Genomic DNA, 113,131 nt, shown 5'->3' with positions numbered 1-113,131 from the left:
ATTGCAATTTAATTTAGAAAAATATGGAAGGATTAAACAGTAAGGAGCCGTGCATTACAAGGTTTTTATGCACAACGTGGGGTCTAGAATACTAGCTACGTGTCATGGTGTTTCACCCTAAAGTGCATTAAAACCACGTAATGCACGGGTCCAAATTGTTTAATCCACTTATATCATTGCTATATATGCTAATATATTAGGAACTATTCCATGTTGGCCTCGGTGCAGTTTTGGTGCTGAACAACCGTTAAGCTACAGAGAGTTTCTGTCATGATGTGTTATTTTGTGTTTCTCCTTGGTTCTGGTTTCCTGTTTTGGTTTGTAGTTTTCCTTGTTCAGTTCTCTGACGTCTAGGTTCCTGTTCATTAGTTTCACCTGGTTTGATTTTCTGATTGTGTATTCATACCCCTCAGTTTTTGTCTTGAGTTGCTGGTTCATTTTGTTAGTTTTGTGAGTTTTGCCCTCACTTTGTTCATGGGATTAAAATACTATTTCTGCATCCTGGCTTCCCGACTCTTGCATTTGGGTCCACATCCCCACCGACACCGCAACAGTTTGTCTCATTCCCCTGTCAAAAACCAGCTGATCTGAGGCAGTTGATTAACATGTTGCCATGGTGACGGCCATAACGGAAGTGATATAAGCGTGATTAAACGTGCAGAACTACAGGTGTGTTTATAGAAAATGACGCATTCCAGCTCTGATTAGAATTCCCACTGTCCATGTTATAAATATCCAAATGGATATCCATGGTATCCATGGTGATTAGCTATTAAAGAGAATTCAGCCATTTGATTGGTTCTAGATTATTTGTCAGTTTTAAAAATAAACCAACCAGACTGCAAACAGCTCACTGAGCGACAACAGCTGACATGAAGGTGTGGAAAGTTTGTTTCCTAATCATCTTTCTGCCGCAGAGTTTGGCTCTCAGTGAGGACACAGGTGAGATCAACGTTACTCTCAGGGTTTAGAAATGATGGATCAAGCTGTTCTCTGCCGCTGAGGAGGGTAATATGACAGCTTCACACCACACATGCAGCATTTGCTAATTGAAAGCACATGCATTGTGCAAAAAAAAGTGCTTTGTTGTGTCAACAGCATGCTTCATTAGGTGAAATTAACTGTGCACAGAGCGGTGTGGTCACGGCTTCATGTGACAGCTAAGTGTACAAGCTATGGTCCCGTTGCTGTTTACCTGAAGTGATGTTCTCCCTGCGTCTTCTAATTAGTTTATGTTGTGGCTTCCTAGTGGCAGCAGACATTGGTGTGCACCAGCTGGAACGTCTGGTGGAACTGCTGACCTCCAAGGAGTGTGAGGACCTCGTGTTTGCCCTGTCTCACCAAGAGGAGAACATCTTCGAACATCTCGATCGCCTCTCGCCAGAAAACAATCGACTAGATATGAAAGCTCGCTTCAAGAGAGACACATCTTCTGCTGCAGGTTTGCTTGCACTTGGTTGGTTGTCTTGTTGCACATCTGAGACCTGCAGCTTCATATAAACCACAGAAGGTTCCAGTTTGGTTTTAAAGCAACGCTGTGGTTCTGCTCCTAGCGTGATCCAAGGCTTTTTTATTGGCAGCTTTTTCCACCAACGATTTTCTCTTTCTTGGCTGTTTAGCGGGAGGAGGAAATTAAAACGAGTCGGGTCGGGAAATCCTTCCTGCATTTTCTTAGCCATGTTTGCCTTCTGAGTTTCTTCTTCACTACTTTGTATTTTCATCCTAACACGCAGGGGTTTAGTCCAGGGTATACGGAGTTATAAGAAGTATACCCACATCTAAATTTCTACGCTCCCTTTGATGCTGCTTTTACAATTACAAACGTCTCCACATATGTCGCTACATCGCCCAGGAGCTCAGCTAAGGATACCGATGCTACACTGGTGCAGTTAGCATAATAAAGATATATGTACATAAGTCTATGAGCCTGTCTCTCACCAGCTCTATGTGCCAGTATCGGTTTTGTGATTTTATAACTCTTCCTCCCTGAAACCGAAGAGCACAAATTATGTGACAATGAGCAAATTTACTGATGGATTTTTGGAGTGAACTAAATAGAGTAGTCTTAAATGTCACTTTTAATGAAACAGTGTTTTTCTGGGCTTTTGTTTTGTTTTATTTTGTTTTTTAAAACCAGGGCAAAAAATTTAGAGTATATCCCCTTCTTGAAGGACCACTACACCACTGCTAACACGCTATTCATATGCAGGGTGGGGCTATCAGGTATGCACTGCGGCAGGGGGAGGAGGGGAGCCGGGAGAAGAAGCTTAGAAAATATAAGAAATGAACAACTTCATTTCAGTCCAAACGTTTGGATTGGTCAGAGTTTTTACAGAGTTACAGTAAACTGAGGGGTCTAAATATATTTCATGATTACAAAATGAACAGACATCAAAATGAGGAATCCCTTGGTGGTTTTCGTTCACTGCACTACAAATTAAACTTTATTTCTTGAGCCCTTTTCCTGCCACGGGCAACACAAAGTGCTTTACAAGATAAAACCAAGTCATAAAGATTATAACAAAAAGTTGATAACAAGAAATTTTAGAAACAAAAGACGCTAGCTTTCTCAACACACACACACAAGGACAGACAGCAACCAGCCCCCCACCCCCCAATCATCATTATTCCTGAATACTGTCTCTTTAACTGAAAACAGGTATAATGAATAAAACAGATAAACCATGAAATTAACTGATAAACATCTGACTTGATGCTGATGCGAGGAAACGATATCTAGGGATCCATCACCAGGAGCCAGTCCCGCATGCTCATAGGGGCCGCCGCCTCAGCGACCGCCCAACTCCCAGGCAGCCAAGGGCCCACATCTCAGCTGGGAAGCAGTAATGTCCCATAAGCTAACGGCTAATGCTGACATTTTCATAACAATATTACTTCACTGGTTTAACTCTGCAAACACAATTCGGGACATTGTCCTGTGACCTGTAGGAAGTTACAGCTTTAGCGCCCCTAGTGGCCAAAAGTGACACTGTATCCTTTTAAACGCAGTGAAAGCTTTTGATTAGTTTTGGGAGAAGAATTATAAAAAATATTTGTACACTAATCGTTAAGTGTACAATAATATTTTTAGATAGTATCGATTGAAAAATAACTCATCCCTCAACTTATGACGCAAGATATTTGAGTGGAGTACAGTTTACACCATTTACCTCTGAAACATTAAGGAGTAGAAGGGAAAGGTAGTAAAACATGGAAATACTGTGGTTGTACTTAAGTAAAAAAGCAGCCGAATTAAAATAAAGTCTTTGATTTGATTTAAAAGCTATTTTTCCAGCATTTGATTTTATAAATAAGCTTTAACTTGTGAAAATATTCTTTTGATTTCCAGCTTCTCAGACTCCTACTGTGATGCTTCACAGTAGGGGAGCATCTTCTTCAGGAAGACCCCCCCATATCCCCCCCAATATCACGTTTACTAGAATTACTTGAGGAAGAAACATTTATAACCAGTGTGATAACCAGGAAGAAAGATTTCAGCACCCAGTAACTCAGCTCACTAAAACATCTACTACACTCAACTACAATCACTAAAACCTGTCTACAATCAATCAACACAATTATCACCAATATCATTATGTGTATGTATATTATATATATATTTGCATTTATAGTATCAGAAATAATACGATTAATACAATTAATTAATCGTAATTAATGTATAGTAATTATACATTACTATGATATAATATTATCACTCCCCCCCCCCAACCCCCTCGGATGGTGAATAAAGTATCTATCTATCCATTTATCTGAGAGGATATGAATCTTTGAGAGTTTTAGGAAAAACAATGCAAAAAGAAAAGTTATGACAGAAAGTAGACTTTGAAAAGCTGTAAGAAGGTAGAAATGAAGTAAAACTCCCTGGCATGTGACCTGTCTGTTTTTCACATGTCCAGCTCAGTTTGGAGAGTTTGTGGCAGCAATCTGGCAGTTGGAGACTTGTCTCTCTGAGGCCCATATGTTTTGTGTTTGCCAGATGGTGAGACTCAGTGCCGAACAGCCCTGACAGACTGGCTGCTGAAGTACGGTGAGAGGACCTACTACGACAGGCTTTCTCGCGCTTTGCAGCACATCGGCAGAACAGACATAGCTGTTGGTGAGAACACATGTCCCCTGCAACACTGAATAATTTCTATTTCCAGAGATGCATTTTGTGTGACGCTACTCACAGAGTTGTTTTTTTTAATGAATAAAAGCCCAGCCTTTATGTGAAGCAGCACATCCCAACACATCCCTCCACAGGAGGACATTGGAACAAAGCCTCATTTGGCTAATCTGCAGTGTATTTTCCAAACTGCTTTGTTTCAGTCAAGGCAGCCTCCTCAAGATTTTAAACAACAGTTGCATAATTGCTTTGTTACTTTGAGATTCGTTTTAATCGGGACTTCGAAAGTGGCATCATTTACACACTTCCAGTCCTGATGCAGTCCGGCGTGCATGCAACTCCACAGCTGAGTGGCGCTTGGGTAGAGGGAGGTGTAAATGATCTGACAGAGGACTCAGTGGAGCTGACACCAGCCAGAGAACAAACCATCTGTTCCTTTAATCAGAAGCTTTGGAGTATAAAAGAAAGAAAAAGGAGATAAATAAAACACACGGAAAGGATGACGAATTGTAAGACAAGAGTTGGGTGAGAGAGGTTATCGCAGTTCTGGTGGAGAATCCTGCGATGCAGAATGTGGCAATTATGCAATGTTTAATTGCAGTTCTAAGACGATCAACTCACATAATTAACTTGAAAAGTTTGTAATCCTGCTAGAATTTATTATGTCCAGAACAGAAAGCAAACAATTAAATCAGCGTCAGCATCACGGGACAGAATGCTTCGCAGAGACATTAAACATTTCTACTGCTTTTGTTTCCACAGAAGTTGGGAAGAACATCAACCAGGATAAAGCCTTGAACTTGAAACACTACGTTGAGGATTATCACAAATTTGTCGAGTCTTTAAACATCCCATCTGTGCAGGAAGACACAAAACCCCACCAGCATGCACATCAGAGGGTCAGAACTAAAAAGGGTGAGCTCACTCATCCCGGTGCCTGAAAGAGATCCTTTTTAGAGTGATAGCATCACAAACAGAAATAGTGACAGAGAGCTCAGTGTGTGCGTCCACGACTGAGTCCCGGTATCTCAGGCTATCAATGCCGAGAAGAGATTTTTTTATTTTTTTGGGTTACACCTCTGGAGATTGTCTGAATGACAAATGATATAATGTTTCACTGAACCCTGAATCTATTAAGCGTTTAGATGAGATGCTGGATTAGATGTGGTTGCCGTGGGCACGCTTCCAACTCATTACTTCTCAACATCAACACTCTCACTATACAAAGAATATTTCCCACGACAGTTAGAGACTCAAAAATCTCATTATCACCTGTCCGTTTATTTACTCTCCTGGGGGTTTTCTTCGGGTTAAAACTTGACTAAAATGCCCCCTTAGTCCTTTGAGGTGGTAAATGTGTCTGTCCTGCTTGTGCTGCTTGTTAGTGAGGGATCTGACGTGGCCTGACCTGGATCTGATTGTGGAGCGGGCTCCTGTCCCTGTGTACCCAAGGGGGCCTTTGGAAATGGCAATGCCGTTTTTGTGCGGCATCCTGCTGGGCTTTGGAGGCACCTTGCTTGCATGGGTGTCTTTACTCTTCATCATCTATATTTCCCCAAAGAAGACCTACAAGACAGATGTAAGGTCAAAGTCAGGGATGTGAAGCCGGGAGATGCAGCATGTTGGAGGTTTTCAATGATCTATGAAGGTGGAAAGATTAAACAGGCATAAAATCCAAACAATTTTTTGTTTGTTTGTTTGTTTGTTTGGATCAGGGATGTCCATCTCCAACTGCAATTGGTTTTAGTTGTCTCCCTGAACCAACACACCTGATTTACATGAAATGTCTCCATCCATTTAAGTGTCTCAAGCCAATCCCAGCAATCACTGGGCGAGAGGCAGGATGCACTCTGGACAGGTTACCAGTCCATCGCAGGGCCAACACAGAGAGACAAACAACCATACACACACACACTCATTCTTAGGGAATATTTAGTTTTCAATTAACCTTACATGCATGTCTTTGGATGGTGGAAGGAAGCCAGAGAACCCCCCCGTATACAAACTCCATACAGAAAGGCCACCTGAACCTCCCGGCAGCAGAGGCTCAAACCTTCGTGCTGCGAGGCCACTAACTACTACGCCACAGTGCAGCCTGAAATGGGTCTCCTCAACAGCTTATTGGTAATGTCTCCTCAACAATGGTGAGCCCTCATTGGGATTTAGCAGGAAACATCTAAGAGCTGCGGGATGGCGGCCATTGAGGACTGACTTTGGACACCTCTGGTTCAGGTGAAGTCTCTGTTGGTCAAAAATCACAAGAACAAACACTGAAGCTCAGTCCTGATTCTACAACACCACTGCTGACCATAACAAACATGATTTTTTTTTTTTTTTTTTAAAAAGTCCTTCCAGACAAAATAATTATCCTTGCTGTGTATTTCTAGACCAGTAGGCACTATTGTGTCGCCAGTGGCTGGATGACTAGTGGTGTGACAGATGCACTGGAACCCAGGCCTCACACCAAAGGTTGTTCCGGTGTTACTCTGATAGTGATGCCACTTTCCATTTCCCTTCCAAGTGACGGCAATGTGCCCGTCTGGCATCGAAGAACAACTAATTATCCTGCCTGGCGCCTGCTTCCCCCGGAGCCTGCCGATACCTCCACAGGCAATCCAAAAGACTAATAACAATGACAATGCCAGCAGACAATGAAGCACGCTTCGTTGTTATGGCAGCGTCTGCCGGGTGAAAGAAGCCAAACAGAAAACACAGGCATAATTTTTTAATGTAAAAAGGGGCAATGGAAATAACTTGATAGATGACATGCTACAGTGGAATGGGTCCAAAAATTGGCATTGAAAACCAAAGAAAATGGGGGGAAAAAGAGAGTCTGTGTTAGAAAATTTAAATTGACTTTGTTGCCATGTATAAGCTTTAATTAAGAAAATCATTTGCTCACAACTGGATTATTTTCATGTCCTCTACTGAGACAAGCAGTTTCATAATGGCAAGACAGAAAGCCTGCTCATGGCACTGAAGTACTTTCTGGCATTTATCCCCCCCCCCCCTTTTTTTTTTTTTTTTTTTTTTTTGCAGTATCCCTACTTTCTTCGTCATAATTGAGCTAATTACTTCATTATACAAATCTGGCCTAATGTGCTTCAGGAAGCCGACAGCTTGGATTAACAGTGGCACTGAGCAGCAATTACTGTCTATTAGTTCATAAATCAACATTTAAACAAATTACATTGCCAAGAAGAACTGCCTGAGCGAAGCTGTGAGGGACCGAAACCACAAAGTTTGGACTTTTTACTTCCAGTTCAAGCAATGACCTAAACTGCTTGCAATTCTACAAAACATTCCACTGGAAATAGTTTTTCCTTTTTTTCCCTTTGACAGTGTTTTCTTGACAATCACATGTAAAATTTAGTCATCTTTGGAACATCTTTCACATTTCTGTTGCATAAAACCGGTGACATCGAACAATGCCATTTGTCTTGACACAACTTGGCGTTTCATCTCCATCAGCAAGCCTCGTCCGTCCCTCAGCTTCTCCCCGCTGGCTGTTAGGATCCTGCAGGTGCTGACTGTGACAGGTTCACCTGCTGTGGGCTAGCTCTTATTTCTGAAAGCAGCGGAGAGGAAAGCTGCAGTTGTGTATGCCTGACTGACTCAGAGAAACAACATGCCACATGGGGCTAACATCACGGTGGTGACACTCTTTTGCAAGGTTCCACCAGGAAGCTTCTCCCACTGGAAGAAGAAAACTAACACTTCCAGCTTGTTGAGGCTAACCAGTTCTGGAAGATCTGTGAACCTTGGCTGCAAAACCAAATATTGCAGGGAAAGGGTCACTTACTTTTTTATCGCAACTCGTAGATATCATGTTGATCAGTTTTTGCATTCTATTAAAGGCGGTTTGGACTTGTTTGATGGTTTGGGTATTCATGCAGAAATATTCTAACCTTCCATTACCACTGGATTTACAGAAATATACAGTCTGGTGCACAGTTTCATCTTCTACACAACTCAGCCTGATCTCACGTTTGGTCCCAAAGCCATCCTTTCAGATGGTGTTGATTTACAGAAATGTGCAGAATAGACCGGTGCGCTATTCTCATGCAAAGTGTTGAAGTAATCACATGGATGGATGGAGAAAGAATCTGACATGAAATTGACATTTACAGCCAAGGCAAAGGCAGTGTATGAGGGGTTGCTTTCCAGGCATATCCATTCTCATGTAAAAATGGAGCTTTTTCATCCTGCTGATTTCTTTTGGGTATTTAATAGTTTGTGGAGCAGCAGCTTATCAAACAGAATTCTCTAAGGAGGACACATCTGTCTCTTGTCATTGGCTCGGCTCAGCATATGGAGCTAAGTGTTTGTCTGGATGAAAATGTAGATGGACTGGATGTAATGCGTGCCAAGGGGACGCTCAGACAGTAGGGCTGTGTCCTTGATGTGCTGGGGCGGAGCGTTCTGCACCGGGGCCTCTGGGGTGTGCTTAGTGTCACTAAAGGCTTTAACTTCCCCCTCCCTCCATTTGCATCTCCATTCATCTGCAGAGCCACGGAGGTGCCGCAGTCCCCACTCAGCCATCCCTCTCCTTTTGCTCAATATATATGGATCACAGGAAACAAGATCACAACACCAGCTCTTTTTAAATCATACTTTTTTTTTTTTAATGGCCTCGGCTCCGGCTTTCACAACTTCGTCTTTCATGGTTTCCTTCAGGGAATCAGAGACTTCTTCAAAGTTTTTTGTGCTGATGAGACAAGAGCGTTTATGAGGGTTCACAGATAAAACCACAGTGCCATCAGGTGGTCATAAGGTGGCATTACAGCAGATGGTCAACATATAGAGGGAAGGGAAGAATTTTTACTTTATTTAATTCCTGATCAGTTATAAGTGGCAGCATGAAATCTAATAGAAAATAAGTGAATAAAGTAACATAGTATGTCATGTTTTATTACTTAACCTCTAATAGTGTCACACTGGTTGAAACTAAAACTGAACATTGAAAATAATTCCATTCAAATAAAAATTAAGAAACACTAAGCCAGTTCATATTGGATTCAAATTTACATAAAAATGAAGCATTAAAATAAATTTTGTCAAGAAAAATATAGATTTCTACCATATTTCGAAAGGAGCTGTGGAACTGTACCTTGAAAATGTGAAGCAGATCATAAAATGCATAAAGGGAGGGAAATAATTATTATTAATGCAAATAGTTGGAAAAATTCAGATAGTCATTGTGCAAGGCTGTCATTATGGGCAAGAACTACCTCTATTTTCCTGCACTGGTTCTAACTGTTGTAGTGCTGAAGCAGCCTCTGACTGAAAACACTGTTGTTTAAATTCAGAAATTCAACAAAGACTCAATCAAAACCAGTTGGTTCTAAATTACTCAAAAACAGTGTCTGTGTTTTTCTATTAGGAAATTAGATTTAAACTAAACATTTAACATTTACATAAAAAAGAAAATAATAAATACAGTGACGGAATTTAAATATCTTGGACTGGTTTTAAATCCACAACTTAAATTTGATAAGCATATAAAGACAATATCTAAAATAATACAAAATAATCTAAACTGCTTTAAATTAATCAGAAATTACATACCAAACAAGGCTGGCCTGCTGTACATGTATGCTATGATATTTTCTCATATATCATACTGCATGACAACATGGGCTCAGGCCGCTCCAACGGCAAACAAACCTGTAGGTTCACTATATAACAGGGCATTAAAAGTTATGGATAAAAAAAAAAACAATCCATCATCACCACTGCAATATCTTGAAAAAAAAGACAATCTGATGAGCTCTGACAGCTCAATCAATTTCTCCTTTATTAAATGAATTTACAGATGTATCTATCATTTAGTACCTGAGCCTCTAAGCATGTGTGGAGAGACAAAACAGCAGCAGAGTTACCAGAAGTGTGACAAGCCATGACTGTAAGATCGCCTATTTTAGGTCTAGTTTTGGGCAGACAGCCTTTTCTGTGAGGAGTTCTAGGTTATGGAACGTGCTCCCAACATACCTTAAGACCATACCGGATTTTAAAAGGTTTACTTCCAGACTTAAGAACTGGATAAAGACAAAATCAGGCCTGCACTCACCTTTAGTATTGGAATTTTTTCCATGTGGGTCGTAAAACGGTAGTTTAGATTGATTGTACTGACCAATGTTCTTGTTTCGGACTGATTTTATTGACAGCCTTGAATGTGTTTTACTAAATTTTACAATTTGGTGATTATTATACATATTTGTATTTTGTATGTATATATAAAGCCACATATATGTAAGTTTTAATTTTCGCAATGCAATGTAGTCTGTGTATACTTCCTTATTGTGTAAAAGCCCATGGGCATTGAAAATTAGACTTGACTAAAATGTTGCAGTATGTGCCATCATTCATGGAGCATACTTGTCCCTATCAAATAAAAATAATTTTTTTTAAAAATTAAAAAAGAGACTCAAACATCAGCAATGGACTGAGTTTTCCTCTTAGAGAGAGCTCAGGGTGCATCATGGGGGGTGGCCCAGTAAGAAAATCTGCCTCCAATGCCCTTTGTTGCACCACAGGTCAATCTGACACAATGCAACGACTTGTTGCAAGTCCCACAGTAAACCTCTGTAGACAGCCACCATGTTGCATTTCCAGTCTGGTCGGGTAGAAGTCTTTTCCAGGAGTGCAATGGTCCTCAGCTGATTCCTACTCCCAAAATCATCAATAATCTAATGTGTGTGCAAAGCAGAAGCATTTTTCCTCATCATTTCTTTGTATTCAGCTTGCTGTCTGTCAGTGAAACAGCCCTCAGCTGCAGAGCCGTCTATGTATTTCTACCAGTGATAGAAATCTGAGATTGTTCTGGAAGTCTGAGGTGTAAAGCACAAAGAGAAGCAGTGAGAGTACAGTCCCCTGCAGTGCTCCTGTGCTGCCGACACCTTCTCAGACATACAACAACCATTAAGTATCAGACACTGCTGTGTCTTTGAGGTTGAAAATGATCCAGGGGGCACATGGGCAAAGCAGTGATGCAAATTAAACTATTATTGCAACACAAGAAGTGAACTTTTAGAATCTATTTTTCAGGTGCAGTGAGTGTATGAGCCAATAAGTGACTGTTTCTACTGCACACACACCAATAAAAATGTTCTTTTTCTGAAAAACAGGAACAGGAAGTTATCGATCAGCAAACGCATTTTATAAAATATGTTGTTTGGTATTGCAATCGACTGTCCGGTGACAGTTTTCAAGATTAACTCGATTTGATTTAATTAAACACCTCTGGCGATGAATTCCCCTGACTTAACATGGAAGTAAACAGAAGAAGGGAGAGGCTCCTGAGTGTTGCCAACTTAGCTTGTCTGTTTATTGAGATAAAAGCTGGAGATTTCTCCTCTGGGCTTTAGACAGGTGTGTTGCCTCTGCACCGGAGACAAACACATTTACCCAGAAGACATTAGGCAGAGCGAGGGAGGGGGCAATAATAATAAAACTAGAATTCAAACCAATTTTTCTCCATTACTTTTGTTTTCTTTTATTCAGCCTGCAAGCATTGTGAGCGGATTGTGCAGAGCACTTTCATGGAGAACGCAGCGGAATGCTAATGTGCAAATGTTTTTGTTAATGAATTCCATAGATTATGCAGCTGAGGAAGAGGGGCACTTTCACTAATGTTTGTGTGGTTAATGGTCTCTGCTTGCTCTGTGAGACAGACACTTAGACATGGCTGGGCTTTGTCTCAGAAGTGAAATGGCAGCTGGGTTACACTCATCACTGTTTAATGTCTTTTCTCTGACTCACATACGTAATGATAGAGCTTTTTCAGGCTTGTGCTTGTACAGAGGAGAGCTGTTCATGTTGGGCTTCCACCGTTGTGAAGACGTAACCTGGCCTGTCCTAAAGTTTTAAAACTAAATGAAGTAATTGTACACAAGCTATCAAATTATGGTTGTATAACAGCATATACAACACGCCTACAAACATTGCAAAGCATCATGTTGCTTCTCTCCATGCTGTCGTGTTCTAATGAGTTCCCCCAGCTCTGCACCACACTGAGTTGTTTTTCTTTGTCTTGTCTAATTTCCCCGCTGATACTGAATGACTCAGTAAGGAGCCGTTATCTGCAGTTATCACTCAATGTTCTTCCTTTTTTTTCATTTCTAATAAGAAGACAGGAGTGCAAACAGTACCTGCTGCTCTGTTTAATGAGCTGATGGGATGATAAACACCTCACAGTCATACCTGTTCAAAACCATGGCTGCAAACCTGTCTTTGTCTTTTTTATATATAGTTTATTTCTCACATGGTCGTACAGAAGGTAAAACAAGACTTTACAGTACAAAAAACCAAACAAACAGAGCACCGTGCTCGAAAAGGAGCAGAAAAAAAGAAAATTTCTTGTGATATGTGCAAACCTGTCTCTGTCTTGACGGCATGTTTAAATGGAAGCTGGATATTGTTGAACTCTGCCAAGCTTCGCTTTAGCTTCAAACTCTGCATCATGTCATAAGTGTTAATATCTTTAAGACTAATTATGACTTTGATTACTTTTAATGCGATAATGGTGTATTGAGAGAATTTATTACATCTGTGAGTTAATAAAGAGAAAAAACAACAATGGCAAGTAGATTAAACGGCGCTCTCTAACACACATGGGGTTGCAGCTTAATTCAACTATAAATAATTAACCATCCTCCAATCAGAGGCTCAGACTCAATAATTTTATGCCTTAATTAATCACGCGAGAATGTTCCATTGTTGGTGCATTTAATTGTCAGTGAACTACTAGAGCAGGACAATGGGAAGCATTAATGAATACCAGCTATCAGTGGTCAGATTTGCTCTCAGCAACACTGTAAACAAACCCTGTCCAACGGCATTTTGCTGACATTACACAGGCAAAGATTTATGATTCCCCGGATGAAAACTGGTTTGTTAATGGAGCAGAATAGACCCCAAACACAGGTCTGTAAAATGCATATGCAAATCACTAACTACCATCGCTTGATCAATGTCTAAACCTCCATTATTCAAAATTCCAGCGATGTTTTTGCGCTTGCTCTGTCACTGTAAGATGAATCTCACAAGCCCATAACCCATCAGGACCAGTCTTTTAATAAAATGAGGTTTCCTGGTTTGCTATTAATAAGCTTCAATTTGAAATCCTGATTCCAAAAAGGTCAAAACGAAATGAATTCTCAGCAAAACGCTCTTCACAAATGTGCATGGGTGCTAAATGACAATATCTCATGACTCAATGAAGAGATAACCTCTGACAGCACGCAATTAGTCTCAATAGTACAAAACCACTGGCCATGTAAACAAATCTAATACATAAATCTTTTGACCTTGAATTCCTAAAAGGAACCGTGTTAATTAAACCATCGTGGTCAATGAATGTGCAAGGGGTGTAAAATTAATTTTTATCTGAACTTGAAATTACAGAATTAAAGGGGGGGAAAAGTCGGTCCATTATACAAGTGTTTCATAACTCGGCATAAATCATCATTTGACCAGCAGAAAAGGTTATTTTTTCTGTGTATACCTTCTGAGATAAGGGCTCATTTTAATTTTATGATACCAAGAGGGTCAAAGTAATAAGAATTACAGTGAATATAGGGAATAAAACAATAGTGCAATGCTGAGTCAAACATAAGTGTTATAAAGACAAAAAAAACCACCAATTTTCAGTGATAATAACATTTAAAGTTAAAGAAGTAGGACAAAGTGAGATTATAACGCACAACCATGCACCAAACGCTGGTCATATGCATTCAGATTATTCAAGCCAAGTCTCTGAAATCAGCATGAAAACAATGGAAGGCAGGGAAGAGAAGAACAAGCTGCAGGTGATGGAATTAAAAACACACACATACAATCACACACATTAAACAATGAGGGATCTTCCCAAGGCTCCAAATTAAAGCTGATGGCCATAGAAACCTTGTAATCACTTGTGGTGCCAATTTGCTGCAGAGATGAAGGGGAGCAGAGGAGCAGATGTGTGCCAGAATACCTTAGGATGATTTCTTAATAGCTCCATAAATTCATTCAGGCATCACAGGCATACCAACACCAGCGACAGGCTGCTGCTAGGCTACACAGGCACCAGAGGCCTATAAGCATTTTGCTACACAAACAAAAAGTTAGTTGGCTTGCATGTTTTTCTTTGTTACAGTTTCTATTGGTGCAGCTGCAGCAACAGTTAATGTAAGAGGGTTATTTTGGTTGCTATAGCTCACACAAAGCCTTCTCCAGATAAAAGATGACATGTGTGACTGGTCAGGAAATAGAAAATGCAGTTACTTACAAATCATTGAGAGGAAGAGAGAATAACATTTATGTACATGTAGTCAGGTTGGACAGCAACGATCTTAAAGCCCCAGTGTGGGAGAAATACTCCCATCTAGTGGTGTGCAAATGGGATGCAAACAACCGAGCGGCGGTCTGTGGTGCCTCGCGGTTTAACCCCTTATGGGGCAAGTGACTATTTCTTCCATATTCAGCATGAACCCGTTTTTTTTTTATTGTTTTTATTTTTATTTTTGCACATGGGAAGGACAATTTTAGGTTAAAACTTCTAATTTCAAGGTATTTCATTGAGCGCCCTACAAAGGGTTAAACACGTTATGATTACTTCTGAAGCCACGGAGTCATAAATGCGATAATGTCAACATCTTGCATAATTAGGCGTGTCCCGTCAGGTAATAAGGTTCAGAATGATACATAATTCTGTTTCTTTATTCATGCCATTAAGTTACAAGCATGTATTTGATACCAAGCTACTGCTAATAGCTAATGTCATGGTGTGAAATCATGTGCTCAGAGAGAGGACATTGACCCGCACCCCCCCCCTTGACAAATCAGCTGAAATAAATAAAACGAAAGGAAAACTTCTCGGAAAGTACGACTGAAAGAAGCGCACGGTGGTCTGCTGGCATGACTTCTGTGACGAGTAACATCAACTGAAAACTGTTGCAAGAGAGCTTTTCCACTGTAAGCTAACAAACAAATTAGCATCTATTTGCTGTTTCAGCAAGTCACAGTAAATGATCCGACTGAAACGGGAGGATAAAGTAGTTGCTGGACTACCTGCCTTGTTTCTGAAATAGATTCAATAAACTTACCTGTCCAGCAGAAAGCTGCAACCTCCACCTCAGTTCTGAAGTCCCTCATGAACTGTCTCCATCTGGTAAACACTACACCCATGTAGACTCTCGTTTTCTCACAATTACTATTCTTTTTCTTTTCTGAGTTATTTTTTCCTTCCTCTTGCAGATCAAACGGTATGGATGATCCTCCATTTCAATGGAAAAGAGAATGCTAAATGATTCACGGTTGTCTTTGTTTGTTTCTCCTCCTCCCCCAACAACACATAGCTAAAACACATCAGACTAACAAATTTGTCCCTTTTCAGCTACCATATTCAAAGCTGACATTGCAACATGGCAGCTTTCTGTTGGGTGCAGCCAGCAACTTATGAACAACTCATTCCAAGCTACGAGAACGCTTTATTTAGATACTATTGTGATTAGACTTTGTTAAAATACATATTTATGAAAGTGATACTTGATTTTTGCTGATAAAAAAGTTACTATCTTAGTTAAACACGGTACCTTTAAATGTTTTCCACCTATCTGGCAACGATACAGAAAGCTGTTACAGATGAGCTGGTGTCTCCCCAAAGCCCCAAATTCTTCCATACAGGTAAACATGTAAATGCAAAAAATATCTAAAGGTCAATGACAGAAAAAATGTATATAATCAAAAACTGTTTTTATAGCTGTTGTAGGTCCACATACATGGCTGCTGTCATTACGGTGTATCTGAAAGGACAAACAGCTCTGTGTGAAGTGCTTTAACACTGCAGTACCAGTTTTGTTTGATAGGTGGTAGAGCACCATTTGCAATAGTAAACACCTTTAAAAGGCCCACAGAGGAAATACACAGTAGCAGTGCAGGCAGTCACTAAGGCACCTGAGACCACTGGATCCACTCACAGATGAATACATGTTTATGTCTGGAAGAATTGACAGCCACCAACCATTCACATCTATGCTTGTATTGGATAATTTCTGATAATTTCTATACTCATCTTTACCACCATATTTCAGTTTTTACACTCTTTACCTTTTGTCTGCATCTGGAAAGAGCCACATCAATGTTTTTGGAAACCCCTTCTTAGCCAATAGGCTATTTTTGGCCACATACCGCCTTTATCACTGCTCAACAATGAAATGAATGTACAAGTTGTGACAACATAGCAGCTACTTTTAACTGCTATCAGAGAAAGACTCATTATTGAATTGTAATTTATTTAAAAGCAGTTTGTGACTAGATATAACATCGAGACCTTCCAGTACACACTGCTGCAGACTGGGACAGAAACGTTCTCAGCAGCAACAGAAGCAAGGTGATAATCATGCCTGGAGCCTCCACAGAGAACCCTAAGTGGGCGGCAAGATGGCATTTTATTTTGCCCTCATACGTTGGTGCTCTTACACAGATATTTTCCCCTCTTGTGCACGGTGCGCCCTTTCCCAGACTGCACCTTGGGCACAAGCCTACGTCACCCATCGCAGAAACCCTCTGCTCAATGAGGAAGTTTTTATTTTCCACCACTGTCTGGTTTAAATTCCTTCACTTGGGAAAACAACTCACTCCCAACCTCAAAGCGAGCAGTCCACTGCTTCAGACTTAGGACAAAGGCCTCCAACTTTGGGAGTAATATATAAAAGCAAATGGTTCTGGATAAACACACTGCTACAGGTTCTACATTGTCACGACTGGCGCGGAAGGCCGCAACAACAATGAGGGAAGGCCACGCTGTATGTACACGAAGGTGTATTTTATTAAAGAAAGAACTTAAAGTATATGTAAACATGGAAATCAGTGGTGTAAAGTGGTTGCAAGTGTCTGAACAAACCAACAAACCAAGCTGTGGGCTGAGAGAGCGAGCGCAAACAGCCTATAGCAGGGGTGCCCAAATCCAGTCCTGGAGATCTACCATCCTGCTGTTTTTAGGTGCAACCCTTCTCCAACACACCTGAATCAAATAAGTGGCTCATTAGCAGGCCTCTGCAGAGCTGAATGACATGCAGAAGATGAATTCAGCTATTTGACTCAGCTGTGCTGGACAGGGGTTGCATCTAAAGGTTGCAGGATGGTAGATCTCGAGGACTGGACTTGGGCACCCCTGGCCTACAGCCTTAAATAGGCAGGTGCGCTACAGCCAGGTGCTCTGACGACTGAAACCGCCCATAGCACACCTACCTACAAAAAAAGAAAAACATAGTTAAAGCCAGGCCATCTCAACATTTTGATGCTAATGGATCATAGATCACATGTGTAGGCTGCTACACAAAGCATCGTCCTGTTGATACATTGCCATCTGATAGTTAACAGTAAAATGTAGCACTACAAGGTTTTTGACAGAAGAAACTCCAAATATTTCATGGAATTTGATAACTAGCATACATATTTCAATGAAAGATTTCAGAGTCCAAGGAAATTTGTATGCAATGGTTTAACCAGAATTTAGTGGTTGTGACTCACAGGCCTACATGCAGGCTAGCAAACACACGCTAGCACTGCTGGTAGCATCAGATTCACAGAGTGTTTCTTTAAGCAGTAAAATTATCTCCTTTTTGGGAAAAGAGGGAGTGAAATATGGAATTGAAACAGACTGCAATTAGCAGCACATTTATTTACTTTTTTTTATTAATGTTTAATTAATAATATTTTACACACCATTCCAATGTTTTGGGGGGGAAAAAGAGGAAAGCTGTGATTCTCAGTAGAGCTTGCAAGACACCAAAGCCAGGAAACTGCTGATACTTTGTAATCCTCTTTTCATTTAAGGTTAGCCTTTTGCAGTGTCTTGCCTCCACGGGGACTTGGCCAGACTGCTCGGCTGGTTGCACCTCACAGCTGTGGCCATGCACACTCTCAGTTAATTACAGGAGCACTGCACATTCAGCAGGTTTACTCCACAGCTATTTTGAAAGGTAGGCAAACTAAGCCTCAGAGCTCAACTCATTGTGCTGTTGCTGGGTTCTCATGCACTGTTATGTACCACCCCCTGTCTGTGGACTGAAGTACTGATGGGTTTTCCTAATCCAATGAAGAAATAGTAATCAGTTTATTTTCTGGATAAGATGCATTATCAACCACAGGAAGCATTTTGGCAACAAGAACTTGTGCTCATTTTCACTGCAGTAATCAGCGCTCAAACAGTTCTGGCAGTCTTAGTCTCAGGAAGTTCATGATGGATAAATGTAAGCAGGTAAAACTGACATTTTGCTTTAGCTTGTCCGTGCAAAGTACTGAGTACATCATTGACGGTCTGTTCTGCATGAATGTAAAAAGCAAATTCATGTTTTGCAACTTCTGCCTGCAGAGGCAGTTCACAGGCTTAAAGTCAAACATGAGTCAAACAAGAATTACACCTCATTTCTACTGGTATCAGGAGAGTAAGTAGCAGCTGGGCGCTACTCGTCACACACTCCTAAAGAACTGATGTTGTCAGTGTGAACACATCTATTAAAACTAAAGTTTTGGCAGTTTGCTGGTTTGAACAATTCAGGTGTATTAACACAATTCCAATGAGGAAGGATGCCAGCAGTGATCTTAGAAAATTGTTCCCTCAGAAGGTCATTTATGATTTGGAGTCCATTACCCTGCGGAAGAGGGGAAATATTAATAACAATGTAGACGTATGCAAATCTTCTCAGGAGTGGACGTCCCGGCAAGTTCAAGATGAGGTCAGACTGTACAATGTTCAGTAAAGAAAACCAGGTGCTACATCTAGACTTTACAGGTCCCAGCCAGTTAAAAAGAGACTGAACGTACGAGTTTGCATGTTCTCCCAGCGTAGAGCCCGGGTTCTCTCCAGGTACTCCAGCTTCCTCCCAACCCTCCAAAGACATGCCTGTTATATTAGATGGTTACTCTAAATTGTTCCTACGAGTGAGTGTGAATGGTTGTTTTTCTCTCTGCGTAGGCCCTGAGAGGGACTGGCGACCTGTCCAGGGTCTAGCTGCCTCTCGCCCGGTGACTGCTGGGACAGACTCCAGCTTCCTGTGACCCTGAATTAGACCAAGTGGTTAAGAAAATAGATGGATGGATGAAAGTATGGTTTGTTTGGAAGGATAAAGCGTGTCTCAGAAAAGATGGTACAGTTTAGGTTTCTAAAGTTAAATCTGAAATAAAACAGAACAGACTTTTGGAATGATGTCCTTTGGACAGATGGGAACAAAGTTGACACATTCAGCACCATGTTTGGTGAAAACCAAACATGGTGCTAGTCTAATGATCTCATGACAACTGTCAGGCATGGTGGTGGAGGACTTGTGATTTGGGCTTCTTTTGCAACCACAAGACCTGAACACCTTCCAGTCATTAAGTGGTCCATGAACTGATCTGTACATCAGAGTATTTAACTTCTACATGACAGCACCAGTCCGACCACTCAAGCTCGACCCAAACTGGGTCATGCAACAGGACAAGGATCCCAAACACAGCAGCAAATCTACAGTAGCATACCTAAAAAAGAAACTGACAAAGTTCTGAAATGGTCCATTTAAAGACCAAACCTCAACCTGATGGAAAAGCTGGTGAAGAACTGATAAATGTCAGCATACGTCTGTATCAAGGAGCCGCTGTACAAGAGTTCGCCATATTTCTCTATGAGGGACTGATCATGTCCCCCAGGAAAGGATTTATTCAGGTTACTGCTGCTAAAGGTACTTCTACAAACTACTAAGTCAGGACGTTTATTTCTTTGCATTTTGTTGAGCTTTTGTCAAAGAACATAGGATACATTAAAATATGCCAGACATGGTTGTCCATCTGAGCTGAACAACATCATTCTTCCACCTGGTAAGAACCAGATGGGTTTGTTTTCCTTCCTTTTTATGTCCTGGTTGATAAAACCTAAGCATTCAAAGGAAGTATTTTCATTTTGTGTTTTTGCAAACTGCTTTTTGTTTTTACATCTTATAGATTACAAGAATCTATAGAAGAATCTCAAGAATAACTTGAGAAGAATACACGTGCCACATGTTTGGGAAGCAATGAGGAGCATAAAACAGAATAAAGAGTTGGGTTTTTTTCTAGATACCGTATTTTCCGGGCTATTAGCCGCTACTTTTTTCATATGTTTTGAACCATGCGGCTTATGAAAAGGTGCGGCTATTCTGTGTTTTTTTTCTTCCACCGCTAGGGGCGCGCTAACCGGAATTAGAATCAAAACTAAAGAAAAATAAAGCAAAGAAGCATACGTTACTTTTTTCTTTAGCTAGTAGATAGAACACGGACGAAGAATTACCAACTATTAATTATTTTCGAATTCTTGCCCCTTCATTATGGAACCCACATGAAGAAGTTCGTATGATGCAAGTTTTAAGTTGAAGGCCATTGATATTGCTATCGAGGAAGGAAACCGCGCGGCTGCACGCAAGCTTGGCATCAATGAATGTATGGTGAGACGCTGGAGGAGAAATTAAGTTAAGTAAATACTGATTATGTTCTATTGGTTCTGTTCCGTTTTAACCAGCAAAGTTGCTGCCGTGTTAGAAGGCACTGTTATGAATTCTGCGGCCTGTACTAAGGTGCGGCCTATGTATTTTTTTATTATCGTTTTTTTAAAAATAGAGCAGGTGCGGCTTTTATAGGGAAGCGGCTAATAGCCCGGAAAATACGGTACTCCCAGAATGTATGTGCTTTGTGTGAAAAAAAAATCTGTGATATTTGTTTACTCTTGCTGATGCAGAAAAGGTGACAAAAGCTGTGCTGAAGAGTGTATTTTTCACCAAGGCAATAAACTGTTGTTTCTCATTCTCAAATGTCTCTCTATATGCCACAACTTGCAGCATTTGCAAGATTATCACACTTTTTAAACAGAAGGTGCCTACATTTGAGTTACACATGCAGAAAGACTTCTTTGTAATTACTGTGAGCAAAATCTACATCATAAGAAGCTCCTCGAAGCCTCCAAGCAGTTTCTGACGTAGCCAGACCGCTGTTACACAATGACTTTCACACCGTTTAGCACAGGGACTTTTACTTATTGCTGATGCAACACTGAAACAACAACAACAACAATAATAATAATAATAATAATAATAGTAATAATTCACACAAAAGGAATCAAAGGAGATTTGATGCTTTATAGTAATTCATTACAATAAAGTTCAGTTTAACCAGAAACATTACAGCGTCACACCGAACTTGCAGCTCTCTCCCAGTGTCCTTCACAGACTCAATAAACTCAGTGTTGTGCGACTGACTAGGTTGTTGTTGCCATAGCAACTGTTCAGGAGAGCCGAAAAGGTGAGAATGTATTCAGGTTATTTCAGAACCTTGAAAATTAGCCCAACATTGTTTAATACTATGTATAACTTCCATGTGCGAGACAAAACAGAGATGAGTATGTACATGAACACGTTGGAGTAATTGTGACATACAACGATGTACACTCGTACACTCACCACTCACTTTATTCAGTACACTAGTTAAATGACTTGGTGACACAAATGGCTAATCAGCAGATGTCGTTGCAGCAACGCAGTGCATTTAGACACGTTGCTGACGTTGAAACCGAGCCACAGAATGTGGCAGAAAGTGGATTGAAGTGATTTTGAAAACAGCATTACGGCTTGTGAGTTGCAGAATCTGCAGATCCTGTCAGATAGAAACACAACGCCGAGGTTATAATTCAAACAGACTCACCGAAATGTTTCCGGCTCTGAGTCTCCATGTCAGCTCCACAGCTCCAGGGTCATAATTTGGCATGAATAAAAAAAGAGCATTGAACATCTGCAGCTCAGCAGATGCTGCTGCTAGAACTTTTACTGAAAACGTTGCAGCAGTTTTAACATCTTTACACTGGTTTCCAGTCATCCCGGGACTGGTTTCCAGTCATCACAGGATAGATTTCAAAATCCTGCTGATTGTTTAGAAATCCCAGAACAGTTTAGGACCAGAATGCCTCTGATATGTTCAGAGGATAGAAACCAAGCAGAGCTCTTTTCTGTTCTACAGTCATCTAGCAGATCCTTTCATCCAAAGCAGGGAGAGAGGGAGAACACACACTCATACACCGAGGGACATCGGGGGGACAACTTGGGGTTCAGTGTCAATCAATCTCCCAACTTTCCAGTTGAAAAATGACTTCTTCTTCCTGAGCTACAGCTCTGCCATCCAAAGACTCAGGTCAAAGTCCAGACCAGAGTCCAGACTAAACAACTAGAGAAACAGTATTTAGCTGTTATGCTGCAAACAAGTGGAACAAACTGCACATGAAGATCAAACCAAACTTTTAAATCCAGGTTAAAACATTTTGTTTCTCATGCGCCTACATGAAATCTGAACTCTAACCTTTAACTGATCCTGCTTTAAATCATTTTAATCTAATTTATGATTTTATTGTGGTTTGTGCTATTTGTTGTTGTTTTTCTGCTTCTTTACATTATCTGTGATGATTTTAATCTTGTACATAAAAGGTGCTGCATGTAAAATTGTCCAGCCTAAATAACATGAAGGCATGGATCTATTCCGCCTATTTAAATGGTTCAAGGTGATGGTGGTGGAACGATATAATGGACATTTTCTGGACCCCTTAGCACCATCATGACATGGTTTAACCAGCACAGCCTACCTGAGTCCTGCTGCTGACCATGTCCATCCCTTTATGAGCACAGTGTAGCATCTTCTGATGGAAACTTCCAGCAGGATGATGCACCATGTCACAAAGCTCACATCATCTCCACCATGACGATGAGTTCACTGTCCTCCAACGGCCTCCACAGTCACCAGATCTACTTTCAACAGAGCGCTGTTTCCCAATCCTTGTCCAAGTACCACTGCTGCATGTCTTAGACGTGTTCCTGCTCCAACACACCTGATTCAGATGAATGAACATGAAGTTCCTGGCAGCCTGTTCACGATCCATTCATTTCATTCAGGCGTGTTAAAGTAGTGTTGCCTCTAAAACATGCAGGGCGAGATTGCGAAACGCTGCAATCTTTGGGAGATGGTGGAACAGAAGATTCTCACCAAGAATTAATGCAACTGAAGAGACAAAAGGGTCCAACCTTTTACTAGCAAGCAGAGGTGTATAAAGTAGAAGTCCTGCCATGTTTTCGGATCTACCTGTGCATTTAGAACAGGTGTTTTCACTAACATGCTCATCTACCTGCAGTGGAGCTGAGCTGATTACATTCAGCTGGTTTGGTAACTGGTTGGAACAGCATCCGGACAGGACTCTTACTTTGTGGCACCTGGATTATACACCCCTGCTAGCAAGGTGTTCCATATAAAGTAGTTGTTGAGTGTAATTTTGTTTAAGTTAGCTGCTGAGGCGTCAATGTGCTACATGGGCTGAATTAATTTTAACAAAACTAAAAAGAACAACAGTGAAGAACAATCAAGGAATTGCAGGTCAAAGAAGAGTAGGAACATTAGGCCTAATTCACCAATATCTTCATCTTCTGTCGCTAATCCGGGGTCGGGTCACGGAGGCAGCAGTCTAAGCAGGGAAGCCCAGACTTCCCTCTCCCCAGCCACATTTGCCAACTCTGCGGGGGGGATCCCGAGGCGTTCCCAGGCCAGCCGAGAGATATAATCCCTCCGGCGTGTCCTGGGTCTTCCCCGGAGTCTCCTCCCAGAGGGACGTGCCTGGAACACCTCACCAAGGAGGTCCAGGAGGCATCCTGACCAGATGCCCGAGCCACTTCAACTGGTTCCTCTCGATGCGGAGGAGCAGCAGCTCTACTCTGTTCTCCTCCCGGATGACCGAGCTCCTTACCCTATCTCTAAGGGAGAGCCAGGCCACCCTGCGGAGGAAACTCATTTCAGCCGCCTGTATACGAGATCTCGTTCTTTCGGTCACGACCCACAGCTCATGACCAATATCATCAATATCAAACCATCTTATTTCTGTTCTGAAGTTGTACCTAAATGTCATGTGACAGACAATTTAGGAAAATCTCTGCTATGTACTGGACATATTATGGACTGGTGACCTGTCCAGGGTGTATCTGCCTCTCACCCAGTGATTACTGGGATAAACTCCGGCTTCCTGCGACTCTTAAGCAGTTCAGAAAAAAATGGCTGATGACTTTACATATTGTTAGTCCCAAAAGCATAATTACCTCTAGGTCACAATTTGGCTAAATTGTGATACATATCTAACAGCTCTTCTCTCCTAATACTGCTGATCGACTGTGCATCATTACATATAAAACTTTGAAATATGACTGAGGCGATTGTGCTATGAGGCCATTGATGAAAGACTTTGTGTGCAGCTTCCTCTGCAAGGGAAAACTTTTAGCAGCAGAGAGCGAGGAGAAGTGTTGGGTGTGAGCAGGTAACGTCTTCAGAAAAGCACCTGGATGGCAGAATAACAGACTGCTGAGGACAAGCAGGAGATCGAGGTAAGTAAATCACAACAGCAGGACTAAAGTTTACTACTGGTGCAAACAATCATTTGGCAAAGAGTTGCATGGCAACCAGAAAGATATATTGTCAAATGAAAAGATTAGATGTGCTGCAGATCAGCCCAGAGGAAAGACACACCCTGGACGGGAACAGAGCCAGACCACTATATCACTGGCAACGTCCCTGTTGATACACAGAACCAAGATACAATCAGTAAACTACCAAATCAGTACTAAAACCCAGCTTATAATCTTTATAACAGCTCATCAGGTCAATGATGCAGCCCACTGCATGAGGATGAGTGGAAGGACATTGTTGGATGTTGAATGGAGTTCATCATTCAGCTCAGCATCATATCAGTCCAAACTGAGCTGATATTTAGAGTTTAAGAGTTTCAGATGGGCGCCAGTAAAGCTCTCAGGTTGTTTTTTCATTCAGTCATCTTTAGATAACATGGATGTTTTAAACTAGGAGCTAAAAACGACACGTGCCAAACATGTCATGTAACTGATCCCATCAGAGCTTTCATGACAACTTCAGACTCCTCTTTGGTCTTCTTGTCTTTCTTCTCTTCTTTTGCTTTTTTGTTCATTCAAAAGCTGGAGCCTTGGGCGGAAGGCAGGGTACACCCTGGACAGCTCGCCAGTCCATTGCAGGGCCACACAGAGACAAACAACCACTCACACTCACTCCTAGGGGCAATTTAGAGTAACCAATTAACCTAACATGCATGTCTTTGGACGGTGGGAGGAAGTCGAAGAACCCACGCATACACAGGGAGAACATGCCAACTCCACACAGAAAGGCCACTGTCCATACCTCGCCCCAGCTGAGGATTGAACCAGTGACCTTCTTACAGTGACCAGTGACCTTGGGCTGCACTATGCCACCGTGCAGCCCAATTCTTTTTTTGTTCCTTTCATAAATATCCCACCTGGCCAGGATATGTTTACCAGGATCCATTATGTTCTAATTCCGGCATGGTTTGTCAATGTACGAATGCTCAATGTGAAAAAGCCGCGTGCAGAACAGTGCAGCAGTAAAAATGCCACTGATGAAGGATTCTGATGGCTAAATGATCACATATTCAAACTGCATAAGAACGGATTATCCAATGGGATTTATGGGCTGCTGGTGTATACCCGTAAGGTTTACCAGCAGTTTGGACATGAAACAAAATTTACATAAAAGCCAGATAGTTACACAACAGTGGCTAGTGCACAGGTGTCAAACTCCAGGCCTCGAGGGCCGGTATCCTGCAGGTTTTTGTTGTCTCCCTGCTCCAACACACCTCACAAGTTCACTATTAGGTTGACGAGAAGCTGCTGGGTCCATTTGATTTGAATCAGCTGTGTTGAAGGAGGGAAACAACAAAAACCTGCCGGATACCGGCCCTAGAGGTCTGGAGTTTGACACCCCTGGTCCAGTGTAATGCTACTGGTACCAGTGGCTGAGAGATGTTACGAATGTTGTTTCCCAGTGTATCGTTCACAGTTTTCACAATGTTGTAGTGGGGAAAGGGGCCCCTGGGACACTCTGGCCCTGTGTTAGAGTAACCATAATTCACCTGCAGTGTGTTTCCACGTAACCACACAGCACGTTCAAAGTGTCAAAACACTGTTTTAGTGGTTAAATCCCAGCATGGCTGCAGTGAGCTCCAGATTTTTCCTCCTGATTGTGTCCACATGTAGCAGTCAGAGTGGCACAGAAAAGACAAATCCGACTCCGGGACGGGTCTGAGACACGATTCACACCATAGTGCTGAAGACTGCAAAAATACCTGCACATAGGAAATAGTGTGTCACCATCGTTTCCTTGCTAGACTGCAAAGTGGGCAAAGTGAGACTGAGTGCAGCTCTGGCAACTTATCACTGTCATCATCCAAAATTGCTGCAGATAAATCATTCTGATTTACCTGGGACCATCTGGTGAGCAATGCCCACGGAGGAAAAAATGGAATGAGGGCGAAGAAAGAAGAACAGAGACCACTGACAGGAGGAAGGTTTGCCAGGAGCATGTAACACCATGCCTGGAAAGAACAGAACCTGTCAAATAAATCATGAAAAAAACAATACAGAAACAAAGTTATGCACTGCAGCAGCAAGTTTCAGTCAGAAGCTGTTCTGTGGAGCATCACAGAGGAGCGGATTGACCTGAACGCGGCTCGTGCTGACCCTGCTGATGATCTCACATAGCAGGTTTGTTGTTTGTGCGCCAGCTCAGAGCAGGAAGACAGTCTGAATAACAAGCCTTTCAGTCTGACAGAGACAAACAAGAAAAAGTCTTTGAAGAGCTTCAGGATTCTGCTTCTTCCTCCACAAAAGTCCACAGCGCACGTCCAAACCTTGCGCTGAGTCACAGCCGTGGTGCTCGCTGCTGTTTGATCCTCCCACAAAACTTGTCAGATGTGGAGTTTGTGAGAGCAGGACATGTAGTTCATGTTAACTCTGCAGAAGGATTGCAATTCTGTTGCAGAAGAGTTTTTTCATGTTTTCCTCCGGGAGGGAACCGCTGACTCCTCTTGTCAAACTGTCAAAGTCTGGGAGGTTGCGTGCCTGCCTGCCAATCACACAACTTCGGCATTTCCAGTGTGTAGCAACAAAATGCTGCAGAATATTAAGACCCAGGAAAACATGTCTTTAACACTAAATTCTCAATGTGACTTACAAAAAAAAGTGAAAATTCACCATAATAGAGGACAAATATGTCCAGTCAGGTGGTTCGGTTTTTTACTTTTTTTGCTAAATTTGTCATCATAAGAAAGATGGCGTCAGTATCCTTCTATCCATCTTACATAACATGCTGCAAAATAACTGATATCACAAAATAAAATGTGAAAACTTTTATGTGAAACTTTTCTTTATCACAAGTGATTCTGGCTAAAATGATGATACAGGTGTGGACAGACCAGACCAAACCAGACCAGATCAGATCAGATCAGATAAAACCAGGCCAGATAAAACCAGACCAGACCAGACCAGATCAGATCAGATCAGATCAGATCAGATCAGATCAGACCAGACCAGATCAGACCAGTCCAGATAAAACCAGACCAAACCAGACCAAACCAGACAAGATCAGATCAGATCAGACCAGTCCAGATAAAACTAGGCCAGATCAGGTCAGACCAGACCAGACCAGACCAGACCAGACCAGATCAGACCAGATCAGATCAGATCAGATCAGATCAGATAAAACCAGGCCAGATAAAACCAGACCAGATCAGGTCAGACCAGACCAGACCAGATCAGATCAGACCAGATCAGATCAGACCAGGCCAGATAAAACCAGGCCAGATCAGGTCAGACCAGACCAGACCAGATCAGACCAGTCCAGATAAAACCAGGCCAGATCAGGTCAGACCAGACCAGACCAGATCAGACCAGTCCAGATAAAACCAGGCCAGATCAGGTCAGACCAGACCAGACCAGATCAGATAAAACCAGGCCAGATAAAACGAGACCAGATCAGGTCAGACCAGATCAGATCAGATCAGATCAGATCAGATCAGATCAGATCAGATCAGATCAGATCAGATCAGACCAGATCAGATCAGATCAGATCAGATCAGATCAGATCAGATCAGATCAGATCAGATCAGATCAGATCAAACCAGGCCAGATAAAACCAGGCCAGATCAGGTCAGACCAGACCAGACCAGATCAGATAAAACCAGGCCAGATAAAACCAGACCAGATCAGGTCAGACCAGACCAGATCAGATCAGATCAGATCAGATCAAACCAGGCCAGATCAGGTTAGACCAGACCAGACCAGTCCAGATAAAACCAGGCCAGACCAGACCAAACCAGACCAAACCAGACAAGATCAGATCAGATCAGATCAGATCAGATCAGACCAGACCAGATCAGATCAGATCAGATCAGATAAAACCAGGCCAGATAAAACCAGACCAGATCAGGTCAGACCAGACCAGACCAGATCAGATCAGATCAGATCAGACCAGGCCAGATCAGGTCAGACCAGACCAGACCAGATCAGACCAGTCCAGATAAAACCAGACCAAACCAGACAAGATCAGATCAGATCAGACCAGTCCAGATAAAACCAGGCCAGATCAGGTCAGACCAGACCAGACCAGACCAGATCAGATAAAACCAGGCCAGATAAAACCAGACCAGATCAGGTCAGACCAGATCAGATCAGATCAGACCAGACCAGATCAGATCAGATCAGATCAGATCAGATCAGATCAGATCAGATCAAACCAGGCCAGATAAAACCAGGCCAGATCAGGTCAGACCAGACCAGACCAGACCAGACCAGATCAGATAAAACCAGGCCAGATAAAACCAGACCAGATCAGGTCAGACCAGACCAGATCAGATCAGATCAGATCAGATCAGATCAAACCAGGCCAGATAAAACCAGGCCAGATCAGGTTAGACCAGACCAGACCAGTCCAGATAAAACCAGGCCAGACCAGACCAAACCAGACCAAACCAGACAAGATCAGATCAGATCATACCAGTCCAGATAAAACCAGGCCAGATTAGACCAGACCGGACCAGACCAGACCAGACCAGACCAGACCAGACCAGACCAGATCAGACTAGTCCAGATAAAACCAGGCCAGATCAGATCAGATCAGTCCAGATAAAACCAGGCCAGATCAGACCAGACCAGACCGGACCAGACCAGACCAGACCAGACCAGACCAGACCAGATCAGACTAGTCCAGATAAAATCAGGCCAGATCAGACTAGAACAGATGAGATTAAACCAGACCAGACCATCATTATTTAAAAAGCACTTTGAAATCAACAGCATGTCTGACCACAAAAATTAAATTAAATTAAATTAAATTAAATTAAATTAAATTAAATTAAATTAAATTAAATTAAATTAAATTAAATTAAATTAAATTATTATTCAAAGATGGAAGATCAACAACTGCTAAACTACATGGTGAAGGGGGGATAAATAATATTTACGGTTATTTTGGATTTAACTTCATTCATTTAGCGAACAATAAAAAAAAATGATAATACGATATTTAAAAATCATTTATCGATGACCATTTATTACATTTATCTAGACGTGTACACTCACTGGCCACTTTATTAGGTAGAATGGAGCTGGACCCACGCTTACCTTCACAACTGCATTTATTCTTGGTGTCAACATGTGAAAAAAAACTTTCCTCAGAGATTTTCCTCCATGTTGACATGAAGCATCACAGAGTTGCTGCACATCATGATGAGAATTTCCCGTTCCACCTCATCATGAGACTCTCCCGTTCCACCTCATCATGATGAGAATTTCCCGTTCCACCACATCACCATGAGAATCTCCCGTTCCACCTCATCATGATGAGAATCTCCCGTTCCACCTCATCATGATGAGAATTTCCCGTTCCACCTCATCATGATGAGACTCTCCCGTTCCACCTCATCATGATGAGAATTTCCCATTCCACCTCATCATGATGAAAATCTCCCGTTCCACCTCATCATGATGAGAATTTCCCGTTCCACCACATCATGATGAGAATCTCCCGTTCCACCTCATCATGATGAGAATTTCCCGTTCCACCTCATCATGATGAGAATTTCCCGTTCCACCTCATCATGATGAGACTCTCCCGTTCCACCTCATCATGATGAGAATCTCCCGTTCCACCTCATCATGATGAGAATCTCCCGTTCCACCTCATCATGATGAGAATTTCCCGTTCCACCTCATCATGATGAGAATCTCCCATTCCACCTCATCATGATGAAAATCTCCCGTTCCACCTCATCATGATGAGAATTTCCCGTTCCACCACATCATGATGAGAATGTCCCGTTCCACCTCATCATGATGAAAATCTCCCGTTCCACCTCATCATGATGAGAATTTCCCGTTCCACCTCATCATGATGAGAATTTCCCGTTCCACCTCATCATGATGAGAATCTCCCGTTCCACCTCATCATGATGAGAATTTCCCGTTCCACCACATCATGATGAGAATCTCCCGTTCCACCTCATCATGATGAAAATCTCCCGTTCCACCTCATCATGATGAGAATTTCCCGTTCCACCACATCATGATGAGAATCTCCCGTTCCACCTCATCATGATGAGAATTTCCCGTTCCACCACATCATGATGAGAATCTCCCGTTCCACCTCATCATGATGAGAATTTCCCGTTCCACCTCATCACGATGAGAATTTCCCGTTCCACCACATCATGATGAGAATCTCCCATTCCACCTCATCATGATGAAAATCTCCCGTTCCACCTCATCATGATGAGAATCTCCCGTTCCACCTCATCATGATGAGAATTTCCCGTTCCACCACATCATGATGAGAATCTCCCATTCCACCTCATCATGATGAAAATCTCCCGTTCCACCTCATCATGATGAGAATCTCCCGTTCCACCTCATCATGATGAGAATCTCCCGTTCCACCTCATCACGATGAGAATTTCCCGTTCCACCTCATCACGATGAGAATTTCCCGTTCCACCTCATCATGATGAGAATTTCCCGTTCCACCACATCATGATGAGAATCTCCCGTTCCACCTCATCATGATGAGAATCTCCCGTTCCACCACATCATGATGAGAATCTCCCGTTCCACCTCATCATGATGAGAATCTCCCGTTCCACCTCATCACGATGAGAATTTCCCGTTCCACCTCTTCATGATGAGAATCTCCCATTCCACCTCATCATGATGAGAATCTCCCGTTCCACCTCATCACGATGAGAATTTCCCGTTCCACCTCATCACGATGAGAATTTCCCGTTCCACCTCATCATGATGAGAATTTCCCGTTCCACCACATCATGATGAGAATCTCCCGTTCCACCTCATCATGATGAGACTCTCCCGTTCCACCTCATCATGATGAGAATCTCCCGTTCCACCTCATCATGATGAGAATCTCCCGTTCCACCTCATCATGATGAGAATTTCCCGTTCCACCTCATCATGATGAGAATCTCCCATTCCACCTCATCATGATGAAAATCTCCCGTTCCACCTCATCATGATGAGAATTTCCCGTTCCACCACATCATGATGAGAATGTCCCGTTCCACCTCATCATGATGAAAATCTCCCGTTCCACCTCATCATGATGAGAATTTCCCGTTCCACCTCATCATGATGAGAATTTCCCGTTCCACCTCATCATGATGAGAATCTCCCGTTCCACCTCATCATGATGAGAATTTCCCGTTCCACCACATCATGATGAGAATCTCCCGTTCCACCTCATCATGATGAAAATCTCCCGTTCCACCTCATCATGATGAGAATTTCCCGTTCCACCACATCATGATGAGAATCTCCCGTTCCACCTCATCATGATGAGAATTTCCCGTTCCACCACATCATGATGAGAATCTCCCGTTCCACCTCATCATGATGAGAATTTCCCGTTCCACCTCATCACGATGAGAATTTCCCGTTCCACCACATCATGATGAGAATCTCCCATTCCACCTCATCATGATGAAAATCTCCCGTTCCACCTCATCATGATGAGAATCTCCCGTTCCACCTCATCATGATGAGAATTTCCCGTTCCACCACATCATGATGAGAATCTCCCATTCCACCTCATCATGATGAAAATCTCCCGTTCCACCTCATCATGATGAGAATCTCCCGTTCCACCTCATCATGATGAGAATCTCCCGTTCCACCACATCATGATGAGAATCTCCCGTTCCACCTCATCATGATGAGAATTTCCCGTTCCACCACATCATGATGAGAATCTCCCGTTCCACCTCATCATGATGAGAATTTCCCGTTCCACCACATCATGATGAGAATCTCCCGTTCCACCTCATCATGATGAGAATTTCCCGTTCCACCACATCATGATGAGAATCTCCCGTTCCACCTCATCATGATGAGAATCTCCCGTTCCACCACATCATGAGAATCTCCCGTTCCACCTCATCATGATGAGAATCTCCCGTTCCACCTCATCACGATGAGAATTTCCCGTTCCACCTCATCACGATGAGAATTTCCCGTTCCACCTCATCATGATGAGAATTTCCCGTTCCACCTTATCATGATGAGAATTTCCCGTTCCACCTCATCATGATGAAAATGTCCCGTTCCACCTCATCATGATGAAAATGTCCCGTTCCACCACATCCCAAAGCTGCTCTGCTGGATGTAGATCTGGTGACTGTGGAAGCCGTTGGAGGACAGTGAACTCATCGTCATGGTGGAGATGATGTGAGCTTTGTGACATGGTGCATCATCCTGCTGGAAGTTTCCATCAGAAGATGCTACACTGTGCTCATAAAGGGAAGGACATGGTCAGCAGCAACACTTAGGTAGGCTGTGCTGGTTAAACCATGCTCAGTGGTATTAAGGGGTCCAGAAAACGCCAAGAAAATATCTTCCACACCACAATCAGCCTGAACGATTGAAATAAGGCATTCCAGCCAGAGTGGTCTTCTGCTTCTGTAACCCTTTCTGTCACCTCCAACCTGTCTGCTCTTCAGTCCAGACAACTTACATTTAGTGGATAGTTTCTCTCTTGATCTTCTCTGTAAACCCTCAAAATGGTTGAAAATTCCAGTAGATCAGCAGTTTCTGAAATACTCAAACGAGCCTGTCTGCAGCGCACCAACAACCTTGCCAATCATGCCTTATTTTAATCCCCAGTTTGAATTTCAGCAAGTCCTCTTGACCCAGTCTACATGTGCTGCTCAACAAGCAATCGGACAGATGTAGCTAATGAAGTAGCCGTGAGTCACAGCCTCAGGTGAGACCAGCTTCCCCTTTAAAAGGCATGTTTTCATCTCCACAGCTGCTTTTTTTCACTACTTCTGGACTTCTTTTTGTAATAAACCAATTTTGGATGTTTTCAGATCTGGTTGCTTATTTTTTGTTTCAAGACCTGGCAACCCTGTACCCAGCAGCATTACAATCAGTGCAAACAGGGAAGCTGAGGAATATTTAGGTCACACTGCATAATGATGTATTTTTTTAAGCATTTGACAATAGCGAAGCTTTGGCATAAAGCAACATGGGCACAGATTCATGTAGAACACACTACATATCACTAATGAAACAATCCTAATCAAATATTACTTTAGTAGAGTAAGGAAAGGTCAGGTCATTGCTGCTCATGTACTATTAGCCACCGTTAGCCATTAGCAAGGACGAAACACAACTCTTAACACAGAAGCCTTTTTTAATGGTTTCAGTTTCATTATACAAGTAGTATCCACACATTCACTTCCTCAGTGGTTTGTACACATTTTCTGGTCAAAAGGTAGACATAAAGTACAACTGGAGCAAAGACCAGACAAAGTCTAATTTAACTGGACCTGCACAATTCACCCAACGAGCAAATAAAGGACATAAATGGTTTCTTGTGAGCGTAAAAGGGTAAGACAGAAATAAAAGTCAGTAAAATACGACTTTGGATCAGAAACTGTGCAAAACAAGGGCATCGATGTCACAGACTTAAAGTGCAACTATTCATCTGTTTGTGTATTCTCTAAAGAGAGGAATGTCTGAAGAACAAGACAAAGAAGCAAGTCTTCTCCGAGCTGAACTAAATATGAAAAGCACGTTATATATGTGAGAATATTTTCCATCGAGCATGACAAAGACCTCTCTCCATTTTTCATTTAAAGTTAAAAAAAATTGTTACATTGTAAATGTGTTTAAAAGAAAGCTTTAAATCAGAGTGAAAGACTGACATTGAAGTGAAAACTAATGATAATATGATGGAGATGAGGATGTCACACATACAGAGGGGACTGTGGAAGCTGCAGACTGAAGCCAAATCATGCAAAGCAGCTGCAGCATCTGTCACAGCAGCTCCACAGTAAACTGCACATCAACATGTGGGGTGGTCTGCAGGGTGCTGCTGGCTGGGGTTGTTGTTGGGGTTTCTGCACTGCAGCCTTATGGCTGTCTCCTGGGACTGTGTCTCTGGTGGCGGCTCCTGATGTGGACGGAGCCTCCAGGTATCTCTTCCTCGCAGCAGTTTCAAGCCAGATACAGACAGAAACCTGAAGGCGGTTTTCTTTTGGTACAAAGAGGGTCCCGGATAAACTGAAAGTGAGTCAGAGCTGTTAGCGTCGTATTAATGTCAAAATGTTCCCATGCTGAAATGTACTGTAACGAGAATGAATTGCAACATCCGGGTGTGTTGTAGCAAGGCTCCATAGACCTTCACAAAGGCTAGCGTTAACTTGATAAGCTGCTTACGCTAAAGCAGTGTTAGCTTTAAACAAAGCTAAAGCTTGTTCCATCCTCCACGAGAAGCAAGAACTGAGAATTTTTTAAAAGCATTCTCTAACATTGTGCTTGGCGGAGGTTTCCGCTCTCCGAGTGCTTTTCTAGTTTCATATTTAACGAGAAACTTCGTCCGTGGCAGGGCGGGTCGTGCGTCGGAGTGTTTTAATGCTACATGTAAAAATGTTTGTACTTTCTCACCACCTCGATCAGCTGTTCTATCAAAACAATCCGTTTTACCTGCAACAGTAAAAACACGGAAACAGCAACTCCGCTTCATGCTTTCTCCGTTAACTGTCAAATGTCCGACCAATCACACGATACTTCTCTGAGCCCCGCAAGAAAAAAGTTCTGCCAGCCCGATGTGTCGAGAACTGTCTTCAAACGCGTCCACGAGAACAAAATGACGTCATTTTCAAAAACAAGAAAAAAGTTCTCACTTCTCGTGGAGGATGGAACAAGCTTTAGTGTCCCATAATAGTAAGCTAACGTAAAAATCCACTGATGTGTGTGTGAGTGTTTTAATTTGGATATGAAGCAGAATTTTAGACAAGAATATATGTTTCATTCATTAACAGGGTTTTTTTTGTATCAAAACTCAAAAACTTTCAAACGGTACTGGTGTACCAACTTTCTGGTCGTGTTTTATGTGTGAGCAAGCATTCCCAACAAACTCCCATTTCCTTAATGGTATTGTGGTTTCAGGAATTTTGCTTCTGTTTTGGTTCAGAGAATTTTTGATTGTAGAGTGGATTAACTTTCATTTTAGCCATTAATCACGAGATTAAAAACCCGTCACTGTGGGGGATTTTCATTTAAACTTTTGTTGTCCAACGATGAACTCTGGGGATGAAAATCCACCTGCTTCTTTCTTCATAGATGACCATGAGTCATTCACTCTAAGTATTTCCAGTCTTCAGAGGTTTCAACTTTCACCATCATACGGGACTGTAACATGTGATGAAGTAGGAGAACAGGTTATAATATCAAGAAGGAGCAGCTCCACGTGTTGACAGTCAGAAGACTTCAAATCCAGCCATGTCTGCTTTTCCTCCTCTTTGTTACAAAGCTTGGAGACCAACTTTCGCTGCCAAAATCCCTCATAGTTCACTGCAGTTTATAAAATCAGAACCGACTAGAAATCGCTGAGGATGCTGATGTCTGCAAACTCTTGGCGGTATCTGTATGAGTACAAGGCCAAGAGGAAGGACCATTTGAGGGTCATGAAGCTCCACACACAGGACAAGTAGAGACTCTTTGGATCAGTGGCCGCTGCGAAACAGAACAAACATGGTGGTTAGTTCCTGCCGGAGAATCCACCTTTCTACCATTCAGAGTTCTCTACTAGACTGAGGGTAAGACCTGTAGCATTAGCTATTATCTAAAGGTTACTGTCAGGATCCTGCGGGACAAAGTGAGTGGCGTGATAATCAGTTTGGCTTTAACCCAAAGCAAGGTCCCAACATGTATACATGTCATATAAAAAAAACAGTGAATCTATAACTCTGTAGAAAGAAGGAACGATTAAAAAATGCTTTACATTGCTTCTGTATGATGGCCAGACTCAGGAAGGTAATGAAAGCAGCCACAGCCAAAACCGAGAAGAGCACACCGACAGCGATAAAGAACTTGAGGCCCTTGAGCCAGGTCCGCCAGTAATCCTGCAGGTACATGATGTGTGTGACGAGAGTCCAGAGTGCCAGCACGCCTGCAGGAAGACAAAAATAAAAGTCGACAAAAAGGGATTAAACCCATAAGAAGTCAGCGTGACATATATTATACATCCTGTTTCTCAGACAATTGGCATCATTTCGCGGCAAACTTTGCTCAAAATCCTGTAAAACACAATCTGACTTTTGTCTTTTGCCCTTTAATGAACACCAGAAAGCAAATCACATGGTAATAAATTATACATATATACCGTAAATAGATTTGGTACTTTTTTATTTTACATTTTGTTAAAAATGGACAAATAAAGACCTCATATTCAAATTATTTTACTTATTTTACAATAACCTACATTAACCATTTTTAATGGCTTATGGGTTCAAACTTGTCCTACACTCTATATATCTCTGACTGCTGGACAATCCAGTTATACTTTGCATATGAACAACTTACTCTGTTTGACTGTCAAATTAAGCTAACCTGTTTACACACAGTTGCACATGTACCTGCTAGAATGTTTACACTTTGTTTGCACGCTATACCAACCATTCTGCACAACCGAGATTGCACATATCTGCAAATATATATACATAAAATATAGACTGTATTTTTCATAGTGTACATTCTTTAAAGATTGTTTAATTCTATTGTATTTTGCATGCTTCTCTTTATCTTATTATTATTTATCTAATTTATATTTTGATTTAATATCTCGTTTTTTTTACACTCTTGGCGTCCAGTGCAAGCAGCAAAGTAAGAATGTCATTGTCAATAAACAAACCAAACAAGATTTAAACCCCTCAAAACTGATCTTGTAGACACCCCTATGTAGTTTATTTTATACAGAAACATGTTTGTTACTGTGCATTTGACAATAAAAGCTTTAAACCTTTAATCTATTTAACCAGAGCTTAAGCGTAAGGTTAAAAAAGTCTAATACATGCAGGCTAACAGCTTTACTTTTGGCATTTTTAGTTGATAATTTGCAATTAATCTATAAAATATAACAATCTAGGGGAAAACACTAAATCTATTTTTTTCAACCAACTACAAAATGACATAAATTATGAAGATACAGCATGTCTCCAAATACATATTCCACACACAGCCCAGCTAGTCAGATATGTCTATATTAACCAGCTGCAGATATCAGTGCCAGTAAGCTGAGAAACTGGAGCACAAAAATGTCAACATAGAAAGTTTGACCTCATTTTTTACTTCGATTTCAATACATAAATTAGAGTAAATAGTCATGGTGTGTCTTGGTGGTAAGGACAAGACCCATTCGTTTAAGCTGGCTTTTTCTGCACAAGTTGACTTTTTAGATCTGATTTTATTTCGATTGTTATAATTAGATTGCTTTTATTTTTTGATTGTTTTAATATGTCTGTAATTTTTTTTAAGTCGTCCTAAAGTATATTATTGATTCTGTTTTTTTTGTTTTTGTTTTGATTTTTTACCCACCACAATGTGGCACTTTGGTCAACATAGTTGTTTTTAAAGTGCCTTATAATTAAAGTTGTGTTATTGTTTAAGTTTTGTAAAAGTCTGAAATATCTGAATAAAAAGTGCTATTTATTGACTGTGTGCTCAGAAACTTATCTGATGATGTCTGCTATGTAACTAGTTTTATAATGCCTCAGTTTAACCATGTTTTTACACACATAGGTTTATTAAAATGAAAGCTAAAATAAGTGAAATAAGTGCTACAGAGGCTGATCAGTTACATCTGTCATCATTTATCAAAAAGTTAAAGTTGTCAGGACATAAATGCAGTCATTAAAATGCGTTTTAATGGAGGGCAAAACATGGAACAAAGAAAGAAGACCGAGATTACAGCGTCTGACTTTGGTAGGCCTTCGTCAAGATTAGGAAGTCTGAATGTTTCATCATCAATATGCCAGTAAAATGCAGTATTTACAGTAAATGTGGTGTGTTTACGTACCTGACAGGCCTCCCATCGCCGCCGTCCATGGCTGTTTATAAGCGATATTCCAGACCAAGAACGCCGAAAGTCCGACCAGAGTACCAAAGGTAGCATATCCTATGCTAATGTAAATCTTGTTAAATCCCATTGCGAGGCAGAACTAATGCTGCACAAATGTTGCGTCGTCGTACGAAATAATACCGTGTTTTTATTTTAAAAACACAGCCTGACAATAACCTACATCAACAGCTTACAGCCTCATTATGTAATGTGCCTACCGCCGGGAAAACAACTGGATAAAATCCCCTTTAGCTGTGCAGCCAGAAGGAAAGTAGCGCCTATTACCCTTGGTAAAAACCAGCTTTAAACATAGCTAATAATAGCTGGTTTATGTACCTTGGAACAAGACAGAAAGAAAAGCACAGTTTTCAGCAGGAGTCAGAAAGAAGCATTAAATAAAACCATAAGTGTTTATCTGGCATCCGCCGCCAAGATATCACGCCATAAACGAGATCACGCTGCCAGCAAAAGCACGACGCTTTCAGCAGTTTTCTGAAGACTAAATGTCTTAAATTCAATTGGTCTGTGGGGTTGTTTTCTTGTTTTTATGCAGATAAATACAAAAATAGTAGGCGTTATTACTGGTAGAGTAATAATATTGCTTTAATGTGAAGTCCAAGTTGTATTGAATTCATCTATCTCTTCGTCTTTAAATATCTTTGCTCAGCGGAAACCCCCAAATTATCCATAGACTGCCCCTAGTGGAGGACAGGCGCATTGCAGCTTTGAGCCACCTGTGGCCAAGTTGAATTTCTTTCTTTCTTTTTTTCTTTCTTTCTTTCAGAATCAGAATCAGAAAGACTTTTATTGCCATTGTCTTTGAACAATTCACAGACTAGAAACTTGTTTTGGTGATAAGGTGCTTTATAATAAAAAATAATAATAAAAACACTGAATGAATAATAATATAAAAGTAGAAATACAGCTATTTTATAACTATTTTACAAATAAGGTAAGGGCATGCAGAGAATATATACATACATTTTTGTTTGTTTTTGTGAAAAATATATCATAAAAGTGAAGGAAATCGCGTAAGTAATCTTTCTTTCTTTCACAAATCTACAAATCTATTGTTTTTGTGTAAATTTTGTTAATAGAAACTTTAAGATAAAGAATATTAAAGCTAGGAATTATTCATACAGAGATTTTAATAAACACCAGCATGAAGTGACTCTCCCTCAGGAGAAAATAATATTTACAGTCTAAGAAATATTTACTGTCTGTGAGAAGCAATGATAACGAAGCATAACGCAAAAATCTGAGCACCAAAGTTGAGCTTCAAAGCTTTTCTGTAGTTGTTTGCAGCTTTGCTGCAGCGTAGTTACAGACATGAAAACCACATAATTCGGTTACAGCTGTGACGTGAAAGCTGTAAATGAAAATGTGGTAGCTGCTGATATTCTTGTAACGTGTTCACACAATTAAACACACTGCTGTGTGTCAGCGCTGTACTCATTCCATGCCCTCCAGCGCTCACTTCATGACCAATCAGGGAGATACAGGAAACCGTGTCCACTAACTCTCCCCCTACAACTCACACAGGCGACCCAGACTGAGAAATCATCATCGGACATATGAAAGAACCAAAGGCAGGAAAAGGAAAGCAGAAACCCTAAACAAGTGCTGAAGCCACTGAACCAAGGAGTCTCGTAAAAAGACCTCAGCGGTGAGTAACTGATCGCTGAACAGCATGAAAATACTAATATAATTTGATTTATTTCAAACCTGCATTCAAAAATCTATTTTATATCTTTAAATTAAATCCATACTTTATTTATGATGTGGCAAATCATGCAAAATAAGTGGTGATGAATGACTTACAGGACTTTAAGATTAATTTTTAACAGATGCAAATAACTCTTTATGACACGTGATCCAAGACTCAAAACTAGACATTTATTCTAATAAATAATGTATTCAGGTTTTTTACAATCTGAGACTGAAATGATCTGTGAGTGTTACATGAAGGAGGTGCATGTGAAGGAACATGGCTGACAGACCTGAGATGCTGTGTGACATGTAGGATGTTTGAACAGCTTTGCTCCTATTTGGCTTCATTTTGCGCTTCAGCCCTCATTCGACCAAACAGGTCAAACAGATCAAAGATGCATTTCCTTGTCACTACTAAGTGGCCAGGAGAAAGGAAGGAAAAGGTGTACGTGTATGCACATGTGTGTCAGTGCATGCATGTGTGTGTGTGTGTGTGTGTGTGTGTGTGTGTGTGTGCGCGCCACCAGAAAAGCACAACAAAGACAGTTGGCAAAGAACATTCCATGGGCGTAGATGTGTTGCAGGAAATCCCACTCCCATTCCCGAAGGATCTAAATAGCAACATGCGCGCACAAAAATAAATACAGACAGAGAAAGAGACGAACGGAAAAGGTCTGAACACTCAAAACAAACAAGAGGCTAATAAAATATAACTTATGAATAATCATAAATAAATCCTGAGACTGATATTGGTGTATTCTACAAGCATTTAATACTTTTAGGAGTTATATTCCTAAAACTTTTGGGCCTGATCATTGTGTGCAATCTCAGAAATCCTAAATCTAAAATCCTTGTGGCCTCTTATTATTTTATTTTTCCTTCCTTGATGTTCCCAACAGGGGGCGCCATTTATTTTCACAATTCCAGACTAGCTGAAGGAATGAAGTTTCTGCAACTTTGACCTTGTGTCACTGAAGAGTTCAAGGTGTCAACAGCCTAAATTCAGTCTCTTGTGGGACTTGGAGCCATCTGAAGCATGGCTTTTCATCTCATACAGTCTGAAGCTAAAACAAGGTCACCCAAACCTGCAGCTGAGTTAATGAGCTTTCATTTCAATCCCCGGGCTGCAGAGCAATTACCACCCTTGAATTTTTGGGTTTTTCATCAGTGTATCCTGAGATTATCTAAATTCATCCCAGATTAGCCTAAAAAAAAAAAAAAAAAGCAGGTATTTTGCAGCTTTTAAGCAGCTGTAACCTTTCGTGTGTCATAATTCATTTCAGTGATATTTTTCTCAGGTATGTGCTGCTGTCTGCTGCAGAAGACAATGGAGACAGTGACTTTGTCAGATACTATCAAAACTGTACCAATAAGCCTCCTCTTATCAATTCCGCTATTGTGTGCACTCTGAGGAGGTCATAAGGAACTAAACTGGATTCCTTCATCGTGAACATTCTTAATGTGGCATCACAGAGCCCTTGTGAGGCATTTGGGAGAGACAGAGAGGCTCACAGTTTAGTCAGAGCGCAGTGTGGTTGTACTGTGTACAACCACACAGTGCTTCCTGTTTGCTTTGCTCTGATTTGATTGCTAACATTATTTTAAAACTGGCTTTTGGGATAGCTGCAGGAGCATCATGACACCTCGGAGGTATAAACCCGGTAAGAAGTTACAGTTTTTTAGGACTTTTCTACACAGTTGCAATAGCATCACTGCGTTCTGGGCGATGTAAGGGGGGGTTAACTCAGAACAAAAGTCTTCCTTTAGGCTTAAAATTTACTCAGCACGCTCTGATAGAGTAAAGCTCTAATAGAAAGAAAGAAGCAGAGGTGAGGAGCAGGTGTTGTGGTTGAAATAACACAGACCAGAGGCTGTTTCAGCACACTGGCCTCCTACATCTTCTGCACCTGGAGGAACAAGCGTAGCAACGCAGGGGAAAGTGTGACAGAATGAATGTTCTTGTTGGCTTGTGTCTTGTGGAAAGTCCTGGCAGGCTGACTGACACTGAGGTCCGTACAGGAAGGTCAGCCCCTGCACTCAAACAATAGCAGGGGTTTTAAACATGTCTTGCATAATCGCCTGCAGTCTGCAGCCGATCCGGTCATATCTGCTGGTGAATGTGAAATCATATTAAATGTTCTTTGACTTTAACAGTGTGTGGGTTTATACATTTGTGTCACTTGATCCAACCGCTGTCGAGGAGAGAAGCATGACAGCGATTATGTCTTGACTAATGAAGACACACTGATTCTTCTGTTTCTCAGATCCCCTTCCAGTCATCTTCTCTATGGAGAACTTGGTCAAATCCATCTGTTCTTTGCCGAGACGGCGCACTCCAGACGGGGAAGTAAGTCATGTTCATCTGCAGTGCAACACAGACAGATGAAGCCATGAGAGACGCAGAAAAAAAGAGAGTACAACACCAAGGAGGGGGTTTTATGATTCTATAAACCTGTGATGAGAGTGTAAGAGTTTAACACCTGTGCAAAGGGCAAACACCTGAGGACAGCTGAGGTATGAGAACTGGACAGGAGCACTAATGAGAGACGTTATGTGCTGTTCTACAAGTTTAATTGCTTTCTTCCTTGAGCAGTTTATCTGAGCCTGTGCAGACCTGGCTGAGCCAGGCAGCTGGACAACCTGATAAGTGCAGAGCGGAGTTCTGGAGCTTTCCTCTGAACTGAACAAACTAAACCTTTCCAGTGCCTGCATTAGAACGCTCTGCCTCTCTTCATACCCTTGACCGAGTCTTGTGAACTTCAGCGTGAATAAGTAGTTTACAGTCCCATTAGCTGGTTGGATTTGGATGAAGCTGCCTGCAGCCATTCTGTTGTCAGTCATATCCCAGGGTTGTTGTTTTTTTTTTGTTTTTTTTTACCACCTTTACACTTTTTAACATCACAGACGTGACAAGCTGGGTTGAAAATAAATAACTGAAAGAGTGAAGCTGCCAAGATTCACACACAAAAAGCAAACAAAAGCTGTATGTCAACATTAAACATTGTTAATTAGGTTGTAAAAGTGCCAAAAGAGGCCGTCTCGTTGATGCGGTCCTTTGCCAAAGTGCGCAAGTCAGCGACAAAGTGCGCCTGTGCTGCTTTCAAGGGATGGCTGAACACAGCACAGCCCTTCCTCACTGAGGCAGGCTCGTCCAGAGAGGTCGGACCTTTGGATGTAGAGAAGGACGGCAAAACAAACCGGATCCAGCCTGGACCTGAGGACTAAAAATGCGCAGTCCCGAGCTGACGCTGACAAGCCGCCGTGCCGTAAAGAGCGAGCGCGTTATTGCGGCGTGAATAATGTCTGGAAACACCGAGGGCGCGTGCGGATCTTCTGACTGCAAAACTTGTTTGTCGGCTGTTTTCATCTGAGACAAGATGCATCTGTTCCGGACTCACAACTACCGAGTGTTCCCGGACCGGTCCTCAGTGGAGACGCCGAGCATCCGAGGCATCAGCTGGGTATGCTGCCTGCACCTCACCGTATCTGCTGCTCCGTACACAATACAGGCAGAAAGGAATAAGCTGGACGGTGCCAGGCTGACAGGATGAGGATGAAGAAACGTGGGAAATGATATTTAGCCAAACGCAATGTCTGGTTCCCTTTAAAAAGCAATGAAGATAGAACTTATGTAATGCGTAAAGTTACGATGGAAAAGCTGCTTAGTTTCATGTCAGTGTCTGAAACCTGAATCTGAATTTATTACCAGAGAAGTTTATCCGCTTCTACAGAACAACAGTCATAATTTTCGTGGCTGATTTCAGCATTTAAAGCAAATGTGTTTGTTAAAGAATCAGGGAAAAATACTGTGAGGAGATGAAGACAGATAAGAACATCTTATCTTATCTTATCTTATAACAGCGTTATAGATTTTATTTGATCATTTTGGAAACTTATAGAGTACTTTTCCAAATTAATGTCAAAACTATTTTACAGTTAACTACCTATGACAAAATAAATCATATGAAATATGACTAAATGCTCAAAATGATTTGATCCAAAGCTGATGTGCCTCATTTTTCTGTGTTTTCATACTGAACTAAATTATGGATGAAGAAATATATGTGAAAATGAACAGGAACTGTAAATATAGACAGAATAAAAAAAAAAAAAAATCAGCTACACAACATCCAGTCAGCTAGTTTAACTTTAACAGTACAGTAAGAAACTGTAGTCTGCTCCTGAATACACAGTGTACCTCTGCGTCTCACCTCTGATGTAACTCCATTCGCAGCCTCCAGTGAACAGCCCGCTAAAGTTTCAAGAATGCATCAAAGCAGCAGATTTTTTCCTATTGTGTTAGCAGCAGCAGCAGAAAGGGGACACAGGAAGGTAACAAAGCGCAAAGTTGTTGGTTTTTTTTTTTCCTTTTTAAACAGGGGTTATAAATAGTGTATTGTTTATTGTTCACCTTCCCTGCAACGCCCCCACTCAGTTTACAGAGGAGAATGTGCAGAAGAAGAAGAATGTGCAGAGGGGAGGTCCTTGTTTCCAGGTCACAGGAAGACACGGGCAGAGTTAAAAGGCTTAGCATCTAAATTTACTTGTTGCTTAAGTATCAGTGAGCCAGAGACAACTGTAAATCTCCAGGGTGCCTTGCTATTTTCAGCTAATAATCAATGCAAACTCTTCAGCAAGTTCATGGCTTTTTACACTTTTACACCTCAAACCTAAAGCACGTACTTTGTGCTTTTTTAGGTCATCGAACATGAATGGATTACATAGCTTCCCCATGGCTGCACAAAAATAGGGCCATCTGAAGTCCTTTTCATAATATGTATCTATGGAAACATCATTTGTCTTATTTATTTATTAAGTTACAACTGTGTGCTGTATCAGTATTCAGTTTGCTGTCTAGACTCTGTTGATTGCTGAGTGTTATGAATTAAATGGCTCCCTGGACACATCCTAGCTCCCATTAGGATGGACCATGCAGCCATGCTGCGGCAGCATCCTGGCCGTCACTCTTACTCCTTCACAGCAGCGTTAAGACATGGAGATAAAGCAGAGCCAAATACCTAAAGCGCATACGTGAGGGTTCTTGACTGTGTCTCCCTGGAGAGCTGGAACACACTGGTTTCTCCACATTTTTGTTCACTTCCGATGAACAGTGGCTTAATCTTTCATGAGCAGAAATAACCGGTTTATTTTCAGTCCAGGAGGCTGTGATGAGCTAACATACAGATTTAGACTCGTTTTCTTACTTTTTCCCACTCCTCCGGAGTGTGACGTGTGAAATGAAGGTTTTGATGGATGGGTTTAAACAATCCGCTGCTCAGCCCATGATCATGTGATGTAAGCAGCTGCACTGCAGGCCAGACAAAACACGCCGAGTCTGGCTGCAGAAGGAGCAGACTAGATGTATATCAGTGGTGTGAAGACTTTATCACAACTTTATGATCGACGCCATCAGCTACTGAATGAGTCACTGGGAGCTGAGCCATGTGACTTCTTCACATATTTTATTTTTTATTTTTTGTTTTTTACAGCATCTCATGAAACCCACCAACACAGCACAAACAAACCCACACTGATAGCCCTGTCTCCCATGTGGTAGATAAGTAAGTGTTATTTTTTTAAGGGGTCAGATGTAGCATGGATTGCTATATACCTGATCTAAAGAGCAATAATGAAATATTATTTATTGCTTTCACCGAAAACAGTTACTGTGGGAATATGTGCGCTGTAATGAATACAAGACGGTCATAAAAACATAAAATGTGAGTAATAAAGAGGTAGACCCGCGTAGGTCAAAGTACACACACCACACTGCTGATTTCTTTACGCTGTAGCAGGTTTAAAGAGCATGTTGCAGGTTAAACCCTCCTTAAATCAGTATGTAGAGCAATGTTGTAGGAACTAATGCAGAATAAAAATATACTATTTGGGCTTTTTGGAGTAGTTTCTGTTCTGTCAAATTTTCCTACTGCGTTTAAAACTGCAAGACAGGAAGTGAAGGTAATAATAAATACACTTCAGCTACGAGATGCTGTTACGCCGCTTCTTGCAATTGGGTGCTTTTCACTGCAGGAGTGCTTTTTTTGGCGCAACACCGTCTACCTGATCCTATGTCACTTCCTGTTACAGCTTTAGATGCAATAGTAAGATTCTTAAACTTACTCAGCCTCTTCTTAAACAAGAGGCTGAGCTTGTTCCAGCCATTATGATTACACACAACACCCACCCACTCTATGGTGGAGGCAACGAGTAACGCAGGTTTAGATAATAGGTTTGTGTTGACCTTCATATAAATGAAAATAAAGTCATCATTACCTGTTTTTGAACCGTACAGTTTGATTATCCTTGTTTTTTTGGTGCAACCACAGAGAGAATACAACCAGCTGTTTCATCTGGTTCCTGTGGAATGCTGCTTTAAAGTGATTTATCTATTTTGCTGCGGAAGTTTTACAGTGGATATGAAGGAACGGCTCAGTGGGAATAAAGTTGCTCTCTCTGTGTCTTGTAGACTCCGTTGCCAGAGGCTGTGGATTCAAAGGACACTATGAAGCAGGTGTGTATGCCAGACATTCTTTGGTACATCACCTCCCCACAAACACAGAGTAATTCAATGTTCTCACTGGTGTTTTTTTTTTAAACTCCTGCTGAACACACACACACACACACACACACAAGTGAGGCTGAAGCTGAATCTTGCAAGTGTTAACCGTCCTTCATGATCAGCTGCAACACATTAAAAAAAAAAAAAAAAAAAAAAAAAAAATTATATATATATATATATATATATATATATATATATATATATATATATATATATATATATATATATTTTTTTTTTTTTTTTTTTTTTTTTTTTTTTAAATATATACAGTGAGTTGGAAATGTGATTTTCTTTAAGCATTTGCTATTTTCTCTTATTATACTGTGCAAAAGTGTGGAACCTTCCCATATTTCTTCATATATCACCTGCAAAATGATGCAGTTGTTTCACGAATCATGCAAATATAAATGGAAATGTAATAAATAAGCTGAAGAAGTGCATTTCACAACTACAAAAGCCCATAAAATGGTGTAGGAATAGATGACTAAAAGGTATAAGCAGACAAAAACTGGTATAAATAGAATATAAAGTGGAAAAGAACCAGTTTAGAAGCCAGTATACATGCTTCTGCTTTAACTGAGATTCAAACTGATAGCGAGGAGGACAACCGGTGTGTTGGTGCTGCAACTGAAACAGTTATCCAACGGAGATACAATCTTGTAGCTATTAAAGGCTACAAATCAACAATAGTTATGTAATCGGGCAAAACCAGGGTTTTGCTATTCTGCAAAGCTTAAAAATCATTCGTCAACACAGCCTGAACCCTCTTAGACGTGTTTTCCTTGTAATATCGTTGCATAGTCTTATGGAAGAGTACTCCAGGCTTCTTAAAGGAATTTACAAAGCAGCTCTTTGGACGTTGGCTGCCTTTTCTGTTCTATATCGCGATGATCCCACACTGCTGCATTAATGTTGAGTTCTGAGCTCTGTGGAGGATTCATCACTCCCATCAGACCCATTATCACTGTTTCTCAGTCCAGTTCTTGTGTCATTTGGTACCTCAAACCAATAGTATAACAGATGGATTAACTGAGGGTCAAATGAATCTCTAAGCCTCTTCTTCTGTCCTCATCTTGTTTAGCTTTTTTTAAGAACACATTGCACACCATGACGCCAAGTACTCAGTCTTTGGAATCGCCTTGTTAAGGCAAAAAAAAAGGTTTAGATGATGTCAAACTGTGTAATCATTTAACTTTTTTGATAGATGCCTCTAAAGACATTGGAACATTTACAGTATGTAAGATGCCACTGAAAAGTGCAGAACCTATTAAGAAATAGTTTTTTACCAAGTTGTCTGTTACGTATTTATGATTTTTTTGGGGATTTTTGCTATTTGCCGTTGCCATTCATGCCTCTTTACACCATCTGTAATGCTTTTAATGTTTTATGTAAAGCACTTTGAATAGTCTTGTACATGAAAGATGCTAAACAAATAAACTTACCTTGGAACATCGGTTTATCCCTGTTTATGGCCTGAGTTAGATCTTTATATTATGCTTGAATAACCCATAGGTTGTTGTGCTTCAGCAAACAACAAAACGTCAATGTCTAAAAAGTTGCCAGGTACAAGGAATGGGATTAAAATGTCCAATCCATCCATCCGTCTGTCCATTTTCACCACTTAGACCAATTCAGGGTAGCATGGAAGCTGGAGCATATTCCAGCAATTAGCAGGTGAGAGGCAGGTACATCCAGTACAGGTCACCAGTCCTGATGGAGGAATAAAAATATATGAAATTACAGCCAATGTCCAAAGGAAACATTGAAAGTATCTCAAAAACCTTAGATAACTATCAATCAAGATAACTTTGGAGGATACTGAAAAGGTCTGGGTCCTCCAAAGAACACTATAAAGAAAATAATAGTTTGCTCAAGACTTTTGCATGTTACTTTAATAGCTGAGTAATATGACATTTTTTCGATATTCTGTTTAAGCTTGAGTCCCCCAGCAGCTAGCCAACCCCTCACTGACAACGTTTTGGACAGGCTTTGAAGTTGTCTCTGTCCTGCTGGCTTTGAGCTTCACTGACCTCCGGTAACATGTAGACTTGCAGCGCTTGCATCCTCTCAAACTGCTGAACTTGTCCTTTTGTTGTTATAATATCCTGCATTACCGCTCAAGCGCGTCTTAAAAACACATTCCTGGCGGGGCAGTCATAAGGAGTCTAAAGGGCGCTCTAAGGCCCACAGTTAATTGACCCTCCTCAACCTTCAGAGTGCTGCTTCACCCAGTCCAAACCTCTTGAGCTGCTTTATCTCAACTTCTTCAACAACATGCCAAGGAGAGAACCTTTCAAAACACTGATAACACCGTTTAACCTTGAAAATGGCTTCTGTTTAAGTTCAGTAGTCTCCCTCTGACAGAAGAGGTAAAGAGCATCTTTTAACTCCTAAGTAATTAATGTCCATCTTGACATGTGGAAGCAGTGGGGTGATAGATTTGTCTGTAAGTGGCCATTGCTGCTTGTTTTGGACTGTTTAGCATCCTAAATGTTATTGATTTGCATCATACACAACAAGAGCATCACACATGTCAGATGGTTTTGATATGCTGTTAATGCTTTAAATATACTTTTATTGATCGACAAACTGCCCAGTGATGGACTGGCGACCTGTCCAGGGTGTACCTGCCTCTCGCTCAATGATTGCTGGTATAGGCTCTAGCTTCTCTGGACCCTTAATTGAACCAAGCAACTAAGATAATGACTGACTGGCTGGTCAACAAAGTCTGCAACTAGTTTCATGCAGCAATGTAATCCCTGTATCTAAAATCATTTGTGCATCTTCATTTGTCTTTGCCATGGTTACGTTCTGCAGGTGCATGGCGTTATTAAATGCATAGTTTATGTAGAGTAGGTTTCTGTTCCCATACACTTCACAGAAGTCCACACAGAGCTCCGTTCTGAGGCAGCTGAAAGGATCTGCTAACTGATTACAACCTCAATACACCATTTTTGTGTTGCTTCGGTAGTGTGGTCCTTCATTTTTCTCACAAAGATTGAGGTGAGAACGTCTATTTAAATTGTTTGTTTACTCACACAGCATTCCTTTCAGGCTGCTTCTAACACAGCACATCCCACTAAGGTCAGAGGGAGAGAAAGAGACAAAGAAATGTCTCGCCTACAGAGAAGACATTAAAGTGGATAACTCATCATCATTCCACCCAAGACAAAGGCATAAAATTACACCCCATACTTCAAGCTTTAAAGGCTCCAGTTGAAAGTTAATGAGGTTTAGACGGAATAGATAGTGAACCTGTGACACAATGAAGTCCGATTCCTACACTCTTCTGTCTGATGATCTCATACTAAAGAGTGAGGACAGCTGTTCTGGTGCTGGCCCTGCATAAAAAAATGTGTTGTTATTTGAGAATAGATCATACTGATTTGAGAATTAAAGCATAATTCAGTATGTTCTTAAAATCTTCACTGAAAAGTCTCTTTTTAAATATAAACCCTTGACTATAAAATGACACTAACAGAAGAACAGACCCTGGTCATAAAGTAGGTTATGGCTGACTGTCCAATACGAACAGATTAATGGTACAATAGCTGCTGCTGCACACAGACTGAGTGTGTATTTTTCCGTACTTTGTGACACTGAAGAGCACACCTGTGCAAAACATGTTTGCTTGGTGAAATTACCTGTGGGTTGTAGCTCCTAGATACGATGTTTGTGAGGCCTACACATTGACTATCTGCAACACACAGGAGCCCGGCAGCAGAGTAAATCACCAAATGTAGAAACAAATTATTCCTCTTCCTGCATGTTTACATGTCAGGTTTAGTAGTGAGGGGCAGGGTTTGCTATGATGAACGGCTGCTGATGTTGTTGCTTTTTGGGGGAGGGCTTGCGTAGGTAATGGAAAATTGACTCATTAGAAAAATAAGTTTTGGAGCTGACACGCTTGAGAATATGCCCATGGGAGTCTCAAGGGCAAAATGGGCCCCTGGGAATACTGGTGACCTCCAGACAGACTTCCTCCAGGGGGGTTTAGCAGACGCCTCAGGACACATTAACTCCGCTGATGGCAGGCCTGGGAAGAAGTCAGTGTGAGGATGAGAGGTTGAAGTGTCCACTCTTGTGGTACACACAACAATCAATCTACTGTAGATCTGCTTAAAAGTCTTATGTGAATTTGGACCTAGTAGGCATGTGGTGGAGCCTCTGCCTAGATGAATGAGCAATGGTTGTGTTTACGTCATCAAAGCATGGGGTCAGGAGGGAAGGAAAAGGTCAGTAGGTGTGTTTACATCCTGAGGGAGCTGCAGGAGACCGGAGAAGGCAAAAGAGTTCAAAGGCGGTCTTGCTGCTTGCATCTTAAGAAAGAATATAAGAAACTACGAGTGTTCGAGTTGTGTGTACAATTTAGGACCATCACCTTGGGCAAACAAAAGTGTCTTGAGGAAAATCCAAAGCACAAACAGGCAACCGTCTGAGTCTCTCGTGTAATCACAAGATGTGCTGGAGGTGGCCAAGGGGGAGTCAAACCAGGAGCAGGAACATTTTAGTTTTTAGCACTGTTTGACATAAAGACTGTAAATATATTTTGGTGACAGTTCATAGTATTTGAAATTTAGGTCAAATGTCAAGTGTGAAACAGCCTGAAATAGGACAGCTGTTATAAGCCCCACAACAGGAACATTTTGGTTACACAAGCTTTGCTTCTCTATGAAAGGCTCACAGGTTTTGCACCCATCTCTTTGTTTTTTGGGGAATTTTTAGTCTTTGTCTTTGTTTTTATGGAAGAGAATCTGAGGAGAAACTTACAGACTGACAAATTTGCAAATACAAGATCATATTAACGTCAGTGGTTATATTTAAGCAGAAGGGATAGTGTGATTTACTGAACAGCTAGGCTAAGCAGGGGCTCAACAAGTTCTAGCTATTGTTTGGGTAAGTTTCCAGGAAAGTAGCTTAAGTTCTCTGAAGTAACGGAAACACACCTTTGTGTGTGTGTGTGTGTGTGTGTGTGTGTGTGTGTGTGTGTGTGTGTGTGTGTGTGTGTGTGTGTGTGTGTGTGTCTGTCTGTCTGTCTGTCTGTGTGTAAATGGGGAGAGGGCATTTTTTCAAAGAAAATTCGTTGAGGGTGGTCAGAAAAGTGAAAGTTTGTTGTTGCTGAGTGCCAGCCACAGAGAAGTTGTAGAGGCTGGGAACTCAGTGAGGTGTGGGAGAGTTTCACAGTCATTTTTCTCACCTCCTTACAACCCCCACACACACAACCACACACACGAGCTGCATCACACTGCAACTCCTACAGAAATCCCGGCTCTCACTGTTGATGTATATTCTCCACACTGCAGTGAGAAGTGTGGCCCTCTCTTTGGCTTGCACACCAACATTTGTTGGAACATTTGCTTCGCTAACTTGCTTGTTAAAAGGACAGAAGTTGGTCATTTCACTAAACAAGAACGCCTGTGCTATGAATCCTCATTTAAGCAGCTTCTTAACACAGTATTGATGATCTCTCTAAACAATACTACTCCAACAATTAAAGCTTTTTTTTTTTTGTTAATTTAGTTTCTTTCAGATCGCATTGTGAAGGCTGCGAGGTCGGTGTACAGTGTTATGATCGAGCAGAACCCCGGTCTGATCCGAGACAGAAAGTATCACCTGAAGACATACAGGTGTGATGCCTTCCACCTTCAAACAGGACCATTTGTCTGTAAACTGCATGCAAATAAATGTTTAACATTTCTTTTGCAGACAATGTGGCTCTGGTAAGGAACTCGTTGATTGGCTGTTGAAGCAGAATGAATGCCTCCAATCAAGAAGCCAGGCTGTTGGGATGTGGCAGGTCTTGGTGGATGAAGGAATCCTTGTTCATGGTAAGACTTGAAGAGATCTTTTGGTCGGCAGCCAAAATGGAGAAACACATTTAGCTAATATTCTTCTTTCATGAACAGTGGAAGAAATATCCCACTAACGTATCCTGTTATCTTTAATATATTCTGATGGTAACACTTGCAATTGTGCTCAGAAACTTCCAATACGTGCTTGAAATATGATCAAGTCCATCTTGGCATCTATTCATAATGTATTCTCACTCAGTCAAGAGCTTACTAGCTACTTATATTGCCTTGACGAGGCCCTGTCTTACTGGTAAAGACCACTCCAATCAGGACAAAAGTCCTTCATCATCAAATGGGAGGATTCACTCAGAAAGAATTTGCACTTATTTCCATTCATCTTTAGTGTTTTGAGGTTCCAGTTTGAAATCAAAGTTCTGTTTTGCATCTCTGTCCAGTGAAACATGAGCTGAACTTCCATGACAAGGACACGCAGTTCTACCGCTTCCAGGACTCAGAGTTTGGCCTGAACCACACAGTGAATGACAAGGACTCGGAAGACGAACTGCAGGAAGCGCTGTCCCTGCTTTCTCAGCTGGGTCCAGATGCTCTGCTCACTATGATCCTACGTAAATGGTCAGTTTGTTCTGCCGCTGCAGTATCACTCATCTGCATGTAATAACATGGCCCCCATATCTTCTGCATTAAATTCATGGTGTTTTGGGGGATTGTATTATTATTCATTTATATTTACTATTTTGGGGCATGTGTTAATAGGTGTGCAAGGTGTGTGCAATTAGTCTGGGAATTTGGACTATGTGTCTTAAATGTGTAGTGACAAAACCCTGTCACATTAAAAGCATTCATTTGTCCTGTTTTGACGATTGAGTGATATTGTGCTGTTGCTTGACCTTAAAGGGGTCACACTGTTCAGGACCACGTCTCTACAAGATTACACATCAGTTTTTCTAAATTAAGTAATGATTGGGATTATTGATGGTAGGCCAGTTTTGGCCTGCAAGCTGGCAATTGCCAACCACTGGCATAAACCAGGGGCGTCCAAAGCCGGTCCTCGAGGGCCGCTGTCCTGCAGATTTTCGACATACATATTTCTGTTCCACACACCTGGATCACACCTTAAATGGGTCCAAAAGCCAATGGATTCTACACTATGACAGATTAATCTGGGGCAGGTGTGTTGGAGCATGAATACATGGAAAACCTGCAGGATTGTGGCTAACGATAACACCCCTGGCATAAAAAGTCAAAGAATGCCAATTAAAGGTTAATGGGCGCAGTGTCAAGATCAATTTTCCTACAGGGACAATGCAATATACCACATAGTATATCATATTATTATACTGTATAACGTTGCATGGTAACATATTGTAATGTAACCTAACATAATGTGTCTTATCCTTATATGTTCATACAGCAATTCAGTCATCTGATTATCTGTTTTTGTGTGATTCATTAAACACCTTTTCATTTAAACTCCTTTTGAATTTAGCCCCAGTCAGAGGAGTGCTGAAGACCTCGAGGTCATCTATGAGGAGCTGCTCCATGTGAAAGCTGCTGCTCATCTCTCCACGTCGGTTAGTCATTAAATATATTTCTCTCCTCTGAAAATAGTTGTTTTTTATTTGTTTGTTTTTTATGGGATATTAATCAGAGAGCATGTAGTTTGTAGTCTTGATATAAGATACTCATTCCAATTTCTCAAGTTGACATCAGTACTTAAAGTCATTATAAAATCTGTCAGACATGCTTTGTGTCACAGGATTACACTGAGAACGCTTAAATGGCAAATATATTTAGTCATGTCAAAACAATATGCATTAAAACATATTTGTTACTGAAGTAGAAATCAAGCACATCCAGATATAGTGTAACTGGAGTTCAAATCAACAATCAGCTGGGTTTAAATAAACCTACATGCTCCGCACATGTACCAAAATTTCTAGTTTTTACATCTTTAGCTAAATAATACAGCTCTCATTCACACATTTTTCAGTTTTCTTCATTCGACTGCTAAATGCGTCAGAGATTGTGACTGAAGAACAGCCCTTCAAGGCTACATGACAACTTCAGATTGCTCTCAGCACTGCCAGACTGTCAGGTCGCTCTTATAAAAACCCTGATTTTTAACGCTACAAACTCAACCAACAAAAGTCCCTATTCAAGTTAGCTTAATACGTCTGCGCTGTGAACTCAACCGTGCATTTGTGCACAATGACTTGCCACAGAGAAAGTCTGAAGAAAGTCCTATTTACTGCACCATCATTCATTCTGGTATCAAAAAATTCAAATCTTCTCCAAAGTATACTGGAATAAGGAAAGGGTTTTCAAATAGCAGGACAAGTCAAAGTAAATTATTAGGTTGTACTCTTACAGCAGATCAGCCCAACTTTGCATGTAACTATCCTAAGTATAACAGCTCTCCTCACAGCCCTGCCTTGACAGCTCTGTTCATGACAGGTATTAGGCTCTACTCCTGCCTTTTTAATCTAAATGTACTTTTATGTCTAATTTTAGAGCATAGAAACAAATTACACTGAATAACTCTAGATTACATCATTCGAATGTTAAAAAGCTGTTAGTACTTAGCCTTATAGCTCAGACTACCTCACATTGAGCATTGGTCTTATTAACAAAGTGACAGAAGGATATTAGCTATTCAGTTCTCAAATGCTGTATGTCCTTAATCTGCATTGTGCACATTTTAAACTCCCTTTATGCAGAATCTAACAATAACTCCTGTGTTAAATTGGCCCAAGTTGTAAACGTATTCATATAAAGTCATCAGGTTTAATGAAACAAACGAAAATCATGTTGTAATTCCTCGGCTGCATGTTGACCCATTGTTGTGTTTGTAGGTGCGTAAGGAGCTGGCTGCAGTGCTGCTCTTCGAATCCCACGTGAAGGCCGGAACAGTGTGTGAGTGTGACAGCTTTGCTGACGTTTGAGCTCGTTTAGAGTCTTACCACATGCACATCAAGACATCAAGACACACACACTCTCATTGTGTAGCTGAACCCCTAATGTTCTTCTTTTAAATGTTCCTTTCACATGACTGAGCTCAAGCAAAACATGTATATAAGTGGAATCTCTAAACTTCTCACAACTTGAGCGACTTGTTTCTTTACTGAAAGCAGACAGGTCATCATATCTTTGCCCATCTGCTCATGAATATGATAGTTAATGCAGCACACAGCAGAAAGATGCCCTGTCGGTGTCATTGTCGTTCATTCATGGAGAGATGTGTAAAAGGCTGATGTTAAATGTCTTTATGTGATGTAGTGTTCAGCCAGGGGGACAAAGGCACCTCCTGGTACATCATCTGGAAAGGCTCTGTGAATGTGATCACACATGGAAAGGTAAATCCATAAGATGGATCCAGTAAAGGGAAGAATATCAGCGCTTAAAGCATTTCTGTGTTGGTGCAGGGTCTTGTAACCACATTGCATGAGGGGGAGGACTTTGGCCAGCTGGCTTTGCTGAATGATGCACCTCGCGCTGCCACCATCATCCTGAGAGAAGACAACTGCCATTTCCTCCGTGTCGATAAGCAGGACTTCATTCGGATCCTCAAGGTTTGTCTGATATTCTTATGGCTTCACTTGCGAGGCCATGACTTCTCAGTCTAAAGTATCAGAGCGTTTGTTTTCTTTCTGGGCACCAGTAACAGAAATCCACAAGATTGCTGAAAATGTTTTGTCCCGTAGGACGTGGAGGCTAACACAGTGCGACTGGAGGAGCACGGAAAGACCGTGCTGGTGTTGGAGAAGAGTGCAGATGCAGCTGAACAAGGAGGAGCAGGAACAAACAGCAAGTATGCTCACATCCCATCAAAACCATTCAGACAGTGGAGCTGAGTCTGGGCAGATATTATAATATAAAGGGAAAAACTTCCAGTAACATAAGACAAAGGGGATATTTAAACATTTATAGGTTAAATATTAACATCCAGACCTTCGCTTTTGGGGCTGATTGAACTAAACATGCAGCTCTTACATTTGGTTCATTATGACTGTGGGAAAGAAGTTGTCTGTGTGTGTGTATAATTTCCTTTTCCAGACACAAAAACCTAAATGTTGACACAATACCATTATATAACGTAGAGAACAAAAAAAGGTACTCCTTTGTCATGGAAACCAATTTAATTAATCTAATTTTCCTTTTTCATTTTAAGAATCCAAGACTTAATATAGAAATTTACCAGTTCAACGAGGTTGTTTGTGTTATTTAATTATACAGTATATATAGAAAGATATTGATGTGCTGAATACGTATTTAATTAAATAAAGCCCTCTAATGATAATACCCTCACATAAACATACACAAACTAGGGATGCACTGATACCAATACCAGTATTGGTATCGGCTCAATACCAAGCGTGTGTACTCGTACTTGGTATTAATAAAAGTGTACTGATACCACAACCGATACCCGATACCACACTAATCAAGCTAACACAGAAGTGTTTGATGACATGTTTAAAAAGAAATAAACATGCCTTGAATGTTAAAATAGGACATATATTTTGCTAATGGCAGCATGCTAATCACAGTCTATGGTGCTAATCAGTGTTTCCAGATCGTGTGAGAAAATCAAGCAACCACCATTCATATTCTGTGAAAAATGGCCAAGAAATAATTAGTTCTGCCAGGGTATGTAAACTTATAAGCACAACTGAATACAACTTAAATTTTATATAATTGAGAGCAAACCAGTTAAATTCTCCTGGCACGCAGAAACTCTATTTCTAAGGTCAAATTCCACCTTGAGACATTTGTGGGGGTGGATGTAATAACAGTTGACTCTTAAATGAAATCAGACCTTTTGAGAATTTATGAAGATTCCACATTTTATTGACAGAAATGCATCATCATAGATTCTTTATAATAATTCATGGACATCATTGTAAATGATACTGTAGCGTTCTCCATATAATCTCTCTGTAATAAATTAGTTAAATCCCATTAATTGGCCTTTACATTCTAAATGTAAACAAGCATAAGGCAAAACATAACCAGAAGGGTGAAGCAGTAATATGCGTAAATATCGTTTCATCTCTTCGTTTCACTTGTTGTTAATCAACTAAAGCACTAACATGCAGCAAAGACATACTTTATCTGTTAAATGGGCCCGATGTCACCTGTTGTATTGGTTTTGTGGCGAGAGGAGCAGCAGCAGATTGGAGACGCTGATTGACACGGTTTTAACAGGCTACGCGCTCCCGCGGCCATTAAATCAAATTCTGGCAGTGGTGTTGTACAACACCGGTTTGGGCCAGCGTGGTTACCTCTCTCTTTATATACAGTCTATGGTGGTTACCAAAGAAATGGGGTTTTGGACAGATCCAAGAAACAGATAAACAAGGCTACTGCGTGATGCTTTTCACATAAATATGAATAAGTGAGAAAGATGTAAGAATGGTTCATACAGGGAATAAATAAAGCCTAAATAAGCAACCAGTGTTTGGAAAACAAACCCAAATTACCACAACCCGCAACTGATGATATTTACAAGCGACTTTACAAAAAAACAAGCCTAAAGTCGCTTATAATAAGCGGACCTGGCAATACTGGTGCTAATCCACCAAACAAAGATGTGCTAAAGTCTCACAGATTCGTACCTGAAGTAGCTGAGCTCGTTATAAAGTCACCTTATGTAGTTATTAATATTAGCAGTCACTGAAAGGCACACAATCCTTTATTATTGCCCTGTTCTGCCCTCTGCAGGTACACAGTTATGTCAGGAACGCCTGAGAAAATCCTGGAACACCTCCTTGAAACAGTGAAACTGGACTCTAATGGAAATGATCCAATCGGTGAGAACTTGCAAACAGATTTTTGGTCAAAGTATCACAAGCCTGCAGAGAGCCTCCTCATGTTTTCTTGTGTTTTATTGTAAGTTAGAGTTAGTGTCCAGAGCTAGTCGACTAGTTGCTCAGGGGTGTGTTACTGGGTATCTTGTCTTCCTGCAGACCCCTGCGTGAGCGACTTCCTCCTTACCCACAAAGTCTTCATGCCATCCAGCCAGCTGTGTCCTGCTTTACAACACCAATATCCTTTGATAGTTTAATTCTGATAACAGTGTTGTCTGATAACATGATGAATGTTTGCCATTTAAACTGACCATGGAGAGATAAAAGGTCTCAGAGGCATGCTGTAGAAAAATGCTCCATGTTATACCCTTAACCTCTTTGCACCTACCATGCAGAGCTTTCTGAGGGTTCCGAACAAGAGAAAGCAGCTTATGTTCTCAATATCAAACAGAAGGTAGTGAAGCTGATTGGCCAGTGGGTGGCACTGTATGGTCTACTGCTGAAAGACGACCCCATTGCCTCGGACTTTTTAGAGGTGAGATGCCAAGTGAAATCCAGCTCAACTGTGAATAAGGATGTCAATCATGTCTTTTGAATTCCAGTGAATGATCTTCTTAGAATAAAGGGAGAAAATGAGTTTTTATTTCCATGTTTGGACTGAAACAGAAAATGAAAAAAGACGTGGCAGCTGATTACCGTTTGTCCAGCATGCTGAGGGAACAATTCAGGGACCGGAGGAGGACAAAAGTGTAAATACTTGTAGTTTCTGCTATTTCTGCATCATTTCCAAGTCTTTAAGTATCAGTCCAGATATATTTTCTAACATTCTTTTCCTGTTAAAAATTGGAGACAGGCTGGAGAATGGATATCAGTCCCTGGGCAGGGTGAGCTTTGCATACTTTAAAATGTGTAATGTTTGAATATTATACTGGAATATATTTAAGTGACAACATAATATGAATTGCATATCTGACTTATTTTGTTGCCATTAACAGAACCAGCCGTTTGATTGGTTTTCCAACTGTGAGGAGCCTCTTGGAAGGTTACAGCCAATCAGAGCACAGGATAAAGGTAAGAAAGATTCAGGCTGTGTCCGAATGTCCACCCTATTCCTTAACCCCTCAATTACTACATAGGGCTACACTATATAGTGCACTTCTTCTGTTGGCGATTCAGACACAAAGCTGGCTATTGCAGATCACATGAATACCAGCTGTTACCACAGCAACCACCGCGCATCGTTCCAAATCCAATCAGATAATACATTTTCTTTTGTGTTTTCTTCTTTTTTATTGCATATTTATTCAACAAATTAGAATATAAAATGAATTATCTCTAGTTTTTTCTTAACCTGCTTTGCCATTGGTGTGCCACTTTGACCTCCTGCCCGCAATGCATTGTGGTTGATATCGATCCATCTAGTGAATACTGACAATCACCACTTTTCAAGATGCATTGTTGATAATTTTGAGTGCACTACTTTATTTTTCTCTCTGGACATTCGGCCACCCCAAGAAAATGGTGTGACCACTGTATAGTGCACTATGTAGGGAATAGGGTGGACATTCAGACACAGCTTCAGTGTACTGTCCTCACAAGCTAGACAGCCAGCGAACAATGCAACAAATACACAGATAGATAGATAGATAGATAGATAGATAGATAGATAGATAGATAGATAGATATTTTTAAGTTGTCCACACAAGGTTTGCTTTTCTTGTTTTCACTGAAGATCTTTGTGTATTTTTATGTTTGCCTTTTTTGTAACTGAAACATCCAAAAATACAGCTAATACACAGTTAAAAGTTGGTTAGCTTAGACATCACGTGCACATCACATTATGTATGACATTACCAACACATTTTAAGCAACTGAAATCATTCCAACACATATGTCAGTGTTTTGTCAGTACATTAATACTTACAAAGACGAAACTTTACCAAGACACGAGCGTGAAAGTGCACATTTAGCGGGTTCATGACCTGCTACCACAAGCTGCTGCATGCGTCAAAGATCTGTTCTATGCTAAGAGCACTCACTCGCTCAGGTTTCTGCACGTACGATATCACAAAGATTGTTGCGATACAGATGTCTCACACTGATTAGCTTTTATTCTCAAAATATTGTAACTTTTTAACATTTGTTAACTATAAACTCTTTTTTATACCTATTTATGTAAATCTTCACAATCTGAAATGATTACTGTTATTGGCCAAAAGGCATCCAACCACTGTAGCTTATCAACATGTGTTTCTTATTTAACTCTGTACGTCAGGGGTGTCCAGCTCAGGTCCTTGAGGGACAAAGTCCTGCAGCTTTTCCACATATCTGTGCTTTATTGGGCATTTAATGTATGGCAGGTGTGTTAGAGCAAGGATACAGTTCAAACCTGCGGGACAGCAGCCTGTATAGACTGACTTTGTACACCCCTGCTGTATATAAAAACTATACTAAGCAATAACCTCAAACTGCATGCACTGCTTGCGTTTGGATGACACATGGTCACATGTTGCATAACTTGTGTTATCAGTTATTAACTCAGCATTCTGGCTTCTGTCCAATCTTCAGTGTTGTATGAGCTCCATGGTCCAGATGGCAAGCCTCTCACTCTGATGCTGCCTGTGAACACGTCTGTACAGGATGTGATGTCAGCAATAGTCACACCAGTCAGCGATCATGTCCTGGTCAAAATGAACTCCACGGGAGGTAGGGCTCATTTGATGGATAAGTCTGACCTTTCTCATGTGCACAGCAGCTACTCTGATAAACGGTAACATTACGCTCAGCTGCTTCGCCAAATGGACTCTTGACATGTCAGGACATGAGCAAAGAGCATCTAAGGTTTTCCTGGAGTGTCTGCTGGAACATCACCAGTAGACCAATACACCAACTGGACTGGTTTCCCGCAGATGCCACCTGAATAATTTAATATTATAACAATAAAATGGGGATTACTTTACCTCTCAGTGGTTTTAATGTTGCTGCTGATCTATACATTTTATTTAAATAAAGATGATTATATTCTACAACTGGAAAGTATTAGGATTAGTAATACTTTATAGGATTTCTGCGACTTTATGTTCATTAGACTGAACACAACATGATGTGATATTCCTGTAAATGCAAACAGAAAGAGCTCAGTTGAAGCTGGACACGACTGCAGTCTACACCGCCCTCGGCCTCAATGAGAGACTCTTTATCTGCACCAGCAGTGAAGTGGAACAGCTGGTGAGAAACACGGTGCCCTCTTTAACCTTTCTACAGATTTTCTAGTTATTTTTTTCTTTAGAGAAAAAGAGAAGAAATGCACACCTGCAGGTTCTCCTTCACACCCTGTCTTTGTCTTCCAGAGGCCCTTAAAGGAGCAGCAGGGCCCCGAGCAAGGAACAGCTGATGTCCTTGAGCAGATGAGCTCTAAAGACATCGCCACTGAACTCACCAACTACGACTGGGAACTGTTCACTGCCATGCACGAGGTAGCGCTGCCGTTATAGAACATGTTGCGTCTGATAACAGCATATAAACTAGGCGCTGTAGTTTAAATGATTATTTATGCAGCAGGTCATTTCTTTTATACAAGTTCCAGTTGTCTGCCACAACGATGAAATGTGAAACTCAAACTGGTATGTAGACGAGGAATTAGATCTCATCCTGGCATCTGTGTTATCTGTCATGACCATCTTTTCCAGCAGGTTGTCGTTTTCATCCTCCAGGTGACATTATGCTGGTGTGTGTTTACGCCCTGTGTTGGTGGTTATGAATGATTGCTCTCGTCTCTTCAGGTGGAGCTTGTGCACTACATATTTGGCCGTCATAAATTTCCCGGTGCCATCACAGCTAACCTGGAGCGGTTTGTGCGTCGCTTCAACGAGGTGCAGTACTGGGTGGTGACAGAGCTGTGCCTCTGTGAAGACCTGGTGAAACGGGCCGTCCTGCTAAAGAAGTTCATCAAGATTGCCTCAGTGTAAGAAAGCTGACATGCGTTTGTCAAGCAGGCCAACACTTTGGATCACTTTGATTTGTCAGCAACACATTTCTGACAGTCTGAGACAGACTCTAGTTGGTTACTGTGTGTTTCCACCATAGACTGTATATAGAGATGGACGGAGCCTCCGTGACGTCACCGGTAGGTTTCTGAAGAGCTGAATTGAAGTTCGGTGGGCGGTTCCTACCATCGCCATCTTGGCAGGGGCATGCGTGTCGTCTCGCCCGAAAAATACAAATATGGGCAAAGAGGTGGAGCTGAGAGGGGGGCCGTGAGCGTCATTGTGGATGATTGACATCGAGCAAACTCCGAGCTTTCTGTAGCTAAGAGCTAACCAAGCTAACAGGAGATAACAGGAGCTAACTAGCTAACGGAGGTAAAAGCTAAGTCACGTTGTTAACCGGCCCTGCGATGGACTGGCGAGCTGTCCAGGGTGTACCCTGCCTGTCGCCCAAAGCCGGCTGGGATAGGCTCCAGCTTCCCCACGACCCTGAATTGGAATAAGCGGTTCAGAAAATGAATGAATGAATGAACGTTGTTAACCGGCTAAAAACTGCGGTTGTTCTACGTTCTTCTTACTTGAAGTGTGAGGTCGGATACCTGTCAATCAAAGAGACACGCTCCTAAATATGCCGAACTTCAAGATTAAATTACTTTTAAATGGGCGACTTAGAAAAAAATTCACTCCCCCCAAAATTGTCATGAAGTTAAACCTGACCTATTAAACTGAAAATGTATTTTTGAACCAGGCTGTAAACATGTTTATTTCTACTGTGAATTTGGTCTTTTTAACCAGTCTATGGGGATTCGCTCTGTTTTGCAGTCCCTAGTGGATGAAGGGGGAACTGCAGTTTTATGCACTTCAGCATCGGCTTCACTTTTAACCGCCGGAGGCTCCGTCCATCTTTCATATACGGTCTATGGTTTCCACAGTTTTGCTTTATGCAGAACGTAAGCTGCTGGACCTTTGGGAAGTATTTTATTTCATAGTATGACATGTTTACATAGTTTACCCTAGTTAGAAAACAGTCTGGCAAAAATGTTTTCTGAAAAAGTTTGTTTTAGCAGCAGAGCTATGATCTGTTTTTACCAACGATGCTTTACAGAGGTGTTTCTGAGCCCATGCTGCAGATTCCATGACAGAATCAGAGCTTCTTACATGGTGAACATGCTGACCTTAGCATGCAGTGTGTTCATCTCCTCGGAGATTTTGCACAGCTGTGTTGCTTTCACTGACGTTCTTTCAAGCATCAGCAAACCCATGTGTCTCCTCTGCTGCAGACTGAAGGAGCAGAAGAACCTCAACTCCTTTTTCGCTGTCATGTTTGGTTTGAGCAACAGTGCGGTCCACAGGCTTTACAAGACCTGGGAGGTGTGAATGCAACATTCATGATGATTTTTAACACCGTGTTGCATTTATTTGACCATCTCAGCTTGGTTTTTTACAGAGAATACCGAGTAAAACCAAAAGGATCTACTGTGCTTATGAGAGACTGATGGTAAAACACACGATCATTCAGCATGTTTTCTTCCTTTTCACATTGTTAATTTTGTGTTCTGGCATAAAAAAAAAAAAAAAAAATGTGGATTTGCTGTGTCGTCTGCTTCTGTTAGGATCCTTCACGCAACCACAGAGCTTACAGACTGGCTGTTGCCAAACTCAGTCCTCCTTACATTCCCTTCATGCCTCTGCTGCTGAAAGGTAACAGACACCAGCAGTCAGTCAGGCGTCAATCTACAGATATATTTGATAAAAAGAATTACTCATTCCTTTGTTTTTCTGTTTACACAGACATGACATTCATCCATGAGGGAAACCCAAACTATGTAGACAAATTGGTCAATTTTGAGAAGATGGTATGGATTTTTTGGGGGGTTGGTTGGTTTTTGTACAGGATGTCCTTTTAGTTAAGAGCACAGGTTGAAATGTTTCCTTTTCTTCCCATCGTTCCAGCGAATGCTTGCCAAGACAGTGAATATTGTTCGAGGATGCAGAAGCCAACCTTACGGTGAGTGATCCAGTTGAATAAATCCTTTAGAGGTCTGATGATTTAACATGCATGTTGCAGTAAATCAGGGATATCCAGCGTCAGTCCTGCAAGTTTTTTGATGCATTCTTGCTTCAACACATTCTAATCAAATTAAATGGATGTAACAGAACTTCTGCACAATGACTCATTGTTTCAGTCAGGTGTGTTTTTGTGCAAATATGCATCAAAAACCTGCAGGATTGTGGCCCTCGGGGGCCGGAGCTGGACACCCCTGCAGTCAATGACTTTTAATGATGAAGGCAGTAAATAAAACAGTGCGTCTCCTCTGCAGTGCCTTCATCTCCACAGAGAGGCCTAGCAGATCGGATGTTTCTGGAAGGGCCTGCAACTCGCCTGTCTACATGTAAGCTCGGTCACGTGAAAAGAAAATACTCTTCTTCACAAATGTTCATCTTTCACTTTTATTTCCTGAGATTTCATCTCTTATCTGTGAGTTCAGAGTTCTTTGTGTTGGTTTATACTTCTCTGCTGCCATTAGACAGTGTTATGTCTGTTTTGCCTGTACGAACACCAAAATGTGCTGAATTAAATCTGGTTTCCTCCTCTCATCCAGACTCGGATCATGCCCTCCCGTTGCGGAATCCCGCCAACATCCGACACCACATTCAGAACCTGAAGGTGATCGACAACCAGCGGAAACTGACGCAGCTATCGAGGACAATCGAATGTTAGGAACTCAGCCTGCTGATACAGAAAAGACTGGAAAAGTATAGCTGACTCCAAAACAGACTGCAGCTGGATGAACAAAAAACCTTCCCAGTGAAGAAGATGGGCCTCTGGAGGCAGAATGGAGGCTTGGACAGTCGCAGTAAAGCTTTCTGCACCGCTCGGCCCTGAGTGAAAACGTGCAACGTGCACAGTAATGACCTCCACTGCTGAATCTGTCTGCGTGTGCAGGACTCCTGGGACACTTTCCATCCAACAAGCCTTATATCACCTCAAAAAAAGCAAAACACAACATCTTGTACAGCAACATCTAGCTCTTCTTTGTGTCTTTTCGGATGACATGTGGTTAAATGCTGCAGAAGCGCCAAACAGTAAACAAACAGCTCCAACATGTTACAGATCTGTGCCACAAGTATTTACTTATGAGCTTTTTCTACACTTTCATTTCCTTAAAGAAATAATATATTGTATATTTTGGCAGCAAGCCAGTAACTGACATGCACATAATTTCATACTGTTTTATTATTCGAAATAAATTATTTTCCCAGTTATGTGTATTCAGTAAGAAGACAAAAATGTGTACAAAGGGAAATATTTTATTTAAGGTAGAAACAGTAACAGGTAGAAAAAAAAAAAAAAAACTGGCATTGAAAGAGCCATTTTTCACCCGCTGCATAAGGTCTCCCCAATATGGGGTGAGAAATATCACAACAAATCATCAGTTGAAATCAATTCTCTCCTTCTCATAAATATGTACATCCTCTTTTTAAAAGTCCTGGAGAGTGGAAGTGGGCTAAGACATATCAAAACAGAAAGAAAACAGTGCCTTCTCCTGATCTAACCATGAAGGGAGCAGTAAAATGAGCCCGCCATTATAAATAATGATTTAACAACATCACTAAGGAGTTTTCATATATATGTATAGAGTGAGTGTGTGTACGCTAATCCAGTGAAGTGGCGAGTACAACCGAAGCGGGTGGGAAAGAAAAAAGGTGTCAGTCTACAAGCAGTGAGAACGAGATAAACCCACCGAGGGTTTTTATGTTCATGCTCATCACGTATTTGACACAAAGTTCTGATTCATCACGACCGGATCACAAAAAAAAAAAAAAAAAAAAAAAAACAAAAGCAAGAACTGTTATATTAAAAAAAAAAAATTTTTTAAAAAGAGTGAATATAAATATTGCACTTCCAAACAACATGTAGCTCCCAGTGCCTAGTGGTTATCCCTTTGTTTGAGGTATTTATGCTATCAAGTTCAATAGTAATGTAGAACTGTTTGACCTCAGTTATCTCAAGCTACAAAGGACTAGGCAATGGGAAAGGCAAACACACACACACACACGTACAAACATTTAAAAAAAAAAAAAACTTCCTTAAATATAGCATTCACACAAATGCACATATGCATGTAGTCACACATGCACACACATGCAGCCCTAACATCTAACCCACACACATCCTAGTATTTACATTTAAGGCACATTAAACTTATGTACACAACAAAGGAAATCAACACAAAGCATTTAAATGTTCAGTCCCTGTAACCTTGTGTTTGATGGGTGGCTTCAGCCACCTCTCATTCATTTTACTCACAAGAAAGTTAATAATACAGTATTTCAGTCAACATCACACAGCTGTGAGCTGAAAATGGCATCCATCTATCTTCAGCCTTCCACAAAGGCTACATCACTGCTGATTGTCATCTGTTCAAGACGTCGTTTTGCCGCGGCAGTTAGCTCTGCCGCTTCCCCTCAAGCGTCACTTGCTTGCATGCAGTCTTTTGTCCTGAATGAGCCCGACGCCAACCAACAGGAGTAAAGACAGCAACATATTCTCAAGGAGACAGAAGCACCACACTGCTTCAGCCTTAATGAGGTTTCACAGGTCTGTGGTGGTTCCAGTCCCATCCCAGTCGACTATAGACAGCTACCAGCAGTGGTAACTCTGAGCACAAACATACAGGACTTGAACAAAGTGATCAGTAGGAGTCAAATTGAGAACTCAAAGGAAGGTCAGTCAGTTCGTCTTTGGTATCTTTGGAGTAAAATCAGTAGGTTTCCTTTGAGTGCAAAAAAACCACCGCCCACCAACCTGAGGCAGAAAGTGATCATTTTCATCGTGAGCTGAGAATCAACCAGCTATGCCTTTTCAGTACCCGCTTTTCCTGCTCGGAGCAGCGGGAATCAAACACCTTGAGGCTTAAAATCTGGCGGGAAATGATTATCTTTTGCAATCAAAGCTGTGTCATTGAAGCGATTTGTCGATCATACGTTTTGGGGTTTTTTTTGCAATGCAATGCTGCTTTTAGCCTGTTAAAATTACACCTGAATATCAATCTTCCATGTAGCAGAGGGATACTCTCAGGCCTCATCAGGCAGCCCAGTTCACAGCTCCTGGAGGCCACAAGCAATGCATGGCCAAATCCTGTCAGAGGCAGCAAACGCATCCAAGCATTAGCACCAACATAAGGCAGCTAAACGGGTATTACTCATCACAAGAGTCCAGAGAAGTAAACCAAACATGGAGCTGCATGCACAGGTCGAAGGTAGCCTGTGTGCAGTCACGTCTGTTATACAGTCCAATGTTGGCCTTTAGGCACTGAGAAAAGTTCTATTTGACAACAATCCCACCCTGATTAAAAAAAAGAAGACATAAATTAAAGCATAAAAAAAAAAAAAAAAAAACATTCATTTGGCTTGGAGATCTTTGGGATTTTTTCATTCTTCCTCTAGTGCAGCACAGTGGAGTTCCAGTAGTCTTTCTTCCACACAACTCTTCCCCTCCTTCTCCGTTCCACTCTACACGTTCCATCGTGTTTCTTCATTGCAATCATACGGCCAGATATGGTGGTTCTGGGAGCTGTGGTGCCCAGTTAGGCCTCAGAAGCAGCCTGCGGCTTGAGTTGCGCTTTCTCCATGGCGGTGCCGTACGGTAAAGATCGCTTGAAAAAGCCAAGCTGCAAAAGAAAGACGTGGAAACGGAAGGATTAGATGTTGGCAAACGTTGAACAGGTTTATCTGCATTGTCTTTAAATCCGCCACTGACCCTGTAGAGGACGTAGATAAGAAGCGCCAGGAGCAGTAAACCCGCCAGAATAGCCAGGATGATGATCCAGAGTGGAACGGAGTTCTGGATGTCTGGTTTGTTCCACACCAAAGGAGTCACAACCTGAGAAGTGGACAGTTTATCTTCATCACATCTTTCCTCTCTGTGAGATGGGGGCCAACTGGCTTCAGCATGATGAATAAGTAAAGCTGTTAAATACCTTTTTGTGTCCACTGGGTAAAACTTTGGGTGGGATCGCATATGGCATCTTCTCCACATTGTATGAAGCCAGGCACTCCAGCACATACTGCTTATAAGCTCTCTGAGAAGGACAAAAACTGCTTACAGTACACTAAACATACACAAGATGGCGACAGAGACAACATAAAGAAACCTCTGGAAACGTTAAACTGCTGTGAGAAACTGTGACTAGCAGATAATGAATTTTCAAGATGCCACACGTGGTCTGCGTTACAGTGTGCAGGAGGTGGTAAATACACAGAGTATGGCTCACACATGACAGGAAAACACTGCTCAAAGCGACAGTCTGGACACCAGTTTGGAGCCATCTTCATTTTCACAAAGCAACCGCCTCATTTTTGCAGCTCATATGTTAAACTGAGCGCTTTGGCAGCTGATTTCAAACCAGTGCGAGTGCCGAGAGCAATGCCGGATTATCCAATGGGCATTATGGGCATGGGCCAAGGGGCTCATACCCACTTGGGGCCCATTTAGGAGACTAGTGGGGCCCACATTGGGCAAACACCAGCAGTTTAGACATAAAACAAAATGTACATAAAAGCCAGATAGTTGCCTTGTTTATTGCTATTGGTACCACTGGCTGAGAGATGATAGAAATGTTGTTTGACAGTGTATCATTTACAATTTTTTTACAATGTTGCGCTGGGGGAAGGGGTCCGTGGGACACTCGGGGCCCGGGTGCCTGTGCACTTGTAATCCGGCCCTGGCCAAGAGAACAAGCAAACGTGAGGATGACTACTGCAGTGATTTGCTTTTGTTTGCATTTGAGGTTTAAACTGCTTTAGTTTTTTTTCTCTCTGGTTTTGAGGAAAACGGCTTCTTACTCTCTGCCAAAGCCTGACAAGAGAAAATACACAAGACTAATCTATAGCGTTCAATCTTTGCCTGTGTTGGAAACATGTGTTCATGCACGGTACATGTAGATGCAGCTTGAGTGTCAGGGTTCCTCTCCAACTAACCTCAACGAAGGTCTCGGCCCAGACGCGGGAGCGAACTTCCAGGATAGCAGTAGTTCCCTTCTCCAGCAGACCCACGTTGCACTGGAGTGTCCAGCACTCCACATTAGAGCAAGACTATGGAAACACAGAATGTTGCACCCTGATGAAAACCATATTTTTCCCACAAAGCACTGGCAAAACTAGACTAGAAAAACTAGAAAAACTAATAATAGATCTGGAAAGAGCTAATAACAGTCATGTTAATGCTGCAGGTCGAATAAATGCAACAAAGAGTCCAATGTTAAGATATTCCACGCCTGCTTTGAATTAGATTGAAGGAATGTCATGAGACTGTAAAAATGCAGCATGCACCACTTGCCACATTATTGCCCAACCACTAAAACCAGCCCATTTTTCTCAAGACTGTAGAATACACAGTCTTAATTAGATCCCCATAAGGCAGCTTTAACATTTTAAAACATGCACACACTGTCCTTTAGCATTAGTGCCTTAACGAGACCACCCCCAGACCGAGAGGTTTCGGTGGGCTTCCTGCGGGAGCGTACGAGTTTACTCATTACACCAAGCAGGGCAAACAAAGAGGAGAGTGCCTGCCCAGTTCCTTTAGGCTCAGTCTTAGAATTAATGAGTACTGAGACAGACAGGGAACATTTCGGTCCACTTCCTCCTAGCAGACCAGCCCAATGCCCTCCAGGGCTGCAGGGCCACAAAGGTCTGAGAAAATGACATGAGTAGTCCAGGTTTTGAAGATGCCTCAGACCCACGATCCACATATTCCCCCCTGATGGGATTATGTGGTGAAGATGTGGATTATAGGGATACAGGAGCTTTTCCCACAACTTAATAAAACAACATTGCGACCAGACTGCACAGCTGCTGCTTGCAATTGGCTGATTCTTTTGTTAAAAAGCTTTCCAAAAACCAGGAGAAGACTTGGAAAGTGTTGTCCAGAAGTAAACCAGATATGTACAAATACCAAAGGAGGTTTTACTTTTGAGCTGAGATTTGACTCGATAGATTACACATTATCTCCACGTCACGTTGACAGACATAACAGAAAAACATACTTCATGGTTGAGAGCAAATATCTTTACTAATCAAGCCGCTGACTGATGAGAAATGAACATAAACATGTGGTAACTGATCTGTTGTGGGTTAAAGTTGTACTTCAAAAATGGTAATACTACAGTTTACATGGTATGCAGCCTGTAAAACAGGAAAATTCCATTTCTTTTTGCATTTCAGCCCTGCAGCACATTCCCAAACAGTTGGTCTGTAATCTTCACCACCTTTTGATGCTGCCGTTCCTTCTCCACACATTCTGTAGCGGCAACAGATCAGGACTTCCTTACAAAACATGTCGTCTTTATGGCAAGACCCGTTGCTTCAAATCTCTGTTTTAATGCGGCCATCCCAGAAGAGGAAATCCATCCATCCATTTTCTGCCACTTATCGGGTCGGGTCGCGGGGGCAGCAGTCTAAGCAGGGAAGCCCAGACTTCCCTCTCCCCAGCCACATTTGCCAACTCTGCGGGGGGGATCCCGAGGCGTTCCCAGGCCAGCCGAGAGATATAATCCCTCCAGCGTGTCCTGGGTCTTCCCCGGGGTCTCCTCCCAGAGGGACATGCCTGGAACACCTCACCAGGGAGGTCCAGGAGGCATCCTGACCAGATGCCCGAGCCACCTCAACTGGTTCCTCTCGATGCGAAGGAGCAGCGGCTCTACTCTGAGCCCCTCCCGGATGACCGAGCTCCTCACCCTATCTCTAAGGGTGAGCCCGGCCACCCTGCGGAGGAAACTCATTTCAGCCGCCTGTATACGAGATCTCGTTCTTTCTGTCACGACCCACAGCTCATGACCATAGGTGAGGGTAGGAACGTAGATCGACTGGTAAATCGAGAGCTTCGCCTTCTGGCTCAGCTCCTTCTTCACCACGACAGTCCGGTGCAGAGTCCGCATTACTGCAGACGCCGCACCGATCCGTCTGTCGATCTCACGCTCCATCCTTCCCTTACTCGTGAACAAGACCCCGAGATATTTAAACTCCTCCACTTGAGACAGGACCTCACTCCCGACCCGAAAAATGAGTTTATTTAAACTTTATTTAAAATGAGTTTTACAAAAGGGCACTGATGCCTGTTGTCTTGTGACCTGATGGTCTGTGGGTCGAATCCTGCTACCCTATGTTGCTGCAGCCCCGAGGGGAGCACTATTGTCTCTGAGGGCCGGTCCCAAGCCCAGATAAATACAGAGGGGTTGCATCAGGAAGGGCATCAAGCATAAAACATGTTCAGAGGGACAAACTGAAATGGAACAACTGATGCAACCACATCCCATCACACAGCCTGGCTTTGAGACTTGCTGCTGATAACAGTCTTTAGGACTCTCTCTGTCTTACAAATGATGTATATTTCTTCCAAACAAAAGATCTGGCCACATTACAGAAGATGTTTCCACTGTGTGATGCTTCATCCCAGATCCTATTAAGTCCAGCGAAGCCTACAGAGGCTCTGAGCGAAGCTAGCAAAGGTTTCAAGTGACATTTGTGAACTTAAAACTACATTTTAGCTTCTGACGGTAATAACTCCAGTCCATGTCAATATGTACTACTGATGAATTATTTTTGATGTAATGATTTTAAAAAAATCCAGCTTATGTTTGAGCCTTAGCTTTTCATGTCCCAAAATTCCTCCAGATTTTTTAAAACTATTTATTAGTAGAAGAAGAGGCATGCATGTTCAGTCCCCTTCCAATCCGTCTTGAAGCAACATTCTCTTAAACCAATAAAATTATTTTTTCCATCCGTTCCAAATAACACTAAATTCAAATCTCATTATCAGCTCCAAATTGCTCCCAATCCAACTTTCTTGTAATGATTTGCAGGCTTAACATGTAAAATTAGATGAATATTAAATAAAATGATCAAAAAGTCCAAATGAATGCAAAAATCCTTGTTTGTTTTTTTCTTTGTCAACGTTTTTTGTTTTTGTCATTTCCAAAAAGCTTTTGACCTTCATGCACAGCTCAGCCCTTTAGAGACAAAGCACCGACGGCTCCATCCGAGCATTGCTAAACACCAACACACACTGATCAGGAATCGCTTTGAAAGCCTCTCAGGCATAAAAAAATATAAGTGCAGACGCAGGGAAAACTGGAGAAAGGGGTCCTTTATCCTGTCATTGGACATGCTTGATAAACAGTCTCAGCTAGAAGAGACTGGCATGTAGACAAAGGCCTCTTCAGTGGAGGCAGGTATCCACAGATGCATGCAGATAAAGCAGTTACCTGCAGCTGGGTGGATCAATGGGACCAGTGTGCGTGGCGGCTCAGGAGACTCGTAACGCTCAGAGCCAAAAAATTAGAGCGGTCTGTGAAGTAAGTAATGCATCACCCCACCCCGCCCCACACACACACACACACACACACACACACACACACACACACACACACACACACACACACACACACACACACACACACACACACACGACTCATATCTTCTCAGCCTTTCCCACCATTACTTAAGCCTCTATAATGTTAATCGCCACAACAGAACCAGCCTGTGCCCTCTGACCCCTCCCTTTTAATGACATCATAACTTAATTATCCAGTCCCCAGAGCCTTGTGCTGGACCCGTGTCACCAAAATAGATCCAGACTAGCACACTAACATGAACTTTACAGGCAAAAGTGTATCCCCACGTTCAGCCAAAGCTGCAAAATCTCGCTTTCAATTCCTGAGTCATGTCACCACTCCTTCTGAGCTTCAACATGACTTCAACATTTCTCTGTAACTCTCTTCTCGGTGTCTTACCAGGTTTGTTAAATGAGCCAGTTGATTCTTGTGGGCGTCCCGCCTCTCAACATGATGTTCATGGGCTTTCAGCGCCAGAATAGGAGATTCTGTGGATGTGAGCTGGAGCTGGAGGACACAAAGTACACACCCCTCATTAGATCACTGACTTCACCAGGCAGGGCACACCACCCCTTTCTGTCAATATAAGACCTAATGTTAGCATGACCCTGAGGCTCGTCGTCATTAATCAGAATCATGTGAGCTCTCCTCATGGATTCCAGTGGAAATACACCATACTTAGCAATTCACATGGGAAAAACAAAAAAAACATTAGGTCACAGCCAAGACTGATGACCCCTCATGGCCCTGCTTAACATCTGTCAAGCTTCACATGTAAACAAAAACAACTGCACTGAAATGATTTACCCACAAAATCACAAGGCTACTAGTTTTTATAGAGAGGGTGTCACTTGAAGACGAGCGAGTGTGGAGCTGGGTGAGGTGGTTTATCGGGAAGAGCTGGGACTTCAAAGCAGTGGTGGGGTAAGTGTCCTGGGTGGGGCTGGGAAGTTGGGAGGAGGTGGACGTGGGCCAAACACCGGGACATCAGGCTGGGGAAGGATCTATAATTTCGCCTCATCTGACCCTCGGGACGTGTGGGTGTGCACGTGAGATCCTCACTTTGAGATTAAGATGGTTCATTTTTTGGTCGGAGGTGCAGTTGATGGGGCCCTCGGTGGAGAACTCCAGGGGGTAAAGGATGGTGTTGGGATGCACACGGAGAGGGCATCGCAGCGTCAGTAAGGTGTGGCTGATCCGACTGGGACCGTTGTTCACAAGCTGGAAAAACAAGAGAAAACGCAGCCTTTAAGCCTGAGAGTCAGAAAAACCCCATCTGTGTTCTTATTTTACTTCAAGCCAACAGTGGCGACTGGTTTTCTTTTCCCATGCTGAAGCTTCCTTATCAACCACACCGCTTTCATATCACAAACTACGAGATCGACTCGACACAAATCTCTCTGTGTGATCTGGAGCTCATTTTCTTTGGTTTTCCATTCCTGCCGTTTCTGGGAACACACTTGCTTTCTTCTCGTTCATTGCTTGTGTCTTAATGAACAGTAGGATCTACTTTCAAACCTAATCGGCTCTGCAACGATGAGTGTGCACAGATAAAGAGCATGGCTGATTACCTCATAAATATGTTTCACTGCAGGCCCGACGTCCTGCTCCACCCCGTAGTTTTTGGGCACTTTCCAGTTGGCCGGTGGAAAGAAGACCTTATCTGGTCGGGACACACTTGAAAAGGGAAAGAGGGCTGTGAGAACATGCGTAGGGAGCTGCTGGAGACCTAATGAAGTCCCGTAGGTTGAAATGAGGGAATCAAAGACCTGGACTCACCCCTGCAGGATGACATCAGCCTGAACAACCACCTCCAGCTTGTACGGTACAACTTCACTGTGGGAATTGTTCTCATTTTTACTGTGGAAACAGAAAAAGACAAAGAAAATATTCAGATGAGCTGATTCTTTGTAAAGAAAGTGGAGATTTAAATGAGAAGTAGCAGATGAAGCCTGGGGGGGTTTGATATAAAAATACATCTTAACTGTTACAGTGCTGAAGAAATCATTGATCTTTCAAATAAGTTTGAATCATTTTGGGATTTTCAGGATCAATTCCACCCTCCATGTAACTTTTAGAAATGATAATCTATTTGCATATTTGCTGACATCCAGCAGATTTAATGAGACGTAAAGAAAAACAGCCAAACAGAAGATTTGGATGGAACGCCCGTGACATGAAGAGGCCGAGGAAACTGCATACGGAGCAGATTCCTCATCTCGCCTGTGGTTTTATTTAAGTGAATTGTTTAAAAACCGTCAGCTCAGCTGTATGAATGGTTCATGCTTAACATCTTGTACTTATTATTAACATTATTATGTCTTTTTTTTTTTTTCATAATCCAGAAATGTTTGATATTCAAAAAGTATTATGAAGTGAGGATCAGTGAACTTTGTTTCAGAGCCTGTGTTTTTACACTTCACCGCAAAAACTCAGCCTTAAAAAACAAGAAAAAAAATATACAAAAATTAGGTAAATGTTGCTTAAAATAAGATAAATAACCTGTAAACAGATAACAAGAAAATTTGGCTTGTCAAGACTTCCCAAAACAAGTAAAAAGAGGAATTCTCTGGGATAAAAACTAAGAATGATCTTACCTTTAATAAAATAAGCATATGTGTACTCAATTTAAGATTTTTAATCTTAGATTTCAGTTTTTGCAGTGTTTTGCTGAAATACTTCTGTCAGCGCTTAGCGGAGAAGCTGTTCAAACCGTACCTGCGAATCTGCACCTCAAACTGGACCGTTTTGTGTGTGTCCTTCAGTCTTGGCACTGTGAAGCGCAGACCTGCCCAAAGCTGCAAAAACAAATGTCTTCAGAATTATTGCCTTTAAACGGAAACACGACAAGCAAAGAAAGAAGGAAGAATCCTGGAACTCATCTTCATGCTGAAAGGAAGAGCTACGTGCACAAAAAGGAGGCTCACACTTTTACTTTTGCTCTGCATTCACCTTAAATTTCATATAGAGTGGATCTGCTTTGCACAGCTGCTTTTAAAAGACACGAAATTAAGAATCCTTCAGAGACTAAATGAGCTGATCCTACGACGACTTCTCAGTCTTTCTGTTCCTTCAGTTCACATGCAGTTGTTCGTCTTCCTCTGCAGACCTATTAAAACCTCCCAGCTTGTGACTCAATCATTAAAAGGAGGAACTTTTCCCAGCAGGGAGCAGAAGGCACAGATGGCGTCTGCACTTCCTGTCACAACATTTCCTGACGCATGCTAACTTTTCCTGTGCCACCCACCCACCTGAATACTTAACTACAACTACAAATACATACACTGAAGATGAGTTCCTGTATTATCAGGGGTAAAAAAAAAAAAAAAAAAAAGCCAAATAGCAACCAAAAGCTAGCTGTTCTCTTACGTTGGTACCAGCCTTCATCGGGTTGCCCAAATCACAGCTGAGGTACCGGGTCTGGTTCTCCGTCTCATAGCTGCAGGTCAGCTGAGTTAAGCTCTGCAAGGCAGGAACCACGCAGACACATCAGTCCCTGCCAGGTGTTGGCCTGCACCTTGTTATGCGGTGTTTCCTCTCACCTCATTATTTCTGGAAATACCGCTGTAGTCGGCTTCGGGGGGCAGCAGCACATACAGCTCTGCCTCGTACGCCCCTCCCTCACCCTCATTCCTGGCGTTGAAAGTCAAGGTCAGCGAGTTGTCATCACCGAGGTAGACTTCCCTCCTGTCACTGAAGGTCCAGGCAGAGGAAATAAGATTCATTTGGTCAACAGGTACGCTCCGCAAACAAATAAATACAAATCAGGTTGTGTGAGGATAACGGAGCAGCAATAATAAATATTCTTTGTGTTTTTACTGGATGCACAAGACGCCATAAGCTGCTGCTTCAATTAGAATAGTTTTTATTTAAGTTTGTAATGTACTAATACAGTCAAATATGGTGGGAGACAGAGTGTAGCGCTGTGAATCCCCTCCCCACTCCTCACTTTACTTCACTTCCATCGTCATTCTCTGAAGTTAAGAACAATGAGAAATTCCATGTGGAGGGCCACGCAGATGCTTTTAATTACAGCCCAGCTCATGAAAACAGCAGAGCAAGACAGAGGAGATATCTGAAGCGGGTCCTCTGTTGGCCTGAGAGACGGCAGCAGCCTGATGCTGACTGGATTCACACTTTTTCAACCAAACAGACTCCAAATTAGAAAACACTGCAAAACCATAAAGCCTCCCTGAGGGACCTTTAGTCCGGCAGGTTATGTGATTTGGCAGCAGAAAAGAAGAAATGATATCGCAAGAATGGCAGATACCTTTTTATTTTCCCGTCTTTATGAAATTCCACTAAATCATGACCATCCTGTCAACCCCTCCAACTGCCATTAAATGTCTATTATGTACTACAGAGCAATCAAATAACAACAAGGTATTACTTCAATTGCACTAATCCCATTTTTCTACATCTGCAGGCCGCTACAGATTGGTCCATATGTGACGGATCAGCCATACATTTAGAGTAAGAAATGGAAAAATGTAAGCAGATGGGAGATAAATATAGGAATGTGAAATCAAAATGACAGAGCAGCGAAGGGAGTATCGGGGAGGTTGTTATTTTTGAGAAAAATGCTAACAGATTTCTCCAATCAAAGTGTGGCAAGCCGGGTGCTGGTGACGGCCTCAGAGACGAGGTTGCTTCCCTCCCCACAGATTCCCTTCATCTCCATCCCGCCTTCGCCCTTTAACTGTTTGTCATCACACCTGTAAAGCAGAGCTCCTTCCTGTTTTCAGAGAGAGGGGTGCCCCTCACTACACAGCAACACCGTGGCTGTTAACACCCACTCTTGGGTATGTTAAAGCAAACAAAGCAGCGGAACAACAAAAACAGCTGTATTTATGTTCGGGACTCAAACCCAAGGTTGTTTCTTGGGGCAGAGTTGGGGTTGCCATGTTCAACTGGACTCACTTGTATTTTTAACCCATAAAGACCCAACCCATGAAAAAAATCTTAAGATAAGTCCAATATTTAGAATATGAGATCTTTATTTGTCTATTTAACAAAATGTAAAACAGAAAGTACCCATTTTTTAAAGAATATTTATCTTTTATACTCATATATCAACATCTCTATAGTGTAATCTTCAGCTTTCTGGTGTCCATCAAGAGCCAGAAGGCAAAAATCAGATTGTGTTCCACAGTATTGAGCTAAGTTTGTACCATGAAGTGATGCCAAATGTTTCAGAAACTGGACGTATCAGATATGTCACAGCGCGTTCTTAGGGGTTAAACCAATGTTTCTCAATTCCAGTCCTCAGCCCCCCGCCCCCATGTGTTATATGCAACCCTACCTTAAAGTAGAACTATTATGTGCATTTCAGGCTAATTTATTTTTATTTCTGAGCCCAGAAGGGCTGGGATTGATCGAGTTATTGTCACAAATCGCTTTATTTACTTCAGACCGACCCTCTCCGTAGGCTGTCAAGACCAACCTGTGGGCAAAACGAGTGGATTGAGACTCTTCCGCATTAAGCCCCGCCTCCCGCCACTGCACTACATCGGGAGCGCGCACCGCAACTGCTTTCGCCGTCATTGTAACACTGGGTTAAATATAAAGAAAATAAATAAATAAAAACTCACCCTTTCACTTCCAGCTTCAAGTCAGGGACACAGATGTTGTCCTCTCCACAGTCCAACAGAATCTGAGTCTGAAAGATGCACATTGGGATGATAACATTTTAATATGCAGCAGCTGGATATCATGATCTCACAGGCGTGAAGACACGTGAAGACAACACGAGATCCATCACATATCTGTTTAAAGGAGACAACAGGATGTGTGTAGCAAGATGCAACACGCAGTATGACTAACACGTTCCATTCCCCGTCTCCCGACCACCAACAGACACACACCTGGACTGCAGCCCTCCTTATTTACACCACATCATCTCTGCACTTCAGACAGTCTGAAGCAACGCTTAGCTCAAAAGGGACAATCCTGGCACGGTGAGGTCATGACAAGCACGAATCAGCTGTCCTGACGTGCACGCGCTCTACTGTAATGGTGACAAGTGGAAATAATAAACAGGGTGCAGCGCGGAGCTCATGCCAGGGTACATGCTGCGCACACAGCTGCCAGCTCTCCCCAGCGTCCCACATCACAGTCGTACGTGGCGAACCGCGCTGTCACCACACACTACACCACCCTCTGAACCTCGGCTGGATATGATCATATGAAGAGGGGGGAGAACGCAGCTTAGAGGACGCAGTGATACAAGAAACCGACCTGAAAACGGGAGACTACAGCAGAAACAGCGAGGGATAAGTGGACGGCCGCTGAAAGTGTGGCAGGGCAGCGGCAGGGAAAGCCCTGCGGACAGCTAAATTGCATCCTGCTGCGACTGACAGTGTCATGATGCTCAAGACGATGAGGATAATAAATAGAAGTGGAGGAAGAGATTACAGAGAGCAAAGCGACCCCCCTTGTCATTACACCATCCAGGGGCTTTAATTATGGACACCATAGTAACCACAATGCTAACTTGGCCACATATGCACACCGGCCTGTGCATAGGACAGGAAAACAATGTTCGAAACATAGATGTACTCCAACGGCATCAACAATTACATCAGCATGTGACATAATGGAAATTCAAACTCCAACTTGGCCTCTTTTTATCAAAGTCATGCCCATTTGGTTTGATTATATTAATTATATTAAGAACAATGAGGGCATTCATACATAGTTTCACTTATTTCTTGATTTGAAAGTGGTAATAACTTCAATATTCTATCTTATATTGTCTTTCCTGTCCTCTCCACCCCAACCAGTCAAGGCAGATGGCTGCCCTCCCTGAGCCGGGTTCTGCCGGAGGTTTTCTTCCTGTTAAAATGAGTTTTTTCCTTCCCACTGTCGCCTCATGCATGCTCAGGACGGGGGATTGGATCCAAGTCATGACTCGATGCAATCAGTTCTATTATAGGATACGTATGAATTGGCTTGAAATTATGTGTATGTAAAGAGCCCTGTGACAACATTGTTGTGAAGTGGCGCTATACAAATAAAACTGGATTGAATTGAATATTTACTAGCAGAACACCTGAATAGATGCCTTTTGTGCGATATAAAAATGATGTTCATTAATAGAACAATAATAATTGAAGGAGCTAAGTCTAATCGAAGCTACTGAGATATCTTAAAGACGCGCCGCTTTACCGTGATTGACTTCCACTCAGATCGCTTGATTTAAGCTTCATCAATCTTTATTCCATCTGCAATAATCTTGTGGCATTTACACGTCTCGCGCCCTGCGATCAAAATCCATTTGCCCTTCTGGGCCAAACATCTACTAAACCAGTGACGAGTTCCTCCTATATGTGTCACTTGCCCAGGTAGCAATACAGCGCCCTCTAACAGTACCAATGAGAACGCAATTAAACAAATTGGCTCCTATAATAATGTTCTAAGTTTTCATAGAGACATGTGGGAGAACGGCTGCTTCAAGCGGATCAGCCACCTCCCATTCCTACTCCAGCTTGGAAAGAACTTGGAACAGCCAGTGAAATCTTAACATGGTCTGCCACACACTCCGAGCATATATGAAAGTCAGTAGAGCATCGTATGTCTGATCTAGTCCAAGGCTGTGGTGGGATGGTCGCTCCTTCACACAATATGAAGTCAGATTAATGAAATATGTTGGCAGTCTTACACAACTCCCACTGGTCTTTCTGTACACACTAATACACAGATCAGGTTTGCCATCTTTGTTTGTTTGAAAAATGCCTTTTTGTCAGGTTTAAGATTGATATTAAAGCTCAGGCTCGTCTCAAGGTTTTTGGTTCAGCAACAGACCACATCTGTTTGAGGCCAAATTGCTTTGATATCTAGGAGAGACATCAGTGGAAAGGACTAAAAAGGAGGGGAGTGGGGGAGTTAGAAACACACGAGGATGAAGAAAGAAAGAGAAAAAGGGAGATCAAACTTTGCTGATTGCCGTTTCCTAAACGATCCAATCTGATAGCGGTTCCTGAACTCGCATGTGGCGCATGCTGCACCGTGGCGGAAACGATGCCAACATGTTTAGCTAGCTGTGCTCACTGCCAGCGGACTGGTGATACGCAGAGACTTCAACCAGATGGGCAAAACGTGCCCCTTCCTGGAATATCAAGCATCCGTCTGGGAACGGTCACCAACGCACCGTTATCCACACCAACAGGACAGAAACTATCCCTGCAAGGGCATGGAAACACTTCCCTGCACATATGTCTCACATTTCCATTAAGAAATCAGCCTCACACACACACACACACACACACACACACACACAAACACACTTCATCACCTCCAATCAGTGTAGCTTTGAATCAACATTATTCTTGCCAGGGACAGTGGAGCCACCGAATCGGCTTCCAACAGCGACTCCGTGGCAGATAATCTTATCAGCTCAGAGAGAATAAGTCCCAAGCAATTTCCGCACCAGAGTTAGATTATCAGCACAAATTTTACCATTATTATCTCATTTAGTGTACTGTACTGACAGAAAACGGGACAAGTGTAAATCAAGTACCTTCTGTTCAATCACATTAGCGGTCTGGTAGTTGAGGACGGGCCGCAAGCTGTGGGAGTCAGCAGCAGCGTTGGGATCCAAGCTGAAGTTCAAGGCCACAAAAATAGGGGAGAGTTTATCCCGGAAGTCTTTTTCATCCTGCAGTTAAAGAAACACATTTCATCGTTTCCATCCGTTGTTCAAGACGTTAAGCTTTGTAAACAGGGATAGATGCCAAAAAAAAAACCTCAGTTATCAGAAGGCATACTTTTAGGTAGATCTTCTTGTGGTCGCATAGATGCTCGCCATGGCGGACCCTTATACTCCTCCGGAGCAAGGGCTGCTGGGAATCCAAGAACAGAGCCCGCTTCACTGCACTCTTCTGCTTGTGTTTTTGACTGTCAAGCTGCACCTCCACCTGGAAATCTGGAACACATAACGCACAAATGAGCATTCATGGTTGTGATGAATGTTCTTAAGTCGCCCATTGACAGGTCTGAGACGGGCCGCCGTAAATTCTCCGAGGCACACACAATGTCGTCAATGTAAGCAGGTAATAGCAGGAAGAGGCTTCGTAAATAGAAGATGGAGTAATTACAGGTTATAACTCAAGGCTGATCAGGAAGGAGACTGAACTAAGATGATGATTTTGCACACAGCTCATCTTGTTTTTGTCATGACAAAATCTGGCAAATCTGACTGAAACCGATCGAAAACTTTTGATCTAAATCTAAAACACTAACAATAGTGGCTTGTTTGCATGCTTGTAACAAAGTGCAGATGTAGGAAATTGTCTCACCGAGGTGGCTGGGTAGGTGCTTCCCTTCTGCAGATATGCAGAAACTCAGGTTGACGCTGTTGTGGACAGAAAGGACAAGATGATGACGAGAGAAACGTGCACATGAATGGCAGAGATTCAGCACAAAGACACCTCAGCTGCCCTCACTCAGACTTTGTCTCATAGCCCAGTTCACTTGTGTCAGCTCCCTAACATGGTTCACATTGCAAGGCATGGGGCGTAATGGGAAAGCAACGGATAATATGCTAAAAATGTCAAATGTTTGGAGACAGGGCTGCCATATGACCACTTTAGCCAGCTGGGCTGATAAAGCAGTGCGTCTCCATTTCTAAACAGGGCCTTCCACCCCTTCCCACAGATACAGAAAGGACTAGCAGAGTTAAGAAGGGTGAAATTGTGCTAAGACTCAGGTTTCAGTGCTGACCAGTCAATGGCTGGCTGCATAAGCCTGTAGCTCTCTCCCATGACATCAGCCATACAACATGCTGCTGCGGTCCAAGTCTGCAAACCTTTCACTGCTGAGCTCACGCAAGAGAAGCTTAAAAACAAAAAAAACTAAAACTAGCAGCAGAAACTTGCACCAGAAGGGAAACAAGAAGGAGAAAATGAGGAAAAAACAAAGACTTCTTTTGAGGAATAGTACTAACTTCATGTATATGCTCTCGTGTCTGCACAACTGCATGCACAAGCTCACAAGAGTCTACATGTCCTGATGTTTCCCAGCTGTGTTCCACCGCCAAACAATATCTCATTCAAAGCAACTGCAAAAACCTCCCAGCCCCTCCCCTCCGGACCTCCTTCCCATTATCCCCCCCCCCCCGCCCTCTGCTCTCTTTTCACCCCCACCAAAAACTCCACATCACCAGGCAACGCAGCATAATCAAGACATATGTGTATACAAGAGTTTCCTTTATGGATCAAGATGTGGAGAGAGTTGGGGGGGGGGCAGACACATGAGTGCAGCGTCAACCATGTCAAGCAGCGAGGAACAGTCATCTGTTTCCTCTCCCAGTTTCTGGAGCTGAACGCTGCACATTTGGAAGCTAACAAAGCTGCTATTCAGCATGTTATTCCTCTGCTGTGATACGAAGACATTTTAAAAAGAGGTCAAATAAAGGCAGCACTCGCTACAGACCAATAGCAGGACGGCTGATGTTAAGGATGTTGCTTATCAGAACTTCTTGGCAAGATAGTAGTGTTTATGAATGGGAGGAAATTGAGAGGCTCGTCGGGTCAAACAAATACCAAATGAGTCACATGGCTGACATCTCAGGGTGCTGGACCATCTGAGCACTCACCAGGACACATGAATAGTGGAGTTTCCATTGGTGATTATGCAGTTCTTCTCTTCAGGGTTGATCATGGTGGGAATAACAGTCAGGGAGGCACTGGTGTTGACGATCGGACGGGATCTGTAGTTTGGGAAGGGGAATCCGATATTACACTTCTGCTTTTAATGCCTTCAGAAAACATTGTAGAGTTTAAAGCCTGTAATTTGGCTATCCATTAAGCCAGTGGTTCTCAATAAGGGGGTTGGGACCCCAGATAATAGTAAAAAAAAAAAGGGGTCACCAGATAATAGTAAAAAATACATAGCCTACATTCACCCAATAAAATTGGGATTCTGCCAACAAAAAACCATGAATGCAGGCATAAGTCTACAAAAAAGTTAGTATACATGCCAAATCTCTGTGAGAGAAGCTGATTTATTGCACGTTGGTGCTTTGTAAGAGCAGTGAATCACCAAAAAACACTATCCTCCTTATTTATGAAGACTGACATAGTTTTACAGCCTTCCATTTAGAGGATGGTTTCTAGATGAGCCATTTGATATTCACACAGTTAATCACTCAGTCATCGTGTGGAGGTCACAAACACTAATGTATGTTATCTTGGGGTTTGTAGCTCAAAACGTTTTCCTGTATTCAGTATTACTATTCAGTATGAATTTAAGCAATGGTACTCATTTCCTCTCTCTTTCCTCTTAATATGAAAGTAAATGAGACTGTGACAACATACAGGAGAGGAGGCAAAACACAAACCTGTAGAGAACCGCCTTATTCACACCAAATGCTCCAACAATGAGATCTGTGAAAACAAAGAGAAGGAACATTTAATAAGAAATAAAAGGCGCTAATGGTCCTTAAATGTCATAAATATCACATTCAGTTACCTGGGTATCCGTTCATGTCCAGATCCTTAGCACCTCTGAGGGCAAACCCAAAGCTAGCAGGAATAGCGCCTGCAGCCCACTGGCCTGCGATCACCTGAGACGGCTTTTCCCTGAGACCCTCCGAATGTCCGTTATAGATGTAGACCAGTCCCTGGCGGTCTTCCCCTCCAAATGGACAACTTATAGCCACATCTAACATGGAGCAAAAAGTTAAAAAAGAAAAATAGTTAGCTTCTCTTTAAGAAGAAAACAATTATATTTCGATCTTAAAGCTGGGGTAGGTAATGTTGGGAAGCTAGCAAGATGTGAAAGTAGCGCCCTTTCTTGGCTCCTCCCCCTCTGGTTTTGCTCCTTGCGTGATTCAAAGCTTCTTTTTTACCTCCGCCAAGGAGGTTATGTTTTTACTGCCGTTCATCTGTTTGTTTGTTTGTGTCCAAGATATGGACGGATTTTAATTAAATTTTCAGGAATTATTGGAAATGTGAAAAGGAAGAACAGGTTTAATTATGGTGGCGATCCGGATCACGGAACTTTTTAAAAGCCTTGGCGGAGGTTTGTGCTCTCCGAGTGTTTTTCTAGTTTACAGCTTTAGCAGGAGGAGCCAAATACTAAGGAGTCTAACTATGGTTTTTATTGTTCTTCACCTACAGTAAAAAAAAATGTCTCTGAGCAGGATTACCTACCCCAGCTTTAAGCCTTTTAGCTAGCTTCAACTTATCGCTAAAGCTAGCTAAAGTCAGACTTATTTTCCCTTTTCAGACACACTCAACCAAGAAGTTTGGTGTACACCAGAAGAGCTGTTTGTTGGAATGCAAAGGACACTGAACTGACGAATTCAGCTCATCAGCTCCTTGGTAAGTCAGGTCAATACCCAAATCATCATGTTTTTTGTCAATATCGTGTACACATGTAGTACAAAGAACCAGAGAAGATGTAGTCTGTAAAAGGGCAAAACTTTCAAGAAACTTTCTGACAGACATTTGGAGAAAGCAACTCTGTTTATCACGAGTTAGTTTTATCAAACTCAAATCCCAAAGCTAGTCAAAGTCTGGAAAAACTTTACCAAACCTTTGCTAATTTTTATTATTGGTAATTTGACCTGTCGTTGCTCCTAAAACCTTCCCGTTTCTACCAGTTCATGGCATTAAATGAGCTGAGACAACTGTTTATGTTTCCAATTTTGCAAGCATCCAGATGCCTTCACACAACAAGTCATTAATGTGGTAAGATATAAATCATTCATACCATCTTTCACATGTAGAAACAAAAGATAATCTTAATGAAAAAGCACTTCTTTTGTCACCACAATTCCCAAATCTTACCGTTGAAACCGTCTTGATTCAGGTCTCCAAGCGGTGCAATTGTGCTGCCAAATCTCCCAAACCCTTCAGTGCCTGTCAGGTGAGGCAGGCGGAGCTCCAGGTTTAAGGGACCACGCTGCAGATAAACATAGACACGGCCCATCTCCTCCAGACGTCCGTCAGAGTCTCGGACCATGAACATAGGAGCTCCCACCAGCAGATCCACCATCCTGCAGACAGGACAAGAAGAGCACTCAAACTCAATAAAATCAGAACAAACGGACACTTGATGGTGTAGCAGTAATAGGTAGTTGATGGTATTCAATCTAGATCCCGCCATGATAATCAATTAGAGAGAAAAGAAGAAAAGTCTTCTGCTCACCCATCGCTGTTGATGTCAGTTGTTGCCAAAGCATAGCCAAAATATGATCCCATCTGGAAACAACAGAGTTTTTATAACTTTAATCAATTAGATTAATATTTGATTCTTTTCTTACATAATAGAAAAAAACAGATACATAGACTAAAGGGAGGAGAGGTTAGACCCAGCTCTGTTCTTGTTCTTTTCTCCGCCAAGATCTCAAGAATAAAAGCAACCGATGGTGTTTATTTAGCTAAATCCTCATTGTTTTACCAAGGCTAGCCCTCTTTTACTCAGAGAAACATGAACACAATTAGCATTTTTCTTTCATAACTTCAACAGGAAACCATGAAAGAGTCTAGAATGTCGCATACATAAAGACTGGAAATTAAATTGATTCCTTTGGAGTGGAGGTTTGCAGCCTTACCTGCTCACCGGTGAAATTGAACATGGTCGTCATGTCTGTACCGTTCAAAATGGACACCTGTAACGCAGCAAGCACATATGGCAAACATCTTTTTATAAGGTCTAATATAAGCACAGTCTCTGGCATGGAATTTGCTGCAAAAACAATTCCCAGTATTGCAGAGTCTCTTTTCTTCCTGCATAGGTCCCAAGCCTAAAGCCCACGTTTCCCCTATTTTCAAAGCACGTCAATAAAAAGCAGCATGAGGGAGATGATGAAGCATTCTTACCAAGCCATAAAGCAGGAGTCCTTTTGGAACACCGGCTACAAAATCTGAGAGAGAAAACAAAGATTTACCAGGAAGAAATGCGCAGGTCAAGCTTAGAGGGAAGACAGCATATTCCAGCTCAGTAGTCAGTTTATCTGCCTAACATCAGCTGCAATGTTTGCATTGTTAAAGAGGTTTAAATTCTGTACACCTCAAGGTGAAATGTGTCACATGTGACCCACCTTCTATCTGATCACCGCTGAATTCCCCAACAGCCACAGAGTAGCCTGTTGAAAACACAAAAAATTAGCACCTTGTGTTAGTTTTCATGGCAGATCATGTAGTAAGAACAAAGTGAAGTCAGATTTGCTTACCTTGGTAGCTATCATCACGTGCTGCCGTGACCTGTTTGGTCTGGATTTGACCCTGCACAGACTGCATAAAGTAGCCTGGATAATAAGCTTGGATGATCTCTTCCTTCGCTGCAGAGATCACTTGACCTTAGTGAGACAAACAAGGAAAACAGTTAACAGTTGTGTTGTACACAATCGGCAAAAAAGATCTTCTGGAGGGTTGGTTTGTCCTGTTAAATGATCGCAGTCCCAAATACCTTGCCAGTAGTAGCTTCCTGGCCCACCCAATACCACTTTACCATCCTGAAAGATAAGGTGTGGGAATTAGATCAAGAGAAAAGGAGAACGATCCCGGAAACCTGTTGGAAGGCAGAACTTACCACAGTGAAGTCAGCACTGAATCCTCCCTGACAGTAACCTTGTCCCTCCTTATCACTTATCTCTGAAACACGAAGAAGAAGGATTTACACACACATCACAGGGAAAGCCAACGCTAACGGCCAGGGTGCTGACGGATACCTGTCCGACAGGGAGCATACTCCACAAATTTGGTGAAATTGTGGACCGAGAGGTAACAGGTCCCTGTAGCGTCCGAGTGGGGGATATCCTTCTCAGTCCGCCAGGAGTACAGAGGGGCACAGGCCTGGAGCGCACAGGAGGGGGGGGGGGGGGGGGGGGGGAGATGGGGAATGTTAGGAAGGAGATGCTGCGAGGAGTGGGGTGAGCTTTTAGCTGGGAAATGTTTTTCCAGTTGCAACAACACTGGTGAGCTCAGAATGAGTCTCAGGCTGAGGTCAGTGGTGCATCTGGAGCAGGGTAACTACGTAACTCCACCCAGGTCAAAAAAACTGCAGAAAACACCAAACATGAAGCAGATAAACCTGGACATGAAGAATTCACAGAAGATTAGGACAAACGCTAACATGCCCCTGCTGACTGAAGCGTACGATGTAGTTTGCACACAGTTTCGTTTGGGAACAAACGAGAAGCGTTTCATTCTGTGTTGCAGGAAAATGCTTGATAACAAAGGCAGAAAAAGGAATGTTAATCTAAAACATAATGAGTCTGCAGATAAATTCAAGCTGTGCTCTACTGCTACACATCTCTCTAAAGGGGGGGGGGGGGTCATCTTACCAGGATCGTGTCACCGTGAGAGCGCACAGTGGCGCCGAACCACTGGTGGGACTTGAAATCAACCTGGTGTTCTGTGTCGTTGATCATGACACTGCGATCCCCTGGGAAAGAAGAGGGGGGAAAAAAAAAAAAAAAAAAAAGACATTAATTCCTTCAGCTGGATGTCAAGTATCCCACTTCCACTGTCCCACTTCCTCTCAGGCATTTGGAAACATCTGCGTGGTTGGCAAACAGCAGGCTTTAAGACTCCAGTTACACCATTTTTCATGCAAAGATCAGCTGGGTGAGAGTCCGATTCCACGCCGCTGCCCAGCACATAGAAGCGGGCTTGGCCAGGTTTGGACTGGATTGACCTTGCTGACCCTTTACTCTGTTTGGCCACCTGGCCAGTAACACTGATCTCCCACTTTGACAGCAGCAGGTGATATGACAGATGGTCCTGGGAGTCAGGTTTAAACACAACTTTATTGAAAGACACATGTTACATCTGTGCTGCAATAAAGAATGAAATGCAAACAAATTGATTAGGCAAGGAGCCCCCCCCCACCACCACCACCATATACCAGAGTGAACATCTGCAGGAGACAACAGCAGAACCTTAAAGTAATGACAGATACTACAAGAGATGAGGAGCTCTGTGGATGTGGAGAGAAGAGGTTTTGTATCACACTTGTCCGCCTCCAGTCTTTTGTTCCAGCCAGCTCGGCAGTCTGGAGGTTTGTGGATGACGGTCTGCTCCGTGCCTTTGTGGAAACTGCCGCGAGACTGTGGTCCAAGGAAAACACACACACTCTGGCCTGGCTTCCGCACAGCAACTTCCCAGTCATCTCTCTTTAGGCGCCCTATCCGTTCTCCCTTTCTCCATTACATTTTCAATCCTATCTCCATTTTCTCTATTCGATTTTTCTTCCACTGCCTCCTTGTCTTTACGGCATATTCTTTCATTTACTTCTCTCTCCCACTACATTAACCAGAGAGAATATTGGTTTTTAATAACCTCTGTTTAATCTCCGTCTCTGGGTTTTCCCGCTGCATGGTGGGCCAGTGGCAGCCAGCCCTGCTCCAAATGTTCAAAACCGCACTTCAACAGCTCCTCGCTTTATCTAATCTGCTTCAGATGCGTGTTTTTCTTCAATAATTTCATAATTTAAGCATTTCTTTCACATCCACAAGGTGAGAGGTGGAAGCTGAACAGTTGAAGTCTTTATTTAAGGGCCTCAACTCAACTCAACTTTATTTATAAAGCCCTTTAAAACAACCAGAGTTGAAACAAAGTGTTGTACACAATCGGCAAAAATAAAAACAGAATAAAACAGTTCAAATGCAAATAAATAACACATAAAAACAAGAGGTCATACAAGGAATATGGAATTAAAACAATAAAACAAACTAAATAAATAGTAAGTAAAAACCAATAATAAAAATAAAATAAGGCACACTGACCGGAAATAAGCACGACTGTTTTAAAGATAGCTTGTCATGATAACTGGATGATCTGACTGGTTATTCTGCTGTGTGAAAGAGAGAAAGGACCTCACAGCGAGCGCCTGAAGACGCTCAGAAAGCTTCTGACACCACAGCATTAGTTCGTCATCGCCATGATTTGTGATGAAAAGTTCTGCTTGTCGACTGACGGCGTACAGCTGGAATCACGGGAAACACTTTGAGATGATAAAAAAAAAAAAGAAAAAGAAGATGCAAGAAAACACCGAGACGAGCCACAAGGGCTTGTCATCTGACCAGAATCCCCACCGCCGCCACCGCCCTCTGGGAGGCTGCTTAGTGCAGTGTGCTGATGTGACATGGTGCCAGGACGAAGCCTCTCCCAGGACAAGCGCAGGATTGAAGGGGGGGGGGTCTCTACTTTGAACTGTTTGTGAGTGGATAGCCATTAGAGGGGTTAGAGACTCTCATTGTGAGTGTGTGTTTTAGTGTGTGTGTGTCAGTGGTGTGGAAGACAAATGGTTGAATTCACTCATCACATCAGCTGCTCCTGTGGGAGTAGCAGGAGGAGAGAGGAGGATAGAGCAGGGCAACGGGGGGGTTTGGTTTCCTTCCCTCTCACACCCTGCTGCCCTCAGTCCCCTCTCCTCCTCTCAGATCCATAGACCGGCTCTTATCTCCATGGAAAAGGAAGTGGATGGGTGGGGGGCTTCTGGACGCTTTGACCCAATTAGTTAGGTTAATTAAGAGGGTATGTGGCCCGCGGGTCAGAGCTCAAACTCACTAAGAAACAGGGAGAAAACTGACACCGTTTTGTGTGAAGTACTCTCCGCGCTTTGCAGAAAGCCATTTGTTCGAAATGATTATGGAAAAAAACGAATAATAAATCAGCGACGACCTTTTTAAGGTTGAAGTCTCTGCAGTCAGAACTGGCAATGAAAGCAAAGGTGAAGCCAGAATAAATGAACTACAGCAGTAAATGTCATCCATGTAACAGCTGTTTGTCATAGGCACATTTCCATGCAGATATCCGTGTAGTCAGTGCACACCCCCCCCCACCCCCACTGTACGACAGCTCTACCATGATCCAGATGTCGGAGCTGGCTCTGGCACTCTAATCTGCTCCTTCAAAGCCTTTTTTTTCATGATGTGAAGGACACTCTCTCCAACATGAGACCAACCTTGACTGCAAGACCTCACTGCTTACCCATGACATCACTCCCTGTGGTCCTTTGCCAGCAGCCATGGATGCGCTGCACTTTTAACACTGCAAGATAAACTGCAGAAATAGTGGAGCGTGGCAGTGGTGTCCAATAAAAGAGGCTTTTTTTCTTCTTTTTAACAGGCTTGTGAATCACTTGGTGGAATATTTCCCCCTATTGTGCTGTATAGTCAGTCGTTTTATGTTGGCCTAAAATGCGAGGCTTTAATTTCTTAGGAAAGAAGCCAAATGTGACGCAACATCTGTCCCTCTTCAAGTGTGATCCATAACATTTGTGTGTTTTCACGACAACTTTGAGTGAATTTTTCCCTCACGTCCCCCTTTTGCTCCATCGATGGTTAACTCTGTCAACATAGAGGAACACGAATCCATTCATCAGACAGCGTCGCATTCTGCCAAACCACTTTAGTTAATGTCAACTCAACTGACACCCTTTTTTATCAAGACAACCGGCTTCACCTGCCATGCAAACAGGACATTTCTTTGTTACACCTGTTTGTTTACTGGTTGCTTATCTCCCATCAGGTCCTGAGGCAAAACATAAACATGACCTGCAGGAAGGAAGCGGTTTTCCTCAAAAGCTTCTTCAACAACCCCATTATTCCCTTTATTCCCAAAATGAGGAGCCAATAGAGAAAAGTCAAAGAGTTCAGTGAAGTGAAGCAGAGGCGTCGGATCCGGAGAGGAACAGTTTGGTTTTCCAGCTAATCAGGCAAAAACCAGTTGTAAAGAAACTGCATATTCAAAACACGGCAAAGTGTTGATCAGTGGCCTTACCTTCCGTATCAAATTCGATGGTGTGACAGTCTGATTGGCTGAGGCTCCACGGACAGTAGAACACAGACCCTCCCTCTTTTATGTTGACCTGTCTCGTGTTGGCCTTGGGGGCTCCAATCACCACGCTCGCACTGGGAGAAAACACAGAAAACCTTCTTTAGATCAAATGTTTGCTGTGTTTTGGGGTTTTTTTTATCCTACACTTGCAGCTCTTATCCCAGCCTCGATAAAACATCGCCTCCAAGTCCGACGGCGTTAAACACGACGCCGTCAGCACATTTTACAGCTTAGCCAGTCGTCTTCTGACTCACATGCAACACATTTTAAGAGGTTGCAGTTTTACGTGATCCCGTACAGTCGCTGGAAACTGTTGCAATCACATGTGCACATGTGACACCAGCAGAAGGATTCACTCCGCTCGTATGCAGTCAGACACACGAGGAGAACTGCTTGCATGGTCACACATGCTCCCCGGGGGCATCATTCAACAGGAAAACAAGAGAGCAGACAGGCTAAGTGGAGTCACACTCTTGTTTCTTCAGCTGGGATGCTAAAAAGTGTCCTTGTAGCTCAACTGTACAACTGCAGGAAGGGCAGCCAACCACTTCAACAGACACACACAGTATAGAGGGGGGTTACAGGTGAAACAATAACAGTCCTGGACCGACTTCAGAGATGAGGGAGATTAAGAAAAGGTAGAGTGATGATATGTTAATGGACACAATGAAGATCTGGGCAAGGATAAGTCAGCGGAAAAAAATATTCCCAGCAGATAATGTGGCTTAAGTGGATGGTTTAACCATTACCTCATTCTGGAACCAGTTGACCCAAACAAGCAGCAGAGATGCAGTTACAGTCATACTGATGTGGGTAAAGGAGGCAAGGGGCCACTGAGACCAGACCATGTCTGAGGGCCTCTAAAACAGGAAGAGTACACCCTTTCCTGCTCTAGATCTTCCAATAGCTCTCAAAAGTTTACAGTTTGGATAAATTTAGCATCGTGCCCCTAAGGATGGCTATTTAGCTGGGTTAAGACGAAGATATCAGTTAAAAAGTGTAATATGTAATTCGCTGCAGTTAATCCCACTGAACCCATCTACTACCTCAGTGTTGGTGGTTAGCATGAAGCCCTGAGATCATTTCAGTAGCTTTGGGTTATAAAATACACAAATGTGTGAGAAAAAAGACTGGGTGTGGGTTTAACACGTCACTGTTAGCGTCGTTTTAATACCTCAAAAGAGATCCGGTACAATGCCAGATCCAAATGTGGAGCAGAAAATCCCAGTTTGTGTTGGAAGAAAGGGGAAAAAAAGTCGGTTCAGCTTGGAGAGGAGGTCCCTTTATATCTGACCGCATTTACAAATCCAGGAATCTCCCAACAGACTTCCGTCTGCTCTTTAATACGAATCACAGAGACGGTTCCTGGATTGGGATTCTCATCAGACAGCTGAAGATCCTGCTCTCGCCATCTTTCAAACGCTGATGCTCAAATATAAACAGGAGTTAGTAAATATGCACACCTGTCATCTGCAAGCCATCCAAATCTATTTGAGGAAAAATGCACATCAGAACTTCCATGCATCGTTACGTTAGATCGGTTTGAGGCTAAACATTTCAGAGCACTCTGCAAGGAAAAGAGAAAATGTGCAGGAATAATCTGTAAACACGTCCATCTGATGAATAACACCAGCCGAGGAAGATGCGCTCAACGGAGAGAGCTTTATTTCCTTGTATCCGATCTGAACAGAGTCCAGCTATATTTGGTTGTGGCAAATTTTCAAAGGAGCAAAATAAAACAAGAAAAAACAGGAAATAACAAAACAAGCTTTAATCAGAAAGTTGGCAGGTGGTGCAAGCCGCCTCACACTGATACATGCAGATGTGAAAATACAGATTCTCATTCTCACACACACACAAACATAGCCTGACAGTAATCTCTGAGCTCTGTTAATGAGCTAAAATGAGCATTTAATGACCCTTTATCTGGGTGGGATCTGCATTCCCACACCCTTTTACCTTTTCTGCTGGCTATGTGCTTAAAAGGTAAAGCTGCTGCAGCGCTCGCATTTAATGAAGCTCTGAGTGCTGCATTACAAATTCCTTTGTGAAAGTGGAGGCTCTTGGGATTGGCATGCAAAAATATGTAATTAGTGAGGGAGGAGGGGGGGGGGGGGGGGGGGGGGCAAGAAATCCTCAGCTGTTCACCAAAGGACAGACGTTATTCTCATGAAGACGAAGACGGGATGCCTTTACTACAGCGAAGTTCAACAAAGGGAACAACACAGGTTTGCAAAGTAACACCTTGCCAGCGGCCACAGCTCAGCACTTCTTTAAAAAGCTGTGAAAATGACGCCACAGGACTCTACTCACCAATATGTTTTGGCAACAATTTATATAAACTAATCTTCATTTGGTAATCTCGTAACTTTTCGCTGCGACAGATGCATAACCAACCCATTTCACAAGAGGAGGCATTTAAACAATGTCGTTCTGGTGAAGCAGAAGGGGGGGCGGGGGGGGTGGTGTGAAAAGCACTAGCAGCTTCATGCTGTCCCATCAGCTGCCAAACAGCAGCCACTAATGAGCCCCATCACCCAGATGATAATTAAGCATTAATTAAACTACTATAAATGACTCAGGATCCACGTAAGGAATGTGTAAACAGCTTCACTGTAACTGTCTCATTGGAGGGTCAAGACATCTGGGGACATTTTACCAAAAAAAAAAAAAAAAAAAAAAAAAGGTTCACCACACTATAATTGCCAGACTAACCACTATTTTATGTGGGGATGAGAAATGGAGGCTGATGCAGAGTGCTGGAACTTGCTGATGTGACATTATTGTGTGCAGCCATGGCTAATAGGCTTTATGATGAGGTTACAGACTGAGGTTGTCAACAGACAAATTCCAAGGTTACATCCTCCCAGCCAGCCCAGCACCCCACCATTCCACATTTAATTGTCTTCCACCCAGCTGCAAAGCTGATGTTACTTGAACACTATTAGCTTTAAGCTTAAAAGAGTAAAAAAAATAAAAATAAAAATAAAAAAAAAAAAGTCTAAATCACATTTGTTAAGCCGGACCAGTGTGGCTGTAGTTCCCCATCTGCAGCCATAAACAAGGCTCAGTGAACACCATGGCACATATGCAAGGAAGAGGGTGTGGGGGAAGTAAAAAGCACCAGAGGCCTTCCAAACTCGCCAGCACATAAGCAAAACACGCACAGTGCCTCGTGGAATTTATCCTAAGCAATCAACACATACTTAAACAATGGAGTGGTTCCAAATCAGTGAAAAGAAGTCAGATGCAGCGATCTGAGAGGGTGCACTAAGAAGTAAGACAGCCAGGGATTTCTACAAAACCTCTGCTGGTTCTGATCCTACAGCGTGCAAATGGGCTTTTCCCTCCCAAGCCAAACATACAGAAGTTCTTTTATTTCCTTCATTAGAAAAGCAGGAAAGAAAACATACAGAATATGATAAAGATTACGACTACTCTACAGTCTCCAAGGCGACTTGCATCTGAGAGCGAGAAAAACACAAGCAAGAAATTAAATGACAGAGGAAGTTATAGGTGTGACTGCTGCAAGTCCAGTTGGACTAAACATGATGATGTTGGTGCCATAAAGACAACATCAAGCTGTGCACTCTTTATTAAAATATTTAAATACATATATCTGATTGAAAGTCCTTAAACTCTCTATATAATCTAACTTTCTAATATGTATGTGGTGATATTTTTATCATGCATTTATGGCTGAACGCATGACTCTGAATGGTGACGTAACATGAAACAACCTGCAGTTTCTTTGATTTTGACAGTGTTTGCTTAACATGTGGTTCAATGACCTTTATAATAACTATAAGGGTCATTGTGATGTTCTAATTTAACAGCAAGTTCTGGGGTAAAAAGGTCATTTTTAACTAAATATATAAATTCTTTAATAAATTCTGAAAAGAAACTCATTGTACAAAAAGTAGAGGGATTAAATCATCATTATATGATTAACATCTAAATGCATTGACTGACTTGAAATCAGAATCAGAGTAGATTTTTATTGTCTACTAAAGTGAAAAGTTGCATTTGTCTCACTATTGCAAGCATCTCTGCAGCAGTGCTGGACAGGTGCAATAAAAGCACAAATATGGGACAAAAATACATGTAAAACACCTGGAAGTAAAGATTAAGAGAAAAACCAATTAAAATGCAGCAGTTCATATCAAACTTCAGAGATTGATCACTTGAGTTAAGGATGCTAACGGCATTTGGAATCAGATATTTCAAAGCCGCCTTTAGCCAGAGGAACTCCAAATCATCTTCTGGACTTCGGAAAATCAAACTGACAGGACAGAAGGTGATCGGATTATTGATCTTCTGTCAGTCGTTAGACAATCTGAGTTTCATCCAACGTCAACCAAATGCATTTAATTTGCTTATGATGTCAGGAATCAATACTTGCGCTTGATGGCGAGTAAATGTTGCTTGGGTCGGATTTTACCGTCTGGAATCTCATCGGGAGAAGAATCAGAGAAGAATGTTGCTTCTGTTAACCCGAAACTGAACATAAACAGCTCCAGAGCAGCTTTTGTGTTCAGCATCAGTTGCCATGGTGATCTTGAAAGGTTAAAAGAGAGAGACCTAGTAAACCCCTCAGACTGAAGCCAGGTGGATAGTGCCAAAATGCAAGATCCACATCTCTAACAGACACATATTACCTGGACAAACAGGAGCTGGACTACGGATCTGGTCTATTAGCTTGCACATTAAGCAACTGAATGATGTTTGACCAGAGAAAAACAGATTTTATAAAGCGTGTGCAACTTAAAAGTGAAATTTGCTGAATGACTGATTTGAGAAACACAAATGTGTGTGATGACTAATTCTAGACCACATGGAGCCATTTCAGTAGTCCTGCATCCCACTCAGAGCCAAGGCCAGACTAACTGTTTCAGTCCTTACGGCTGCCATATGGACGATCGTCTACTCACACACACACACACACACACCACATACACACACTGTCAGCGCTGCTGCCCAGGAGCATGAAGATGATGAGAGTAGCAGTACCGGCTGAGATGGTGTGTGCTGACTACAGAGCATCTACTGTGCTAAGCTGAGGCCACATTTTTTTTGGTTGACAGTCACATGGTCGTGGAAAAAAGATCTGCAAGTTGCTCTACAAGCCTGGAGCAAGTCATGTCCTTTACAACTAATTTATGGGCATTTCCATAAGCCAAGCTGGACTTGAAAAGAGAGTTTGTGCCCACACGAACCAGTTCTGATAAGATAAACAGTGTGTTGAGGATCTGGTCCCACATCACAGGAAAGACATTTCCGATATCCTCATAGGATTTTATCGTCTGGGAACAGGTGGCTTGGAGTTTACAGGCAGTGTTAGCGACAGCCTTCTCTCAGTGCTGTTTACTGTAACAGAGTAGAGCTGGGTGGACATTCAGATGTGATTAGATAATAGATTAGGCTTTGTGGTTTTATGCCACACCACAGATCGTACGAGTTGCTGGTCTGCCATAGGGCACATTCACATCAGGCTTTTTGATTCGAATCCGAGTCCGTTTGCTCGGAAAGTCCGCTTCATTTAGGCAAATGTGAACGCACCACACAAAGCGGACTCGGTCCTCCTATAACCGCATGTCTCGGCCCGTTTCAAGGGGATCAAATACAGGAAGTGAACTACAAAAAAAAGTCACTTCCTGCATTTGGTGTAGCATTGCATTGTGGGTAAATACATAGCGATGGCGTTAAGGGTCCTCTGCCTCGTCTGTTGTTCATATTGCATCCATTCATGCAGTATACTTGCATAAGACACAATAAAAACCCAAAACAGTCATAGTTTCATCTCCATGTTTAACTCGCAGAGGAGTTTTCTTCTTCACGCAGGTCTTGTCCTGTCTTTTGCCAAATACTAGTACAGCGCCACCTTTAGTAAGAATGGGGATATATTTTTCCAATGGTTTGGCTCGTTTGACCAACTTGCATAATGAAGGTGACTTCGCTCCGCATGGATACACTCCCCCTACAACTAAACCAAGTCCCCAGTCGGACCGAGTCTAGTGGACTATCCTGATGTGAATGCAGCAAGTTGGCACGAGTGTGAGGAAGTTATTTCTTCCAAACTTTTCAACAATCATTTCACATTTTAGCCTCCTTGTGGGTCATTTAATGTGGAGGGAGCAACAACTTTTATATCATAACCACCAATGTGTCAAGTTCACAAGTGGCAGGTAAGAAATTCGAAGCATTTTGTGTCTATAAATACGTCGCAATGACTTGTAGCCTCACTGATGCACTTTCTAATGCATACCCCCCTTTCACAGTCCTAATGCCCTAAAACATGCCTCTGCAAGAGGTTTAACTGCTGGGGGTTCACACTTCTCCACAATAGCCCCATCAGGGGGTCCAGTCCTCTCACCTCAGGATAGAGAGACTGTTGTACTAAAAGGAATGGTGGTGGAGGGGGTGGCAGCTGTCTGAGCACTTTGCCCCTGCATAATCCAACTCCTGTTTTGCCCACACATGCATACAAACCAACTCACATTCATTGCAAGTACTGGCGGAGGTTACATGCCGTTTCCATTTCAAACAGTGCATCATAATTCAAATTTCAATGACTCAAATTTAAATTTCACTTGAAGACAATGTCGTCATGTGCTCATTGCTGTATGAAGGATAGCTTTTTATCAAATTACTACAGATATGAGTCATGTTGGGAGCTGGAGTTAAAACAAACCAGACCTGCCAGCAGTCACAGATTAAATCTGGAAAAGTGTGAGTCAGGATAACCCCCACCAATCGCTGACTCGCTTCCAAAGTAGACATGACGTCCTCGGGGCATTCCCAAACCAATACAGCAGAGGATCGGCGGGCCCTTTAAACACTTCATCACTGACCATGCTGACATCTTTTTCCAGTGAAACACACAGGCTCATTATATAAAGCCCCTTTTATGAACAGGCTACTGAAAGGTTGAGAGGAAAAATTCCATTACCAGGCTAAATATCTATAAAATGTTCCCAACCTGACTACCAAAGGTGCACACACTGGACAGAAACAGAAAATTAAAGCAACATCAATAAATCAGGACCGTAATGAGTCACAGTGAGAGCTCCTATGAAGGGATACAGTAAACAATTTCAGCCATCAGACAAAGGGCCTCTTTGTCTGCACGCAACGAAGAGAACCTGGATGAAGGAAAGCTTGGAAGCTCAAATATACAAGCTGTGCTCCTGCAGTTCAAACACTTACTGGTTTAATTTAGAAACGAATCCACAGAAAAGGACAGGAGTGAAAACAACAACAGTAAGATGTATGGTCGAATGTGAGAAGGGACACAACACAAAAAACACATTACCAAAAGAGGCCCTCGTCCAATGTCAATATTTGTTCAATTCTAACCCTGTTTGAGAGGCTAAACTACAGAAGGGTCCCCAGCATGGTGAGGCTAAGCTCTGTTTGTTCTAGCCATAGTCAAACTATCTGTAACCTGATGCACATCACTGAAACACACGAACCTGTGTCATTAGTTCTTACACACCCGGCCAGGTCTGTTGTTATTGTCAACCTTGACCTTTGACCTTTTCTATCTCTGTATAATCCACTCCCTTATCGCTGCCAGGCACCAGAGAAAGTCAAAAAGGAGCCAGTTGCTGCCATTTGACCAAGAAATCCCACATCCCTGCAGTTGGAGGGGGGTTTGAAGGGATGGACGTTCATAAACTACAGCTAAACAGAGAAAAGTCCATCTCTGTTGACCACTGAAAAAACATGCACAGCAGAGAATAATAAATCCTCCAGCCCTTCCTGTGCGTATCTGACAAGAGCTATCACACACAGTTCATAGATATTATCCTCAGGCGCACTACCATGGTGGGCCATCTACCAGTGTCCAAATTTAATTTTATTACTCAGGCCAAAGGGCAGGACAGGCACACATATATAAACTCATTGTCAAGGATTAGCGTCAGCGTTGAAGAAAGTAAGCCTTTGTATGTGTAGGCTTGACTGGTAGTATTTATGGATGGAAGAAATATCTTAACTCCTTCAGTCTACAGCTATATCTGCCATCGGTTTCATTTTTGCAAATACATTATAGTCACCAGAGATAAACATGTTTGTCTAAAGGATGCAATAATTTTATCAACTGGTTTGGTACCAGGTTCGCGGCAGCTCATCATGACAAGGAGAATCAGTCAGCGCAACCCTCAGCTGACCTCACAGGGTTGCTGCTACTCCCCCAGTCCACACATCTCCCAAGTGTGGGCGAGGACGATGTGTTGGCAAAAGAACAGATAACAGAAACTCATTTCATGTCTGATACATTTTGATGGATCAACCTCAGAAAAACTCTGGATGAAAAGTGGCAGATATATGTGGTTCACTGATAAAGGGATGGGTCATGGTCTTAAATCTGTTCTCCCAGACTTTTGTTGTGTTTGACATCTGACTTATGGAAACATATCATCATGAGGAAAATTACAGGCCGACCATTTGTAGGAAGCAGCATTTGAACACTATTCCTGCTGTTGTCTCCAGCTCTGTGAGCAAAGTGTCTCAACTGTAAAAGAAAAAAAGTTCAGATTAAGTCATAGGTAAAATGACGTCTCTGCGTCTGCTACTAAAATGAGGCGAGGGGCGATGATGGGGAGAGGGGCTAGACGTGGGGGGAGGGGGGTGTCTGTGTGATAGATGAATTAAAAAGCCCTGCAGAATGACATCAGCATAGGAGAGAGTGAGAGGGGGACGTGGGAGTAAGACAGAGAGAGAGAGAGAGAAGAGGGGTGTATGCATAAAAGCTTCACATCCTAAATCATACCATTCGTTTGAAGCCCCTGCTTCCCAAAGAGAAAAAAATAAGACTAATAGCAGCTGACTTTTTTTTAGAGACAGCAAAGGCCGAAGGAAAGGGGCGAGATGGGGAGGTGGGGGGGGGGGGAGTCTCCCTCGTGTCTGCCGTCCAGGGAAATGGGGAGGAGAAACAGGGAAACTCAAGCTGCTGCTGGCGGCCCACTCGGCACAAAGCCCTTTCTGAAATCCCAGCGTGCCGGCTAGTCGAACAGTGGTCTTCTGATGCTCACCAGACACAGCCAGGAAGTCTGAATGAGACTCAGTGAAAGTTATGTTCATGATTATTCCAAGTACATGGTTTTATCCAAGCCTGGTCAACACAAATGCAATACTGACAATAACTAAAATGACCTTCGTTGGCCTTAAATGATATGAACTACACACTACTGTGACATTTGACAAGAGTAAAGGCATAGATGAGTTCTAACTGTGACAGTCAGGAAGACTGCTGGGTCAGTCTCTGCTTGCAGTGTCACATCATACCGCAACAAACCCAAAGAGCATCCCAGAGGCATTTAAAATGGGGTTTCTAAAGGCTGAATTAGGTCAGCTTGTTCTGGAGTTATAGGGTGAAGTTATCAAATAAATGTCGTTTAGTTGGATAATATTAATTATATGATATTTTCTTGTATATTCTGATATTTTTTCAATTCCAATTCCTTTTTATGACTAGATAACCACTCTGATATTGGAATTTATTCCACAAGTAAATCAACACTCAAATGAATTGTCATGGAAATATTCAATAACAGAATGGAGGGCGTGCGCTGTGCGTAAAGCATGGCTCTGGGGAACATAAAGTCTACATAAGATCCAGAGATGGCTTCGTATTAAAGCCACATGGGTATTACACAAAATAAAGAAGTTTTTTTCTAAGGAAAATAAATCTTTAGCTTTGACATCGTGTTGTAAACGTTCAACCCACTAACAGGGTCCAATGGAAAGTTTGGACGCTGCGCGCAACATATTTGTGAACAACTGAGTGTGCAGAAGTGGCCGTGAGAGACATTTTTTGTTTGTTTGTTTATTTGTTTGTTTATAATGTCTTTTCTTTGTATCCTGTATCTGTTTAAGAAAAAACTCACCTGGCAGATTCGGACAAATAAAAGTCCACTGCATACCCGAAGTAGCTCCCTTCAGGTCCGCTGTAAACAGTTCGGTTCTCCACGTCCAGATTGAAAGCCTCACAGACAGGCTGAGAAAAAATGATTATGAGCCCCATCATACAAAGGAATGAGCGGGTGGGAAAGGCTGCAGTCCCCGGCGCTGTTGCGCGAAATGGTTCCAAACCCATTCTTTTAAAAAAGAGAAAAATAATCCACTAAAGTTTTTCCTGCGCAAGTTTCTGAGCTTCCCACTCCGCTGATCGATCCTGTAGAACAGAAAGGGGGGATATGACTAAAACTGCATCTCTGACCAGCCAGTATCTCGTTAATGCGCCGTCAGCTCCTCCACAGCGTCTTCTTCTCCCACTCTGCTCCTCTCCAGACCCACGCCTTCTCTGCTCACCTAATACACAGCGCAGGGAGTTCCCACACCCGTGGCAAAGTTTGGAGGAGGAGTCTGTGTTTCCCTATGAAAAAAAAAAAATCTTAGAGGAGGGAACCTGCCTACTTTACAAGTGGTAAAAAGAAAAAAGGGTCACCCTTATCCCTAAAACACAGATTATTAGCCAGATGAACAATGGATCCACAATCCTTCCTTTGATTTTATCTCACACTTATCATGACCTTTTCAGATCAAAGTTGTTGCCAGAGAAGGCAGCTTGATAAGTGATGGAAAGGTCAATAAAACTTCACATCATGTTTTGAACTGGGTTCCTTTTCTATCCAAAACCACAAACACACCACCACATTGTTTCACTTCTCAGTTGTGAACCTACAGCGATGACCTATGTGCATCTTTTGCTGCTCATGAGTGATCCATGTGTATTTTTGTCTAATTACAGCATAGATGTAACTGCACATATGCAATGTTCAAGGGGGGGTGTGGGAACAGTTCGTAGTCCCACTTCTCCCACTTCTGAGTCACACGAGACTGAGAAAAGTGGTTAGGCTGCAGAAAGCAACAACTCACTCCAATGAGACCTTTAATAAACCAATCTAGGCCTTCTGGAATTAGTGACTATTGGTTTAGTTGATTCACTTCAAGCCTCAGGGACTTAACGCAGGGGCCAAATTTGGCTCTGTGGCTGTAGCAACATGAACTCTCACTCAAGTGCTTCTCTTATTTATAACTCATGCAAGCGCCTCGACACACACCAAAGTCTGACTGTAGGCTGATGGGAGAAATCCAGTGTCTGGAGGGGCCAGTTCACAGCTGTCGAGGGCACTGGATAGTTCAAAGCCTTAATATGAGAGGGGTCTCATTCGCTCACTCTGTTTTTAGTTGGTTAAAATAAGTCTGTAAAGAAATGAGGGTCAAAGTTAAAATTTTGGTTGATTAAAAGATGGATTACATCAAATTAGATTACTGCATAAAGGCTAATTAGACTTTGACAAAAGTTATACATATTTGTTGTGTGTTTTGTTGTATTCTAAAAGTCTAAATCCACAGGTCATTTCAGTCACACGCTGTCATGACCTCCCCATATGAGGGAGCAAGCAAATACTTTGGAAACAGATAGTACTGGTATCAGCTTTTAGTCATCTTTACTCTCTACCTGATTAAACATCAGAGTTCTCACCTTATCTGTTACACACAATGATCCATTTAAACTGTAGAAGTTACAGAATTTAAGATAGGTGAAATATTTCTTTCAAGTATTTTCGCCCCTCCTTTTCTTTACCCCTACCAAGTTAACTTACAGTCCAGTCACCCTGTCTATTAAGCATATTTTGTGCCTGAGCTCTTTTCTGCCTTTGGTGATTTGGTCTGACTAAGTCTAAAGTATTTTCCATCTCGTCTTTTCCGTTGAAGAAGGGGGTGTGGTGTTGTGCCAATGCTTTGGCTTTGACATCATCATTCAGCCACTATGGCAACACATCTGAGATGCAGCAAAAGACTTGTAGAACATTTAGCAAGGCAGAATGACACAGTTGAACATTGATTTTAAATATAGTAAATGTGAACATAAATACAAAGACAGATGACTTTAACTCTGTTCATGTAGAATATGATTTACTGTAAAGTAGGACAAGCTATTAATAACAAGGGCTCACTAAGTGTGAGGATAAGCGCCATTATCTTCACACTTAGTGGGCTTCATCATGGCACACTGTTAAGATGTGAAGGTGTGAACTGATTTCTGCCTGCCTGCTGTTCTCAGAGCTTGAGGTTGTAGTTTGTTGCAATAACAAAGATGTATGAGGGAAAAGTATATACAATTAAAGCTTTAGTGATCTCTTTTAATTTCCCTCATAGTTAACCCTTCAAATCATCTTGTGCAACCATTCCTGGAATAAATCTTATTTGTTTGGTGAATTTGGGGAAATGAGAGAAATTTATCTGAAGATGAGATGTTTATGAAAGCTTTCATGTTGAATTAATTTGAGACAGGATAGTTTTTGTTGATTTTGGAACATTCTCCATATTATTTTAGCTTTTGATACTCTGGGTCTGAACATTAATCCACTTACCAGCACTTTTGCGTCTCAATAACCTACACACTATACACAGTATTATATCTGTATCTTTATTTAGTTTATAAAAAAGAACATAGTGATACAGGCTTCTAACATGCTAGCTCTTTCTATCAACATTATGCTAGCTATGCTAGCTAAGGTTATGCCAAGCTAAAGTTAAAAAAAAAAAAAAAAAAAAAAGTTTCTTTGTTGTCTTTAAGAATCTTGGCTATAAGTTATAAGTTTACACAGGAAAAAAAAGGGAAAGAAGAGAGTGTAAAGTCAGTGTAAAGTGAAGTTGTCTTTCAGTTTGATGCCTTTAGCTTATTATTTTAGGTGCTACTAGCATAAAAATTTGTTACTGGAAAGCTAACAGTAAAATTTCACTGTATGTTTAAAACATCAATAATGATAATAATGATAATATAAAACAGAAAAAGAAGCAAAAAAAACATAGTTGTAGAGTTTTATCTTAATACAATTAAACTATTAGATGGTGAGATGACAATAAACATATGAATACTATGAAAAGTAGAAACTTAAAGTCATCTGAAATAATTAGAACAAATTAATGATGAATGTTTTATTTAATTGAAAACACATAGTTGAACTGCCATAATATTAACATATAATAGGAAAGTCTGAAATAATTTCACCCTGAATTACAAAGACTTTAAGAGATACCATGAGATTTAAGCCCCTTTCACAGATCTGTTTCAGCATATAACAACAATGAGGAGTCTTAGCCACCTTTTCCCTTTCCCCAAATCAACCAAACAAACTGTGCTAATTCTGCACTGGTGTAACTTTTCACAAATGATTCTGCATTCGTACTGAATTGCAATCTGTTGTTTTCCTTCTGAAGGATATTTATTATGAATTGGCTCAAACTGATGTGTCAGTAAAGTGCCCTCAGATAGCATTGATGTGAAGTGGTGCTATACAAATAAAGCTGAATTGAATTAAATTTCTGAAAGCAAAGAGGCGGTAGAGTTAACATGGGATGTAGTGTGGTATAAAATGTGGAACTAATATATTCCTCCTCCCATCTCCCCAGTTAGCAAGAAGCAGTACACAATATTGTGCACAATTACTACACTATGTTAAGATAGTTAAAATTGTCACATGTGATTCAGTGCTGATTGTTTACACTTTTATATCCCACAGTGTGCTGGTATCACACGACATGCATCATCATTTCACACTACTACCGCCCTGCCAGGTTGGTATGTGAAAGCACACATGAGACAGGTCCATTCTTTCCGTAATGTTACCTCCCGTGCTCACTCAGAAGCATATCAGAGGTGGCTCAACTTTGACCCCATATTATACCCTAAAACATAGTAGCGTCAGTCGTGGCATTTAGAAAGTTCTGAATGAGCCTTTAGGAACTATCAGGACAATCAGCTTCCAGATTATTTTTAAAAAAACTTCACAGTTGTTAAGATCACAATTTACATTTAACGCCCAAAGATGTCATCAACCTTGCTCCCTCCTTATTTCTCTCACAAGCAGGGAACTAACGTTGATGTCCTCCACCTCCGTGGGGTGCAGACACACCAACAGTTGCCATTAAACAACTGTTAACCTTTTAAGTCCAAGAACAAACAGCACCTTACCACTCTGAAAGAGAACAAATAAAGCCTACAGCAGTCATGTCAGTAGTCTGTATACACACACATACACACACACACACACACACACACACACACACACACACACACACACACCAACTTTACCAGCAACTAGAACATTCTAACTCCTGCTTGTTTCTTTTGGGTCTACATAAAAAAGTCTAACTGAACTAGGAAATTGGAGGGAATTATAGACACCGCCATATAAAAACTCCACAGACCTAAACTCCAACCCTGAAATCTGTATTGAGATTCTTTTTAAAACACGCAGCACACTTTCCTTCCTCCTGTCCTCTCCTCTAACCGAAGAAATACAGATACACATCTCTCCGGCAGGAAATTCCACCAATGTAAAAGCCTGCCTGGGCTTCCTGTTTCACCAACTTCCTACTCTGTTACACTTACATGCAAACACACACCTTAAACATTAAGTTCTTCGCTTTCCCCACTGTGCTTTGAAACATTCCCCACGTACAAGAAGGAAGGGTGGTGAGGTGCTGATGATTGCCGCAGCCAGTCTGAGACATTGCACAGTGGATGACAGATTTGTCATGAAAGGGTGGAAGTCCTGAGCTGGCCACTGCTGCTGAGTGGACCGTCCATTGTTTGCAATACAAGCTCTTAGCAACGTAGAGGCTGACTGAATCATTTGATTGTTTTAGAAGGAAAAATCATCCCAGAGGCTCCTTACAAGGCAAAGCTCACCCGCCCTTGTGCGCTACGATTTCCTCTTGTGAGCTTTTGCAGTCAGTTCAGACAAGTTAAACAACATGTGTGGGTAACAAGATGATCCAAACAGTGTCCATTGTTAAGTTGGCTTGTTAAAACAGCCACAAAACACCTCCAAATGAGCAGTGGGGTTTTTATGTACATCTGCTAATCAGTCTGAGGGAGCAGGGCAGTAAAGCAGCGGCATGCAAACTGAAACGACCCCCATCTACCACCCCCATAACATACACACAAGCGTCTCAAACAGCAACTCTGACCCGGCTGCATTTAAAGGAAGCAATGTGCTTGACGATGTCTGGGGGTCTGTCCCAGCTCAGTGATCTTGTTTTCTTAAATATACAACTTTTTTAAAAGGCGGTGTTAAATGCTTGACATCATTTAATGAGAGGTCATTGAGGCAGCGAGCCCAGGCTGATGGAGCAAGACGAGATGTAAGCACTCAGCCTCAAAGCATGGAACAAGTTGGGCTTATAAGCAAACCCCTGCTCAGATTCCAGGGCAAATACTGAACAATAAAACTGATAACGCTCCAGAGATATTTTATGTCCCAATGAATGAACTGCAGATAAACTGCAGAAGGTAACATTTCAAAACGTCTTTTACTGGCAGACCTATGAACAGGAATGTTAAAAGATCACAGCCAACATGACATGTATGCACAGCCAGTCTTGCGGCTTTGCATTCAGGTACCAAGCATGAGGTCTCACATTTTATGTGGATGGCCTATTTGTCTCTCAGAGTAATGGTCCACCCCCCTCCGACCCCCTTCAGTGTTTTGCCACTGGGCCAGGCGTGCTGCGGGGCCGCCGCCAGGCCTCAGAGTGAAGGAATGCGGCTGTTAAAAATGTGTGTATCTGGGGATACAGCTGGAGAGGGCAGTGAATCAGTGTGATCACTGGAGAGCCTTGGGGTATTGTTTCACATGCAGATACTCACACACACATTTAAGCATTCATACATTCCCTCCAATTTGCTGCTGTTGCATTCCCACACCCACTATCTTAGCTAAGCATATCTGACACAATGCACATGAAAGCAGCGGCAGCCAGCTTCCCAGGACAAAAACAAACACTGCTAAAGTTAAGATAGATATTTAAAGATACTGTTTCTTCTTAAATTCACAGACAAAACATAAACATGCTCTTTTTTAATTCGTTGCAGCCTGTTTTGGCTGTTGCCAAAACAGCATGCCTGAAAAGCAGTAACTGCTGCTTTAAGAGCATTCTCATATTAATTTGGGAAGGGCATGACATATTTAACATGTTAAAAGATAAAGGTAGTAACTTGAGCAGCTACGTAAACGAGTAATTCATGACATCAGCAGACACATCAGCGAGTTTCAACACTTCATCTGATGTAGTTCACACCATCAACAGCAGGATCTATAGAGACGGAACAACTGAAGAAAAAGGCTTCCCATGAGGCCTCGTCTAAGGGTTTGCAAAAAGACAGGTGGACAATAGAGGATTCCTTTTGAGGGGGGTAGGGGAGGTAACAACATTATGGGTGTAATACATTATCTCAGTTTCCTGAATGTTTGTCGTTAATGTGTTCAAGTTTTCTCTTCCTTCCTGGGGTAGAGGCTGACATTCATCAGCATATTGTCTCATGCCACCATGCAGTGTCTGAACATTGAACAAAACTCTCTACATGCTCACACGTTTATACTTAAAGCGTCTGAAGAAATCATGTTATGATGTGATGACGTTACTTGTGTGTTGGAATCAAGCGGCAACCTCCGGCGGTTAAAAGTGAAGCCTATGTGGAAGTGCTTAAAACTGCAGTTCCTCCTTCATCCACTAGGGGCGGCAAAACAGAGCAAATCTCCATAGACTCCCATGTTAAAAAGACCAACTTCACGGCAGAAATAAACATGTTTACAGCCTGGTTCAAAAATCCATTTTCGGTTTATAGGTCAGGTTTGCCTTCATGACAACTGTGGGGGGAGTGAATTTATTTTCTAACTCGCCCGTTTTAAAGTAATTTAATCTCGAAGTTCGGCAAATTTAGGGGCGTGTCCTTTTGATTGACAGGTAACAATCTCTGGCTTCAAGTAAGAAGAACGTAGAACAAGTTTTTAGCCGGTTAACAACGTGACTTAGCTTTAGCCCGCTTACCTCCGTTAGCTGGTTAGATCCCGTTATCTCAGGGTTAGCTTTTAGCTACAGAAAGCTCAGTGTTCGCTCGATGTCAATCAACCGCCATGACGGTCACGGCTGCCCTCTCAGCTCCACCTCTTTGGCCAAATTTTTATTTTCCGGGCGAGACGACGCGCATGACGCTGCCAACATGGTGACAGTAGGAACCGCCCACCGAGTTTCAATTCAGCTCTTCAGAAACCTATGGGTGACGTCACGGAGGCACCTTCCATCTCTTTATATACAGTCTATGGTTGGAATCATGCTCTGAGTGCAGGAGCCTTTTCATAAAGCTCTCTCTTGAGTCTGGATTGTAGGCAATGCAGTTGTGTTCTAACCATAACCGTGCTTGACTCAACCGTACACATCCCTGACTGTGAAAAGCACGAACACAGCAAGAAAACAGGCTAATTGTGACCTGAATAAACAAAAGTTCACGTTAGTCTTTAAAATGCACAACATAAGGGAACAGGACTGAATTTCAGGGGAAGCTAGAATTTATTGAGCCTGTATGGAGAATTTACAACTTGAACGGTAAATTTCGCTGTATGCAAAAAGCCCTGGAAGATATGCAGCCCTGATTCAGTTTCCAGTTGGGAAAATTAACTGCGTAGGAGTACGAGAAGTACTTACACAAAAACTTCTTCAATCAAAATATATCTGTTCATACCTTTAATTACAACCCAACGTGGCATTGCCTGAAGTACTGCCAAGACAAGTCACAGGAGGGAAATACTACCACCGTTTCACAAGAGCAGAAGTGTTGGTCTCAAGTGTTTTCTTTTGCAACCAACAAAGTCTGAAGAAGAGAGGAGATGGATGATGTGATTACACGCCGCACTTAACCATTTTGTCCCATTTCTGGTTATATTTTGTCAAAGATACTAATTTCTTTGTTCTTGGGTTGAGATAAACACAACATTAATAAATAAAAACTACATGTCAAGGGTTAGAAAATGATCATGCTTACGGCTCAAACAACTTTTTCACAACACTATTATCACCAAAATGGATCCCATTTTGCTTGTTGCCTTGGTATTATGTTAATTTTCAGCTTCCTCCAAATACAGTTGTCACAGTGTATGAATGATGAGGATCCAGGTGGAAGATGAAGAGACAGGAGGTAAAAAGGTAATAATAAAGGTAATAAAGGTTTATTAATGACTGAGTAACAAGGCTGGAAGACAAACAAAAATGTAGACTTACACAGACAACACTGCAGAAACAAAGACAATCTGGCAACAACCAAAGTGTAGTGGCACTTAGTTTCTCTTCTTTACCACCACTTTGAAGTCAGTCTAGCAACTTTTTATTTGAAATTCGAGTAAACCAGTTCTTCTTTTTTTTTAGTTTTAATAAGAACAATATAACAAAACAGGATTACACGGTCAAACAACTATGTTGCTTCTAACATCTCTGGCTTCAGTCTGACTAATCAGCAACTTCCAAGTGACGTATGGTAACTTAAGACACGTAAAATTATGCATTTTAGCAAATATAAACTTTCAGAGCTCAAAATCCTTTTATATATTTTTATCTTTCCTTTAAATTAAATTATAATATGTGAAATAATGAATTTGACTCCAATACAAAGGAAGCCAAGGGATGAATATACACACTGATGAACGCACACTAAACCAGGCACAGGTGAAGAAATTAGCAAATGAAACCGGGTGTGTAGAGAACAGGAAGTAAAACAGAATGCGGATTAACTACAAAATAAAACAGAAAACCAGGACGGCTACCTCGGTAACAGTAACGCTGCGTTCGATTTGACTCAGAGGTCGAAGTCAAAAACTGGGAATGATGTCATAAGTTGAGAGTTTCACTTTGACAAAGTTGGAAAACTTTGAAAACCAACACATCACTGAAGCAGCTGTGGCAAAGAAAAGCTGTCTCCCTTCACTGCTGTCCCCTGTAGAAATGAAGAATTCACAAGTTCTAAACCATTTCAGGCCTTGTACAAGACAATAATCATGTCATAGGCATGTCATGTGATCCACATCAGATTGTTGGACTGACAACCAAGGCTAACGTGTTAGCAACCGTCCCTAATGTTAGCAGAGAGACTACATCCAGCACTTTTATTAAGAGTTTTGGACATGTATTTTACCTTAATCTATGTAGAAGTTACAAAGCATGACCTGCATCTATAATTTATCTTCAATTAAACGACTATGTGTGTGTATGTTTACTCTTGGTTTTATTCATTGTTTTGATAGGCAGCCATCTTTACTAGTAAACCCAGGTTAGGTGGGTCTGTTCCCACTTTTCCAGTCAGATTTCTGACTTCATATAGCGTTTATGTTGTATTTCTGACTGGGAACTCAATCTGCTGGTTTCCTTATATAGGCTATTGGCTTTCATTATGTTTTCTTTTTTCTCTCTGTAAAGCGTCTTGAGATGGCATTGCTGTGATTTGACGCTATATAAATAAAGTTGAATTGAATTGAATTGAAAATCTGACTTCTGACTACAAATGGAACGCAGCATAAAGCCACCAAAAATCAAAGTTTATTGCATGTATTCTGGGGTCAAGTAATGTTACGGTACCAAGACAAGAAAACTGGGCAATTACATAGGCAAGCAGCTGACTAACTGTCAGCTGTGCAACAACGTGACGAAGAAAATTCATGCTTTATCTCTCCTGACTTACTACTTCCTGGTATATTGTGTTGTTTCCTGTCCAGACTGCACTTACTGTACTTAGCTGCTGCTGCTGAACAACATCGTGGGCCATATTTGATGTGGAGTTCTCAGAAGAATGTGCCATACTTCAGATGTGTCACCTTATGAAAACATTAAAAACACAATGTGTGGTGAGTCACATTAAACGTTAGACCTACCTTCTGACTTCCAGTCTGTCCTCCTTATAAGTCAGTGTTGATGTTAATGCAGTCCAGACCACCGAGGTGTCATGCACACTTTCAGAGCCTTATATAGAAGCCATCAGAGGTTTACAATCAGTGTTTGGGTAACATCAGCGGGTGTGAACCAACATGCACTTTCTCTGTTATGTTGCTAATGTACAAATCACAGCAAGGTTACATTGAAGTGGTCTGGTGAGGCTGCTTGGTGGTGGCTCACACCGTCAGACAGAACAAGCACAAGACAAGTAGAAGCTGAGCTTAATGCATTGTGTTACATCTCTAACTAACTAAGATGTAGAAACAAACACAACAGAGAAAGAGCGAAGGCAAAGTGAGACTGCTTGTGTAGTTGTAGCTCAGCTTAAAAATGAACCCGATAGTGAGCTATAATCGTTACATATCAAATCAAATATCTCAATCAGGTGATCTCTTAAAATAAATGAGCTAATACTGTAAGCAGCAAACCATCACATGACCTGAATATAAATTTTAATTGTGGTTCAAATGAAAGCATGTAAGAGAAAAAACAAACACCAGAGGCAGATATTTTTATTGCTATCCGTTCCAGCTCTGGGACATCTCTGTGGAAAATCTTTCTGCTTTTACATCAGTAAGCCTCGACACCGAATCTGCTGCAGCTTGTACAGCTACTCTCCTGGCTCCATAACTCAAGCAGCCTGTTCTGTGTGTAAAAATACATCTGTCCCTCTTGTCTTTTGTTCTGCTCTGTCAAGGTTTCGCCATATGCAAAGCTCAGATCCAGGATCCAGTCACCGCTGGATAACCCCTTATTTGTGGAAATCACATTTATTGGGCACACCTGAGGCGCTCCTGTTGAATTATTGACAGAGTCGTGTTTCCAGTGCCGCAGCGGAACAATCCCAGTCTTCCTGCATTTGTTTTGAGGAATGTTATGTTTTGGTGCCATTCTTCAAAGGAAAAGGGTCTCATTTTACGGCTTAGTTAACATCACATGTTCTTGTGGCAAACATCCGACACTACGCTCAAAGCTGCATTCTTTGTCTCAGGAAAAAAAAAAAACATCCTTGTCGCCTTTATTCTGCTTTAATATTGAATTTTACACAGAGCTGCTGTGATTATAATGATGACATTATACATGCAGCGTTTAGAAATGCTCTTTTTGAGCACGCATTGCAGACATATCTGGTAATGTAACATAAGACAGCTGCAGGCTTAGCAGAAGACCACCTACATGCACGGCTGCAGCCTCAGTAGTCATGTCTTCCCTGCAGAGATGATGATGACTAAATATGCATTCTAACAGCAGAGATTTAACTCTTTTTTCACTCACAGTAAAGGCTCTTCGGTAGAACACCCAGATAGAAAACAACAGGAAGATATCATCTTATAGAATGGTTAGAATCCCATAAAACTAGCGCAGGAGATGGTTACCATTATGCAACCAAATAAACAGCAAAAATTTATTTTCTGTTAAGTTTTTTTTTTTTATTATTATTATTTATTAGAAGGGGGCATTTTTCTAAAACCTTGTGTTTGAATCTACTGTCTGTTTAATAAAGTTCAGATTGAGGACTGTCTATTTTATGGAAGCCAACAACTTCCATGCCACCGCTTATTTATTATAATGCCATGACCTCAAGAAACATCATGAGTTCTTTTTTTTTTATCTTAGCATAAAAAAAGCAAAAATTTCTTGTGACATTCTTATTTCATGAGTCAAAATAAACTAATTCGTTTAGAACAAGACAGCTTTGTTTTCTTGAGATCACATGACTATAAAGTAATATTGAAATATAACATTTTTTATGAGCATGTCTCATTTAAACTTCTCTGACCGCTGTCACGACTCCTGGAGATGATCACAAACTAAACACTGAGTCAAATTTTTAGTTTTGTCATCATGTGTTCCAATGAATCCTGAG

General features: G+C 41.9%; 3 protein-coding genes across 4 annotated transcripts; 1 reads left to right on the top strand and 2 right to left on the bottom strand.

The window, feature by feature from the left end:
* Positions 1-33,746: 33,746 nt before the first annotated feature.
* Positions 33,747-38,747, bottom strand: slc48a1a (solute carrier family 48 member 1a). The gene is made up of 3 exons (XM_079238676.1): positions 38,384-38,747; positions 36,311-36,478; positions 33,747-36,042 (listed from the first exon to the last, which is right to left on the bottom strand). Exons 1-3 carry the CDS (start codon positions 38,511-38,513, stop codon positions 35,906-35,908), a joined length of 435 nt encoding a protein of 144 aa, XP_079094802.1. The 5' UTR covers positions 38,514-38,747; the 3' UTR covers positions 33,747-35,905.
* A 3,657-nt stretch (positions 38,748-42,404) lies between these two features.
* rapgef3 (Rap guanine nucleotide exchange factor (GEF) 3) lies at positions 42,405-65,556 on the top strand. Of its 2 annotated transcripts, none has more exons than XM_079239929.1 (27): positions 42,405-42,482; positions 46,602-46,646; positions 52,215-52,321; positions 52,401-52,522; positions 52,942-53,119; positions 53,994-54,078; positions 55,360-55,420; positions 55,784-55,860; positions 55,930-56,076; positions 56,209-56,315; positions 58,229-58,317; positions 58,474-58,552; positions 58,699-58,849; positions 58,981-59,063; positions 59,168-59,198; positions 59,310-59,385; positions 60,883-61,020; positions 61,445-61,542; positions 61,665-61,790; positions 62,097-62,278; positions 63,581-63,671; positions 63,748-63,798; positions 63,914-64,001; positions 64,092-64,156; positions 64,254-64,308; positions 64,622-64,693; positions 64,904-65,556. In XM_079239929.1, exons 1-27 carry the CDS (start codon positions 42,423-42,425, stop codon positions 65,020-65,022), a joined length of 2,583 nt encoding a protein of 860 aa, XP_079096055.1. In that variant the 5' UTR covers positions 42,405-42,422; the 3' UTR covers positions 65,023-65,556. The 2 variants fall into 2 exon arrangements, with proteins under 2 accessions (XP_079096055.1, XP_079096054.1); XM_079239928.1 differs by lacking the exon at positions 42,405-42,482 and adding an exon at positions 43,294-43,596.
* A 92-nt stretch (positions 65,557-65,648) lies between these two features.
* Positions 65,649-101,754, bottom strand: itga5 (integrin, alpha 5 (fibronectin receptor, alpha polypeptide)). The gene is made up of 30 exons (XM_079238790.1): positions 101,379-101,754; positions 91,432-91,562; positions 87,990-88,090; positions 87,375-87,498; positions 87,236-87,297; positions 87,113-87,158; positions 86,877-87,002; positions 86,745-86,789; positions 86,524-86,567; positions 86,256-86,312; positions 85,850-85,902; positions 85,489-85,697; positions 84,167-84,358; positions 84,036-84,081; positions 83,292-83,405; positions 81,994-82,049; positions 81,463-81,620; positions 81,216-81,353; positions 78,289-78,356; positions 76,240-76,390; positions 76,067-76,159; positions 75,416-75,495; positions 74,477-74,557; positions 74,269-74,374; positions 73,760-73,918; positions 73,097-73,204; positions 69,285-69,398; positions 68,285-68,386; positions 68,065-68,187; positions 65,649-67,975 (listed from the first exon to the last, which is right to left on the bottom strand). Exons 1-30 carry the CDS (start codon positions 101,585-101,587, stop codon positions 67,892-67,894), a joined length of 3,180 nt encoding a protein of 1,059 aa, XP_079094916.1. The 5' UTR covers positions 101,588-101,754; the 3' UTR covers positions 65,649-67,891.
* Positions 101,755-113,131: the final 11,377 nt, after the last annotated feature.

Source organism: Telmatherina bonti (genome assembly GCF_933228915.1).
Source record: "Telmatherina bonti genome assembly, chromosome: 4".
NCBI classification, from domain to species: domain Eukaryota; kingdom Metazoa; phylum Chordata; class Actinopteri; order Atheriniformes; family Telmatherinidae; genus Telmatherina; species Telmatherina bonti.
The sequence above is the reverse complement of the archived record's forward strand: the minus strand, read 5'-3'. Positions and strand labels throughout refer to the sequence as shown.

Excerpts from the sequence above, each read along its gene's own strand:
- slc48a1a (XM_079238676.1), bottom strand. The coding sequence starts at position 38,513 with ATGGGATTTAACAAGATTTACATTAGCATAGGATATGCTACCTTTGGT. Across the intron at positions 36,479-38,383 it reads GGCGATGGGAGGCCTGTCAG|GCGTGCTGGCACTCTGGACT; the intron begins GTACGTAAACAC and ends GTCTTCCTGCAG. Across the intron at positions 36,043-36,310 it reads GGCCATCATACAGAAGCAAT|CGGCCACTGATCCAAAGAGT; the intron begins GTAAAGCATTTT and ends TCTGTTTCGCAG.
- rapgef3 (XM_079239928.1), top strand. The coding sequence starts at position 43,513 with ATGCATCTGTTCCGGACTCACAACTACCGAGTGTTCCCGGACCGGTCC. Across the intron at positions 61,021-61,444 it reads CAAAATGAACTCCACGGGAG|AAAGAGCTCAGTTGAAGCTG; the intron begins GTAGGGCTCATT and ends AAATGCAAACAG. Across the intron at positions 61,791-62,096 it reads TGTTCACTGCCATGCACGAG|GTGGAGCTTGTGCACTACAT; the intron begins GTAGCGCTGCCG and ends TCGTCTCTTCAG.
- itga5 (XM_079238790.1), bottom strand. The coding sequence starts at position 101,587 with ATGGGTTTGGAACCATTTCGCGCAACAGCGCCGGGGACTGCAGCCTTT. Across the intron at positions 85,903-86,255 it reads TCAATTTCACCGGTGAGCAG|ATGGGATCATATTTTGGCTA; the intron begins GTAAGGCTGCAA and ends TGTTGTTTCCAG. Across the intron at positions 73,919-74,268 it reads CAGTGAAACATATTTATGAG|CTTGTGAACAACGGTCCCAG; the intron begins GTAATCAGCCAT and ends TTGTTTTTCCAG.